Below are 114,033 nucleotides of genomic sequence, written 5' to 3'. Positions count from 1 at the left end.
GCACAACACCCCATAGCCCCATTCAATTCAATGCAATTCATTGAGGGCTTATGGTAGGGGAAATAGCCAATAATGCGCTTTTGCACAAAATAACACCTGGACCTCTTACGTAACAACTACAAATAAAGTTAAGAAAGCCTTCTAGTATGGAGTACTTTTTCCACCACTGGTGCTGAAGCGACACCTAGTGGGTCAAAAGGGCAACATTAGAGTACGTCATGCAGGGTTCCCCACATGTGCTGTTATGCAAAGTCGGCGGGGCAGCCTCCCGCCTACTGTATGCAATGCATGTTGTGCACTGACACTCAAGGGCTGCGTCTGCAGACTTCAGTTCAGTGTTGCCAGGTGTTGTGAGAGAAACAAGCAACCAGGTCTATGAAAACAAGCCCAAAAGAAGTAAGCCCTTCGCTTGACCTTTAAACATGTACATACATTATACTGTATAGGCCGATCTACAAGCTCACACAACGCATTGTGATGTGACGCGTTGTGAGCTTGTAGATCTGCCATTTTCAAAAAAAATATTTGGAAGACATTTGACATCTGAATCTATTTCAGATGGTGGTCCGCAGACAAATATATATTAATTTGGGGGTCCTTGACTTGAAAATGAAACACTGGTTTAAACAACATTAGGAAACAAGCCCTAAAAACCGCAACTACACAAATAAGCAACTTTACAGAAAAACAAGAATGACACATGTATCATTAACCCATTCTGGACGGGAACCCCTGTTGGTGTTTAAGCATTATGGTATACTTTAGCTATTCAAAAATAGCAGATCTACAAGCTCATAGCGCAGCACCCAGTGCCGTGCTAAGAGCTTGTAGAGATGCTATTTTTGAAAAATCGTGAAAATGTGGCACAAATCTTTGAATATATATTCTTTCAGGGCGGATATTTTTCACTCAAATCTTTACTTCTGGGGGGGTCCCTGGAAGAACATATTTTCAGATGGGGGTCGGCGGCCAATTACACATAATTCTGGGGCTCCTTGAGATGAAAATGTTTGAGAACGACTGATATAGAAACATGTTTTTTTCAGAAAACTGTCAGGATTTAGAAGGCATTTGTAGAATCGTCCTCAGGTCTAAAGCCAGTTGAAACAAGCGTTCTCCGTTGTGCACCCTTTTCTGTGGCGTTACAGACTCTGTGTTGAGACCATAGAGTTATAATATAGAGAGTGGATGAGGAGCGACAAGCCCCGCCCCCCCACTATTCACTTCAATGGAAGTCTGGGGGCTTGGTTGAGACTTCCGAGCAGCGTTTCAGAGTATGGGTTCAGACTTCCATTGGCTTAGGCGGCGTTTCGGGGTCAGACTCACTCGGCCAGCCAGTCAGGACTAGGTCGCGCAAAGGTCCTCAAAGCCAAAAGCAGCGAGCATGAGCCAGGTTTTCCCTTGCAACAAGCCCAACGTCGCTTATAATAAGCAGACCTGGCAACACTGGTTCGGTTGTGACTACTGAGTTATATAACATAATATCATACACACTCAGCCGTTTTTCCACAGCCAATGAGATGACTGTGATTTGTGGAAGCATGGAGCCAGCCAAGACAGACACAGATCTAAGTGCTGTTACAGCATAAATGCCTACAGTAGAGTGACATAAGGACACACGCTGCCTTTATATAATTCATAGTAGCTACTACTTGTACACACAAGGCGGGACTCTCCCAATCGCCATGTGATTTCAGAGCAAGGTTTTGTCTAATGGATAGATAATAACAGTTACTGCAGTGGTGAATCCTTTACTAAACATTTTCTGCTGTTCCGTTGGGAGGGACCATATAATTATGGAATATAACGCCATGTGGAATAATGTATACAACACTCTTTATAATTATAATAGACTATAATATAGCTAGCTCTATGGTATATATATATATCATTCTATAGGCCGCCTATATAATAGTGTAGGCCTATAATTTAACTATGGGAGTGGCCTGTAACTGTAAAGGAGAGAGGGATACTTGACATGCAGCACAGGCCAAGAACATTGTAGTTACATGGTTGAGCCTCCTCTTGGTGGTTGAATGAACGGTAGAGCTGGTGACAGTGTTGTTTTTGGCAGCAAAGTTTGATTTTAGTTTTAGTCATAGTCTTTTGAATAGTTTTCATTTAGTTTTAGTCATCTGGAATGTTTTAGTGTTAGTCTAGTTTTAGTCGACTAAATATCATAAGATTTTAGTTGACCAAAATGTATTTTGGCGTGCCTTGATGCCGTCGTAATGAGCCGATCTACAAGCTCACAACACGTCGTTGAAAGATATTTTTTTAAACTGTATGGAAATACCATGGAACAGACCACAGAGCGATAATCTTTCCCTTTCTCTCCTTTTGTTGTGTTTTGTGGTCAACGCACAGCATCACTAACACCCCTTCCAAATCGCTTTAGCGCTCAATAATAATTATAATCATAATTTACCAAAATCTTAGTCAATCAGAGCCAAGAGGAACAGCATGTTCCTCTTAGTGCTGCAGAGACAAACAAGGTTATTGTGAAACTAACAAATGTGATTATAACGGAACGAATATGAAATCCAGGAATCCAGATTCCATGAGAACACCGAGATGATTGAATGAAGCGCACGCACACACACGCACACACTCTCTCACCCACATACCCCCCCCCCCCCCCACACACACACTCCACTCTCTCTCTCTCTCTCTCTCTCTCTCTCTCTCTCTCTCTCTCACACACGTCTATTCTTTACTGCTCATTTCTGTCATTAACACCTTTTATTTTTAGTTGGGGTTCCCCGCCAACTGTGATTGAAACTTAAGTGTGTACTGTACTTGTGCTATCATGCATGTTAAATGAATGCTTTCACAGTTCCTGTGAATGCTAATCACCTCCTTGCCTGTTATAAAGACTCAAAGAACAGAGCTTTGGCCATAATGAACTCAAACAACAGATTTACTCAATGAATGACTTCAATAATAATAATACATTTTATTTATAAGGCGCGGCAGGCGTCTTTCAGGGCACTCAGGGTCGCCGTACAACACAGGGCTTGACATCAAGGCTTGTCCGCTTGTCCGGGACAAGTATTAAATCTTCCCGGACATTTTCAGCCGCTCTGCCCCTCACCTCTGGAACTCCGTCCTCCCTGATATAAGAAACATGGACTCAATTACCTCATTTCAAACCCACCTCAAAACAGTGGGCTTATGGTCTGGATGATCTGTGTTTTCTGCTGCAAGCTGTACATTGTCTGCTTTTGCTTTTAACTGTGTTAATTTGTATCAACTGTTTTTAACTTGTTCCGGCAGGGCTTGACATTAACTTTTTGAATCTTATTTTAATGATGTTTGGGAGGCAAGAAACACTTTCCTGGGGGTTTTAAGTGGGTAATTTGTGTTTTTAGATATATCAGTATTTAAAAGTGTGTCCATGGACTCCATGATGTCATGGGCTCACTTCCTTCCTGGACTACGGAAAAAAAGACAAAATTCCCACAATGCTTTGGTGCACTGCTCCTCCTTGTGGACAGGGGGAGGGCTGTCTTACTGAAACAGCATGTAGTCCAAGGAAGCTTTGAGAAGGAAGAGAAGTTCTCACATGACTGGGCTGCGCCATGACACTTTCATGGACACTTTCATGGGAGCCAAACTCACACCGGAAGTACAATGAATACATGGCAGTGAATGGAGCCGGCTGGACCAGCTCATATAACAAACATTATTTATGAACAATTGAGACCTTTGTCATATAATCGGTTCAGGAATATAAAAGAAGACATATCACAGGTTGTTTTCTAATCACTTACCTTTCGATGTGCACAGAGTGCACAGTATATAGTTTTATCTGAGGATCTAAACAGCAGCAGGTATCGTTTCTGGCTCCGAAGTATCGCGAAATTTGGCTGCCAGACAGGAAACGGGGGGAAGTCTCGCGATACTTGGTACGTTCAGAAAGGTACTTTGTGCTCTTTAGATACCATACCTCTATAAAAATTACACAGTGTACACATCGAAAAGCAACACAGCAGACAATAATGTGTTACATGTCTTCTGTTATTTTCCAGAAGTGATTATACTTTACAAAAGGTCTCAGTCATTCATAAATAATGTTGTTCATGAGCTGGTCACTGAGCTCTCATTGACTCCAGTGCATTCTGCCAAACTTCCGGGTAGTTTGGCTCCCATGAAAGTGTCCATGAAAGTGTCATGGCGCAGCCCAGTCACGTGACCACTTATCTTCCTTCTCAAAGCTTCCTTTATGTAGTCCAGGAAGTAAGTGAGCCCAGTGTCCATGACGTCATGGACACTTTGAAATACTAAAATATCTAAAAACACATATTACACATAAAAAACCCCAGGAAAGTGTTTCTTGTCTCCCAAACATCATTAAAATAAGATATGGCTGCAAAAGGGGTGAAGTGGCCCTTTAATGCAATGTCAGTCTCCTTAAATAGCAGTTACGCTGTATCTCTGCATTGCTGCGCTAAGCTGACTGACTGACTGACGGACTGACTGATTGGTTGATTTCATGTGTCAGTCAGGTTTGATTTGCATTCACTAAACGTCTACAGTAACATCTGGCGAACATGATGCTGTTCTTTGGATTGTTAGTGGCTCACGTAAACTAAATTCAACACACAGCGAGGATGTCATTTCACTGTTTTTCAGTCTGGGCCCCAAAGCACATGCCAAGCTTCATTAAAACAAACAACACAGAACAAGGACTGTACCACGGAGGAATGCTTTGTGAGCGGCTAGGAATCAGAGGAGTCTGTCTGCTACTAGATGGATGCCTTTGGCAGCTCTGCTATCAATGAACCCATATCCCCCATGTGTTACTCTCTTATGCAACGACGCCTTCCAATTATGCAAACATCTAAAGATGTCGCTCTGCAGTGACTGGCTGTGACACCTTTTCTCACTTAAATTGAATGGACCAGCCATGTGTGAATGGCCTGTTTCTGAGTATTAAAAGGGCAATAATTTACATAAATCATAGAGTTGCATATTTATGAATTCTGAGTTCTGACAGCCTATATGTAAACCCATAGTCATTTACAATTACCTCTACCAAGCAGATAATATTTTCTTAGTATTAGCAGGATATTATACGTCGAGCTGCTGTGAAGGGATTTGCACAAAACTTGAGGTTGGACGGGATAATTGGTCCTCCTGGGCCAAGACATAACGGATTAAGTTTTCACGCCTGTCGGCCAAAAGAGGCCATGCTAGTGGCTGAGGCTTAGCACAAGAATGCACATAACATCTGAAAAGATTAACTTTAACACACATAAAGAAGAAACGGTTTGACTTGGGCTTTATGAGCTTGTGTCATCTGTTGAAAGCCTGCATGTTTTCTGTTTTTGTTTTCTTCTTTTCTATTTATGGTTCAGTGCTCATATCTGCTCTAGACATTGAACACTGGAACATATGAATACAAATTACATTGGCTTTTGGTTCCGGTTTGCTGGTTCACGTTCTTCGGCGTTGCTTTATTGTTCTGGTTCCCCCAATCCTAATTTAATGCTAAATGAGATGCTAAATGAGACTGGCGAGACTAACTCGCCAGTCGCTACGAGTTGGAATAGAAGATGGATATACCAAACAAACTATTCCTATAAGCTAAACTACGCCGCATATCAAGGGTTTTATTGAGTAGGCCTTAAAATTATGATGGCCTTGATCGCGGGGAATTATTTTGGGTAATACTGGTTCCGGTTTGGTGGTTCCAGCCTGATGACTACTACGAACCAGTGACAACAACATGTTAACGTGGCATTGGTTCGACCTCCCATTAGTCTGACCATTACTAACGCTATCCCAAACCCTAACATAACCCTAATCTCACAGGAAGCACAGATGATTTGTTGTAACCCGCAGCACAGGTCAGACTAATGGGGGGTCTGACTTAAGGGCAGTCCCCCTACATACAACATGACGTTATTTCCGCTCCCGACCGGATCAGATTGATCCCAGGCTATCTTAACAAGGAAGGACGCCCAAATAAACAACTGCATTTTAGAATCAAGGCCCCCCAAAAAACGCAACCGCAACTAGGCTATTTACAAGTAACTTTACAGAGAAACAAGCTTATAAGCAGACATGGCAACGCTGCTCTCCACCCAAACTGTCCAATAATAAATGCTCCACAGTGAAACACACAACAACCACATGAAGGAATAAAACACATCCAGAATAACTGCTAGTCTAAACATGTCTGCCGCACGTCGTAACTGTCCCATTGGATTAGCACAGACCAGATTCAGAAAAGGCTGGTTTTGCTCAGCCAGCGCGTGTGTGTGTATGTGTATGTGTATGTGTATGTGTGTGTGTGTGTGTACTTGCATCCGTTTGACAATTTGAGAAAATGGACATTGTGAGGACTATTCTTGGTGCTCGCAAGAAAAATAATTTGTACTGTAGATTTAGGCTAGATTTACACGTATTTGTGTGCTGCTGTCTGACACACCCAAAAGAGCCGATCTACATTACAAGCTTATTGTGTGAGCTTGTAGATTGTCAAATTTTTTGTTGTGCGATACCGGTGGCGGTGCGCAATTAGACTTTAGGGTTAGGGTTAAGAATGACAAAATAAATAAAAGTGCGCGCATCAGGCAGCATCATGAAGACATCTGCTATGCACTACAGTTTGCGAGCATTGCCTTTTTTCAACGCATGTGCGTGCACGCGTGCGCGCCCGTGAGACCATGGGACGGGTGACGCGCGCCTGGCTGAAAGGCCTCATTTTGTTGTCAGGAGCCATTCACTGGGTTCTCGTCCGGGGCTATTTTGGGATGTCTGTCTACGCTGGCAGTGACGCGTGCTGCTGGGTAAATTTGCAGCTCCCGTGCCTCCTGCTACCTCAGATAGCACCATGGCAGCACCAAGAGAACCACGAGGGGGGGGGGGGTGAATGGTGGTGCGGGTGTTGGGGGATTGGGGGGGGGGCGCAGAATCAGTATACCAGAGAATATGCTAGACTCGAGCAGCTAGACACAAGGAGATGGCATCGAGATGTGAGGGAGAGGAGGAGGGAGAGAGAGGAAGGGAAGGTCCCAAAATAACTGCAGGTGTAGCGAAGAGGAGGAAAGAAAGGTGAGGAAGAGAGACTCTTGGGAGAAATGGAGTGGGAAGGAAAAGAAAAAGGTTCGCTTCGGGGTAAAGTTGAATCTTAAATGAGGGAGGGAGGGAGGGAGGGAGAGACAGATAGACAAATTGACAGACAGACAGACAGGCAGGCAGGCAGGCAGGCAGGCAGGCAGACAGACAGACAGGCAGGCAGGCAGGCAGGCAGGCAGACAGACAGACAGACAGACAGACAGACAGACAGACAGACAGACAGACAGACAGACAGACGAACAGTGGATAAAGGAAGAGCACAGAAGGAGATAGAACAATGGACAGTGGAGGAGGAGAGAGGGCGCTGTTGTTCTTCTGACCACTACAACAACACACAGTGCACATCCACAAGCAACTGTCTCTCCAATGTTCACCTTCAGACCTGATGCTGTCTTGGGTCATAGATTCTCTCTGTACCGCCGGCGTTGTTGTTTCTTTTGCACAGGAGACACATTAACACCAAACAGATGTTCAGTTAAAAACTTCAACCAACTCAAAGACTAAAAGATCCCTGGCGCTGGTAGTCGATGTGGACACACTTGCCGGAATTCTTGTTTTGCGAGCCAGATAAATAACACACAAAAGACATTCCAAAGTGTTTGCAGACATGATGTGGCTTTTGGTAACACCAAACTAATTGAGTGTCTTGGATTTTATGGAGTGCTTGCGTTTATCCAATTTTATCAACAAAATTTAAGACATGTATCTGAGCACACATCAGACTAGATTCTCAGGCTCTAGTTTTTACGGTGCAACAGGTAATTAAACATGTAAACACACACTAAAGTTAAAACAGCATGTCAGCGCTTAAACCGCGTGAACCCTAGCGTCCCTATTCTGGGCATGTAATAGTAGGCGAACATATGACGAAAATAGAACTCTTGTGAAAATAAGTGAGCATTTGGCGATAATAGCTGTGGTCCCCTGTACACTCTCAGAGCTATAGTGGTCCTTCAAATTAAAAACGTTGGAACTGATCCCGGTTCCTCAATGTTGGAGCCGGTTCCTCAATGTTGGAGCCGGTTCCTCAATGTTGGAGCCGGTTCCTCAATGTCGGAGCCGGTTCCTCAATGTCGGAGCCGGTTCCTCAATGTCGGAGCCGGTTCCTCAATGTCGGAGCCGGTTCCTCAATGTCGGAGCCGGTTCCTCAATGTCGGAGCCGGTTCCTCAATGTCGGAGCCGGTTCCTCAATGTTGGAGCCGGTTCCTCAATGTTGGAGCCGGTTCCCAATCCCAACCCTACAAAACACATGCCCTCCTGCCGGCGGTCCATGCCCGGCGCGCCCGAGCCCGGCCATCGGTGTATGGCCCACCGGCCACCTCCAGGGGACCTCCGCCGGTGCTTAGCGCACCATGGGTGTGTGTGTGTGTGTGTGTGTGGTTGATGAAGAGTCCAGAGAAGTGTCTGTATTAGAGATAGCCTGCACCTTTGACCACAGCCTAGAGGAAGCCTTTATGACCAAGGTCATAAAATACCAACCACTTCTACATAACATCTCAGAGCTGGGCTATAGGTGCAGACTATTTGTCTTTATATTTGGCAGCCTAGGGCATATGCACAGACTGGTTGTTAGAGGGTTCCAACAACTTGGGATGCCCAAAAAGGAGTAAAGTATTGTGGTGTCTCTGCTATAATTGGCAGCCGTCATATATGGCGGAGACGCTGTTACTTATACCCATAGAGTACTGTGTGACATGCCTGTTGTATCATGAAAACACATACCATGACTTTGCAGATGTAACTTTAATGCACCTATAATATTTGTGTCCTTGTGTGCATATCCTTTGTGTGGACATAAATAAATGGTTAAAATGTGTGTGTGTGTGTGTGTGTGAATGCGAAGTACAATGTACATTTGAATCGTCATAAAGACTAGAAAAAGCTCTATCCTTTGAGACACACCGTTGTTTGGTATTTTTCTTCCTGTCCTAGCACAAAACTATGGTTATGTATTGTAGTCCAGGGACCAGCAACAACCACCATGTTGAAAAAAAAGGTAGGGCGTCCAAATATACATTTTTCAATCTCCTGAGCTAAGAAAGAGAGAGATAAGAGAGAGAGAGAGGCCTCTGCCCTCAGGGGGACAACGAGTAGGCAGGTCTGTGAGGCTGACTTTGACTTTATCGCATGTCATGTCGCACACCAAAAAAAAAGCCGATCTACAAGCTCACAATGTGTCGCCGAGCGATGTGGTGTTAGTTTGTAGATTGACTATTCCCGGCGTGGAACACTGATGCGCAACTATCTATAAATCAGCCGTTAGCAAGCCCAAACAACCTTGATGTTAGGATCTCAGATCACTCTTAAGATCTTGACAGCCCGGTGCAATGATAAAAAGATCAGACCAGGTCGGGCGGGCGGGCACGCACACACACACACACACACACACATGCACACGCACACGCACACACACAAGAGTCTTAACACTGACAACATGATGAGAAAGGCAGAGGAGAGAATGCCCAATAATTTAAAACTTGTGTTGTGTCGAACTGGGGCACGGCGCCGGTAGCTGTCCAAATAGCTTGTTGACCACATCACTGTTCAGCAATAGCTTGTTGACCACATCATCTTTCGTGCCACGCTGCGAGCTTGTACATCTGCTATTTTTGAAAATGTTTGAAAGATCTTGAAAGTGTTGAGAACTACTGATTATGAAGGAATTTGCAGAATCGCCTTCAGGTCTTACTGTTGTTAAAGAGTGGAGGTTAGGCGTGTGTGTTTATGTCCTGTGTCACTGGCTGCACATGGCTGAGCTCAGAGAATGTGAGGAGGCTGGTGAGACCATCCACTCAGGATGTTCACACATACCGGTAATCAGTGGTGAAAAAAACATTTGTTACCTAAGTAAAAGTATCCAGTATCAATACTGCAACATAGAAACACTAGTCTACAAGTTGTAAGTAAAAGTCCGGTAATCAAAATGTGCTTGAGTAAAAGTACAAAAGTATTGGCATCAAGATATACTTAATATACCACAAGTAATTATTTATTACATTTTTTTGGGAAAATAGCAGATCTACCAGCTCACAAGCTTGTAGATCGTCTATTTTCAAATAATATAAATCTAAATCTACAAAGATTGATTGAATATTTTATTAACGGTTTGCAAGGACAGGCACAGGGAAGTAGGCCTACAGTACAATAAAGGTCTGCTAAAAAGGCTATAAGCAGAAAAGCCCTTCGGCTGTTTCCGTTGGGGTCCTCACATACTCAATTCATCAAAGTAAATGGAGTGGAGTAAAAGTACAATGTTTGCCTCTGAGATGTAGTGGAGTATAGAAGTACAAGTATTGAAAATCGGAAATACTCCAGAAAAATAAAAAATAAAATACCTCAAAATTGTACTTAAGTACAGTACTCGAGTACTTTCCACCAGTGCACATAATGCTGTGCTTCATGCCCGGCCCAGACTCTTGCCAGTAGAGAACCTGACCTGGATTTCACGAGGTCCCGTCTTTATCAGGCACTTTATCAACTATTTGACACATTTGCAGGTTGTTGATTTGTCTGTCTGTCCATCCGTCCGTCCCTCCTTGTACACACAATATCACTGACCACTTTCTTCATGCTGAGGAGGCTTTGACACTGTAATAGCTTCGTTATGTTCCATCCTTTTGACAGATATGTACAAATATATGTTCAGTACATGTCAATAAAATGCTCAATCAATCAATCAAATACAAGTCACATTTGATGCTGTCAGAGTGTGGGTGAAATGAGATTGTATGGGGAAAAGTGACAGCCATGCAGGGAAAAGGTGCGTCAGCCATCTTCCGAGTCATTTATAAACCATCTCGTGGGCCTGGTTATCCATCACGCAGGCCCCGCCGGGCAGAATTCTACACGAAATCCCATGAGCAGAGCCTCTGCGTGGGGAGATTTCTCTCAGGTTAACTGTCGGCTCAGTGGCACGTGCAATGTACGTGACATGTGAGTCCAACAGACACACACACACGCACACGGCAAATTGACTCAGCATGTTGTGTGTTGACATGGGGGCCACACGTCCGCCTCTGGGTAATAATTAGAAAGCTGACTGAACTGACCGTGGGCAACAGTCCTCACATGAACATGCACCGGGCTAAACATTAAACGCTACAGCCCCACATACAGTACAATGCACACACACACTGTATGTGAGGCCGCCTGCCAACGATGACACATCGTAGCTGTCGGGTGCAAACCTCGTATCTCCATATTGCATTGTTTTGTCTTGTATAAATGAATGTCCTATTTCATATTTTGTTGTATGATATGATAGACATAGCAAAATAATAGCCAACATACTAGAACATGAGGACACCAAGTTGAAAGTTTTTAAGTGTGTCTGTGGGTTTTAGAAATATTTAACATTAGTAAACCCCCCTCTTTGCCCTGAATTTGACCCGTTAGCATCAGGCAGGAGGCTTAGAGTGCTATTAGCAAAAGAAAAGGAGGGTTACAAGACGTTGTTTGTGCCGTGGACATTTTAAATAAGAAAATATTTAACTAGCTCTACTACCTAATCCCTACAGCCCATGATCACTGTTGCTGCGTTATGGGAATGCATTCTATATAGTATTTTAATGCATTTGTGTATTTTATGTAATTATGTTTTTAATGTTGTATACTGACTGCCAGTGTGCCAAAGGCAAAATTCAATGTTATGCAAGATTTAATGGACAATAAAGTTGTCTTTATCTTTATCTTTTGATAGTAAGAAGCTTGTTAAATTGCCTTTGGATAGCCATGCCTCCCCCTTTATGTTCTTGGCCTTGTTCTCTTTTTTTCCCTTCTTTTTTTCTTTATTATCTTTTTATTACCCAACCTGTTGTTGCTTTTATTAGCTGTTTTTGTGTTCTTTCCTATGATGACTGTTCAAGGCAGCTGAATTTCCCTCGAGGGATCAATAAAGGTCTAGGGTCTTGTTTTCTCCACTTCCCGAGAAGTAACGGTTTTGTTTGTACAAGATTTCCACCTGACAGCAAAGATCAGTGTTGCTGCTTATTATAACGACTTTGGGCTTTTTTTTTTACCAGTAAATATTGATAGTTGTTTGTGTGTTGTGTTTTTTGGGGGTTCATTTCTAAAGTATAGTTTGCTTATTTGGGATTACTAAATGTTGATTAAACCAGTGGTATTCAAACATTTTCATGTCAAGGAACCCCAAATTAATATGTAGGCTATTTGTTTGCAGTGCAGACCCCCATCTGAAAATATGTTGTGCAAGGAAATGTTTGAAAAAAGATTCTACAATTAATCTTTCAAGATTTGTTTTGAAAATAGCGGATCTACAAGCTCATAACGCGTCGCATCGCAAGCTTGTAGATCGCCTATTTTCAAATATATATTGGATTAAAGTGCTCATGTGGCCTATAGTCGCTTATTTTTTTGGGCTTGTTTTCATAGACCTGGTTGCTTATTTCTCTCGCTAAATCTGGCAACAGTGGCGACGACAAGCCTGCACCGGATAACTGTTCAATTATGGAGGTAACACTGTATAGCAGTAACATGTTAATACCTGTAGGGTTAATGGATACTGTGCTCTGTGGAACTCCACAGCTAAAAGGCACCATTGGTGGAAAGTAATTAAGTACTGATCCACTCAATCAGTACTGCACATTTTTCTAATTTTGTCATTGTTAGGTTCCTTCACGTTATTAAAAGTACATGCATTTGACCTGCCTCAGGGATAGTGACTGGCCGCAGTCTGGTAATGTTGCATAACATGCTTTCATAATCAGATAAGGAGCTATGTACGCTAAATGCTTCTGGGGGGGAGGGACCTCAAATAAAACCTTTTGGCAACTTGACAAATACAGTAGCGCACACCGTGTGTGAGTCATATCTAGATGCAGACTGTTCTGCTGGCTGCATGATGACTCATACTGTAATGAATCCTGGGGAGCAATCCCCACACACGTTAGTTACTGGAGCAGAAATACAGTAGCCTACATACTGTACTGTTATAATAAGCGTGCGCATTACGGTCAGCATTTTTGTGATTAAAATAATGCGTCACTTCCATGCAAATACAAGACAGCCGCCCCTCCAAATCTTACCAGTGACATACCCACTCTAATTTTGAAAAGAGAGAGAGAGAGAGAGTGAGAGAGAGAGAGAGAGAGACTATTTTAGAGCTAGTTTTGATATTTGTCATAAGGCTGTTTGTTATCATGAAACAATAGGATACATATGATTTATTGGGAGAAACAAGCAAGTATATGCTAAATCAGACATTTAGCACCACCCACAGCCCAAATGGAATGATCAGTCTGATTTGACTGCCACTCTCTCAGTCAAATTATCCTGTAGTTGCCTATATTCAACTACCAGTTGAGTATAGACAACAATGCCCAACCAGATTCGACTATAAAAATCCTTAAACAGCCCTACAACAGTACAACAGGTGGTTCAACAATATTAATGACATATGAGCAGTATAATAAGTATAGTATACAGTAATGTACAAGTATAGTAGTAGTAGTAGTAGTAGTAGTAGCAGCAGTAGTCACTTTAAAAAAAAATCACACCCGTGTGAAGTGAGGGGCACTCTTATCATCATCATACATCACATTCCATGCTCAACCAATCAAACCATTACAAATGTCATTCGGGCCAATCACAATGTCATCAGTAATGTACAAGTATAGTAGTAGTAGTAGTAGTAGTAGTAGTAGTAGCTGCAGTAGTAATTCAACCAATCAAATCATTACAAATGTCATTCGGGCCAATCACAATTTGCGTCCTCACTTTTCCGCCATCACTTTTAGCTTCAATGTTTGTGTTCACACAAACCCGGAAAGCTGGGCATAGGAGGGGCTAGCGTCCCTCAAAAATATATAGTTCTGTTGTTTTGGGGGTATATGTGTCATTGTACATAATCTATGCACATACATGAACTATTACGGTACTATACAGCACCTGGGGAGCATGCAGTAAATAATCTATTTGGGGTATAAAATTGACTGATTCTTCATGATTCTTGAAGTATTTCGGTCATTTTGTTCAAATGTGACCCTTTAAAACACATTTTGTGCCCAAGACGTCTGTGGACGTCTTGGGTATTACCGCACGTGCATAGCCCAAGACGTCTGTGGACGTCTTTGGAAAAAAAATAAAACAAATACGTGGTGCCAAAGTTTGTGTTTTCGCCATTGAGAATGCATTTGGCGTTTAAATTAAATAACTCAGAAACTATAAAACATTTCAAAGTAAAAAGTTCCAGCATGTGTCTCCACAGTCAGCTGAATTAAAAAAAATCACACCCGTGTGAACTGAGTGGTGTAAGGTTTTATATAGCATGATCAGCTGTGGTCTGACGTAATGTCTGACGTAATGAAATCACACCCGGATGTGATTTCACAACTGGCTTTTTTTGTGCAGAAAAAATGACCATGGTTGCTACGGTCATACAGTTCACCCGGGTGTGATTTAATTACGTCAGAAATTATTTTGAACATAGCAACCATGCTCATTTTTTTCTGCACACAAAAGCCAGTTGTAGGAGTGGTTTACACCACTCAAAAATGTGAATGGATTTTCTAGGTGAAAGTGATTTTTGGGCAGTTTTGCGTGGGCTCTCAATGTGTTAATAGCCAAATTCCCAAAGCCATTGGTGTATCCCAAGGCTGTCTTTTTGAAAACTCTTCATGTCTGCATAATTTATGTAGACACTAAAATGGAAAATGTATTCACTCGGCTCAACCAATGAGAAGCCCTGAGGGATTCAGTGTCATTCTGTTTGCAACCGCAGGAAACTACATATCAGAGAAACAGTAAAACAGTTAAAGCTAATCATGGTGGATTTTTTTGCTTTTGTAGCCTACACCACAGGGGGTCCATAGACCTGGCTGCTACATGACGAGGTGGCAGCCAAGAATATGGACTTTTTCACGTTTGTTTTAAGCATGCCCACCTGGGGCTTCATGTGCGTTTTTCCATGTTGGTTACAGTTGTACCGTTTCTCTCCTTTTTCCATTCTGGCTCCTTTCTTTCTTCTATGAATTCTCCGGTTCCGTTTCAATTTACTGTTTCTTGGAAAGCCTTTTATGTCCTTATATTGTCCTTATACATTATATTGAGAACCATTCGACCAATTGACTTTAAACTAGACATGTGTATTGCTGTGGGTGCGTGCAGCGGCGATGGCCTTTTACGGCCATCGCCACTGCATGCCCCCACAGCAATACACATGTCTAGTTTGAAGTCGATTGGTCGCAGGGAAAAGAGCTTTTATGGCCATGTATGGAGATCCCTGATGTCATCAATATGATTCATAGTCTGGCATCCATGCAACTATGACAACAGTTACACCAGGTATTGCACTACTTACATTGAAACACAAATTACAGGTGCGCAAGGCTGCATTGCAAAGTATAGTGACACTCTATTTGGCCTCGTAATTGGAAATTAAATACTTTTTGAAAGTTTCCTTTTTGGCCTGAGGTGCTCTGATGCGACATCCCGACTGGCGTTATCTGACAGAAGTGTTGACCGTCCTTAGTGATGCCGTCTGCCTTTCTTTTTACTGCCTGACCGCAAAGGTCTAAGATGAGGCGGTGAGCATGGTTGCTTGCTTGACATTGACAGCCTTGATTATTTTTTTTCTCTGTGAAAATGTCATACTGTGGCCCCGGTGGCCCCAGTTGAGGTGTGTTATGTGCGATGACGTTGGTGTGTATTTTTATAGCCGCGTGTGAGCTGTGACTGCTGTCTGAATAGTGTCTCCTTTAGATTGAGTGTTTATCTAACAACCCGTTACCTGTAAGCGGTGTGTCCTTAGTTCAAAGAACTACAATGGCTGGTTGAATGAGCTGAAACTCAATCAAAAGCACCCATCATTGACGCTCATCAGTCATTTCAATATAGGCGTACATTCCATAAACCTTTTAATTCTTGGGAAGGAGCATATATTCGCATATATTCGTGTTTTTATGAATACCGGAGAACTCGCCGGTTTACCAACTCGCCGTAGCGAAAAGTGGAGAGAAACAAGTTTCAATGTCTTCATCGTTATGCTAACATGCTGTCTTCATCAGTATAGTATGTCAAACACACAGATGTTATTGTTCATTTAAAATAATGATCAAATAATTTTGTGCAATTAAATGGTCAGCTAGATAATGATAAAAAGGTGAGTATGTGAATACCAATGATAGTACCAATGATATTCCAGGATAGTTTACTAATGAATTACATTGTCTCGGTACTTTGGTGTTTAAACTTTAGCATTCCTACTTCATCTAGTGTAAACTCTAAACAACTATCCTTTCTCTCTCTCAATTCAATGCACCTAAAGGTGAAGTAAAACTAAAATGCACTAAACCGTGGTGAGTGGGAAAACCGGCAGTTCTCCGGTTACCGTTTTTATAGCCGTATCTGTACTGTGTGACTGCGTCTCAATAGTATATGTGTCCTTTAGATTGTGTTATGTATAACAGCGATTACCTCTTCCTCTTGTAAGCGAGAAGCTTTCAATGAGTCAGTGAGTTACACCACCTGTTGAATGAGCCCCGGGTGCTTTTCAAAGTGGGGGTCGTGTCCCTGCGGTTGAGGGTGTCAGGAAGCGCCAAATTAAAAAAACAATTTGGGTCCGGAGGTGAAGGTAAAATACCTTGCCCACCACCGCAGAGTCTAGTGGTTCGAATCCATCACCATGCATCCGGCTTTGTCGGGCGTCTATACGAACACAATTACCCCGTGTGCAGGGGATGGTGATATGTCATTACACACCTGTTTGGTGGGAGGAGTAGGACCAAGGCTCTCTACGTCCTACGGGTGGGGGATCCTCACTGGCAGGTGGTCCAGTAGGTAGGGTACAAAAGCAGTGACAACAGCCTGAAATGTGTGCGGGGAGAAATTCATTGGCATAACGAATAAATCTGGCCGTAGAAAAATAATTATAATGAAAATAGCTTATTCCCATCTTCATCTTCAACATCCACTTTGTCTTCACTTCACACGGGTGTGATTGTTGTCTCCACCAGGCCGAAGGCATGGGGAGAGAGTATGCTTTGCACTCCGTCCGTGTGTCCGTCCGTCCGTGTGTGTGTCCGTCTGTCTGTCTGTGGACAGCTAATCTTCGGCACTTTGGCTTGATCGCAGCCATACTCTGCATTAAATGCCATTGACAATGAAAGGAGAATTTACATCATGTGTGGACGAGCAAATCGGCTATTTTGTCCTAACAAACATTAAATGCCATTGACAATGAATGGAGAATTTACGTCATATGCGGACGAGCAAATTGGCTTTTCTAAGCAGAGTGCAACTGTTCAAATTCAACTCGGGGCCTTTTGTGTTGGACACTTTTTGAGGGGCGCTAGCCCCTCCACAGCTTTTCGTCACGTCTCACATTTGCCATTGACAATGAAAGGAGAATTTACATCATATGTGCCTGAAATATTACGTACATTTGGGCCAACACAAACATTAAATGCCATTGATAATGAAAGGAAAATCGGCTAACCAATCACATAAATTCAGTTGTAATGATCATGGTGAAAAGATGAGGTTTTTTTAAACATTGTATCATCATGGTTAAAAGATAATAACATAAGTTGACAAATTAAGCGTCTGCTATGCCTAAATTGTAAATTAATTCATGAAGAAGTATATTATTTTTTTATTGGATGATGCACGACGACAAGAGCGCCCCTCACTTCACACGGGTGTGATTTTTTTATATACAGTAAAGATAAATAACAGCCATTCTACTTCAGCGGGATGAAGCGAGAAGAATGTGTAGCGCCGATCCCGGGACGACCGTGTTTGACGGGCTTGTAGGTGATGGAGAACTCCCCCAGGTAGTGGCCAATCATCTCGGGCCTGATTTCCACCTGGTTGAAGGTCTTTCCATTGTACACTCCGATCACGGAGCCCACCATCTTCGGCAGGACGACTATGTCTCTCAGGTGGGTCTTGACAACCTCGGGCTTCTCCATGGGGGGGGCCTCCCTCTTGGCCTTTGCCAGGCGCCTCAGGTGAGACTGCTGAGCCTGAGCGTCAGACCCACGGTTCAGCCTCCTCCTCTGGCGGGCTCCATACAGCTCCGTCAGCGGCTCGCGGGACATGTCCAGGAGCTGTTCCAGCTCCACACCTCTGTAGGTGAACGTCCTGAAGGTACGCTTCTTCTTGACGTCTGTATCGGCCATCTTGCCTTGATGCTCTGGTGGCTTAAATAAGTGTACCTCTTCTTGGACCATACAACGCTGCACAGTAATTGCGTGCTCGACCACTTTTATATTGGTAGGGCATGCCTACACGCCTGTTTGGTCAGCCAATCAGGGAAGCTGCCCGGCATCGTGTCAGTTCAGTACGCTCATATATAGGCATATATGGAGATAACCGCCGACTCGACCACTACGCCCATATATGGGACCGACCGATTTCCAACTCCGGTGAGGACCCAATTTACAGCCAGTGAGGAGAACAGAACCCCAACGTGAAGACGCACAGCCTCCATCCTCCTCCTGCCGACCCAGTCCGTAGGAGTACATGATGCAGTGACAAACATCACCCCCCTGTAGTTCTGGCCCGGCTTCTCTCCCTCGAACAAGGGCCAATTACATTCGGCAAAGCCTGATGCACTATGGACCAGGTGGATTCGATCCACCAGACTCTGTGGTGGCCTTTGCCGCGGCAGTTGCGTCCAGCTGCCGGCTCTGTCCCTTATCATTTGACCCATTTAGGCCTGACCTCAAAATTTAAAAAAAAATCTTCTAAATCCTGCAGTTTTCTGAAATAAATATTTTCACGATTTTTCAAAAATAGCAGACCTACAAGCTCGTAGCGCGCCACTCGCGCTATGAGCTTGTAGATCTGCTATTTTTCAATAGCTAAATTATAACATAATGTTTAAAACCCCAAAAGGGGTTCCCGCCCAAAATGGGTTAACTGTCCTTTTGCGCAGATCACGCAAACCTCAGCAAAAAGAAAAGGACAATATCGATGGCCTCCAACTGTATATGCATCAAAGCTCTTCCCTATGGCTAAACCTAGGGTTAGGTTTGAGGTTATATAGGGTTAGGGTGTAACATAGTTTAACTGGCGGGACTGGCAGCTGCTGACAGAGCAGGCTTAGGACGCAACTGCCGCGGCAAAGGAAACAAATGCTGCTGCTGGACAATGTACTGATGCACTCTATGTCCGTCCCTATCCGTCTGTGTGTCGGCAGCTAATTTCGCAAACTACTAAGGCAATCGGTGACAAATGTCTTGCGCGCACTGGCAGTAGGCCTAGGAAGTATCTCACACATTGTGAAGATCTGTTCGCGAATACCTTTCACACGTTTGTGAATCGTAATCATGATCAACAAAATCACACTTGTGTGAAGTGAGGGACGCTCGTATCATCATACATCACATTCCGCGTGTGCTCAGCCAATCAAATCATCACAAATGTCATTCCGGCCAATCACTTTTGTCGTCTTCACTATTCTGCCCTCACTTTTATCCTCAATATGTACTTTGCTCAGCCAATCAAATCATCGCTATGGGGTGATCAGCCAATCATCAGTGTAAACCACTCCTACAACTGGCTTTGTTAGTCTGTCTGTCTGTCTGTGCACAAAAAATGAGCACGGTTGCTATGATCACCCAGTTCACACGGGTGTGATTTCATTACGTCAGACCACAGCTGATCAGTCTATATAAGACCTTACACCACTCAGTTCACACGGGTGTGATTTTTTTGGTACGGACAGACACGTAAACTAAACGGACAGACACGTAAACGGACAGACACGTAAACTAACAAAGCCAGTTGTAGGAGTGGTTTACACCACTCAAAAAAGAAAAGAACTTGCAAACCACTGTTCTAAACCCTTGTTGCAGCAAGAGGGCACCAAGCAAGCTACAGAACGTGCAATCCCCCAGAGTCTCCCGAGAGACTCGATAGGACAGTTTCAACAACAAGGAGTGTGACACAGATGCAGAGAAGGCTCAAACAAACCACCTTGACTCAAATACACCAGAGTAAGGCCAAGGACGAACGCATGCACACCGCACACGAACAGTTGCTTCCTGCAAACCATGGTTTGCAGGAAGCAAACCATAGCCCTAGAGACCCCTCAGTGCCTGCAATCCCCCCAAGAACACACAAGGCAGAGAGAACCTCCTGTCGGCTCTGGCATAAGATAAAGCACAATTGCTGGAAGCCTGGATGAGAGGGGCAGTCATTTCGCCAATCACTGCTGATCCACCAACTGGAGTGTTGTGGCTAAGGGTTGAAACACTCTAAGAAGCTTGGGGACCGCCTGATGACCTCTCTTCCAGGCCAAGGCTTTATCCATTAGAAATTGATTATAATCGCATTTTGATGTATTTACAAACTAAGTGGGTTCATAAAAAGGTCATTTTGACTATGGCCAAAAGGAACAATAGAGCGGCCATGTTGTTCTGTTCTTACAGTATTTGGAGTAATGGAGTTTAGTGGCTGATTTTTGGCTTTCATCAACAGGTAACAATGGCATGTTTTATAGAGCAGACCTTGCTCGGTTTTGGCTATTTGTTCTTGGCCCAGTTGACCTACTAACAGGACATTTATAAATTAAACTGGACAGAGAGAGTGGTGGATGAAGCACAGCTGAACTGTGTGACTTTTAATTGACTTGTCAGTTATAAGGTTTGAGCACCCTGCCCCAGGCATGCAGGGATGCACGTAGAATGGAATTTATTTGCTCTCTTTCCAAGCAAGGCCCCTTTGAAGCAGGTTTGATCATTAATTCCTGCAACCTAACAAAAGTAAACTGCTGAGGTTCTCTGGCATCTGTAATAGAAACTGGAGCATTATCTAAGACCATCTTAGGGGTTCATTTAATCAAACAGAATCTTTTTTTATGAAAAAAATAAAATACATTTTAATTATACATGTTTAGGCTACATTGCCTGTCTGACATAAACCGTTTGGTGTACACAAAAAGCCAATAGACGTTAAAATAATCCCAGCGGTGTTTTAAGGTGAAACACTCTTTTAACCTACAGTATTAAAACCGGCAAAGCATCTGTCATTTTTTAATCAAATCTTTGCTTCTGGGGGTCCCTGGAGCATCATAGTTTTGGATTTGCGGCGGTCTTAATGAGTTAAGTGACAGTCCTTGAGTGAATGTATACTTTACACCATACTGGTTAGTGATGCTTGTTGGGGGCCCATATGGTCTGTGTAGCCTTCGCTTCAATTCAATTGTGCACCGAAAACAGAACCGGCTGCTATCAGCACAAGACCAGGGCCCAACCAACACAGGCTCATAAGGCCCACACAGTACGACACAACATGCTAGTTACACACGGTCTCGTGGCATCACCACGTCTGGCCTTTGAGAGGAGATTCTAGCTGTCCCATGTCGTAAGCAAAGGCAACATTTGTTCTCCGAATACCACCCTGCTCCAGTTACACTGTGTGTCAAACCCTAGGGTTTCCGCACGCACACACGCACGCACACACGCACACACGCACGCACGCACGCACACACACACACACACGGCCCCATTGTCACATCCGAGTGAGGAATTCGGATTGTGCCGGATTTGTTATTCTCTTTAATTATTTCTAATTGTCAGGAACCACGTACAAACACTGATTGGCCGACTAAAGTAATTTGTTTTGGGGGAGCGTTCGTCCCACCCTGGGGGGACACACTCACTGAAGTCCTGCTCTCTCTCTCTCTCTCTGACCTGATTCAACCCCTGCTGACTGACGGCATTGCCCAATTTGCGTGTGCGTCCAACCGCCATTATTAAAATATACAGGGCTTTATTTTTGTAAATACTAGCGTCCTGCCAGCAACAAGTAAGCCTCCAAAAATATTTTTCATTGGAAGAACTGTGAAGCTAGTCTCATTAAAGAAGAAACATGCAGGGCTTGTAAAACTGCAGAGCATTTTAGTGCTTGACTTCACTCAGCTGTAAAGCAAACAAACACACAAACAATATAGTACAAGGAGGAGAATAAACAGTCATGGAAGAAGTACTCCGCTTGTCTTTATTCAAGTAAAAGTATCAATACCAAACTATGTAGAAATGTAGAAAAGTCCTGCATTGAACATGTTACTTGACAGTACCAAATGTAAAAATATTCATTATGCAGAATGTTCCATTTCACGATCATATTTACGAAATTAGGATCACTTTACAGGAGCATTCAGTGATTTGGGTGATTTGGAAAACCACCCAGTCCGCCCCGGTAACAAAATGTGCACATGCACGCTCTACAGTGGGGGGGAAGTGCAACAGGCCAACAGCATGTGCACCAAGGCCCGCCCCCACTCGATCATGATTGGAGGAAGGCCCCACTCATCCTGATTGGATGAAGGTTTTGCCACCCGCCACCAAAACTGAAACTAGGGTTTTTTGACCCCAGGGGCTCACTGGGGACAGGGAGGAACTCCTTATATGGTCAGCACACTCTATAGTAGGGAGGATTATCCAGAAAAAAATAAAAAATAAGTGATATTTGAATTAAGTCAAATCACTGAATATACCTTTAATCTAAATCTCCAAGTAAATACAGTAACTACAAATGTAATTGTAGTGGAGTAAATAAAAGTACAAAATGTCCCTCTTAGATGTAGAGTAGAATAAAATATAAATGGAAGTAAAATAAAATTACTTCAAAATAGTACTTAAGTACTGTCAGTCTAATTAATTACTTTCCAATACTGTTCTGTGGAGCTTCCCAAAAAGTTCATACATCCTCAGATCAGGATGTCCTATCTGACCTCTTTCCAGAAATTCCTTCACTGATATATTTTAGGGTATGTAACCACCATGGCATTTTGTTCCGGCACACAGCGTAGGTTTGGAATTGTTTTCAATGGCAACACTACATATTTATGCTATGCTGGGCATATATCACAATAACCAAGACATGACGAGGTGCTGAGAGTCAATTCATATTTTCAACTCTGCACATTTTGGATAATATTTTAGAAGAGCGCCTATTGTTTTCAGCTGGGAAAAATGTGCTCTGGTGCCGGACACACTGCACGGCTTTAGAATATTTTGGATGAGTTTTTGAAAACAGCCATGTTTTTCGGCAGGAAATCCTGCGGTATACGATACGGCCTCTCTCCAGCAAAACAACAGCTGCGAAATCTCCCGTCCTCACTTTAGAACAGAACCAACACATTTCCCAGAGTTGAATTTTATTTGCAGCTTTTACAGGCTTGCCCGACATTGAGTGCAGAGCTAACAGGGTGTGTGTGTGTGTGTGTGTGTGTGTGTGTGTGTGTGTGTGTGTTCTTTTTACTGGTAAACTCATGAAACACTCACACAGAGCCTTACAATGAAACCAAAGGAAGTAACGTTACCTGCGTGTGAAAGCAGAACCTGGACCACACAACCGTTCACTGCAGTAGTTCATCATCCCTGAAGCCAGTCATTCTGGGAAGACAGAGTGGATCATTTGGTACACTGAGGTTACAGTATATGTTCAGAGTGGCAGCACTGATTTGGTTTGGGGCGCATCCAGATTGGAATTCGATTGGTTTGAACTTTGATCAAGTTTGAACAGCAAAACAATCAACCCATTCAAACAGATTTTTGTGAATCAGACTTAGTTGAATCAGGTGGTTGCGATTCAAATCGTATCTCATTAAAGATATTTTTCTTTTTGGGGCTTCAGCTGCCTCTACTGATAGCATACAGTGAAGACAGGACAGGAAACGGGGATAGAGAGAGAGACGGGGAACGACACATAGCAAAGGTCATCCTGACCCGAACCCGCAGTGCCTATATGGGCCCTACCTTGAGTCTCCACCTAAACACTCTGACACTGAGGCCTGATTTATACTTTCTCGTACGAGGGTGTTGATCGCCGAAAATGGCAGTTCTACTGGCTCACTTGTAGAACGACTGACGGTCGTCATTATGCCTGAATACACAATCGCATCTGAACACTTGCAAATTATTGTGTGGACCGCAAGTCCTAAAGATCAGATTTGAGAAACAAAACGAATCCGATTTGACTGCAGTCTGAACAAAGAAACATAATTACACTGATATGAACGTAGGTCGCGCTGTCAGCGTGATTGTGTCACACAGAACACAGCAGCACGTTTATTTCAGTCTGAAACGTGATTCCCACGCGGGCTTTAAGAGTTGCTTCCAGGCCGTTGTCTTTGTTATGAGTGACTGACTTGACTGCGGTCCAAACCAAGATACAGTTTCAAAGCTCTGTCTGGCTCAATGGAGACGTTATCACCATTGCCCTTTGTTCACACAGGCTGACAGACAGGAGGAGTTGCTTCAAAGACCCACTCGATGTGCCCTGAGATGTGGCGGGAACTCACCTCCTCAGACTCCACCTCACCCAATAGCACTCTCCTACACTCTCCTTGTATGCTCCTCAGACTCCACCTCACCCCATAGCACTCTCCTACACTCTCCTTGTGTGCTCCTCAGACTCCACCTCACCCCATAGCACTCTCCTACACTCTCCTTGTATGCTCCTCAGACTCCACCTCACCCCATAGCACTCTCCTACACTCTCCTTGTGTGCTCCTCAGACTCCACCTCACCTCATAGCACTCTCCTACACTCTCCTTGTATGGTCCTCAGAGTCCACCTCACCCCATAGCACTCTCCTACACTCTCCTTGTGTGCTCCTCAGACTCCACCTCACACAATAGCACTCTCCTACACTCTCCTTGTATGCTCCTCAGACTCCACCTCACCCCATAGCACTCTCCTTGTATGCTTCTTGTCACCAAAAGATGATTCAAAAGGTGATTCTGATTGTTCTCTCTTGCACTCTATTTACGTGACTATTGACTATAATGCTTGCTCTGCTTATTCTGATCTCACATTTCTAAGTCATCTAAATCTCTAAATTGTAAATTGTAACTTTACTCAACCATGGTGGAAAGCAAATAAGTACATTTACTCAACCATGGTGGAAAGCAAATAAGTACATTTACTCAAGTGCAGTACAATTCCGAGGTCCTTTTTCTTTACTTGCACATTTGCTTTTCAAACTTTATAGGGCTATTTCTTACTTTTCAAAATCTTTTTATTTCCGTTTTATAACAGTATGGGTGTCAAGTCACAGGTTCATAGAAAAAATAAAAATAAAATATCAGATTTTAGTATCAGTGACTGAGGTAAACAAACGTACTGTATGAATCAGAGATCGTGGGCAGACATAATGAAAAGACTGTTATTGTGCAAAACATGCCCCTTCAAGACAAAAGAAAAACATTTTCTCCCCTTCAAGTCCCAATTTAGTATAGCCAATTCCCAATTCCCCAGCCTCTCTACAAGTACTCCATCTCTGCTAACCCCCACAATCAGTCTATAGGGCTATTTCTACTCCACCTATAGTTTTTTGGAATGAAACCATCTTGCTGGTTCAGATGACGCAAACGGAATAAATTAGACATCAAGTACAATTCCATGCACCAGGTGTCTGAGGAGAAGGAGAGTGAATTGCATCCCTATAAACATCAGCGGAACGGAGCTCTTAATGTGGCGTTTAATGTGCAGTGCAAAAAAATAAGTCATCGTACACTAATGGCACAACCAGGGCACACTGCCCTATACACGCTTTAAACTCCCAAATAAGCCCTATTATACTTGGTTATTTGAAAATAGCCAATATACTGTATACGTGTCATGGTGTGGCCTGTTGTGAACTTGTATGCTTGGAAATGTGGAAATTGGAAATGTTTTTGAAACATTTTGAAAAATCCTGAATAAAAATGCATTATCGGTGAAACATTTTCACCGATAATGTCCCCAAATAGAGATGCCATGCCGGGGTTAAAGGAGAATTCCATACTAGAAGGCTTTTTTACCTTTATTTGTAGTTGTTACATCCCCACCAAAGAGGTCCAGGTGTTATTTTGTGCAAAAGTGCATTATTGGCTATTTTCCCTACCATAAGCCCTCAATGGGGGTTGGGTTGTTGTGCTAATTCGCTTATTTCCATCGAAATAAGTAGTAAAATGTGCCACTTGGGATACTATTTACATTATGAAGAGAGGATATATACAAAACAATTGTATTGATTGATTTTTGAGCGATGGAAATAAGCGAATTAGCACAACACCCCATAGCCCCATTCAATTCAATGCAATTCATTGAGGGCTTATGGTAGGGGAAATAGCCAATAATGCGCTTTTGCACAAAATAACACCTGGACCTCTTTGGTGGGGACGTAACAACGTTAAAGGTTACTTTAGTAACCACGGTTGTATATATAAATTGAACGAAATACCTTTCGTTTATGGGTAGGTTTCCTTCAAAACCTAGCTGCAGAACATTATTTTATGTACTCCCAGGACAGAAAATTCTAGAATTTTCGCTGTCCTGGGCTCTAAGGGTGACGTAGGAAGCCACGCCTATCCCGTATAGATACCTGCGTGGCTACGTCAGCCCTCATTCGGAACTTTTCTTCTGCTTTAGAGAACAGAAGGGCGTTCCACGAAAGGTATTTCGTTCAATTTATATATACAACCGTGGTTACTAAAGTAACCTTTAACGTTGTATTATATAGAAATTTCACGAAATACCTTTCGTTTATGGGACTTTATGAACTCCCGTGACCTGAACTTCCAGTGGGTCCCAGGTAAACCTTTTGGGAGGGGCTCGGACCCTTTTGGGTCCAGAACCTAGTCCTTGTGGAGAGCAGGAGGCAGCGCTATGCTGCCCTGATGCTTTACTGAGCAGCGGCCCCCAAGACCGCGTGCGCTAGCGAAGGCGCTGCCACATCTAGGTTATAGTATGTGGCGAAAGTCGAGGGTGTAGACCAGCTTGCTGCTGTGCAGACTTCCTGAATGGAGACACCCTTGTAGAGTGCCCAGGAAGCTGCCACACCTCTTGTGGAGTGGGCCCTCAGGGCTTGAGGGGAATCCACGCCTTGGCTAGTGTAGGCCAGACGGATGGCTTCCACTATCCAGTTAGAGATAGTGACCTTCGTGACGGGCTTTCCTTTGGTCCTGGCACCCCAGGACACAAAGAGTTGGCTTCCTTGTCTGAAGGGAGCCAGTCTATCCGCGTATATGCGTAAAGCTCTGACTGGGCAGAGGCAATTAAGCCTGCTGTCTTCGTCAGAGGAGAACGGCGGGGGATGGAAAGCCTGTAGGTTCACTGGCGCACACACTGAGAGAGCATTTTTGGGAATGAAGGCGGGGTTTGCCTTTAGGGTGACCTTGGTCGACCCCTCATCGAACCTCATGCAGTCTGGAGAGATCGAGAGCGCATGTAGGTCGCTGACCCTTTTTGCTGTCGTGAGTGCGATCAGGAGAGCCACCTTCAGGGTTAGGAGCTTGAGGCTCACGGTTTGTAGTGGTTCAAAGGGTGCTGTAGCCAGAGCCTTTAGAACCAGGGACAAATCCCACGAGGGAACGAGGGATCTGCATGTCCTATGTTCCCTGCGTACACCCTTCATGAATTGTTTTACCAGCGGGTGCTTCCACACCGTCTGGTTATCAAAGCCTGGGTGGCAGGCAGAGATTGCCGCCAAATGGACCTTGACTGAGGAGAGGCCTAGACCGCTGTCTAGGAGCTCCTGCAGGAATGACGTCGATCACTGAGGCCTGGTAGGGGACTGTTTGGTCTGGTCTTCGTGAGCACCAATGCTCGAAGACGCGCCAGGCTGTGTCGTAACGGTCCCTTGTTGACTGGGCTCTGCCTTTCTGAATCGTTTCGATTACGTTCGGAGGTAGACCCACGGCAGTCAACATCACCCTTTGACGGGCCAGACCCATAGGTCTAGGTCCTGGGGGTGAGGGTGGAAGATCTCCCCCCTCGCTTGAGAGAGGAGATCCGCTCGAAGGGGAATTCTCCACGGCTGGTCGTAGAGGAGAGGGGTTATTTCCGACCTCCAGACCCCCCACGACGGGGCTATTAGGAGCACCTTCAGACCCTGAGTCCTCACTCTGTCCAGAGTGGGGCTGATGAGGGATAGCGGGGGAAAGGCGTAGAGAAGGGTTTTGGGCCATTGGTGTGACAGAGCGTCTAGCCCCAACGTTGATGGTCCCCTGATTGCGAAGAAGAGGGGACACTTCGTGTTCTCCTCTGTGGCAAAGAGATCCACCTTGGATTTCCCAAACCTGCTCCAGACCTGGGCCACTGCATGAGGGTGTAGTGACCAGTCTGAGTAGCGGAGAGGTCCTCTGGACAGCAGGTCTGCCCCTGTGTTCAGAAGACCTGGGACGTGACACGCTACTATTGAGAGGACGCGTGTGTTGCACCACAGGATCAGTTTCTGAGCCAGTTGATGAAGACGAGGGGACCTGAGTCCACCTTGTCTGTTGATGTAGCACATGGCCGTGGTGTTGTCTGTCCTGACTAGGACATGGCAACCCAGGATGCGCTGCTCGAAGTGTTTCAGGGCGAGGAAGACTGCCATGAGCTCTAAGTAATTTATGTGAAGGGCACGTAGTGGCCCCAACCATAAACCTCTGGCTGTGAGTCCTTCCATCGTGGCTCCCCAGCCTGTCATGCTGGCGTCTGTAGTGATGACTTTCCTGATCAGAGGCTTTCCCATGGGGACGCCCTCTGAGAGGGTTTTCCTGTCTGACCACCATTGAAGGGCTAGTATGCATTGTGATGTTACTGTTACCTTCTGGTGCCGACGGTGCATTGGTACATGTAGAGAGCCTATCCATCGTTGGAAAGGTCTCATATGTAGCCTTGCTAGGCGGATTAAATAGACCGCAGAGGCCATTAACCCCGCCATCCGGAGGCATGCATGAAAAGGAATCGAGCGTCCCCTTTTGAATGACGCCACGCACTGCAGTGTTGCGTCTATTCTCTCTTGGCTCAGGCGGGCCGTGTAAGAGATTGAGTTCAGTGTTATGCCTATAAAGTCTATTGACTGTGTTGGCATAAGCATGCTCTTCTCGTGGTTTATTATAAACCCAAGCGAGTCGAGGTGGCTGAGCACACGATGTGTGTGCGACAGTGCTTCTCGTGGAGAGTCTGCAAGTAGGATCCAGTCGTCTACGTATGTAGCGAGACGGATCCCTTGCTGTCGGAGCGGAGCGATAGCTGCCGCGGTGCACTTTATGAAGACTCTGGGACTCAGTGACATTCCGAAGGGAAGGACTGTGTACTCGTACACTTTTCCTCTGAACCCGAAGCGCAGAAATTTTCTGTGCGGCGGGTAAATCGGAATGTGGAAATATGCGTCTTGCAGGTCTATTGACGTAAACCAGTCCCCTTCGCGAATTAGGCGTAGGAGGACTGGTGGAGTAAGCATTTTGAATCGCAGCTTTTTTAAGTGACGATTCAATGCCCTCAGGTCTAGAATGGGACGGAGTCCGCCCCCCTTTTTCTTTACCAAGAAATAGCGGGAGTAAAAACCGTTCATTGATTGGTCGAGGGCCACCTCTGTGATGGCGCCTTTCTGCATTAATGAATTGATTTCCTCTTGCAGAATGGCGGCCTTTTGCCCGCTCGCTTCTGAGAAAATAATTTTCCTGGAAGTGGGCGGTTTCGAGGCGAACTGTAGCCTGTATCCTGTCTGAATTGTACGGATTATCCACGGGGAAGCCCCGGATATCCGCCATTGTGACAGATGACGTGACAAAGGGTTCCCTGTGCTTGTCAGCGTGGTGCATGGCCTGCCTAGGGGAAGACTTACTTTGTGTGAAATGTCTCCCTCTAGTGAATTTTTTCGGTATTGAGTTTGGAAAAAATTGGCGTGGAGTTTTTGGCCTGTGACAGCTAAAGCTGTCACAGTGTGGGTTATCTTTCCCACTGGGCCTATGCCCTTCAGAGTTGGTTTTATTGTTTTTTGTGTTTTTTGTTTTTTTGTTTTCTTTATTGAACAACGTGGAAAAACATACACATGTGAATTGCACATAACAATTTTCGGGGTCTGTACAACGGTGCTCACAGCACTGTGTACAGGCCCCCTTAAGCGCTTCAGCGCAGGCTCTGAGGTGAGATCTGTGATCCCCACCTCTGGCCTTGAACTCTGAGTGTGGTGGGGAAGATGACCCGGCCCGGGCAGGTCATTTGCGCTTCCCCTGGCCTCGGCCTCTGGGAGCGCTCCTGGCCTTGTAGGGCGGCGGAGAGGTGCGGCGGTCTGCTCTGCCTCGGCCTGCAGGCTGTCGCTGTCTATCTCCGCTCCGGTCCTGGGACCTGGGTTTGTCATCGGTCTTGGCCTTCCAGGGTGCCTTCTTAGCCTTGGGGCGGCCTACCGGGGCGGCCTGGTTGGCCAGCGGTTCGAGCGCCTTCATCGTCTTGGTGGAGGACTCGAGCTGTTGGATGGTCTCTGACATCTTGGCCAGAGCGTCCTTAAACATACTGTCTGGGTGGATATTTCCAGCCACAAACTCTTTCTTTGTCTCCAGGGAGATGGCGCTGGTCTGATCGACCCAACGCCATCTCTCCTGGAGGATGGAACATGCCATTGCCTTGGCGTTGTGGAGAGTGGAGTCCCTCTGGAGGGTGGCCATCTCGTGATTCAGGCGGCGTAACTCGGCCAGGTCTTCTGGCAGTTCCGCTAGCTGGACTTTAATGGACTTCTGTCCCATCTCAATGAGGAGGCTCTTCATGGAACCCTGGAGAAGTGCTCCTGCATTGAGGGCCTTCGCCACGAAGGACATGTGTGCATACTGCCACTTGTTCAGTTTTGAGGCTTCCCTCACGCTGCTGGACAGGAGCTGCGGTTCCTTTACGTGGTGATCCACTCTAGGAGCTGCAGGGTTGGCCAGGTAGGCCGCTATAGCCTTGTCCATAGCTGGCATGAAGTCTATGGCGAGGGTTTGTTTATCTGGTATGTCGTTGGGCCCCTTGGCGCTGGCCTTGGGAAAATCCACCTTCAGGAGGGGTTCGTCCCAGGCGTGCATCATGGCCTCCTCGAAGCCCTGTGCCATAGGGAGCTTCTGTCTTCTAGGTGCAGGGGGGGGGGCGGACTCATCAGTCCTGCCTTCCCATGGTAGTACCTTGACAGTTGACTTAGGCCATGTGTGGTTACAACGTGCACTAGCCTTCCTGTATATCTCGTAAATATTGGAGTCATCCATGGGGGGTACAGGAGGCGGGGGGACAGGAGCCCTGGCTTGCTGGTGCTCCTGTATGTCCATGGCATCCAGGTCGTCGAAGGGGCGACGAGTGGTGCTGACGTAGTCCCCGGGGGAGAGGTCATCATGGCCATCTCGCTCGTCCGCGTAGGCCTCGTCCAGGACGTGGTAGTCCTGGAGTTGCTCCTGGAAGGAAGGGAGCTCGTCATCACGAAGCTCCCCTTCCTCCCTGGTAGTCCAATGCTCCCCACCGGGAGACATTGCGCGGTCTGGGGAAGGGTCCAGGCGGTCCACCATATAGCTGGGTGCAACGGCAGGCTGTCTGCGTCTAGCTGTATGTCTGGGCGGGCACTCAATGGTGGCCTGCACGACGTGTTGTCGAGCACGTGGAGCGGGGGAAGAGCGGCGCGGTGCGAAGGTATCCCTTGGCCTCGCGCCATGAGCCTCGTAATCAGTGGCCTCGTGAGCCCTGGTTGCAGAGGCTGAAGTAGCGTACCTGTCTCGGCTAGCGCCGGCAGGTGCTGCTCTTGAAGAAGAGGCTCCGGTTGGGGCTCTGTTGCCCGAGTAGTCGAGCCTCTGTCTCGGGGTAGCTCGTTGTCCCTCTCCGGTGGTGACGCGGGGCCAAAGCCCCTTTGGCGGGACTTGTATGCGAGCTCGTCGCGGGGGAGGAGTGGGGCTCCTCTCTCGGAGTCCGTGGGCGGCAAAGTTGTCATAATACCTTTGGACACGTCCGAGCCTGTTGTTTAGGACGTCGTCGTCCATTTTCTCACAATGGAGGCAAACGGGACCGATTTCCTCCATGGACTCACGGGTGTGGGTGAGGCCGAGACAATACATGCACTCGTCATGCCCGTCTTTGCCCGACATCGTGTTCCCGCATCCCCAGGTGGAGCACGTCTTTTGTTTGGGGCCTTCTGGACAGTCGGCGGGCACCGGCTGTCCTCGATGGCGTCTTTCCCCGGGCTGGGTCTCCCTCGTCAGCGACATGGTTGCTTGTAGAGAGAGGAGTCCGAGTGCTTAACAGCCACAGGTTTATCTTCCTCGTGGCGTGTAATAGTAGACCACAGGCGTATCTGCCTAGTAGCGCTAAGCTAACTATCGATAGCTTTAAGCTAACAAACGCTAGCTTTAGCGAGAGAGAAAAAGAGGCGCGAGCTGTTTTTTCGACAAGCTAGCGTAGCAACAAGTTGCCTAGAACTCACTTGTGTCGAAGTTCGGCTTTTTTTCTCGAGAAGTATCCTTCTGTTTGCTTCGAGAGTGTGCCAGAGATCTCACGGTCCTAAAGAATTAATCTCTCGGCCGAGTTTGCGAGATATGTTACCCTGCACACACTGGAATGTTAAAGTTCGTTCTCGCAGCTTAGCAGAAGAAAAGTTGAATGAGGGCTGACGTAGCCACGCAGGTATCTATACGGGATAGGCGTGGCTTCCTACGTCACCCTTAGAGCCCAGGACAGCGAAAATTCTAGAATTTTCTGTCCTGGGAGTACATAAAATAATGTTCTGCAGCTAGGTTTTGAAGGAAACCTACCCATAAACGAAAGGTATTTCGTGAAATTTCTATATAATACAACTACAAATACAGGTAAGAAAGCCTTCTAGCATGGAATTCTCCTTTAACATGGTTAAAGTAACACTTTGGATTGGACATATTGTATACAGCAGCTCTCCAAATCTCTCTGTTTGACTTTGACAAAGAAATCTAATAAAAAACAAACACAGACACCCTTGGTGCCAGCCTGTTGTCCTTTACATCCCTGAGGTGTATAAACAGGCTGGATAGATAGAGCTAATTCCACATGTTGATGCTATGTTGAAACTGCCAAATTATTGTTGTACATGAGATCTTTGTTTGCCTACACTACAGTATATAGCTTCTTGGGGGACCTATGGACTGAATGCAGTCTGTGGTGGATAATTATCTCTGATGGATTGTTTTATCGTAAGGGTTAGACGTGATAACCTTTAACCACATGAACCCTAGCTAGCGTCCCTATTCATGGGACGATAGCCAATTCGTTGCATAACTATATTTTGATCCCGATACTTTCACTCAGGTAAAGATTTGTAAGGTTTAGCTTTTACTTATAACTTGTAGTATTTCTACACTGTGGTATTGTTGCTTTGTTACTTCCACTACTGGCAACATCCTAAAATAAAAAACCCTTCAACCACTTTTGACTGTATTGTATGATTTAAAATAATAACTACAGTGATTTGTAGCAGCAACAGCATCTGAGAACTGGAATGTTGCGCACATCAGTGAAATAATTATGTTCTCAATGTTTAGTTTTTTTTTGAGCATCTGACAAATATAGTAATTATAAAGACATAATGATGTACTAACATACATAACAGCAACCCTGTGACCTTGCTGGGACTCGGTGCATGCTCATCGTGGACAGTCAGGGAACTTGATCTCCAGGGATTTTCTGTAAATCACTGCACACCCCCTCCAAATCCCAACCCCGCTGCCCCACTGCCCCAGAACCTTCACATTCAACATGTCCAGGGGAGCTTTTTCAGTCTGAACAACTTAGATTTGTTTATGTTCCGACTTCAGCCATGCACGACTGCACGTACACTAAGCATGTGACGTGTATAATCTACAGCTGAATGGACATCTTAACCCAAATAAACCCTCAGGTCAAATTACCCACATGGGACATCAAAGAAGAACACACATCCCCCCCCTGACACATTGTGAATATCTGTCGAGGGCGGTGTGTGCTGTGTCACCGATACAGTGTATTTACATTTAATCGTTTTTAAATGGCATGGCATTTGATGCAGTGAAAAAGGTACATGGCCTGCTCTATGTAGAACTTATACCAAAATGTAGGCCTGTAAATGGGATCCAGTCTACCGTAAATTCAGATTCTGTCCACGTACAGGACACATCTGGCCTGCTAGTAATGCTGGCAGTAACGGTGCACAGTGCACGCTCTCCGACACTCTGAACACAACAGAGTGTGCGTGCGTGCGTGCGTGCGTGCGTGCGTGCGTGCCCACATTATGGGCACACACATTATTTTTGCTATTTTGAAAGAGAGAGGTAATTGCAACAATGTCTGAGCTACAATAAATCTAAGCATTTAGTGTCAAGGCACCATCTCCTTCAAATATCCTTTCATCTCAAATCACTACTACACTTGGTTGCGCTCCTTTTTCCCCCCTTCACACAAATCTCTTCACCCCAAGAATAGGAACGCAAGTCCCGGATTTCAGCTTTAAAGGAGCATTCAGTGATTTGGGTGATTTGGAAAACCACCCAGTCCGCCCGGTAACAAAATGTGCACATGCACGCTCTACAGTGGGGGGAAGTGCAACAGGCCAACAGCATGTGCACCAAGGCCCGCCCCCACTCGATCATGATTGGAGGAAGGCCCCTCTCATCCTGATTGGATGAAGGCTTTGCCACCCGCCACCAAAACTGAAACTAGGGTTTTTTTACCCCAGGGGCTCACTGGGGACAGGGAGAAACTCCTTATATGGTCAGCACACTCCATGGGAGGATTAACCAGAAAAAAAGAAAAAACAAGTGATATTTGAATTAAGTCAAATCACTGAATATACCTTTAACAGAATTTCGTTTTTTTTTTTAGTTATTCTTACTTTTCATTCATAGTTCATGGTTTGAGTTGGCAAGGCGGAAGGCAGGCTGCTACTTCCTCATTTGGTGGAGAATTGTCACCGAGCCACATTGGAGATTTAATTGAATTACACACAAGGCTTTCAGTGCATACAGAGCAAACAATGCTGGTTCTTTTTGTGAAGTGGTTGTGATGCGTTATATTTAGACTTTGACAACCACATGTGGCTTGTGCCAATGAAATACTGGCAGCTCTGCTAACTGTGCAGGCGGGTAAAGGTGAACCAAAGAGTATTATTTTCACCAGCTGAGCTTTCTCATTGGATTTCACAAGAGCATTTTAAATCAATTATATTTCAATAGTAAGCTTATATCAGCGATATATTTGTAACATTAACATGTGTGTGTGTGTGTGTGTGTGTGTGTGTGTGTGTGTGTGGGGGGGGTATTAACCACTTATGCCCGATATTAAGTTGTATTACAAATAATAGCCGATCTACATTCTCACATGTAGCTTCAGCTTTGAACTTTTGTAGGAGTATCTGTTTACACCATCAATTTGCAACAGAGGGACACATATCAACACCATTGTGTCCTCCAAGCAGCACATCACCAAGCTAAGCCTCATATGCACCTGAATCATGAATCAATCATAGATTAGGTCACAATCCATGACTGAGTACAGTACATGCAATTTCATTTAATTCAACCTTTCATCTCTGTCAGGCCAGAAGGTGGAGATAACATCAGAGTTGAGGTGGGATGAGCAGCTTTTGGGAAACTGTGTAGCAATACCGGTATGTGATTTACAACATTCCTGTGTTGGTGTCCTGTGATAAGGACTGGCCTGTGTTTTTCAATATAATGTAGCCCACATGGACAAGGCAGAAGGTACATTATTACTCGAGCTGCACAGTGGCGATAAGGAGAGTCATCCCATCTAAACAGTAAACACCATTTGAACCAGAACAGGGTGTCTGGGTGCGTTTAACAGATGCTCTTACTGACTTACAAAGTCCAAGATCAGAGTAAAGGACATGAACCCTATAGAGCGTCGCAGTCCCGCCCCCTACCATGGCCCAGGAAATGAATCCCAATGCATTTTTCCCATAGACATTTCAAAAAGTATTTATTTAAAGACGGTTACGCCGCGGACAAAGCCAACTCGAGTCGTGACAACTCATGACAACACAAACAATATTTTGGACCAAACAAATAATTACAAAGAAGAAAAACAAAAAAAGTGCCGTTTTCTTCTTCTTTCTAATTATTTGTTCGGCCCAAAAAATTGTGTTTGTTGTCATGATTTGTCACGACTCGAGTTGGCTTTGTCCGCGGCGTAAACGTCTTTAAATAAATACTTTCTGAAATGTCTATGATAAATGAACGGAGAATCATTTCCTGGGCCATGGTAGGGGGCGGGACTACGACGCTCTATACCATTACTTAAAAGTATTCTGGCTTTGCTGTCTGAAAATTGATAAATGGTGCATTTATATAGCACTTTTATCAAAGCGCTTTACGTAGATTGTGCATTACATTCACCCATTCATACACCGATGATGGAAATCATGCAAGGCACCAACCTGCATATCAGGAGTAATTAGGGGTTCAGAGTTTTGTTCAAGGACACTTCGACACCAACTCTGGGGGATCGAACTGGGAACCTTGCGGTTACCATCCGGCCGCTCTACCGGCCACTCTACCCCTTAACCACTGCCGCCCCATACCACGATGAAACTGTGATTTCTTGTGTGTGTATATTGCCTCTTATGTCAGTTTTAAGTTGTTTTCATCTCTTTGTTCTATAGATATTTTTAACTAATGTTACCTTATCTTATTTTACTTTGTATCTCTTTATGGATATCTTGCTGATCCGTTTTATCCTGTCTAAATAGCAAACCTAACAGCAACCCTGTGACCCTTGGGACTGCTTGCTCGAGGGCACTCATGAAAGTTGAACTCCAGGGATTCTCCATAAATCGCTGCGCGCCACACACACACACACACACACACACACATACACACACACACACACACACACACACACACACACACACACACACACAATCTGTATGGTTAAAGACATACTTTATAGTTTATAATCAGAACACATGCATGGTCACAGGACATAATGTACAAACCAAAGTTGAGGAACATTTGTTATGATAAAAAGCTGATGTTTGTGCTCATTATCCAAAAGACAAAGATCTTTATTTATGTTTTTGTGTTTTATAATCCTGTAAACCTTACAGGATTATAACACACCAAAAACATAAATAGACCCATCCCTTTACAGTGTAAGGGATGGGTCTTTACGACAAGACAAATACAAATCAATTCATTCATTCACATAAATCCCAACCCCACTGTCCTACTGACCCAGAACCTTCACATGCCACATATGTATCCGATGGAGGATTTCAGTCTGAACAACTTAGATTTGTGTTCATGTTCTAACTTGACCCACATTCACTAAGCATGTGACGTGTTTAATCTACCGCTGCATGAACATCTTAACCCAACAAATCCATACATCAAATTCCTCATGTGCCATATGTGTGTATGTGCCACATACACACATATGGGACATCAAACAAATGTTAATGTGTGCCGTGGGTGGTGTGTGCCGGGGGTGGTATGTGCTCAAACCCTGTACACTCAAGACATGCTCCTTATATGGCCAGTACAGAATTCATTCTATGTTGATATGCCAAAGCACCAGGCGCCAGCGCTCGCCCAGCAGTCTGCCGTCAACAAGGCCGATGCGTGCGCGCAACGTCGCCCTTTGGGGCGAGGTCGCTTCTCGCCCTTAAGCGTCTTACTGGTATTATATTAGTTATTACTTGGGAATCAAGAGTAATATATTATATTACATATTACTTTTTTATTTTTTTTACAAAGTAATATGGTATAATATCACTGTTTTGGCAGAGTAATACCTTACACTATACTTGGTAAAGTATAATAATATTACAGTGATATATTATTAGTAACTTGTTACTGACCAACACTGGTGGTAACTGACTAACAGCGTGGAGCGGTTTGGATTCCATGTGAACCTTGTTGAACGCATCCTATACTAAGTAAAAACCTAAACAGACATTTTCAGACAGACAGTTTTGGAGGGTGAACTTCTGACATAGAAAATTGTATTGTACAGGTAATTTATGTTAAGCCCATATAAGTGGGGCATTTCTGTTAAAACATAACCTCTTTGCTGCTTTGCAGTTGTGAGAGCATATGTTTGGCGACAGGTGGTTATTATCAGCCAACCTAGACACATGATTTAGGAACACAGCGAATGACCATTATTTCAGTAGGCTATTTACTGTTCTGGGCGACATATCAAGTCTTGTTTTTCAATAAATTGCCTTGGGAGCCATTAGTTTAACTTTTATATATTGGATGGAAGACTGTTCACGGTAATATCACACTTAAGTCTGGAGAAGCCATGAGCTGGATCCTGCTGAGTGAGTTGTAAGTAAAGTGAAGTAACCCATAGCTGAACTTCACTGTGTCCATTCATCATTTCATTACAATGATAAATATTGCATGGTAATGCAGAAACCTTTTACTCAAGTCCACGGTATCAGAATCAGAAATGTATTTTTAAAACTTTAAATCAATTTTAATTGTTATTAATGTTTTTAAAGTTTCAAAAAGATCAGCTATAGCTTGTAGGTGAACTGGACAGTGTGTGGTTGCCTCGGAAGGCAACGGGAGTCTGACCTGTCTGATCTGACAGGTGCTGAAAGCTATGCAGAGTTCCAAGAGGATACAAATGTAATCAGACGACCCTGATGCAGTCATTTGGCTAAGGCTAAAGTGGAGGCTGGGATCGAACTGGGAACCTCGTGGTTCCATTCCAGACGTATTACCGGCCACTCTGAGCCACTGCGATAGCTCTGCTCTCAGTGCAAAATGCAATCTTCCTCTAACAACAGAGAGAATACAAGGAGATAAAACAGCAGAATAATTTTATTATGATTAATATTATTATTATCCTTAGGACTGTAGAGAATCCATTCATGCCGTTTTAATGAGTTATTGTGTCAGTTTCATGGATTTTTGCCTTTTTGCCTTGGGAAAACGTACTGTATCACAAAATGTCCATGTATGTCTGGATAGTGTCTCTCACACCTAACACTGTTACTCCTGCTGGCATGGGGTCAAAAAACCTACGGGGCTTTTTCTCCTGAGTTTGCCGTCTAGCTCTCAGATTTCCAACTAAATTAATGGATCAGTGCCAGTTAATTTACCTTCGACTGCAGTTTTATGCAAGCCAGTGCCACTGAACAGAATATTAGGCTGGTCTAGCCAACACAAGCCCACTGAAAAATGACCTTAAATTGAATACATAGGACCAGAAGGCCCTAGGGCTTTTTGTGTTATCCTCTTAGTATCATTGTAAAATCGTACCCCTTACTAATTGCAAACTGTTAATAAAGTATTCATTTAATCAATACATCAAAAACAAATACAGCAGGTTCCCAAACTTTTCCATGCCAAGGACCCACAAATAACGTCTGACTGATCCCCCTATTGTCAAATGCTTTAACATTTAAAAAAAGAAAAAAATCAATAGCATATCTACTGCAAAAGCTCAAAAACATTGTATCATTTTTGTTATAGTCCATAATAGAATAGAAACGCACTCCGTCGAGATGTCAACTTGCGCCTTGCATACAAGTAGGCCATGTATGGCCTACTTGCCTCTCTGCTGTCTGGGTATGACTGCTGCTCTGAGTCCTAGAGCTCTCTGCTATTCTAATATTTGTATTCCATATTTTAGTGTCCCAACCCCACCTGGCCTGGGTAGTAGATTGGGGGGATTTCCCAGCATGCCCCTGGGTGCACACAAATTATTGTTGTTCTGTTGTCATTTGTCATGGGAAATGTGTTGGGCGGAATAACATGTCATGTTGCTTCATATGATATAATTGATGTTAGGAGTGCTTAATGTTGGGAACTATGGTGCTGCGTGCGACACCTCTCACATTTTCCTGTTGAGAGTGGCTTAGTTCTGTGCGAAACGTCGTTATCATGGCTATAAAGATTGGGTGGCCGCCACCGGGCAGAGTTGCCAGCTTGCATCACCGCTGAAGACACTCTGGAAGAAGAGACAGACGGTCACTGAGAACGCTCGCCACTTGGCGACAGTACCAGAAAATACTATGGAAGACATCAAACTCTCCCACCAAATTGCACAAACTAATTCAACACTGCCATCCTTCGTCATATCGAGCAGTTGGTGCTCCAGTCCAGCCTCGCGTTGCGATACTAATATACCATTGCACTGCACTGCGGGGCAATATGCAGTGCATGGCAGATGAAGTCTGGCTGCGCCAGGCTAGCTCCAATCCAAGCTCTTGTTTGAGGACTCCTGATCATCATTTCAAGGGAGTGGAACTGATGTAGGCTGCTGCCAATATATGAGACGTCTTTATTTTGTTATTCTATTTTAAGTATCCTATTATTATTCTTTATTTAAGTTTATTTGTTTCATCCTTACTGCGGTACTGCTATGGCGACTGAAATTCCCTATCAATCAATAAAAACGTCTGTCTGTCTGCCTGTCAGCCAACATGCCAGAGAAGTCCTTATGGCTGTTAAAAATGCAGAGAGCGTCGACAGCGGGCGCATCCATCAACGAGAATCGAGTGGAGAAACGGAGATACCCGCCACGCCAGGCGACACTTGGGAATAATGTTGGGGCGATGCATGTCTTATCATGTCTTCACTCTTCATTTAGGTTGTGTGCGCTTAATGTAGACGCCGTGGATGACGTGTAGCTGCTGGGTGCACCCAAGCCTCCAGAACCGCTGGTCGACATTGAAGCCCTACTGGTTTGGCTGGAATTGCAGGCGGACCCGTGCAAACCAAAAGGTGGTTGGCAAATCGAAAAAATTAGCAACTTCCATTGAAATGAATAGCACCTCTGTCCCATTTCCAATTTGAGCGATTTGATTTTTGCGCTTGCTGTTCTTCAAAAGGTCCTTACAGTATATGACTGTACTCCTTCAGAACAGAACCCCACCAGTCATTACAATATCTAAATGTGAAAATAGCCGATCTACAAGCTGAGCCTGTAGATCACGTATTGAGGGTTTAAGTGGTTAAATGTCTGAAAATACACGTTTGTGAATCCGGCATTATAGAAGATATATGTAAACAAACAAACACATTAATTTGTGATGAGCTAGCTATGAAATCTATGAGAACGTTTATAATACACATATACAGTACTGTATGCAGTAGGAGACTCTGCTTCATCTCTCTCAGCTAAGGGGTCCTTGGCCTGATAAACTTTTAATATAAGAGAGTATTACTATTTGCATAATTCAGAATGAATTAAAAGGGGCTGAAAGTCTGTCATAGCATTTTGAAAGAATAAAAATAGGATACTGTGATACTTTGTGTAATTCACATGTATACCTTTCGTTTTCCTTCTCCTGATCTTCTGATGTATTGTGATGTTTTTATGATATTGTATTACTCGACGACACTGAAAATGAGTTTAATTACTAATAAAACTTGAATGAATTGAATGAATGAATTCGGTGTAAGCATTTTGTCATTACACTAGGTGGCATTAATAGATAACAAACTTAAGAACAAGCTTATATCATGAGAGACACCGTCTATTAACATGACTCCACATTACATTTCAATTGCACAAACTACTTCAGTATCTAAAAGTTATAGGATGTGTGTGGCTATTGAACCGCTACCTCGTGCTCATTATGGATATTAATCTGAATACTTCATTTTGGATATTCATCCGATTAGTTTCTCCTGCAGACACTCTTAATCCAGTGCTACAGTAAGCAAGGACAACACAAGATAATACATCAAATGCATCGAAATTGTCATCTAATTCTAAACCATAAGTAAACCAATAACCTATCATCAGTCTAATAGTAGAATATCCAAAGAAAATCAATAATATGTACTATGTACATTGAAAGTATAAAAACTATAGCATGGCTGCCAGGTCAATAATGTCCTGGCATCTTTCTACATAACATGCTATGGTATCTACATGTTTAGCCTTTGCATAAGCATGCAAGGTCATTATGGCTAGGGCAGGGGTGGGCAACTGGCGGCCCGGGGGCCACATGCGGCCCCCACCTTCACTTAATGTGGCCCTCAGGTTAATGTCAGAATACTGATATAATATTGGTTTCAGCTGTTACAATTCCACAACATGCGAACATGACACCGCTTTAATTTATTCTAAATGAGTAGCTCATTGCGCAACACAAGTATAATTAAAGGCATTTGAAATGACATAAAAATGTTAATTTTCAGGATTCCAATTCAAAAATAGCAAAAACAATTCGAATATAGCAAAAATAGACGATCTACAAGCTCAAAACGCGTCGGCTATTTTTGCTACGACAGTAATATATGGCCCTAGGGAGTGAGTGTGGAAATATAGTGGCCCTCTCCATCGTCCAAGTTGCCCACCCCTGGGCTAGGGCAAGTGCTACGGGCTAAGGTGGAGTCTGAAGAGGTCAGTCTTTACTCTTTGGGAGTGAGTCTGCAGTGCTAATTGCAATGGGGAGTTCATTCCATAGTTTGGGTGCCAGAAGAGATTCATTGTATAGGTGCATTATGGATAGGAATTAGTAAGTGTTGTTCCTGCAATCAAAACTTGGATCTCGTAACAGTCGCAAACAATGAGAGTCATGTTGCGTGATCACTTTCATCATCAAGACTTTTCTTCTGTCCAACTGTAAGTTGTTTTTGAGCTCAAACAGCTCAACAAGAGGTGAGAAACTAGACGAGAGAGACCAGACAGACTTTGATCTGATCATCTGGTGTGCTGAATTTCATCTGCCTGTTTTTCAAAAAGTCAGAGAGAGAGATCGACATGCTGGCATCGCGGTCGCAATCTTTTCTAAAAGGTTGAAACAGAAAAGAAAAAGAAATGCTTCTAAACTCTTCTGTTCTTGCACTAATAGATTTCTAGTAAAAGCCTCGGAATTTATACCGGTATGTTGAAAGCTGCCTATAAATTCCTACATGTTATGGAAACATATTGCATGTCCAAGAATTTATATATTTAACCACATAGATATAAATTCTTTCAACACTGTTGACAGATGCATATATTATGAAGATTTACTGTAATGAGTGGCCTGTTTGCTGCTGCAAGTCGAAACATGTGGTTTACATCCTTAATCTGTAAGTACTGGCAAGAGTCACAACATCCATCTAGCATGGTCGGTCATAGCCTGGAAACCAGACAAATCTGCAGCAGGGAAAAAAGATCCCTGGGGAGATGGGTCTGGTCTGGCACTCCTCAGTTTGAATTACATTTAGTTCACCACAAAGTTGTGGGTGACTAATCAGAGCCCACTATTCAAAGTGAGACTTTTTTGCTGTGACGTTGGAATCTGTTTGTAACCACCCTTTGGAAATAAATCTTCCACACCTAAGTTCCAGACTAATATCTCTAGGCAGTGATATTAAACTGGCCATGCCAGGTTAGATCAGTCACCACAGCGTAAAATAGGCTGTGTTGTACTCAGAGTGTGTGCAAATGGAACCCATAAGGGTTCATTTGGTTCCATGTGTACTCACACACGTCAGTCTATATCACCTTATTTAAAGGTGATATAGACAAGTTTCCAGTGTTTGTACACAGAAGTGAGTGAGTGCGTGTTTCCAAACAAATACAAAGCCAGGTCACTTCAGGCTATGGGATTGTTGTTGCTGCTGGGAGGGACGCTATGGATATTGCGCTCGTATGGCTAAATATGACATTAAAAAATTATGAATTTTTATCGATATCTTAGTTACAACAATGACATTGAGTTGACATGTTTTTTAAACTGTAGCATAATGGCAATATCACACCGAGTCCCGCAAATGAGGAAGTAGGAAGTAGAGGACACTCACTGGCTCTCAATTCAATTCTCTTTTATTTGTAAAAACATATTGCACCTCAAATGCCCCAGCCACTACAGCATCGTTCATGTGAACTACTCTGTCCACGGTTATTCATTGCAATGAAGAAAAATCGCTATGATGACCCGCGACGGCCAGCCTGTCACCGCTGGCGAACACGGGTTAAATGCATGCTTCAAGCCGGCCGGCAGGCAGGCAGTCGCCGCGGTGGTGGAACCGCTGGTGAAATGATACTATTACTCACTTCCACTTCCACCATTTCAACAAATAAGCACAATAGCACATACAACCCACTCCACATGAACGATATTGATGTAGGCCTAACCAGGAGATTTTATTGGGGTCCGAGTCGTTCTGTGACTATAAGGATCCTCAGAGTTCTGAGGGGTGCTTGCTGCTGGTGTTGTTCAGTTTGACACCACCCAACCATGCACTATACATAGCGATTCTCATAATTTCAATAGGCTTACATATTAAATCATAAACATACTATTTCACATGAACAATGTTAGTGAAACTAAGATATGGGAATAGTATTAAACATTGCAATTGAAATCGCATCGCGTTTTCATTCTAATACTGCTGGGTTGAACACACCGTCACAGCCTCGCGCTGCAATTGGCTAAAAGTTTAAATCCCCTCCGACGTCCCGTCTAGTAAACTGTAGTGGATATAAACAGTGCATTCAGTCACAGGGGGGCAAAGGGGGAGTGTGCTGTTGCAGGAGAACACCTCAGCATCATAATATACGGAAAGATAGAGGGGGAAAAGGCCAAAAAAATACATTTATATATATTTTAAATTTTGGCTGAAAACTTGTCTATATCACCTTTAATAATGTTTTGCATAAATGAATGCCCTACTTTATCATGCTGCAGCGATACACAAAAGCATCAAAAGTAGAAGATCAACAAGCTCGAAACGCGGCATGAAACGATGCTTTTTGAGCTTGTAGATCTGCTACTTTTGCTCTTTTAGAATTTGAATCCTGAAAAGTAACAGTTTCGGACAAATGAGGTTTCCACCCGACAGAGACGATTACGCGCCTTCACTTAATTGTGAATTTGGCCACACACGGACAACAAAGCTTACATCAAAGCTACAATCTCTCCCGGGGGAGAGAGTTCATTAAAAGGCTGTCCGAAACACAATAAATATGGCAGCACTTCTGCATCTAATCGGGTAGACCACCTGCTTCAATTAACTTCAATGACATTGAAGATGTCAATGAAAAAGAAATTATGAATTTCTATCGAAACTGTTGTATAATCGCAATATTACACTCGAGCGTGTGCTTTGTGTGATCATTGGCGCGTCAGTGATGCTTGCGAACTCGGCAAAAGCCTTGTTCCTGAGCGCATCACTGGCGTGCCAATAATCACAATAAAGCACACCGTCTCGTGTAATATTGCTTAAGTGCCATCCTCAGGAGACATGCATTGATTACATAATGTCTTGTGTGCCCAGAGACAGTAATGGAAGAAGTGCTCCGATTTGTTTCGTTTTGCTTAAAGGGGCATTCCACTCATTTTCAACATTTTACTATGTCATTAATATACCTTAGAGCTGTTGTGTGGATATAATAAAAAAGTCCCCCCATTCTGTGTTTCCCAGAACTGTAATTATGAAAAAAATCATTAACATGGTGAAACACATCTTGATGACATCATCAAGATGTGTTTCACCATGTTAATGATTTTTTTCAGACCTCTAGTTCTAGGAAACACAGAATGGGGGGACTTTTTTATTATTTCCACACAGATCAACAAGCTCGAAACGCGGCATGAAACGATGCTTTTTGAGCTTGTAGATCTGCTACTTTTGCTCTTTTAGAATTTGAATCCTGAAAAGTAACAGTTTCGGACAAATGAGGTTTCCACCCGACAGAGACGATTACGGTATGGTATATTATGGTATATGGTATATTAATGACATAGTAAAATGTTGAAAATGAGTGGAATGCCCCTTTAAGTAAAAGTAGCAACACCATGATTTAGAAATACTCTGTTGTAAAATGTCCCGGCGATCAAAACATTTCTTGAGCCAATGTAAAAATATATTAGTGTCATGAAAATATACTTACAGCACCAAACAAGAGAGAGAGAGCGAAAGAGAGAGAGAGAGAGACCTGGCACACTGTCCACTACACAGAGGTAAACAGATGTTTGTGTATTTTCCAGGGTCACTTCAGGTAAATCAGTGATGTCACTGGCTCAGGCCGCATCAATAGTGGACATCGCCGCCAACAAATGGAATTGTTGGGTGGAAACCTTATAAGTCTGAAACCTTTCCTTTTATGTTGTTATTTTTAAGAGTTAAAATAGCCGATCAACATGCTCAAAACACGTCGCCTTGTAGATCTGCTATTTTCACTAATTTTGAGTGACACTGCATGATGAAGTAGGGCATTCATTTTACGAAAATACATCAAAACGTTATGAGGTTTCTGTCCGACAGCAATGGCAACACTGGGGTTGCGTTTGTGTCCTTGTGTATTGGCTTCAGTTGCCCCTTTGTGAATCAAAAAAATTGATGTGAAATGTGGTGGGCGAGATTTGGGTGACCAGATAAAGATTTGCAGGGAGGGAGCACCGGAGGTAACGGACCAATGGACACCAGTACTTCAGGACTCAGGAACAAACAGGCTTTGGCAAGCATGGCCTGCTGTTATTTGAGTCATACATTCTGAATGTACATCATTTGTCTCAATCACTTGTTTTGGGTATATGGGTGCGAAAACAGTCAAACTTTCCCCAAATTTCCAGAACATTTGGAAACATTCTAAAAATACATAGTCATTTTTTTAAGAAAGGATTCCTCAAATGTATTAAAAATAAAATTGGGCTTATATGGTTAATGAATTAATGAATTAATGCCAGTACAAGTGCAAGCACGGCTTTTATTTGAGTCAAAACATCTCTTGTCTTAATGACCTGGTTGTTTACATGGGAATTGTTCTGCCAAATGTTTGGCTCTACACAGAAAGAGAATCCAAGGAATCTCTCTCATAAAACTAGAGTTTCGTTATTTTTCTTTTTTGTACTGCTCCATTGACATGTACAATGCTTTCTAAACCTGATTATGGGAAAATGCTATACAGATTTATTTACGCATTTATTTACAGCATGCAGTAAGTATTATACACAAGTATTACTTTTAAGCACACTTTGTAGCAGATTTGTGAGAATGTAAAGCGCTTTATGAATAAAATGCATTATTATTATTACTATGTGAAAGATTTACCGCTCAGGTGCGGATTTTAATGAACATGTTTGTGAGAGGATGACCAGGAGAAGAGAAGAGAAGAGAAGAGAAGAGAAGAGAAGAGAAGAGAAGAGAAGAGAAGAGAAGAGAAGAGAAGAGAAGAGAAGAGAAGAGAAGAGAAGAGAAGAGAAGAGAGAACAGAGGAAGAGGAGGGTAGGTGAAGGTTAAAGCAGGACAGAACAAAACACGGGAGGAGGGAGGAGGAGGAGCGAGGTCAGTTGAGGACAGGAGGACAGATCAGCAGAGGGAGGACAACGAGAGGAGGAGGAGGAGGAGGAGAGAGAGAGGGTCTGCTGTGTCATAAATGATCACAGAGTCTTTTTGGGCTTATTTTCCATTCTGCTGGCAGAGCAGCTGGCATAAAAGCTTGTCCTCCTCCGAGGACCGGAGGACCATTACATAATATCAAAGAACTGACACTAGCATCACCAGCTGCATTGTTAGTCCAACTAAAAAGGAAACAAAGTCCTTTATTTACGCCGGCCTTTCCAGTCCCAAATCACCTCGGTCTTTAACCACTTACAGGTGCTGTGATGGTGAAAGTTAAGAGGTTTTAGCTCTGTATTCTGATAGTGATCATTGCTATAGTGTTTGTTCAGTAACAAGTAGTATCCCACCGTCTCTCTCCAGGAATAGATTATCAGTTGAGACACCCATTTTATTCAATTGGGCGAGAGAACCCGTTCATCAGCTTCAATTTTGTACAGCTTCGGTTCCAATTTCTTTCTTCTCTTTTTTTTTGGAGCTCCGTTACGTAGCTATTGTATGCGTGTCCGTATTAGGGGTGTACCGATACATTTTAACAGCGATACGATACGTATCACGATTAGGGGTGTAACGATATAGTAACTGCATCGAAAAATAGATTTTAATTTCAAGAATCGAAGTATATCGAAATGAAAACATTGACTATGTATCGTATCGTATCGTTTTGCAATGCAAATAATTGGTATCGAATCGTTTTGCTGTGCAAATAATCGATTGTATCAATACTACATTTTTGTGCGTGGTATTTAGCAATCTTTAGAAGAAAAAAGAAAGAGGGGTTTAATTACTTAGTCTAAAATATTGTCAATGTATTGTATGTAAATAGTTACTGTATCGATTTCAAATCATTGAATCGTATCGCCATAATGAACCAATATCGTCCATGTATCGTATCGTCAACCATGTATCGTGATACGGATCATATCACTGTTAAAATGAATGGTTACTCCCCTAATCACGATACATGGTTGACGATACGATACATGGACGATATTGGTTCATTATAGCGATACGATTCAATGATTTGAAATTGATACAGTAACTATTTAGCAAATACATTAAATATGTGTGAAACTTATGGATAGTGCAGGATTTTTAAGGCCAAGATTTATTATTGTGGTATCGTATCATAAAAAAAATTGTAACACAGTGATTCTCTGGCAAATAGATGGACATTGTAATCGAACACATATGGACAAACCCACGCCTTGACATGAACACAGAGAATACACACATTTATCGATAGACCAATTGTAGCTATATGGAATGGAAAAGTAATTAAACCCATCTTTTTCTTTTTGCTTTTTAAAATTGCTAAATACAATGCACAAATACTTAGCATTGATCAAATTGATATTTACATTGCAAAACGATTCGATACCGATTATCTCCATTTCAAAACGATCCGATACAAAGTCAAACGATACCATATGATATTTGCCATGCGTGCATTTCGACACACTTTTTTAAATTAAAATCGATATTTCGATAGTTACTATATCGTTACACCCCTAGTCCGTATGTACTGTATGTATGTGTGTCCCTGTACGTGTCCCTGTGTCCAAGCACGGAAAGCTGCAACACGGTAACTCTGTCATTTATCGACCGTTTCGGACGCGGGAAAGCTCACCGGAACAGGGCCGGCCCCCTGGGCGTGTTCCTGGGGTCTGGATGTTTCAGGGACCCCCACACGGTAACTCTGTCATTTCTCAAAGATTTTGAGTACAGTACAGAGCACACTACGCACAGTGCACTACAATACAGTACAGAGCACAGTACAGTACAGTAACTATAACAATACAGTGATTTTTTTTAATCCACCACTTCCAATTTCACTTGTTCATTTTGTATCGTGTAACCTCTCCTGTTTGGATAAAATTGATATCCTGACCCGTTTTCTGTTAACAAGAGTTTGAGAGATGGGATACCCCTGTTACTGGAAAAAAACATTGTAAATCAGCTATGTTAAAAAGATTTGTATACATTTTGAAAACTTGAAATGGAACATTCTGCACAATGAGTACTTTTACGTTTGTACTTTAAAGGAGCATTCAGTGATTTGGGTGATTTGGAAAAAACCCTGGTCCGCCCCGGTAACAAGATGTGCACATGCACATGCTCTACAGTGGGGGAAGTACAACAAACCAACGATCATGAATGGAGGAAGGCCCCTCTCATCCTGATTGGATGAAGGCTTTGCCACCCAAAGCCCAAACCGAAACTAGGGTTTTTTTTACCCCAGGGGCTCACTGGGGACAGGGAGGAACTCCTTATATGGTCAGCACACTTTATAGTAAGGAGGGTTATCCAAAAACGAAGAAAGAATAAGTGATATTTGAATTAAGTGAAATCACTGAATATACCTTTAAGTATATTTTGATACCAATACGTTTGTACTTTCACTCAAGTACATTTTGTGTGTGTTTCTATACATTGAAGTATCGATACTTTTACTTAAAAATGTGAGTACTTTTTTCCACCACTGAAACCTGCAGTGCTTGATGACTGAGCCACAACCAGAATCATGGACAATCCACCGAGTTCAAACCAGGCCAGAGAGTTGCTTTGCAGATTAGACTGAGGTGGTTCCCAACGTTGGTTTGGATCTGGGCCCACTGGAAAATCATGAAAGCATTTGCTGGCCTGTCTGCCCACTCAACACGACGGCAGCCTATTTTGGCTGCTTTGTTTACTGTTTAGTGGTCAGGTGGGTGGGCCATGGCCCGCATGCATCTTTATTCAGAGCATGTTTTACTTTAACGATCAAGCAATCGATTGTGTTATAGCTTTGATCAATGGAACTAATATACTTTGAAACTTTAAAACCGGGAAAGCATTGCTTTGTCATTTTAGATTTTAGATCGTCTCTTTGTGCCGTGCTGCGAGTTTGTACATCTGCTATTTTTTTGTACGTTTTTGAAAAATGTTGAAAGTGTTTGAATTTCTTAACACAAAGCTTCTCTCCTGGGTGTCCCTGGCACAAACATTTTCAGATGGGAGGGTCTGTGGGGTCTGTGTCAGGGTTTACATAGATTGTGTATTACATTCACCCATTTACACACACATTCATACACTGATGATGGCAGGGGAAACCGTACAAGGTACCAACCTGTACATCAGGAGCACTTAGGGATTCAGCATCTTGCTCAAGGACACTAACTCTGGGGGAGCCCGGGATCGAACTGGGAACCTCACAGTTCCCATTCGGCCGTTCCCCCCACACCCCACACCCACACACACTTTCAGTGCATTCGTGTGGGACCACGGCTATGGCCAGGCATGTCATTTGCAAATGAGCAACACACTGCAATTTTGGTCCCTCCACCATATAATATTATACAATATTTTAAATAAATGTGTCTCATCATTTCAGATGAAACATGTTCTGTTCCGATTGTAATGTGAATGTCAGTGTCTGTGGGCTGAAATCTATCTACTGTAGGCATATTGTGGAACTGTGAATTGTTGTGAAATTCAAATGCCCTGAAGGAATGGAAAGAAAGCTCCTCTGCCTGGCCAGCCTGTGACATCTTACAATGATTACTGTGGCACTTTGATTTGTAAGAAGAACAGAGGGGGGACATTTTCCTTAACCGCTTGTCTTAAGCCATACTTTGTTGTATAACACAGCAAAAATGGACCAAATCAGAATGTTTGTACACGCACGCACGCACGCGCGCACGCACGCACGCACGCACGCACGCACGCACGCACGCATGCGCACGCGACAGAGAGCGCCATCTGCTTGGATGTGACGGCTCAAGCATACTATAAATACATTATAGACTTAAAGACTTCTGTCAAAGCATGACCTTCCCAGAGTGACCTTTGATGCACACCTGAATCCTCACTTCACACACACCGAATAAATGGGCATAGGAAACCCTTCAGAATGAACGTCTGCTGCAGCCCAGAACAAAACCAATCTGGCATCAACCAGCAGGCTTCTGACCTGCTGACTGTGGGGGTAGAAATCTGTGCTGCCTGGGATACAGAACAGACTCTCACTTTCCCTTCCCTTGACAACCAGTGTCAGCTAAAGCAGTGGATCTCAGGGCACCCCTGGACATAACCTTTTCATCCGGGGCACCCCTGAATTACATTGTTACGTTATAGAGCGTCGCAGTCCCGCCCCCCCTACCAGGGCCCAGGAAATGATTCTCCGTTCATTTTCCTCATAGACATTTCAAAAAGTATTTATTTAAAGACGTTTACGCCGCGGACAAAGCCAACTCGAGTCGTGACAACTCATGACAACAAACACCATTTTTAGGGCCGAACAAATAATTAGAAAGAAGAAAAAAACGGCAGGTTACAACACTTTTTTTGTTGTTTTTCTTCTTTGTAATTATTTGTTTGGTCCAAAATATTGTGTTTGTTGTCATGAGTTGTCACGACTTGAGTTGGCTTTGTCCGCGGCGTAACCGTCTTTAAATAAATACTAATAGAAATGTCTATGGGAAAAATGCATTGGGAATCATTTCCTGGGCCTGGCGTCGTCATGAAAGGGGCGGGACTGCGACGCTCTATAGCAGTGGTTTTCAACCCATTTCACATCAAGGCCCATTATTCATTCAGCATTTGAGCCGCGGATTTGTTGAGTTTTAGACTCTCAGACCAAAGACCAAGAATATTTTGTTGTCGTTGGATAAGATTTTGTCCACAATTCCATGCTGTCATTTGATGGTGATACCATATTTCATGAGATAAAATGTGTTGATGAAAATAAAATAAAATATCTTTTCATCATTTTCCATTAGGACAGATTGAAAATAATTGTTCTACTTGGTTTAAACACTTAAACCCCAGCATTCCTATTCTGAGGGTAACATTCATTGTGGTACAAATGGTATCAAAATGCACTTAAAACTACTAGTTACTGCAGGCCTATGTTTTGTAATAATACAAATCTACAAAGTATAACTACAGTTTTCAAAGAATTGTAGTGGAGTAAAAGTACAATATTTGCCTGAGATGTAGTGGAGTAGAAGTAAAAGTATTGGAAATTAGAGTAAAGTACAAATACCTCACAGTACAGTAAATGTATACTTAGTTACTTCCCACCACTGTTAATGAATATACAGCTCTAGTTGTCTTTACTTGACTAGTAGTGTACCTAAGTGTACCTAAGTGTACCAGCCAGTGGGTGTTTACAGATCGCTGCCCTGATCCGGGGCTAAATATTGACATGTTTTGCCAACTCAGGCATGTTAAGGACATGCATGTCTGTTCTGACCTTACTGATAAGGTACAGTGTGTTGCCCAACAATATCATATTTTCTGTTAAAGACTAACGGAGTGAAAGGTACGCTTAGGTTAGCTTATGGCCACATTATGGGCATCGCCCGGGTGCCATGCAGTTAACACTGAGATAATGGCAGCCTTGTGGATAAGCTTGTACACATAGAGCACAGTAGTCTCTCTCTCTCTCTCTCTCTCTCTCTCTCTCTCTCTCTGAGACTGCTGTCCACGGTGATGCCGAGTACACAGCACAGTATTATTGCGGAAAAGTACTGGTTTATCTATTTTTTTACACAAACATGTTTGTACATGTCTGTATGTGCATGTGTGTTGGAGGTTTGTGTTTTTATTTTTTTGGCAGTCTGAGTGACTGGTAATTCACTTTCAAACACATTTTGGGTCCTTGTATCGTCTACTCAGGCCTTTGTGAACACCCCAGACAGTTTTTAACTTGCCTGATTTAGTATTTAGATATTTGATATAAATTCTAGCTGCTCCGCCCCCGTCCTATACCCATACAAACCCATTGTAACTTCAATTAGATTCATCAAAAACACCTGGTCTTGGTTCTGGTGACTGATATTGGCCGATTCTACAAATGCCTTCTAAATCTAAATCGTTCTCACACAAACATGTTCAAGACGCGCCATGAGCTTGTATATCTGCTATTTTCAAATTGCCAACACAAAAATCTACAATTACAGATGCTTTCCCGGTTTTAATGTTAAATTGACTGTGTGTGTGGGCACTGTGTGACGACATACGACGTCTAGCTTGCATTACAGCAGGTTTTTATACGAGGTGATGTTTAATTTGGTGAGTCATATTAGCATCAAGAGCACCATGAGACTGTACTTAAACGGTGAGTAAGGCGTACAGGATGTCACAAACGTCACAGGATGAGCAGTAAACAACATGCTGTCACACACACTTTATAAAATGGATTTACCGTCATTCGAAGTTGCACAATGACTCCCAAAAACAAATACAAAATGTACTTTGTGAGGTTCTTGTTGCAACAAGGGAAACGTGGGGGATATGCTTGAGGAGGGGTGCAAATCTTTCCTCACGCATCATTTTGAAAAGTGACACGGCAAAAACAAAGCTGTGCCGGGACGGCGCGTGTCTGATGCACTTGGCGCCGTTTCAAACAGGAAACCCTATAGGGCATTATGGGCCGTCCTGTGATGACAGCACCACTTAGATCATTTATAAAAAAAGAAAAACGCATATATAAGACAAACCTGCTGCTACCACACACACACGCTGCTACCACACACACACGCTGCTACCACACACACACACTGCTACCACACACACACACACACACACACACACACACACACACACACACACCTCCACATTCTGTCTGTTTCTCTCTCTCTCTCACACAAAACACTTGCGTGCATGTAGACATATAATTTAGCCGATATGTATTTTTTATTTTTTTTTATTTTAGATTTTTTTTTTGCGGCTTACGTCTTTTATTGTTTTTTTTTTTGAAGGGACAGACAGTAGGCTGACAGGAAACGGGAGAGAGATGGGGGAAGACATGCAGTAAAGGCCGTGTCGGGCTCGGGAGTCGAACCCGCGGCACACTGCGACTGGATCACCAGTCGGGTGACCAGACGGTTACGCCAGCGCCTGGGCCCGATATGTATTTTTAATTCATGCTTTCTATTCAATGAAAGAAAACCATTTCTCTCCCCCCCTCTCCCCCTCCCCCCCCTCCCTCTCCCTCTCAACGGACTACCATTCGGAAAACACAAATCTACGGCAGAGAGAGATGCCAAACTGTATGATTAGAGGATTTGTAATAAATATGCGTTGTTGGTTATTTCAGGATGTCATCATGTTGAATGTTTCATGAAGGGATGCAGCAGGCCTGCTTCTTCCCCGGCCATACAGGAGCCAGCCAGTCAGTCCTCTCTCTCTCTCTCTCTCTCTCTCTCTCTCTAACTGGGTCAGTGAGTTCATGGACTTCCTTGAAAGATTACATGTACTTGTGCATGATAGAGGATTAATTGACGGAATAGTCAGTTTGATCCACATGGTGAGTGACCTCACACTAATCCCCCCGGCCCTGCCTTTCCCAGTCTTACATTATTTATGGTATTATTTAGCAGAGCCCGACCAAAGCCTGACCGAAGACCCGATATATACGGTAACACTGGGTCGGGACACATTTGTGGGTCGCGGTCGCATTTTTTATGGGTCCCTTTATTTATGTCTTGTTTCCCACATTTAGTTTTTTTAGTTAGCAATATTTCTAACCCTTTTCAAAAAACATTCCTGAAAAAAGCAAAACATTTTCATGAAATACAAAATTCAGTGATTTTTTTTTGTTCAATAATTTCATGAAGAACGCGGCACGAAGCGACGTGTTGTGAGCGAGCTTGTAGATCTGCTATTTTCACTAGTTTGCGGGTCCCTGGCAAACGTCTTTCTTTTTTTAGGCTAAATGGTAAATAAAAATGGTAAATGGTACCATTTATCCAAGGCGCTTTACATAGATCGTGCATTACATTCACCCATTCACACATTCATGCACTGATTGCCGCGGAAACCATGCAAGGCACCAACCAGCACATCAGGAGCAATTAACTAACTCAGGGGTGAGGGAAAAGTCCCTTTGGGGGAAAAGTCCCAAAAGTCCCTTTGGGGGAAAAGTCCCTTTGGGGAAAAGAAGAGAATTCTCTCTCTGTCACATAATTTTTGGCAGTGTCCACTGTGTCCAGTAATAAACAATTTCTGGGGAAATATATTGAATTGCTTCTCCAGACAACTGGATACGGATATTCAGCCAGATTGCTGTTTAACAATATTTGGTTGCTCTGATGAGACAGTTACATCTAACCAAAAACAGATGTTTAAAGCAGGTATGGACTATGGTTGCTGCCAAAAGAATGTATACTGATAAACTGGAAGTCTCCAACTTCTCCATGTTTGAAGAGATGGCTCAACGAGATGCTCTCCATTGCTAAGCTGGAACAAATCCGTCATGACGGACAGAATACACAAGCTATATACGTTCCAAAAAATGTGGATGCCATTCCTTGCAGTGCTTGACAATAGTTGAGTATATGTTCTGTATATCTGGCTGCTATGGTGCAACCGTGCATCTGTCACGATTGGACTCATGAACTATCCCTGCTTTCTGATGGTCATCGATCACACAGATGTCTCCTTGTGTGTGTGTGCGCGCGCGTGCGTGTGTGTCTGTCTCTCTTGTATGTAGTGTTAAGTACTTTTGTGTCATTTGATGTCTTGCATTGTAGTGTTGTCTTGTATTTGACAAAACATCTAAATAAAGTATGTAAAAAAAAAACCCAAAGCAGAGTATGTAGGGTATAAGTGGTTATGGGCAAGTTAACTATGAAACTTGGCTTAAGTGGGTCAAAAGTATGAGTTTCTAAAAATGTTTTCCTGCTGTTCCCTTTTATTCTCTGCAGGCTTTAAATAATTAAATTAAAATCGCTGTGTGAAGTTTATTGGCGCATATTTCTCATCACCTAGAGAAAAACATTTCGGAAAAGCTTTCATTATTATTAATGTTAAATGTCGAGATAGAACCACATACAAATGTGTCGGGCTGTTATATTTCTTTCAATTTCTGTTGTTCCGTTTAAATTTCATAATTGATGTTATCTCTGTGTTGACTGTTATACCCATAATGTGGACATAACCTAATCGTACCTCTCACTCGTAGTCTACTTAGTTAGTCTTTAACAGAAGATGAAATATTGTGCAACATACTGTACCTTATCAGTAATGTTAGAACAGACATGCATGTCCTTAACGTTCAGAGAAGGCAAAATAACATGTTTTTACCCAGTGTTGTTAGAACAGACATGCATGTCCTTAACGTTCAGAGAAGGCACAATAACGTTAATGTTTTTACCCAGTGTGCGTGAATGTGTTTTCAGGAGTGTGGTTCTGCACATGCAGAGATTTCTGAAAATCGCATTGCGATGTGCATGTATCGTTGAATGTTCATTGTTCACCCCACAATAGGGCCACTCCAGAATTAAGTACTTGAGTTGATGTACACACGATACACTGTAAACTCATACCGATGTACTGGCAGCCATAGCAGAGTGGGTAGAGAGGTCTGGTTGCTGGTTCAACCCTCAGCTCATCCTTTCCATGTGTCGAAGTGCCCCTGAACAAGACAGAACAACCTAATTAAAGGTGAAATCCATAACATTTTAAGGATGGATGTTAGCTTCAAACCTTCATGGCTACCTTTACTTTTGTATTTAGACGGTACAATGCATATTAATAAACAATACATATCTGTATCAATGTAATGGTAAATGGTGCATTATCGAAGGCACTTTACATAAATGTGCATTACATTCACCCATTCACACACAGATGGCGTAGGAAACCATGCAAGGCACCAACATGCACATTGGCAGCAATTAGGGGTTCAGTGTCTTGCTCAAGGACACTTCGACACTAAGACCCCCACCACACGAGAACGGATCGGGCTGTTACCCGGCATCAAAGTTTCGAGCGTCCACATTGCGGTTATGTTAATTATGCATGTCGCCCAGACAAGAGCGGTAGCGCTCTGGAGGAGCGGTGGCTGCGTGCTGACTATCTTAGACATATATACCTATCTACACTACACCAGTATAGTAGCCTATTTATGCCATCCATAAACATGTTCTAAACTTTGACCAAGATATGAGCAAACTCCCCCAGAAAGGAGGTTGATTAAATGAACACAAGATATGGATGTATATAGCCATTGATATGATGCAATAGACATGTATGTTCATGTAGCCTATATTGTAAAAATAATCTCCATCATTTATATCTGTTATATCGAAAATAGCTCATCTACAAGCTCACGGGCTGCAGATCGGCTATTTTCGGAGAAGAGATTTATAGACATTATGTGCAAATATAAAATAGCTGTGATACTTATATGTACTGTAAGTGGTTGTGGTTGGTAAATAAACCATTAGCACTTCATGAACAAATGCACAAGCAATATTAAAGGCTTCCCCTTACAGGTCAAACAACACCATTCATTCACATATACACATTACCATTCATTCACATATACACATTAATAAATGAAATGAAATGAAATGAAATGATTACTATATTTACCCAGGGTATCTGGGCTAAGCTCAAGAACTTGTTTCCAGCCAGGCCCTGCTCATAGAACATTTCATCGTAGTGGTTCAATGCCTTGTTCAAGGGCACTTCAGCGGTGGTCATTTTAACGTGTCGGACCGCTGATTCGAACTGGCGACCTTCCGGTATCAAGACCGCTCCGCAATCCGTTCGGCCACCGCTGCCATAACGCAATTAATACCAGTGTGAAAGGCTCGTCATAAACGTCTGTACAAGTCTTAGAAAGAAAAAAGAAAAAATATATATATATTCTTTTTTAAATAACAACTTTTTGGGATGGAACTGGGAACCTCACCGTTCCCAATCTGCTGCTCTACCGGCCAGTGGCCACTCTACGCCTGAGCCATGGCCGCCCGGCATGTGAATACACCAGATTTACAGTGGTGTAAAGTAGCTAAGTACATGTACTCAAGTACCATTTTGAGGTATTTTTTCCAATTCTCAGGACTTTGACTTCTATTTCACTACATCACAGAGGCAATTCTTGCACTTTTACTCCAATACTTTTATTTAGAGATGTCCCAATACTGTATCGGTATCGGAACAGTATCGGTATCGGCCCTTATTTGGTCATTATCGGTATTGGTGAATATGCCGGTCTAACCACCGATCCGACACAGGGGTAAGGGGTTGACACTATGGCACGGCAGGTCAATAAATTGTTGGGGCATGTGGAGTGTTGTGGTATTGGGGCGACCATCTATGAGACCTCTAAAAGTCTCCATCTAACCTTGGGGTAGTGGGTGAGGTTCCGTTGAGCCACAGGCAGTGAGAACAATTATGCCAACACAGCCCAGTATTACAACATTCTAAAGTGTATTACACACACAGAGACATACAGTAGGACAGTGGATCTATGACGTCCCTAGTAGATTATGGAAACCATGATAAGAACAGAATGAGCAGGAACACGCATGCATCTCATATCAAATTGCACATACAGTCAGTCCCTCCGATGTGCCATCACTGATTCAGGCAGCTGAGGCCATATGATATCATAACATGGAGTTTGCTTTCGGGTTGCCCAAACTGAAAGTGCACATTTGAGTGAGGAGTCTGCTATAAACACAACACGAGATATATAGCTCTAAACACAACACGAGATATCTGTCTCTAAACAAACACCTCCCCTCTGCTTCGTCCATAGAGTTGGCTTCGACACACACACACACACACACACACACACACACACACACACACACACACACACACACACACACACACACACACACACACACACACACACACACACACACACACACACACACACACACACACACACACACACACACACACACACACACACACACACACACACACACACACACACACACACACACACACACACACACACACACACACACACACACACACACACACGCGCACGCACGCACGCACGCACACGCAATCTATTAGTATTACTAGTCCAACGTGTGAAGAATGCAATGCAGCTGAACGGTCAAAGCTTAGCATAGCATGTGTCAAGTAGACTTCTGGTTGTGTACACCAAAATAAGAGCATTATTCCCGGTCGGTGGACTTTAAAATAAGATGTTTTTTTATTATTATAAATGGTATCGGTATTTGGTATCGGCCAACACAGAAATTGTGGTATCATCGGGAACGAAAAAAGTCGGGACATCCCTACTTTTGTGAGTATTATTACAAAACATTCATTAACCACTTCACTCCTATCTAAATTACATTGTACTTGTAAATCTGCTATTTTCAAAAGATTGTTTTAAAGACATTTTAGACATGATATCTTATTATCTTGCAAAACGGGACATTCTGTATGAGTAGGCTTACTTAATTTTGAATACCTGAACTTTTACTTGTAAGGGAGTATTTCTACATTGCAGTATTGATACTTTTACTTGAGTAATTCATTTTTTTTACCTTTTCCACCACTGTGAATTTAGCAACAATGCTTATTTACATCAGGCCCCACAAGAAAAACATATAAACAAGCAGTAACAGAGTACATAGCATTGTAATCCATGGGGGAAAACAGCTCACTTTACCCAACACATCTCCAAACTTTCTGTGTTGGGTCACCTGTGTTTCTGTGTTGGGTCACCTGTGTTTCTGTGTTGGGTCACCTGTGTTTCTGTGTTGGGTCACCTGTGTTTCTGTGTTGGGTCACCTGTGTTTCTGTGTTGGGTCACCTGAAGATTCCAGACAGACATCTCTACCTGAGGGCCCGAGGTCCCCCCAGCTCCCCCCCAGAGCCAAACAGGTCGGCCACCTGTCTGATCGTCTAAAAGGTCAGCCGTCAAATTCTTCCCCACATCGCTGACAAACACCTCTCTAAAGGGTGATTTATACTTTAGCTGCACGGCGCGGCATGCAACCAACCAGGTATCAGTCAGACTTGAGACTCACTGAGGAAGATTGAAGAGGAGAAGTGTTGATTAGCTTCCCCCCAAACTGGATGCCTGTCCGTTTTAGGATTGATTTCTAATTATTTTCATAGCACTTCTTGGCCTAGCTGGCCCCTTAATTAGATGAAAGAGTTTTTATTAACCCACTAAAACCGGGAAAGCATCTGTGTCATTATATACTTTGGCTATTAAAAAAATTGCTGATATACAAGCTCATGTATAGCACCAAGCTATTTTTGAAAATCGTGAAATTTGAACTCAAATGTTAGATTATTTTGGGGGTCCTCGACCCCAGATGTTTTGGTTTGAGCACCACTGATATAGAATAGGTTAGATAGGTTTTTCAGAAAGCAGTTTTAGAGTTTTAGATTTAGAAGACATTTAGGTCGTTATGGATTAACCCCTTTATACGAGCCTGTGTGTGCAGAACGAGGTCCTTAGCGTTCCTGAGTGGAAGCTGAAGACAAAGGGTGAGCACGTCTTTGCCGCCAGGGCTCCTGCTCGTCTCCGTTATGACCTGCCCGAGGAGCTCAGGCTTGATAAATCACACGTCTTCCTTTTAAATTGCCTCTCAAAACGTACTCCTATCTAAAGGCTTTTCAACCTATTTAGACCCGTTCCACCGGATACTAGAACGCTCAGCCTCAAAACACAGTCACCCCGGGGGCGTACGGCCTGGTATTCCTAAACAGAACCTAAGTAGAGTGATTAAACGGTTAACCTTATTCCTAACCGTAATGTGTTTTCCGTCTGACTTCGTCATTCTAATCCAGGGTTCCCCAATTAATATTCCTCAAGGGCCATATTTTGACTAGGGAACCAGGCTGGGGGCCGAGTCCGCACGCGCGAAAAATTGGGTTTTGTATTTTTTTTTCATTAATTAATTAAAAAAAAATCTCAACCAGTGGTCCGGGGACCACCAGTGGTCCTTGAGGGGGTGCCCAGTTTGACATGCATAGGCTACTGACCCCCATTTAAATGCCATTTATAACAATTAATTCTTCCAGGGGCCACAAGGGGGCGCTCCGCAGGCCGCAAATGGCCCGCGGGCCACCTATTGGGGAACCCCACAATGGTGGGAAAATAAATGTATCTTCAAAGTTGGAGTTAGGTGGTTTGACCGACAGTTTTTAGGATCCAACGGAGATAAGAGGTGTAGTCAGGAGCGCGTTTAAATACTTTTCATTGGTTCAACATTTGTAAAACCAACACACGAACAAAAAGGGTGTTCAATAGCACTGATACAAATAAATAATAAAAAAAACGAGAAAAATGGAGATAGCAGGTTTCTGCCCAGCAATATAATCATCAGCTACAGCACTTCAGTCTTGTAGTAAATGTACCAGCGTGTGTTGACAGAGCGCTGCCCTGACCCAAGGTAAATGACACGTTGTTTTACAAACTGTGCATGTTAAGGACATGCATGTCTGTTCTGACCTGATAACTTACTGAGAAGTTACAGTATGTTACCCAACAATATTATATTATCTGTTAAAGACTAACAGAGTGAAAGGTACTGTTAGGTTATGCCTACATTATGCTGCCCTACAGAGCCCAAAGTGCAGTAACTATTATATACAGAAAAGCTTTTTTTTGCCCGATATTGGGTTTAAAAGTGTCAGCCAAATGAGGTATCGGCAAATAAGTGATATACACTATTCATAAATATGTTCTTGAGGTAATTGTTTATCCCCCAAGAACACAAAGGCTAATTTGTCCTTTGGGATACACAAAAACGTAGTTACTGCACTTTGGCTTTGTATAGGGCAGTATGGGCATCGCAGTTAACCCCGGCAGAGATCATTTGAATGTTGAAATGTAAACAACAAAGCATACAAAAGTAAAATGCACCCTGAAATATCTGTGTGATATTCTATCTATACTAGAGAGTTAACATTAATGATAACGAAAGCTGTTAAAAAATGCGTTTCTCTGCTTGGTGAGAGATCTGTGCCACTGACAACAGTGCTCACAGCAATTTGAATTAAGTATTTAAAGCCAGAAATTTAAAACAAAAGGGAACAGGAAAATATGTTTCAAATCTCATACAAAAAGTGTGATTTGACACACTTACCCTATCATACAAGTACCATAGTTCACTTTGCCCATAGCCTGCATGGTCCAGAGGGGCGGGGCCTGCCGGGATCACGGCGTTGGATCATATTGGTTCACCTTTGATGGCAATTTGACATTCAAATTCATGATTTGACACATTTAGTTCAAAAAAATTATTTAGCAAAAGTCCACCTGCTGGTGGCGCTATAACAGGCAATGTGAAAGGGTGGGATTTATTCCTCGGCCTATTAGCAATGTGCGTGCAACATTTCCCTTCAAAATTGTGTGTGTGTGTGTGTGTGTGTGTGTGTGTGTGTGTGTGTGTGTGTGTGTGTGTGTGTGTGTGTGTGTGTGTGTGTGTGTGTGTGTGTGTGTGTGTGTGTATACGGTAGTTTGTAGGCCTATTGTATTAACCTACTCTACCTAACAGACTGGACAAAATAACATTGTAATCAAAAATGTTTAAGCTTTAGTTTACACTTATAGTGAATACAACTGGTAATAATGACAAAACATGGTGGAAACATTTGGGAAAACAGCAAGATGGGTGGGGGAACATAATGTTTCAATCTATACTGTATATCTTGTCAATATATATGGTCTGATGTATGATTTCAAATCTGCTGATGAGATCTGTATCTCTCCAGAGTCGTGATGCTGGAATGGTTCGTCGTGTTGTGTGTGTGTATAAGTGTACGTGTGTGTGTGTGTGTGTGTGTGTGTGTGTGTGTGTGTGTGTGTGTGTGTGTGTGTGTGTGTGTGTGTCTTGGCCAATGATATCAAACACAGCTTCGTGACATCATATTGTGTGTGAACTCTAGAAACAACAGCCAGAGCTCAACACCACCCACACTAATCTGTATCGTCCAGGACGTGGATGCGGTGTGAAGATGCTTACATAAAAGCAAACGGATAGACTTCTAGGCTGTTCACACCATACCTAACCACCTCTGTACCCCCTCTCTCTCTCTCTCTCTCTCTCTCTACCTCTCTACAGTATATTTCTTCTATCTCCCTGTCTTTCTTGAGCTCTCTCTCTCCCTCTATCCCTCCCTCTCTCAAGTCTACCTCCCCTCCGCAACGAATCCAACCTCTCTCTGCTCTTTCATGTTCATTACAGATGAATTACAAAAAAAACGTCCTCATTGCATAACAGCAAGAGAGAGAGACAGAGGAGTGTGTATCCATGGCAACGGCGGAATAAACACCCGGTGTGACTCAGAGGTCTCATCGTCTCTCCACAGCTACCAGACGTGTGAGCATCCAGCAGCCTATCAGGGACGCAGCGGGAGGGGCCAGACACTGAGCAGACTGTGGGCGCAAACACATTGTCGCATCCAAAAGCTCCTACAGCAGGCGTCTCTTCCAGGTTTTTAAACAGCTGGTGGATGAAAATTGACGCTTGTGCGCGGCTGCAACTTGACACCTAGAAACGCTTTGCCAACGCGTCAAGTTGCAGCAGTGCACTAGCGTCATTTCCATCCACCAGCTGTTTAAAAACCCAGAAGAGACGCCTGGTCTAGGCGCTTTCTTGCCGCCTCTTGCCGCGACAATGTGCCCACGCCCTATCAGGGACGCAGCGGGAGGGGCCAGACACGGAGCAGCCTATCAGCGACGCAGCAGGAGGGGCCAGACACTCAGACCCGGTTCGAATGGAGCAGACACGGCGTGGCAGCTCGTTCAGCACGGTTTCTAATGAGATGCGGCAGTGTCTAAAATGTATATAGTCGCTGTCGGGCAGAAACCCCTTACAGTTGGGTGCCACCGATATTGTCCCTTATCATTTGACCCATTTAGGCCTGACCTCAACATTTTTAAAAATCCTTCTAAATCCTCCAGTTTTCTGAAATAAATATTTTCACGATTTTTCAAAAATAGCAGACCTACAAGCTCGTAGCGCGGCACTCGGTGGCGCGCTATGAGCTTGTAGATCTGCTATTTTTCAATAGCTAAATTATAACATAATATTTAAAACACCAAAAGGGGTTCCCGCCCAAAATGGGTTAACTGTCCTTTTGCGCAGATCACGCAAACCTCAGCAAAAAGAAAAGGACAATATCGATGGCCTCCAACTGTATGTCAATGTTCAAACTGTTGGTGTTCTTTTTGTAAATTAAGGCCCTATTGGATCATCATACCACAGTGTCACTCAAAAGTAGCATATCCACAAGCTTGAAACGCTGCGCCAAGCGACACGTCTCAAGCTAGTTAAAGGCGTCGTCAGAACAAATTAGCATCAATAGGAGTGGAAGGCGGTTTTGAATCCTAGAGGAAAGGTCCATGTTTCACAGCACAGAATATCTATGCCAACACAGAGGAGAACATCAAAAAGCGATAAGGATGATGTAAGGAACCCCAGGGAGCAGAGCCACACATCCCCTCCGGAGAACAACAGACATCAATGGATTTAAACAAAACAGTACAAGGAAATACATAATGATAATGAGAAAGGGGAATGTTGCGGAGATGTAAGTGTGGTATTGTTCAAACCACATGACTGCAAACAAACAAGGTGGTTTATAGATTCTGTTATATAGATTTTAACTCTGAGTGTACAAATGGAACCGAATGGACCCATAAGGGACCATTTGGTTCCATTTGTACACTCTTGGGAGTTCCAGGCCCGTACGGGTCCATTTGGACCACCTGGTGGGGCCCCGGGCCAGCTGTTGAGAACCAATGCTCTAATGTACTGCAAAGCTTATAGCTTGAGGTACTTTCAGACGGGCATCGATTAACGCAGACGTTTTCGCCTGGACCAATGACAGGTCTGCTCCAGGTCTGCTCATGAGGGGCACGACAACGCAAGCATATCAAAAAAGCTCAACAGAATCCACGTCTGATCAGTGGCGGGGGCGAAGGGGAGGCGGGCTCATACAGTAGGTTGGTGAACCAATAGGAAGTCAGTGTCGATTTCCGGCGCTAGTTTGTTCTGCCCCTCTATGCCCAGAAAAGCATAGGGCTCTTTCAGGTTAGGAAAATGGTGACCGGCAGTGACCGAAGTATACATGCTTTAAGTGGTTAAAATCAATCTAGTGAAAGATGTTTCATTGGGGTTTCCCAGAAAGTTCAAGATGAACTAACAAAAACAAATTCTGACTTGATCTGAGAAGATGCAGGCGTGGATGTCTCCGGGTCCACATCCACCGGATGTCTCGCTAACGCAATCGGTCCAATTTCAATTTGGGGGATTAGGATCGATCAAGCTGGTTTAGGTGATAGGTTAAGCCCAACCGATCCAATTTCAATTTGGGAGATTAGGATCGATCGAGCTGGGTTAGGTGATAAGCCCAACCAATGTGTGTTGACGGTGAACTTTAAAAACGTTACAGAAAAAGAATGCATTGTGAGCTTGAAGTATAAGACCAGGAAAAGAGGACACTTATGTATGGCACATCACGATATCCCAAATCCCAGAAGACATCCTATAGTCTCAACACAACTCACAACATCGATCTAATAACGATAAGGGAGGTTTACATTAGATTTTCACTTTGCAGACCTTTTCTCCCAAAGGAATGAATGCAGTAGGAAAGAAGTGGAATAATGGATGTTACGCTATAAGGAGGGGTTGATTTGTATTCTGTGCCATCCGTGTGTGACATTACAACCCTGAGGTGGTAGGAACATGTTCTATGTATTCATCTCCTGTGCATGTGTTGTGGATCCCCTGTGCGTGCGTGCGTGTGTGTTTCTATTACAGAATTCGAGAATGGTTTGAATGGCTGTTATGCATACAAAGGGATGTACAGTACATAGCATGTCATGACAGAATAGTAGCTGGGAAGGAACATGTCAAAAATCATAAAGTCTGTGACTAGTTTTAGATTTTTGGTGTGGTGTTAGGTATGGGTATATAGGTTTTCAAAAACCATGGTAAACGAGTTGGGCTCGCACCCTAGTGGTCTGTTTGCAGTGAATCCAATGATAAATGGGTCATGTATATAGTTAAAATAATTGAATGATTATTCAATGGATTCCGTTGCTATTGGGTGTGCTAAATAATACTATACTAACATTTTAGGAAATAACTACTGGAAAGGGATAATTTTCAAGTTGACGTCCACGATGGCTGAGCTTCGAGTATTCCATGGTCTAAGCAGTCTTTTGGTGTACATTACAGAGTTGTAATCAATGTCAATTAGTTGACATTCTTTTTGTATAAGAGTGATGTCAAAGCACAACCAGGGCACACTGGTGACATCATTGCTGTGAGACTTGAGGCATGAGGTTCAGCGTCTGCGGTAGTGTGTTCTCACTGTAGTTATAGTATAATGTACGTAAGTGTCCCAGATGCTATCTAATTAGCCCTGCTGTATATATACATGGTCTCTGGCATGAGCAGGTCTATGCGGTTACTTAGGGCTACAACCGAGGAACCGGGGAGCCTGTCAGACAGTCACAGAGATTGTTCAGACTCATTTAGAAACCCGTGAACATTCCCACCTCAGAAGATCACACTTCTTGAGAAAGCTTGGCCTTTTCCTTTCTTCCGATGACTCCTGTTCAGTCATCTCTGGTGATGGCAGATCAAGGCAAGTCATTTCCAATGAAGATGTCTGCTCTTTAAAACACTGGCAATAGACAGAGGGAACTGATGAGATGATTCATAGGGAAGTAAATTAGGCATCACACTCTGTGATAGGGATGTCCCGATCACGTTTTTTTTGCTCCCGATCAGATTCTGATCATTTGATTTTGAGACATGCCGATACCGATCTTTCACAGAGTCTGTGATGATGTTGAGCAACCTGCATGTGGAGCAGTCATCTTGCATCAGAGGTAGGCTACTCTTACTCTTGGTTTCTGCAGGAGCAGGAGGAAAGGCCAAACTCGCGGGAAATCAAAAAGTGTGACATTTTTGGGGTCCACCCACAATTCCGATGACCCTGTGTTCCGACAGCCAAGGTCCGTTGTGCCAACAGGCCATTCCGTCCTACCGAACTCTTTTTCTTCTCCCCCTCCATTTCTCTCGGTCTTCTTTCTCTCTTCCCCTCTCTTTGCCCTCTCTTTAACAAGTAGGTTAGCCCAAAACCACACAAACTCGCCTACTCCGTCTGCTGTCCGCGCCGTGGTCCTGAATCAGGTTTGCCAATTTATCAGCCATGTTGTTGTGTCATTCATTAATTCCGCAAGCAACAGAATACATTTATGTCATTAAAGCCTAATGAAATTCATTGACATAGTCTCAGAAAAGTTAACACAAAAATTGATTAAAAAAAAAACAAAAAAACAAAACGAAGAGGCTAAGTGCTGGTGCAGTGAGTGTTTAAGGTCTTATAAATATTTAATTCACTTTCCTTAAAATGAAACGGATTTGTATATAAAAGGTTTATAGCCGACAGTGACAATAACTTGTATGCTTTGAGAGCATATCCTACTTGTGTGTTTTTTCGCATTCAACTTCACCTGCGTGTGTGCATGTGTGCGTACATGTGCATGCGTGATATTCAGTGAAGGTAGCTCATGCGTGGGATTCACTGGGGAAACAGTAAAGTGCTTTCTGAATTATACAAAAAGGAGCGTTCAAAGCTCAACTCTCTTAAAACAAAAATGGTATCCGTTTTGGAAGTGCAAATGTCTCTGGAGTACATATGAACTAAAAGAGAGTTTCACCCCCTGAGGCTGTCAGAGAGTCTTGAACAAGGACAAAACAATTATGACAAACATTGCATTCAATCTGTAAATACCTCATTGATGATGTTTTTGCTCATTTTGTGTGCGTGTGCGTGCGTGTGAGTGCAGTCAGTCAGACAGACTGTCCACTCTGTTATTAAATGTGATCTTTAGGACTGACGGTCCACACCGTTACCTGCAAACGATCAGATCGGATTTGTGTATTCAGACATGGTCGACCAACGTCGAGTGACTAATGCTCAACTGATACTATGACGTACAAGGGTGTCTGTCGACAGAAATAGGTGATCTACAAGCTCATTGTACCTTGCTGTGACTTTAATTATGAATAAAAAATAGTATTGTAGTACATGTACCAGCCAGCGGGCGTTTACACTTTACAGATCATTGCCCTGACACAGGGTAAATGACACGTTGTTTTGCCAACTCGGCATGTTAAGGACATGCATGCCTGTTCTGACCTTACTGATAAGTTACAGTTATGTTGCCCAACAATATCATATTTTCTGTTAAAGAATAACTAAATGAAAGGTACGGTTAGGTTAGGTTATGGGCTTATGGCCCCGGGTGCCTGCAGTTAACCCAGAGATAATGTCAATAAAAAAATAAAAAAAGAATCCTCACTTTTCCGTCTTCAATTTTTGTGTTTACACAAACCGTATCTCTATAGTCATGTGCTCAAGACTGATCTGTCCGATATCTCACATTCGATCCTAATTGGCTAACATTGGCTTTCAAAGTTTGCAGGATTGGCCTGTTTTGAACAAAAAGCCTAAAATCATGAACGCAGTGTGCAATTTACGTGAATTTATTCACGCACTTTCCTACTAGGCTGAGGAATATATCCCACCCTTTTCACATTGGCCTGTTAGCGCCACCAACAGTTGGATTTTTGCAAAACACATTTTTGGAAAAAAATGGCTCAAATCATTCAATTGCCATCAAAGGCTTAAGAAGAAATGCTACCTTTTTCACATTGGCCTATTATAGCGCCACCAGGAGGCCACAATAACCTGACCTGGCCTGGTGGAGACCTGTAACCCGAGGGGAACTTTCTAGTTTACTCCCAATTTCTGAGAATTTCTGATGATCTTTTCAACCACAAATATTATTTGTGCCTACTCAAAGCGCTTACAATGGTCCATTCATTCATACATTGGGAGGTGAAGCGGCGAACAGTCAACGCCAGCGTCCTCACTCGTCCTCACTCCCCGCAGGGTTCAGTGTCTTGCCTAAGGACACTTCGACATGTGGACAGGAGGAGCCGAGATTTGAACCACCGACCCATGGATCATGGGACGACCTGCTCTACCTCCTGAGCCACAGCCGCCCTGAGATATGTGCCAACTAGAAGATTGTGCTCATCGGAGCAGGCAGGTAGCTTATTGTGGGCCAGTAATGTTTCATGGCAAATGGGCCACTCCTGTAAACTTTGGTAGCCAATCTTAGCCAATTGGGATGGAATATGACTATAGAGATATGTGCACAAGACGAAAAACAGTCTAAGTCCATTCATTCTGACCCCTCCACGAAAAGGCCTCGTTGTCCTGAACCCTTATCTATCATTTATACATTATGGATCAATAGTGTGGACTTAGACTGTTTTTCATCTGTGGCATTCACTGTTGCACTGGTGTAATGTTTGGACAAAATCTGTAGGAGTAATAAAAAAAAAAGTGTGTGTGTGTGTGTGTGCGTATGCGCGCGTGCGCGCGTGCGTGTGTGTGTGTGTGTAGTTTCACGTCAATCCATAAGCAAAGATTTGAGTTAAAAATGTTGCTTTAAAAAATATATAGCATATAAAATAATGGTTAGTGGTTCAAATGTAAAGTGACAAAGATGATACCGTTAAGTGGTAAAACAAGAAGCTGCAGCATAGTGGCTAAACATTAGTTATGGATATTAAATTAAGTTACTACTACAGTAAGTGTGCCGTTTGTGGTTTTGAATATTGTTTTATGTAGCACAGTATCTTTTAAAACAGTGGTTCTCCAAGTGGGGTAGGGACCCCCAGGGGTCCTTGAAGGGATTCCAGAGGGTCCCCTCAGCAAAATGTGTTAATATGGTATACTAAAAACAAAACAAAAAAACAACTTTATAATGATGTATACTGATATTTTAACAATACAAGCGGGGGTCCCTGGTACAAAATATCAGGTGGGGGTCCGTGGCCCAAATACATATTAATTTGGAGAGTCCTTGACATGAAAATATTTGAGAACCGTCGTTTCAGAATGTGTCTCTTGTTAAAGTGTAAATGTGTTTGTACTTTGTGAAGCATGTTGGTTTAGCAAGACGCCCCATGAATAATTCATGACTGTTGTAAAGTAGCCTAATGCAGAACAATGGCAAAACAATACTGGAGCTGTGCGTCTGAATGTTCCCAGAGAAAAAGGCGACAAATCTCAGTGTTGTTAAGTCCTCACCCTTCACAGTAAAATCATCCTGAGCAATGTACGTACAAATGGAAGCAAAATCACCCGTAAGGGTCCATGTGGTTCCATTTGTACACTGAGTAAAATGGATGGTTTCACTGTAAGGGTATAGAGGAGTACAACAGGCTGAGATGTTTTATGTATTCTTCAAGGGGAATTCTATAGTATGGTTACGTATACACATGGAGACTATGGAGAGAGAGAGGGAGGGGTCAGGAGGGAGAGAAGATAATATATCTTTGCTGTCAGGTGGAAACCCTTAATTCCTTTTGTATTACTGCTGCGAGCTTGTATAGCTCTGCCTTCCCACTGCATGTGTGCGACACTCCCTCACCCCAGAGTTGTGGGTGACCAATCAAAGCCCACTATTCAAAGTGATTTTTTTTTGCTGTGATGTTGGAATCTGTATCTACGCAGTCATTAGTCTGGCCATGCCAGGCTATTTTGTACTTTCACTCAAGTACATTTTGATTTCCGGATTTTTACTTGTAACAAAGCCTCTCTCATTGATTGCAGCATTGATACTTTTACTTAAGTAACAATTGTGAGTACTTTCTCCACCACTGCAAAGGTAAAATGAAGTCAATATCTGTCACAGCTGAGCCAGCCTTTCAGACAACGAACTGTTCTCTGTCAAACATGTCAAAATGTCACAGCTGTTATTCACATGGAATCGTGACGTCTCATTGAGCAACATGGTGACTAATCACACACAGTGACAAAACTGTTGTTTCACTCACTTCAGCGTTTTGCTTTGGTCTGCTTTGTTTACCACATCTGCTGAACAAACAGGGGGGTGTGTGTGTGTGCATGCACTCTGTTACGTGTGAGTGCTATTGAGTATACGTGTTTGTGTGTGCCTGTGAGCCTATGCACCAATAAGTGTTGTGTAAGTCTCATAAGTAAAACAGATACCCTAGTTGGCTCATCACACAAAGAACTCGCTTGGCGCGCGCGCGCACGCACACACGCACGCACGCACGCACGCACGCACGCACGCACGCACGCACGCACGCACGCACGCACGCACGCACGCACGCACGCACGCACGCACACACCCCTCAACTTGTTGGAATCTGTCGGTTTGGGTCAAAGTGAGGAGCTTTTCCAAACCTTCACCTCCCTCCATAACTCGTTCTGACTGCATGTTCAGCAATGTCCTGCATGGTGCTCAGGACTAGTCCTGCATGTCTGTGCTGTATCTCTGGTCACTACAATTATGAATGGTGCATTTATATAGCGCTGTGAAGGCACCAACCTGCACATCGGGAGCAATGGGTCAGCGTCATTATGTGCATTATGAATATCTTAGTTACAATGAAATTGAGTTGACTTGTTTTGTAGGGGTAAGTGTTGCATAGTCGCAATATCACACTCGCGTCCAACGATCTCCCCCGGTCACCAAGCCCCTTGTGTCCCCAGCTGAGGTGCATTCTCCCCGCCACGCGCGCCCCGGTCACCAAGCCCCTTGTGTCCCCAGCTGAGGTGCATTCTCCCGGGGCAGAATTTCAGGTTTACACCCCCGGACCACCAGGGCTTTGAGCGAAGCGATTCTCATAATTTCTTAGATGGGTGCTCTTTGGTAATGCAGGTAGAACCATAGACAAAAAAGGTATCTTTCCTTCAAGTTGTACTGCTTAATTCCCAAAGGTGTAAATTGTAGACTTGCAAAGAAAAAAGGAATCCAAGGCACTCCGTCTTTGGTGAAAAAAGATTCATATAGTTTATTGATGAGCAAGGCAATTAACAAACAGGACCTACGCATTTCGACCAAAAGGTCTTCGTCAGGGTCTATCAGATGGACCCAGATAGACCCTGACGAAGACCTTTTGGTCGAAATGCGTAGGTCCTGTTTGTTAATTGCCTTGCTCATCAATAAACTATATGAATCTTGTGCCTTGGATTCCTTTTTTCTTTGTAAGTCTGCAATTTACACCTTTGGGAATTAAGCAGTACAACTTGAAGGAAAGACACCTTTTTTTGTCTATTCATTTCAATGGTTTAGATTTACATTCCCGATGTGACATCATCAAAATATTAGCTAATTAAATATCCCGGTTACCCCCTTTTTTGGAGGTCACGGCCACTTAAGTGTTTAAACTGATTTTTAACACATTATGACTTTGTTGGGGACCTCCAGGAATGCCTTCAAGGACGGCCAGGGGTCCCTGGACCCCAGTTTGAGACACTGATCTAAATACCGTTTCTGGTCAAGCAAAACAAATGTAAAACATGTGAACAAGTCACCAACATAGTAAACTAGCATATTTTAAAAGGTGACAAAAGTCGATACACGGAGAGAGTGCGCTATAGAGGGTATGCACATGCATAAAGTGAATGGCAAATCGAGTGGCAAAATTAGTGACAAAGTGAGTTTAATGTAGTTTATCGTCATTTAATGCGATCAAATACAACTTTTCTGTTCGGATGAATGGGCTGTCAAGGCCAGAAAGTAGTTTTTTGCCACTCAGTAGGCGTTCCTGCATAACTTCCGGGTTTGATGATGATGTCGTGCGCATACCCTCTATAGGGGTTGAGGTGGAGTCTGAAGGTGAGTTTTCATTCTGCACATGATGTGACTATAGGACGTGTGGAGAATTGGCCAGGGTGTTTTAGGAAAGGCTGGAATGGCATTGCTGAGTTAGCTGATCTAAGTGAGCGGGAAGGGTTGTGCGGTTGGAAATGTGTAAACGGTCGGACAGGCAGGCGTATACTGCGTGTGATATGCACACAAACACATTCAATACAAGTTTAAACTCGTCAATGCTTGGATGCCATGTATATTTTGGTGGTCTGTGCCGTTGTGCCGGATACATTGATGCATCGAAGATAATGCTGCTCTGAAAGACACGCCATTAGGTTTTGAAGCATGCACTTGACGCCTCAAGTTTGACTACAGTCGTTAAAAAAACAAAACAATGGAGGCATTTGTTGAAGCGCAGCATCTGCCGCATTTTATCTGTCAGGACATTTAACCCTAATTAAATCCGGGAGAGCATCTGTGTCAGTTTAGATTTTTGTGTTCGATATTCATAAATATGTACATCTGCTATTTGTTAACATGTTGGAATAATCTTCTACTGTAAGTGTGTACTGTCTACTGACTTAGAAGGCATTTGTAGAATCGCATACCTACAATAGAAGGTATGCGTGTGACATCATCATCATACCCAGAAGTTATATGCGGGAACATACTGAGTGTCAAAAACTTTTTGCATGGCCTTGACAGCTCAGAACAGAAAAGTCCTATCTGATCGCATTAAACAACGTTAAACAATGTTAAACTCACTTTGCCACTCGATTTGACACTCATTGTATGCATGTGCATGTACTCTGGTGTCACACACACAGAGAATAGCAGGTCGACTAGCTCCCAATAAGGGAGGAATGGATGGATTCACACATATTGAGCATTGTTTCAATTTTTATTCTAATTAGTATTGATTGCAATTTTATCTTGTTTTTGGTCGTTTTCCGTTACCTGTTCCTACAGTATATAAAACAAAACAAAACTTACTGCAGCTGACCTCGGGTTCCAATCCCCTTCCTCCCTCTCTGTTCCCTTGTACCAATCTGAAATAAAGCATAAAATACCAAAAATAAACCTTTTTTGAGTCATTGATTAACTCTTTGCAAACGGTACAGAGGTACAGTTATACAATAATGGCAAAGGGATTATAACACAAAGGCCCTGGGGGCTTGTTTCCCCCTTGTTTTCATATGGAGGAAATCAATACTAGGAGCAATAAAAGTATATTTACGGAAAAACAGTGGGGGGTCATTTATTTTGGCAAGCTATAGAAGACTTGTCTAGGTCCAGTTGCAAATTGCAGACAGGTGCTCTTTTATGGCGGTTTTAAAGGCGGGGGTGGAGTCACATTTTGATGGCTGGTGGGAGGGCATTCCACATTTTGGCTTAATAATAATAGAATGATTGGGCACAAACATCCCCAAATTTGTGCCTAATCTAGGGGGAATGAAATCAGTGGCTCTAGTGTAGTTGACTGGTGTTATGAACCCCCCACCCACCCACCCACCCACCCACTCACCCACACACTTTGCAACAAAGGTTAGTGGGATGCATTGGAGATGCAAATAAATGGGGTCAACACAGATTTGAGTAAAAAAGGTGTGAGGTCGCTTTTAACTTTTTACTTAATTTCACGGTTACTCAAACATTTACAAAGTTATTCAAGCCATTGCCAGAGGACACGGGTGTTGCCAAAATAACAAAAGGAGCAGCCAGCTAGGGAAAACAAAGACAGACTAACAAACTAACTCATATAACTAGTAGTAAAACAAAAGCCTGCCTACCTAAGTTACTACTCTAACCAAAACATTGTTAAAAAAATACATACGTGGCAAACACCCCTTACCTAATGTGCAAGGTGCTGCCTACGTGATGGCTGTAGTGTGTATAGAGGCATCTCTTTCCTGTCCCAAGGCAGAGCATACAATCACATTTACAAAGTAGGAGAACAATACAATGAGGTTTCTCTGGGTTTAGCCACAGAAGGAAACAAACTGGTGTGGGTGGTAGAGAGCATGAACTGATACAAACACAGCCCTTTTATAGGGTAGCAGAGGAGCATGATTGGTAGAGGAGGAATTGGGTGGGATGATTGGTGGCTGAACAGCTGAGATGATTGGTTCTATAATAGGCCCCCTCCTGTTGTCCATCTACACTAAATATCTTCGCCGAAAATAGCTGATCTACAAGCTCACAAGGTGTAGATCTAGTATTTCTGCCGAATGTTTGCCCCCAAGAATAAGGACGCTAGGGTTCAAGTGTGGTGAAAATAAATAAATAAATGCATTCATGTTGAGATGAATGGATGCTCATATGATTATGGCATCGAGTGTTCTTGTCTGCATTCAGACATAAAAAGGCTCGTCTGATCTGTCCAAGGTAATAGCAACAACATGCGAGCCGTCACCCCGGTTGGCCTGGTTGCATTTTCCTTTTGGAAAGATTAATTTTCCTTTTAGGTTACAGTATTGGAGTGGCCCAGATAAACAAAATCATTTCAGAGAAGACGGGTTTCGGAGAAAACTCCCCGCTGTGGTGTCATGATGACAGAGAGTATCATGAGCTCCACCAAAATTGTCTCAGGGCTGCAGGCGGTGGGCTGGAAAGTAGCTAAGTACATTTACTCAAGTACTGCACTTACAGGAGGCCTAAGTAAAGTTTTTAGACATTTTACTGGAGTATTTCAAATTTTCAATATTTTTACTTCTACCCTGTATTACTGTATATCTCAGAGGCAAATATTTAACTTTTTTTTTTACCCCACACCCACTACAATTATTTTAAAGCTTTAATTACTAGTTACTTTCATAACAAAACATACAGTAACCATTTCAGCTATTTGAAAATTGCCGAGCTACAAGCTCACAACGGCTCACAACGTGATGCGTTGTGAGCATACTGTAGATCTGCTATCCTCAAAAGATGTTTTTATACATTTTGAAAACTTGTGAAATAGAACATTCTGCACAATGAGTAATTTTACTTTTGATACTTTAAGTATACTTTTATGCCAGTGTTTCTACTTTTGTGGTATAAATTTGTGTACTTCTTCCATCATCACTGGAGAGGAAGGAGCAAAGCACACAAACAAAAGGACCAGCCAAAAAGTGAGATGGACGGGCTTTCGATGCTGGGACAAAATCAAGGTCACATTAGTAGCCTCACTAGAACTCAATTACAGATAATAGGTCTGTGCTTTGTGGTTTATTGTCACGTATCGGACTGCATTCGGCTGGCGCAGTTTGTTCCAGCTTTATCTCTTCAGCTTTTGGAGGCTGAGAAGTCGTGAGAGGCAGCGGGCAGCCACAATCACTTTAGACAAACCGTCACTTACATACAGGCCCGCATCTTTAAAAGCACTCAGACACTTTAAGCACCAGGACATGAAGGGGACAAAACTGTTCCCTTTGTAATAATTCCCTATTTGTTTTATTCTCTCCTTATGGGTGATTGCTTTTTTATTATCTTTTTGCTACTGTAGGTCGCAGATTACTATGAAAACGTGCACAACCGTCCGTCCGTCAGTCAGGTCACGCCTCCATATATGGTTGTCAGCCCCTCACGCCTCGTGATATCACGCCTCGTGACACCTCACACTACCATATATGGTCGACGCTCCATATATGGCAATCTCCATAAATGGTCAACGCTCCATATATGGCCGTCTGGATAGCCATACATGGAGAAGACTGGATCAGCATATGTAGCCGACCAGCAACTCTACATCTGACCTTGAACCTGTAGAACTCCATATGGAGCTCAGCTGACCTGTTCTGACAATCCATATGTTGTTCCTTCCCCCGCCCCTCACTTCATTTGTTTGGATACAAAATCCTGGTAGTTTCTTGTGCTCTACATGTATCCAACGCATTAATATATATATATACAAGCACTTACTGCAGGTTTGACACAGGGCACACAACTCAGACAAGGTGCGACATCACACATCAACCTCCAATCAGAGCCTCACTAAATGAATGCAGGGACGTTAAGTGAAACAAAACAAGTGCTCCCCATAACCAACAGCATCCAGTCAACAAGGAAGTCACTGGCTTGATGTTTTCGTCAGGACTCTGGACTTTCATTGGTGTCGCCCAGGTTGCTCCTAGACCTAAACCCTAATATTTAACTTCACAAAAACAATGCCTAAATCTAACCTTAACCCTAATCTGAGTCACAAACACTATGCCTAGCCCTAACCTTAACCCTAACCTCACAGAATTTAATCTCAAAACCCTGTCCACCTGGGTGAAACACCAGGAAAAGACTCTGCCGCTTTGGTCATGGCGCATTTATTGTGCATTCTCTTGGATTAATTCTGGAGGATCAAATGTATGCATAATTCATAGGATATGCATGGAATACTAAATTAGGGCAAAAATAGAGCAAAGAAAATGGTACTGAAAAGCTCCTTCGGGAATGATTTTTGGGGGATAAAAATGGACATGTACATTCAGATGATTTAGACCTGCTATTGGGAAGTTTATTTTGAAATGTCTTATGTCTTATTATGCCCAAAATAGCGACAACCGGTTTAATGCCGTTAACACAATCAGCGCCGGGATTTCTTTCAAAATAGAAGCTCGGGGTGCCAGGAAGATATGGCCGCTTTTACTCTGTAAAGCCCCCTCCCCTTCCGTTCCGGACAAAAACCAGGAGACATATTTTTGCTTGCTTACCTCGCTATCATTACAATAAAATCGCTGAATAATCCCTCGCGTTCATATTTTGAACGAGAGGCAGGTCAGAAGTCAGAAATGAAGAGCTTACTAGTATATCCATCTGGTCAAAACCACGGAGAGCTCCCTAGATTTGCAGATACGAGGCATTCTTTCTGATCCGTATACAGGGAAGTGAACACCAACGCGCGTGCGCGAAGAGCAAGGAGTATGGTGTCAAAAAACAGAATATTTTTCTCTCGTTTGATATCAATGAAAATGTGCTAGGACGTGTGTACACGTGTGTACACGTCCTAGCAACCCGTCGGTTGGATTAGTTATGACGTTCCCACACGTCGTACAGTCTAAATGGGTTTTTGAGTGTTTGGTTTGATTCGATAGACCAAAAAGTGTGTCTAAAAAGTGGGGTCAGAGGACCGCAGGGGTTCTTAAGGGGTCCCTTGCAAAAATGAGGAACAGTTTAAACACTTAAACCTTGTTCTCATTATATTTTTTTGGCAATTAAAAAAATTAGCCGATCTACAATCTGTTGTGAGCTCGTAGCGTTTCATTGAAGAATTATTATTTATTAACAGAGTGACTATATAATCTTCGAAAATGTTGTCAAACTTCTCTATGGTGGTCTCTCTGGCACAGGGGAGGGGGGACGGACGCGACCCAAAGACATAATTCCGGGGGTTCTTGACATTCAACATACATGGTTTAGAACCACTGGATTAGACACCTGCAGAAAAGCCCCACGGCCTGCCTGTGTCTACTGATGTGCTACCTCTTTGATGCGGCGCTCTTCTCTTCGGACAAAAGGCTGGCTGGTGATCCAAGGTGATGTGTCAGGGAGGCTTCACGCAGACACAGCCAGGCAGACACAGGCCAGCCAGGTGGGATTAGCCCTGAGTGGGACTTCAGGGAGGGTTGCTAGGTAACGGCAAGCCTCCTCAAATGCTTGACGGAACATGAGGGACAGGGGACGGCGTTTTCACCATGAATAGTCAATGCCGCTTCATGCGACGTGCGACATAACGTGCACTGTGTTAAACTATATATACAGGACTGTGCACACACCTGACGACCCTGTAAGTGCCTGGAGTGAGAGTATGTTTGTGTGCACACTTTAGTATGCACATTGTAGTTAACAAAAGCTATACGAACCGGCACGAATGTTTTTTTGTAGTAAAATAAAAGTGAGAAGATTTGTCAGGCAAGCATGAGGAGGCATTAATGTTTATGAGACTGGGAGGGATGCGTCCACATTACTGTGAGTCAAATGCCTTAACAAAGTGCTGTGCTTGTATTGCAATACTAATTCCAGTTCCATTTTTGTCTTGTCCATTTTGTCTTGTTTCATTACTTCCAATTGCACTTGTTTATCTGTATCTCGTCTCTCCTGATTCAATTAAATTGGTATCCTGATATGAAAATCTATTTTCAGACAGATCCCTGTTACTGAACAAACACACTCTATTAAATAGCAATGATTGCTGAAGTGAGCAGACCCACTCTGGAAACTAACTGAAAACAAACTAAATAAAAATGAACTAATAAAAGATATAAAACTATGATTTGTATAGCAGTGAGAACCATATTCGAGTCGCAAGTTTATAGTTTATTCTGATTTGCTTAATTTATCATTTATTTATAAATCTGAATTAAAAAAGCTAACATTTTTAAAAGATTCCGTTTCTAACTAATATTTCCAAACGTGTTGTGAGCTTGTAGATCTGCAGTTTTCGCAACTTTTCAAACAGGACTTAAAGGGGCATTCCACTCATTTTCAACATTTTACTATGTCATTAATATACCATAGAGCTGTTGTGTGGAAATAATAAAAAGGTCCCCCCATTCTGTGTTTCCTAGAACTGTAATTATGGAAAAAATCATTAACATGGTGAAAAACATCTTGATGACATCATCAAGATGTGTTTTACCATGTTAATGATTTTTTTCAGACCTCTAGTTCTAGGAAACACAGAATGGTGGGGACTTTTTTATTATTTCCACACAACAGCTCTAAGGTATATTAATGACATAGTAAAATGTTAAAAATGAGTGGAATGCCCCTTTAAGTCATTAGTTCATAATGGGTTTTCTTTTGTCCCGGGGAGACACCAAATTTCTCTTTTGGTTCTGGTGCTGAAAAAGGTTTGGGAACCTCTGATGTAGAAGTTCCCAGGCTAGTAGTAGCATAGTGTACCAATGGGTTTTTTGGCTGGAGCTTATGGCCTTGCTTCGGCTCTTGAAGGGGGCTGTTTTTGCTATTCTGGGATGTCCCGGGGTGACCTGAGGCGAGCTGCGAGCACCCATGCCAAAGCTCCGAGCAGCGGCTAATGAAAGTAAGGTTCCAGCAGTTTATTTCAGCAACAAAATTCCCTGGCAAAAGAATCTAGGAGTTAGGCCACCAGCGTTTCATTAATTGCCAGTGTGAATGTGGAGAATTTGAAGCTATATAGCAGTCGTTGTGGGATTTGAGGTTTGAAGACGAGAGGGTTTTAAAAATGAGCCACAGCCAGGAGGTCGTTGTGGGTTTTCTAGGAAAGGTGGCTGGCTTGGAACCTCGTCAAAGGATCAATCTCAATTCACGAAATGTGCTGAATGTAGTGGAGAAAATACTCAAGTTAAGTAATAGCACCTCAATATTTTACGTAATTGTTATTGTATGTAATTACTTACTTTCCACACAAAATGATATATGAATTTTTATAGTATTTTAGTGGTTTACTTTAGGCACTGCAGGTTCCCAAACTTTTTACCTCGAGATCCAAAAGATACATTTTGATGTCTCCCCATGCAGAAAATAGTGAAAATAAAGTGTGTTTATTACATTATTTTGGAGAAGAAAATAAATCTATCTATATATCGATCTATATATATATGACCCACATATGGTACCGATCCACGTGTTTGGGAAAAAGTGGTTTGGACAATTTTATAGACTTCTCAGAGGAATGACCTATTGAACCACTCCCTGAGGCTCAACCCAAACTGGCCTTAAGAGTGGCCAAATGCTTCGAGGAAACTAAGATTAAGATTGATCACAGAGGGAACTGAACTGGATGTTTGTCACTGAAAATATTTACTCAAGTCCAGCCTCTCAATATTTTCCTCAGAGATGTAGTAAATGGTAAATGGTGCATAGCACCTTTATCCAAGGCGCTTTACATAGATTGTGCATTACATTCACCCATTCACACACATTCATACACCGATTGCGGCGGAAGCCATGCAAGGTACCAACCAGCACATCGGGAGCAATTTGGGGTTCAGTGTCTTGCCCAAGGACACTTCGACATGTAGCCAGGAGGAGCCGGGATTCGAACCGCCGACCCATGGATCATTGGACAACCTGCTCTACCTCTTGAGCCACAGTCGCCCAGTCGCAGTGTAAAAGTATTGAAAATGTATTAAAATACTCCACGAAAGTAAAAAGGAAAATACCTCAAAATTGTACGTCACCACTCCACCACTGTTTGTCTCTGAATATATAGTTACTCAAGACAAGCTTCTTGCCCTGAACCATGTTGGGGCTCAACTCAGGCTGACGGGATAATGATACCAAGAAAACAAGACAAAAGCCCGAGAAGACGACACTCACCACCGCAGAGGTTCTCTGGTGAAGAAGCAGCACATGGAGACATTTCTGCCTTATGCCCGATCATAAACGTGGTGACAGACAGCTGTATCCAACTTCACATCACAGCATCCACTGCATGGGACCTGCATGGTGAAACAATCACAAAACCATCAAGCAGAGCCCGGGTCTGTGTCTGTGGCAAGACTTGGCCTCGCCCATGGCAAATTCGAGATTTGTTTTTTACATATTACATTATTTATAACGTTGTCATTTTGATGGAGACCCAATTACTGAATGTCAGTTTGCAGGCTTTCTTCATAATATCAATGATATGACACTGATTTACTATGACACAATGGCACATAATGAGTTCACTAGGACAGTGGTTCTCAAACATTTTATTTTCAAGGACCCCCAGAACTCTGAGAGTATACAAATGGACCCTGTAGTGTCCAACTCCATTTGGTTCCATTTGTGCGCACTTAAGAGTTACAGACCTGTAAAGATCATTAAAGGCCACAACCAGCAAGGCCATGACCCCTGCCATCAAGTCTAATTTATAGGCTTCTGCAGCATTTCCCAAACATAGGGTCAGGGCCCGTTTTGGGTCACAGACCCAGTTTTATGGGCCACGTGATATCCCGTAAGGGCGTAACGTAACCATTGTTTTAGTTTAGTTTCATTTTTTACTCTTTTTTTCCCCCTTTTTTAATTTTCAAAAAATAAAACAGAAATGTATCAGGAACTCAGGAACAACAAAAAAATGGATTATAAAATTGTTAAAATAGCAGATCTACAAGCTCATGTACAATGCGATGTGTTGAGCTTGTACATTTTCTAATTTCACTATTTTTGAATAGAGCTTGTTTGGCTCGCCAGGAGTCACTTGCCAAAAAGAACTGATCTACAAGCTTAGCTCACAGCCGTGAACTTGTAGAGCAGTGATTTTCAACCAGTGATTTTCAACTATTTTCATTTCAAGGGCCCCCAATTTGACCGGAATTAGGCTACGGTCCCCTATTTTATGGCATTTCTATCTCTGGGACCCCAATGTAAAAAATGTTTTTGTTAATTTAACTCAAATGTAATGGGTCCATTTGTACCCCCGAGTTTACAGACCCATAAGGGTCCATTTGGTTCCTAACTATCATTTAGCTGGGACCCCCTAGAACTCCCTCAAGGACCCCTCCACTTTGGGAACCACTGATGTAGTGGAGTAGAACTAAAGGTATAATATAAAAGTAGGCTATTGAAAATGGATAAAACTACCTCAAAATGTTACTTAACTTAAGTAACCTGCAGTATACCTATTTGAGTAGGCCTACTTCATTTCCATCACTGCATTTGAGTTGACTACTTTTTCCACCACTGCTTGTAGGTCAGCTATTTTTTGGCTACTGACGGAAAAGCAGTCAGAGCCAACTCTCAGGTCCAGTTGTTGTTAACTCAAGTGCCATGGTGGCTATAAAAATAATAATCTTTATTGTCCCCGAAGGATATTCATCGTCACAGTCTGTTCAAAACACCCACAACAAAACACATAGCACATGTAGCCTACCTGTAGCTATAGCCTAACACACTGCGAGGGGCAACTGCATGGGTTAAGTCGAGTTTTAGACGCGTCCTATTGCAATATCCAGAGTTATTGGATATATCTATCCATGTATTGTAATTGTAGCCTACATAATTGTTCTTTCCATCTGTCAAAATCAAGAAACTCAATCAAATGAAAGGCATTGAACGACAAGTCGACAACGACCTACATAGCATCAAACACCAGAGGGAGTGCAACGAACCATGTACAACCCAGATTCGGCACAAACAAGGGACTAAATTCTTTTCGCTCCTATGCCACCAAAATGTGGAACGCCCTACCAACTGTCATTAAGACATGCGAATCCCTTGACTCCTTCAAAACTGCTCTCAAAGGGCACCTACGGATGGCTGCAATTCGAAACTGGCCCCCGTAAAATCTGAATCCCCCCCCCGCCCCCCCCTTTTTTCCCCTCACTGTATATATTTCTTTTCCCTTTTTACCTCCTTTTTGATGAATTCCTGTTCTGTCTATAGAAGTGTCTATTTGTACGTCTCTAAATGTTTTGATGATTTGAACATGGTGGACCCTGTTGGAAACAAGTGTAATGCTTAATTGGGTCGTCCACAGTTAACAGCCTTTGTATTGAGTTTGTGCTTGAAATGTACTGTAATTCTGCAAACTGTTAATAAATTCTTCAATCAATCAATCAATCAATCAAAACACGGTCAAAAACGGTTTGGCTTTCCGGCCTTTCCCCCTTGCACACCTGATTCCCATCACAGACTGCCAGATATATTAATGAAGTGGTGGCCAATGGCAGTAATGCACCTTGAGGTATAGGCCTATAGGGCCCCCCACTGATTAGAATAACATATGACATCAAAGTCATTATTACCAAGGCCAAACAATTAATTTAAATAAAACCAAACAAAATAATCAGAAAGGCATTTTAGCTGCAACAATATAAGGGTCGATTTGGTTACCAACTCTCCATTATTTAGCTGGGGTCCCCGGACCACTGGTTGAGAACCACTGCAATTAATGTATAGGCACGTTCAATGAATGACGCACGGTCGCACGTGGCCTGCCCATGGATAATGAATGTATTAGTCTCTAAATAAATATAAACTGATAAGAAACCTCATGGTCTTATTTTAGGCTGTAGCCTGCCTTTTAGCATATAGACTATATGGGATAGAAACAAATTGCCATAACCGACAAAATAAAGGTGAATTCATTAAAAATCCAGATTTGAACTTGCCTTGTTCCATTGAGCAGTTTATTTGGTGACAATGGCAGCGCACCATGATGCCTCTGAGGCGAGCCAATTGGATTATCCTCGCCCTGAGCGCTGGCTGTTAACACTTGCAACCCGAATGTGAAACACGGCTATAATGATAATAATAAATCAATCAACTATTTTAATGAGGTTGTCATTAGCCCATGCATAAATTAAATACCACCACAGTTTGGAAGAATAGCCTATACACTGCACCACTGCATGCAGTGCATGGTTGGTAGGCAGACGGGAATGAAACCAGACGCGTTTACACGTTAGAAAAGATGACGCACGCACGCGCACACACACACACACACACACACACAGTCTCTCACACACACGCACACGCACACACACACACACGCACGCAGAAGTCCGAGCAGCGATGCGACCTGTCCTGAGCTGACCGGAGGTTTTGGGACGCAGCCTGGACATTAGTGTCATCTGTGCGTAATCGTCGAGCGCCGTCTAGTGAACGCACGTGGTCATTCACTTCCCATAAAGTCCAATTAACTGAGTCAGCGCAGCAGCCGCAGCTATACGATGGGATATCAATATAGGCTAGTTTATTACTAATTACACTGTTCAAATCTGCAGTGGTGGGAAAAGTAAGCTACTCAAATGTTCTGCTCTTAAGCAGTGTTGTAGTGGTACTGGGGGGACGCCCCATATGACACGTGCACGCGCACATGCACGCGCATTTGTGTGCACGTGCTCAACACGCACAGACACACTATTAAAACATGTGTATAGCCTATAGAAACAGGGTTTACAATGCTTAACCATATCCATAAAAGTAAACGAAAAGTCAAAAAACACATTTTTGCCCAAAGAATATTTTAGACATGAGAGAAGTGGGGGGATGGATCATGGCGCTCCCCCCACACTACACCACTGGCACTGTAGCCTATAAGTAAAATAAATATCAACACTGCAATCAATTAGCCTACTCAAGTAGACTGGAATACATTTGTAGCATACTTGTAGGCCTATATTTGAGAAAAGGTATAGGCTACAATAGTAGCCGATATTGGCATCAAAATGTGCTTGAGTTTTACTATGTATACAAATCTTTTGAAAACAGCAGACATGCTCATTGCATATCACATCACAAGACGTTGTGAGCTGAAGTAAGAGTGGGTAATATAGGCTATGTTTGGCATTAATAAGTAACTTCTAACTAACGTTTTCAAATAACTATAGAGTAAAAGTACAATATTTGGATCTGAGATGTAGTGGAGTAGCTATACGTAAAAATTCCACTGCTGCAACCACTTGTATTCTGAGACTTTATAGGCCTACAAATGGACCCTGTATAGTATTTTTTTTGATGCACTCTACAAGTGGATAACTTTAACTACTAGTGGGTTGATTAACACTCAAACACATAGTGATTTACGTGTAGCTGTATAGGCCTATTTCCAACATAACTCTGCCAACTTGCCCAATAAACCTATTCAATTAAGTGTGATCCATAGGCTATAGTCTACTTCATGAGCAGTTCGTGGACCATTAATAAAACGGAGGTTTGTTAAAAATTAACACGACATTGAGTAAGTTTATGAATTAACTATGGTTAAACAGTTTGCCTTGCAATTAAGTAGCCTATAGTCTTGAAACATCTCTCTCTCTCTCTCTCTCTCTCTCTCTCTCTCACTATCTCTCTCTCTCTCTCTCTCTCTCTCTCACACTCACACACGCACGCGCGCGCGCACACACACACACACACACACACACACACACACACACACACACACACACACACACACACACACACAGACACATTCTGACACACACTTATAGAGTTGACGGGAGGTAAATCCCCACCATGTGAGTGGGCGGTGCGGGCTCCGGAACAGGCGTGTCCCTCCCCTCTCCTACTCTCATTCAAACGCAGCTTGTGGTGCGTGTATAAAAAGAGCACCTATAGGCTCTCGGCGTCACTCACAACACTATTTTCTCCATGCAATGGGGTAAAGAAAAGGAAGGCGACGAGTGCACTTGTCTCCTATAATAAGCAGCGCTATCTCCCAGCCGGTAGGCAGGCAGGCTTTAGGGGCATCATCCCATTCATACCATCATCATCATCATCATCATCATCCATCCGTGAAGAAGAAGAAGGAGAAGAAGAAGAAGAAGAATAAGGAGAAGAAGAAGAAGAAGGAGAGAAGTGAAGAAGTGAAGTGATGCACGACTCCGGCGGTGTCCAGACGGCCAGGGTGGCTCTGAAGCAGGCAGCCCTGTGCCTGATGCTGCTGCCCCGGTTCCTCCTGGCGGCCACCATGCTGTGGCTGCTGGACTTCCTCTGCATCAGGCGGAAGGTGCTGCTGAGGATGAGCGAGGGGGACAGTAGTGTCGGCGGCGGCTCGGGCTCTCCGGAGCCGGACGACCCTCCCGTGTGCATCTCGGACTCCAACAGGATGTTCACGCTGGCGTCGCTGCGCGCCGTGTGGTACGGCCAGAAGCTGGACTTCTTCAAGGCGGCGCGGCTGGGCGGCGCGGCGCCCAACACCGAGGTGGTGCTGGTGCAGGAGGAGCCCGGGCGGCGGGTGCGCATCCTGGACTGCATCCGCGGCCGGCGGCCGCTCATCCTCAATTTCGGCAGCTCCAGCTGACCGCCGTTCATGACGCGCCTGGCGGCGTTCCGGCGCGTCGCGTCGCAGTACGCGGACATCGCCGACTCGCTGCTCGTGTACATCGAGGAGGCGCACCCGTCCGACGGCTGGGTGAGCTCGGACGCGCCGTACCAGATCCCGCGGCACCGCTGCCTGGAGGACCGGCTGAGCGCGGCGCGGCTCATGCTGTCCGAGCAGGTGCCCGGGAGCATCAGCGTGGTGGTGGACGCCATGGACAACGCGTCCAACGCCGCGTACGGAGCCTACTTCGAGAGACTTTACATTTTGCGGGACGAGACGGTGGTCTACCAGGGCGGCCGCGGACCCGAGGGGTACCGGATTTCCGAGCTCAGGGACTGGCTGGAGCAGTACAGGAACGATCTGACGAGTGCCCAGACGGCCGTTGTGCACGTCTAGGTCTTTGTATTTTTATTTTATATGTTCTGCCTGCAGCATGGCCAGTTTCATGCTTCAGTGAGAAAAAGAAAAAAAAACTTTCCAGATGCTGCTATACGAACTGTCAACACGATACATTTTATTTTATTTTATATTCATATGTCAAATCAAATGTATAGCCCATACCAGTCATTTAAAGGCTGTTTGGCTGTCATGTGCTCGTGCCATATAGGCCTACTCTGTGACTGTGATGGACAAGTCTTAGAATCATTTCAAACTGTGCAGAATTCTATAGCAGTAATACTAGCCTATTTAATTTGTGATCACTTTATTTTTATACTGTGTGTGCATGCGTGCGTGCGTGTGTGTGAGTGTGCGCGTGCGTGTGTGCGTGTAGGTTTAACATCTTTAACTCCAGTGAGTGTGAAGTTCGGTTTTTAAAAGGTGCTGCCAGAAAACCGATACTGATGTAATTACACTGGAGCAGGATGGTGTTAAACTGCGGGATTCTCCTTCACGATCAACCGCCAAAACGCCCTCTGTAGCCTACTAGCCTACTTATAAAGATGTACATTTCATTGAACAAATGTTTGTTTTTTGTTTGTTTGTTTTTTAATAAATGTCAAACATTGTATTTAATCTCGACTCCTCCTGAGACTTTATATAGACTGTATACATGCAGCATGCTCCTGAACTTTCGCTCTTTCTGCTGAGAATGAGCTTGTTAATTAGTATTCATGTGGAAGGAAATTAGATATTTTGTACTCTGAGCTGCTTCTCTGTCTGAACAGTAAACAAGGATAGACTGAATTACTTTAGTTCATGTATATTGTCTGTGCTTTCATTCCCACAGGAGTGATGCCTCCTGATAAGAAGTCATTAATGACCAGTCACAAAATATCACCAATTATAGGCTATAATATTTATTGTGATCATGATTTCAAGAGGATCAGTCCAAATATCATATTGTTTTCATCTTTTTCGGACTAAATTGTTTTCACTTTGTGTTTACAGCGTTTGTCTTTGCCATAAGGGCTCTTTTCAGACCACTGGGTCTGTGGAACTGATACAAAAATAGACTACCTTGAAGGGGGTCTGTGCATACACAATTTGGAAAGAACTTGGGCCCTTTCTCTACTTCCTTCACAGGTGTTACAGATGAAGGCTCTGTTCCATTCTGGTCAAACAGAGTCAGGGTGCTGCTATTGTGCATGTTGGAGCCAACATGCACAGTAGCAGAACCCTGACTCTGTAGCAGCACCCTGACACAGTAGCAGCACCCTGACTCTGTGAGACTGAGTGTTTCCAGTGAGCCTCACTGGAAACACTCTGCTACACCAGTGGGTCTCAAAGTGTCCTGGAGTGGGTTCCAAATGGCCCCGTACAGGTCTGTAACTCTGAGAGTGTACAAATAGAACCAAATAGGCGATTACGGGTCCATTTGGTTCCATTTGTAGCCTATACACTCTCAGAGTTATGGGGGTCCTTAAATTGAAAACCCCTGTACACTAACTGGAACAGAGCCTTCATTAGTATCATCGGTAACGGTAACACCAGTGAAGGAAGTAGGGAAGACTTGGCCCGGAAGTAGGAAGAGTTATTCTGTGTGCATAGAGCCCATTGCCATGGCCCCACCATGAACAACTAGGCCTCTTCACTTTCATTTAATGAGTCCCATAACTCTGAGACTATATCGTTGCCTGCTATACTTGACCCTCCTACAGCATCACACAAAAGTAGCAGATCCACAAACTCGAAATGACGCATTTTGCTTGTTAATGTAGATCTGCTATTTTTGCTATTTTTACATTTGAATCGTGAAAAGTAACCACTTTGGCCCTATGAGGTTGACACCCAACAGAGACCATATATACATGTATACATTTGTACACTCCGAGAGTTACAGACAAGTAACGGTCAATTTGGAACCCTGTCAATGAACGCTAAGGGTCTCTGGAGTCGACCCAATTTGAGAACCACTGATTTAAACGTGTCATTCCTGTAAACATCGACCTCGGAACAGACAAGAGAGGACAGCATATTGAAACTCTCAGATGTCTTAAATCACTGGTTCATAAACATTTCCATTTCATTTCATTCATCGCCGACCCTCATCTGAAAATACTTTGCGGTCCCATGCATAAGACGATTTTGTCTTGTCTTTTTTTTTCAAAATGATTCCATTTGTTTTTCCCCGAATTCTTCCAAGATCTTTCTAAATAGACTGGAATATTTTATTGGGTTAAAGATCCCTATGTCGGTCCCTGGACCCCACTTTGAGAAACACTGGCTAAACACTGGTTAAATCCACTACTGGTGACAAACGTCTCTGACGTCTTTTATAAAAATCGTTGTGAATGAATACACCAGGGTTCCCCAGGGTTCACTTAACTCCGAGTCTGAGTGTAAAAATTGACCCAAATGAGGTTTGCATACAGCTCAACACATTTCTTTGCTCATGGATTTATCAATCTTTGAGACTGGTAAACAGAAAATCAATGGAGCAGGTCGATGTGTTTGCTGAAACATGATCTTTGTAAGCCTTCCAAACGCACACTTTGATATATAGCCTGACGTGGAAACATATAGGGTCAATGTTGTGTCTAGACATGCTAGGGAGCATCCATTATGTATGTCAAAGATTTAATACTTAATGGACTGATCATTCAACAAACATGACCCAGCCTGAGCAAGGTAGATGTAGATGTACTGTAAGTGTATATGGCACCCCGTTTGACATTTATATAAATTTATGTTCCTGTGGGGGAGAGAGAGAGTGGGGAGGTATAGCTAAAGGTCCTTTGTACATTTGTAGATAGCGTTTCTTATCTGAAATGCATCTGTTTTATATCTCACTCTCATTTCTAATTTAATTTTAGGAACTGCACCTTATCTCACAAGCACGCAGACGCACACACACGCCGCACACTCGCGCACGCGCATGCACACACACGCGCACACACACACACACACACACACACACACACACACACGCACACCCAGTATTACTATACTTGTGAGGTTAGAAACATTCTACATTGTATTATGTTTTGTAATAAATGGCACGTTTACCTTTATATTGACATGTATAACCCTAAACCCATAAACCTCACACCTAAATACCTAATCTTAACCCATAACCGTAACTATATCCATAAACGTAACCCCTAAATTCCTAATCCGATTCCTGACTGAATATTTTCCTAGCTTTATTATCACCTCTAAAAATGTGTATTAACCATGAATACACCATGCCGGTATCTATTTTGGATCTCACTGGAGAACAATACACCCCCAGAGGTATTTTCTACCTACCTCTTTTTTCTCTCCATGTTTTGACCTCTATAATATCTGCACGCACGCACGCACGCACGCACGCACGCACGCACGCACTCACACACAGACAGACAGCCAGATACATTTAGGTTTGTGGCAAATGTGATTATACAGTACATGTCTAGCACATGTCTCATGTCTGTCCTGCTTCAGAACATGTAATGTCCTTTCTCATTACATCAGCGCGTGCATGTGTGTTTGCTTGCATGTTATTTGTATGTACATCCGTGTGTGTTTATTTGTATGTGCATTTGCATAATGTCTTTGCATGTGTGAGTGCATGTGTGTGCACATACTGTATATACAGCACATGCTGATCATCATATGGTCACTATCGGGCATCATATGGTCACTGTCAGGCAGAAACCTCTTATCCACATATTCTAACTTTTAGTTTTTTTGTAAATGAATGATCACTTGATCATACTACAGCGTCACACAAAAGCATCTGAAGTACAAGTAGCAGATCTGCAAGCTCAAAAAGTGACGCGTTTTGAGCTTGCCGATCTGCTACTTTTGATGCTTTTGAATTTGTATCCTCATATGAGGTTTCCATCCGACAGAGACGATGTATGCCTGTACGTGCGCGCACACGCGCACACACACACACACACACACACACACACACACACACACACACACACACACACACACACACACACACACACACACACACACACACACACACACACACACACACACACACACACACACACACACAAGCATTAACCCTGGCCTACATACTTGGATGTACGAGCGGAAATAGCCAATCTGAGCACACAACGTGCACAACCTTGTATGTAGATCTGCTATTTTTGCAAAATGTTCATACATTTTCAACCAGACTATTTCAGCCCAGTGGTTCTCCAGTCAGAAGGACTGTGTGTCAAGGAAAATAATTACAATGAAATTAGTTTTTACATCATTTCTTATGTAATTAATGTTATGCTATCATACATTTCTTAGTGTTTTACTAATGATTTGCGGGGCTCGCTTCCAATATCCACACAGGCCACCCAGGTGCCCCGAACCCCAGGTTGAGAAGCACAGTTTTAGCCTATTTCGCATCATATGGCTTTCTATTTTTGCCTATTATGATTTATGACATGCCCAGAATGAGGACGCTATAGGATTCATGTGGTTAATTGTACACCAAGGGACTTAATGCCATTATCTCTCTCTCTCTTCTCTGATGCACTTAGACTAGTTTGTGTTCAAATCAATCCTCGTGCCTTTGGGACCACGTACAGGCACAGCGTTCAAATGAGTTTCTGTCAGTGCCAAATTGTTTGTTTTTTGATGGCCAGCTTTGTGTCTGTGTGTACCACGGATTTGATTGGCTGAGCATGGAATGTGGATGATGATGTATGATGATAAGAGCGCCCCTCACTTCATTTTTTAAATACCAGAGTGACTCGAGTGACATTTCTGTGAACGTTTTCCCCCTAGAATATGGAAGCTAGGATTTAAGTGCTGTTCACTCAGAGTGGTTTAAGTCAGTGGTTTTCAAACTAATTTGTTTTTAAAGGATCCCTATTTTGATATACTGTAGATTAGGTCACGGATCCCCATAATTCGAAGAGTAACAGACCTAGGGTCCATTTGGTTCCCTTTGTACACTCTCAAGAGTAACAGACCTGTAAGGGTCCATTTGGTTCCCTTTGTACACTCTCAAGAGTAACAGACCTGTAAGGGTCCATTTGGTTCCCTTTGTACACTCTCAAGAGTAACAGACCTGTAAGGGTCCATTTGGTTCCCTTTGTACACTCTCAAGAGTAACAGACCTGTAAGGGTCCATTTGGTTCCCTTTGTACACTCTCAAGAGTAACAGACCTGTAAGGGTCCATTTGGTTCCCTTTTGTACATGAGTCTCAAGAGTAAGGGTACCATTTGAACACTCAGAGAAACAGACCCGTAAGGGTCCATTTGGTTCCCTTTGTACATGAGTCTCAAGAGTAAGGGTACCATTTGAACACTCAGAGAAACAGACCCGTAAGGGTCCATTTGGTTCCCTTTGTACATGAGTCTCAAGAGTAAGGGTTCCATTTGAACACTCAGAGAAACAAACCCGTAAGGGTCCAAGGATTCCTATCAGAAATGTTGCCGTGGAGTACGTGGACCCCCTGTGAACCACTGGTTTAAGTTAGGAGCAGAATATACACAGGTGTGTGTGTGTGTGTGTGCATCCTGTACAGTGAGGTATCAGCTATCCTGCTGTATAGTCATAACATGAATGCGTCATGTCTCCAGATCTGAGCACCCGATCCCTGATAGCACAGCGGCAACGTGCGCGCGCGCGCGTGTGTGTGTGTACATGACCATTGTTTAATGATCAGAGGATCATATTGTATAGACCATAATAGTTCCAGTTACATGATAACTTCATTCAGATGTGATGAATACAATCTGATTGTTTAAAGGTGACTCACAAACGGTCTGTGCTCTGCTGCATTACAATCCACTGCTATTGTAGTTTGCTGTTTAAAAAGGAATTGGTCCACATGGCTCTGGCTGTGTGAAAACACCAAAACAGAGGTGTTGAGAACAAGGTGTCCACTGACTTCCCTCTGGCCTCTTTTGGAAGAGAGCTGGTTGGGAACCGTAAGTTATGTTATTCATATTCAGAATATTGTTAATTACAACAAATGTATGGTTTGATATAAGTACCGGTTTGGAGATACTGCAAAGCAGTGGTTCCCAAACTTTTTAGCCGGTGACCCAAAAGAGAAATGTTATGTTTTTGATTGACCCGGGCACCCAAACTATAGTGAAAATAGCCGATCTAACCTCTAATTTATGGAATTTCTTAGAGTTTTTCATGAAATTACTGAAAATTATGTCAAAATGATAATAATTAAAAACAAAATGTAGGAACCAAAAAATAAAGGGACCCATAAAAAGTCCTGAGCCAGTGTTTGGGAAACAGTGCTGTAAAGTATGTTCCACAGCTGTCTCTCTGTCTCCCTCTCTTTGTGTGGTTCACGTGTGCCATATGCTTGAGAGTCTGCATCCCCCGCACACCTGAACTGGGGTGATCAGATGTCCCCCTTTGCGTGGGACAGTCCCTCATTTCTAAGACTTTCAGGTGTCCCATTGAGACCCTGTCCCACGGCAGGCATCAGTGTTCAAATGTCCTAATAGTTAGTCACCTATTTGGATTTCTGTTGTAAAGCTCTCATATTGTTTCTTTTCCGAAATGTGTTTATAAGTTAAAATAACATGAGAAATATCCCTTAGGCTACAGTACAAACTAGTCAAGTCGGCCATACCACCCATGGCCAAAATCTGCATTTAAAAAAAAAATGGGAGACGCCAGAGGGGTTTAATAACAAATACTAATAATAAATAATAAATAATATTGATAGGCAATTTTAGGCCTATGGTCGAATATGACATCAAGGCATTTAATAGCAACTTAAGTAATAAGTTGCTAATAGTTTTGGAAAAAAGCCAGCAAAGTACATCTTATCTAGTATCTATTTTTAACTTTGATAGCTTTATCTAGTAAAAACCTGTCCGTCTGATGTACACAACCATCCATAATCTTCCTCCTACACAATGAAAGGAATCTTTGTCTTTCACACTGTGTTCAGACACTACCCGACCCAGTGCTTAGAGGAGACTATGAAGCACATCACAGAACCACTGAATCTCTTTCTCTACCTTGTTGTTACTTGAGAATGTTGACGAGAACATTTAATGATGATTTTATTCCACCGCTGGCCCCATGATGCTCATGGAACAAAGAAGTGAGGGAACATACAGGACCTAAGCCGACTCCACCGGTTGCACAAACAGTAAAATGAGGGCATTGAGGGCATTTCACGAGAATACAAAATCACACAATCCATCCTATTATTATTTACATTTATCCTCCAATAGAGGGTATGCGCAATTGCGCATGCGTAAAGTGAGTGGCAAATCGAGTGGCAAAGTGAGTGGCAAATGAGTTTACTGTTGTTTAATGCAATCAGATGCAATTGGATGTACTGTATGAGCTGTCAAGGCCAGAAAGTAGTTTTCTTGCCACCCAGTAGGCATTCCCGCATAACCTCCGGGTATGATGCTGATGTCACGCACATACCGTGTGGCGTGCAGATTTTTATTCATGTATACCGTCTAACTGTTTTGATCCACCAGCACCCAGCCTAGTAGGTCTGGGATGTGTGCGTATCTTCTGGCTGTTAATCGGCTTTTCTCTCATCTCATGACATTTGGCATGCACACATCCGTGATGAACTGATTAGAAGTAAGCGCTCACAGGTCAAAGGTTATATGGTCACTAGCTGTGACCTCTCAAAACACATTCATTTCATTTCTTCAAAGTCTTCATGCACTGCATGCAGTGCACTATATGAGTCTGGACACGACAGACTGGTTGGCATTAGTGGGACCTCGATCTTAAAAACATGTACGAGCCATATAACCACTCAGCCATATAGCTGAGTGGTTATAGTGAGCCCGCCTAGCACTCCAGATGTATTGGAACTTTGGAAGGTAACCCAATATAGTCCACTAGACCAAATGTGCTGACCTCATCACATTTGTGATGATGACTATGGACAATTTTAGCCGAAGGAGTGTTTTTCGTGCAAAACTAATGCTTGCAATGAATGGATTCAGAATCATCATTACGCTAATTATGAAAATTGCCCAACATATAAAGTTAACATCCAGCAGTTTCTAAATGCTGGGGATCCATACTCAACATTTCTAACATGATAAAACTTAGGGTACTCAAAGTGTCCGGGTTCACAACAGGGCTGGCAAATAGACTAGTACGATTCCAGCTCTCAGCAATGTGCCGAAGTGTCCCTGACACTTAACCCCTACCTGCTCCCCCCTCTGCACACCTCTGTGGGCAGCATTCAGCTGTGGTGAAGCTGAAAACTGAAGTTCCCCCGTGGGATCACTGGGATGTGAAAGGAATCAAAACAATCATGCTTTTCTGCATTGTTGTATATTGAACCCATTGCACCCATTGCATCACTAAACTGTTATCTTCACCTGAGGACGACCAAACTCAGGGTCAAAACATTGTTGCAGTTTGCTTGTGTTTTTGCACAGTACAATGGTGAGAGCAGCAAACTGTTTTCCTTTTGAGACTGAAGGAAACATGCCCAAGCTGACCCGACAGCCAAATAACTAACTCGGGTTAACTTAGCAAACGGCCACTCAAGGTGAGAAGAAGTAACTTTTTTGTTCAGTTTACAGTTTTGGTGTGATCGGATAAATGTCAGCCTGGGAGTCACTCCACGTCACTATGTGCCACCAGGGTGGCATCTGCAACCCCGGGGTTACCCGGGCAACGCTTGTTGCTATGAGATTGATTTTATCTGGAGATCTTCCCAGATAGAGAGATGGGTCAGTCTGCTCTCACTGACACAAGACTCACACAGGACGCATGGAGGACTCGCACACCCACACAGTGGGTACAACACTGTTTCATATCTGCAGGCGGTCCATGGGAAAACCTTTTAAAATGTTGAAATATTTTTATCGTAACTTTGCAGTGGTGGAAAGTAACTAAGTGAATGTACTCAAGTACTGTACAAGTTTGAGGTATTTGTACTTTACAGAATTTGCAAACTTTTACCTCTACTCCACTACATCTCAGAGGCAAATATTATACTTTTACTCCACTACAATTATTTGAAGAGTTAAATGACTATTTATGTTTTTACATTTTGATTATTAATACTAAACACAGATCAGCAGATCTACTGTACAAGCTCACAATGCGTCGCGATAGCTTGTAGATCGATCGGCTATTTTCAAAAGATTGTTTATACATGTTGAACTTCTGAAATGGGACATTCTGCACAATGAGTAGCCTAGTTTTACTTTTGTTACTTGATGTTGATACTTTTGTACTTTTATGTAAAAGTACTTGCCGAGCCATGAGGCCCATAGGCCATAGAGCAGGAGCCTATCTCCTGTTTCTGTAGCGTGAGGCAGCTTTGATGTACAAGTAAAACCCCCTGGACATGACGCTAGCATGTCGCAGGGACTTACCACTCCAACCCTTGATGCTGAGTGCCAAGCAGGGAGGCACTGGGTCCCATTTTTTAGAGTCTTTGGTATGACCCGGACGTGGTCATACCAAAGACTCATATGTACACTCATGTACATTTTGAATACAGGACTTCCACTTAATTGTAACAGAGTATATCTGCATTGCAGTTTACTGCAACTTCATTAAAACATGTGAGTGCTTCTTCCATCCCTGCTGTAGGCCATTGTTTATGGATGCTGCTATAGACACACAGTTATACCTGCAGTGGAATGTAATTGTCTGAACTCTGGCTGCATGTGGAGGAGGCGATCGATGCCTCCCCTCCCCCCTCACCACCAGTTTGATTGATTGGAGAGAAAAACTATATTCTAAGTTTAACAGTTTGTAGAATAAGCACAGGAAAGCACAGTTCAATACAAGATCTGCTAAGAGGATTAAAAAACCCAATTAAGCACCAACGCTTGTTTCCTTTGCGGTCCTCCATTTTCAATTCATCAGACCAAACGGACTGACTTTTTTTTACTGGTGCCAGCTAGTTTTGAATTGCAGCCACCTGCAAGTGCTTTGGTGGCATACTAGGGTGGCGTATAGGAGCAAAATTAATTTAACCCCTTGTTTGAGAATTGAGACGAATCTGGTTTGAACATGATTTGTGGAACTCCCTCTGGTGTGACTCAGTGTGGACGGTGTTGATGTTTAGGAAGTAGTTTGAGTAGGTACATGGGTGTAGCGAATCTTGTAGACCAGGCCCATTGCAAGTTGCTGCTTAGGGTTGACGACAGAGTAAAGAAACTTGCAAGCCTTTCCAAGTAACCTATCAAAATGAGCGGGGGTGAGGTGGGTTCTGGGAGTAAGGCCAACTGGCCAAGTACCCTGACCAGTTTGTTTTGGGATGTCTGGAGCCTTGTTTTAGGGCCATTTGTGGTGCTATGGCACCAGGTGCCGAACAAACATTGAATGAGCACTCCTGTGATGGAAATGAACTAAGTACATTTACTCAAGTACTGTAAAGTAACATTTTGAGGTACTTTTACTTTACTGGAGTGTTTCCGATTTCCAATACTTTCACTTCTAGGCCTAATCCACTACATCTCGGATCAAAATAGTACTTTTACTGCACTGCATTTATTTGAAAACTTAATTGAATTACCAGTTACTTTGTAGATTTTGAATATTATTACAAAACACTTCAACCCTATACATTTCAGCCATTTGAAAATAGGCCTAGCCGATCTAGAAGCTTGTAGATCGGCTATTTTCAAAAGAATTGTATACATTTGAAAAACTGAAACAGGAGCATTCTGCATTAGGACTAGGAGTACTTTTACCTTTGGTACTTTAAGTACATTTTGATGCCAATACTTTTGTATTTTTACTCGAGAACATTTTAAATTCCGGACTTTTCTATATTACAGATACTTTTAAAATTTTAACTTTGAAAATTGTGAGTACCGTTTCTCACCCAGATGGTGCACCCCAGCCCTTCCCTCCTCCCCCGCTGCGCCATAGGCTCTATGGCTCTATCTCTGTGCACTTGTGCAGCGCTCAGCGGGTTCCCAGAGTGACGCACGTGTCCCTCCCTGCCTGCATGTGTCCATGATTTGTGACGCGGCTCAGCCGGCGGCGGACAGGGAATACCCGCTGTCTGGCTCTGTGACAGGATCATACCTCACCATGACAGCCTCGTTCAGATGGTGATGTACGACGGTGTGTTGTTGTGAGATGAAAACAGAGGGATCTACGAGCTCGACGACGCGGCGTCTTGTAGATCGACCGTCGTTTCACAGTCATATGATGGATAATAAATTAGCCATTAGTGCGGCCATGAGAAATAATCACATTATTGATTGTTGTGCAGCAGCAGCACTCTGTGTGTGTGTGTGTGTGTGTGTGTGTGTGTGTGTGTGTGTGTGTGTGTGTGTGTGTGTGTGTGTGTGTGTGTGTGTGTACTCTCTACTCTGTGTGTAGGATGAACACAATAGGTGTGTGTGCTCATGTTACATATAATGGATGTTCAGAACTCTGACCTGCCAGTGGCCTTTGCTGCACACAAACCAGATGGCTGACACTCTCAACAGAGGCCTTCTTCCCATGGTCAATTACACACAAATGTCTAATTATATCCAATTATATAAACAATTAGCAGTCCAATGGAGGTTGGCCGCTTACATTTGAGCTCTAGCATCCCTATTCTGAGGCTAACATTTTGTGAAAATATAGTCAATCTACATCGCCTATTTTCGGAAAAGGTTAATGGCCTACTCAGTTTAGAGAAAATGGAGAGTTTGTAACCAAATGGAGTATGGACCCTTATAGTTATAGATCTTAAACACTTAAATCTTATCCAACGACAACAACATATTCTTTAAGTTTTGTGTCTGAGAGGCTAAATCTCATCAGAATTGGTCCGTGGCTGAAATGCAGAATAAATAATAGACCTTGCTATGAAAAGGGTTGAAAACCACTGCTACAGTATAGGTATCCCTTTAGATACACATAGTGTAATCCAGCTGGGACAGTATATCTGGCCAGCGCTGACATTGAGAGCAGACAGGACACGGCGTACTACATGGCACAATGCCAGGGGAAGTGGAGAAGGCAGTAGTTCTGGTAGTGGTGATTTGGGTATGTCGCCAGGCAACCGAATTAAACAGTGGTTTTCCGTTGCGGTGGGACCTTCGTCAGACATACAATACACAGTACACAGACAATGACTTGTACTGTACATACTGTACACATAACGTACTGTACAGTGTTGCCAGATCCTGACTGTGTGAAGAAATAAGCGACTAAAGGCCTATTCACACTCCAGTTTTAGGTGATAAGGTGACCACCGAAAACTACAACATGACGGCACGCCACGGTGGTAAGCGACTCACTGCTCACCCGAATACATCTCTGTTTTTATTAACCACCAAGGAGCATGAATAGGCCTTAACACGTGACACATATTTAAACCTATTGTCTATTTGAAAATAGACAAAAGGTTACATTTAGGACTTTTTTAAGAACACAAATCTGGTATGAGGGTCCCTGGCACAAAATATTTTAGATGGGGAGTCTTAAAAGCCCAAAAAAGAGACTGACTTTAGAAACAAGCTTAAAAAGAAAAACACACACACACACACAACCACTACTACTAATATTTACGGTAGTTGCGGGCGGCAGTGGCTCAGGAGGTAAAGCGGCGATCCGCGAGTTTGATTCCCAGCTAGTTAGTGTTAGTGTCGAGTTAGTGTCGATGTGTCCTTGAGCAAGACACTAAACCCCAAATTGCTCTCGATGAGCAGGTTGGTGCCTTCTGCCTTGCATGGTTTCCTCCGCCATAGGTGTACTGTATGAATGGGTGAATGTGATGCACAATCGTTGTAAAGCGCCTTGTATAGAGGCACTATATACATGCACCATTTTGCCATTTATAAGCGACTTTACAGAAAAACATGCCAAAAGTCGCTTATAATAGGTAGACATGGCAACACATGGGTACTATACTGTATATACAGTATGCTCAAGGGAACATAGGGGCCAACGGTTAACAAAGGGATGAGTAAAGAGAAAAAGGACAGAAGAGTACAATTATTGTATATAGGTCACTGGATATGGGGAGGTAACCTCCCCATATCCAGTAGGGGTTTGGGCTTAACACTCGGCTATACAGTACCATCATTACTGCTTTCAACAACCCCTCCTCCATGCCACAGTGGAGTGAACAAACACCTCACTTATGGCACTAGTATTTTGTGAGAGAAATAATAAGTAACAAGGTCTAGGAAAACAAGCCCCAAAGACGCGACTATTAGGCCACATGAGCACTTCAATTAAACCTATATACTGTATATCGGTTATATGAAAATAGCAGATCATAAATACCCCCCCCTCCCCCCTGTCAAAAAACACAACTACTGTACCAATATTCAGGAGCGACTTTACAGAAATGAGCGCGAGGTGCACTTATAGTAAGCGTACGTGGCAACACTGCTTGCGCACCCTGTCAATTTTGTATTCCTTTTTTTCAGGGTGAAAAAGTCAAATTGCAACCACATTTGTAGCACCTTCGCTGGGCAGCAAGCCAAAGTGTGTGTGTGTGTGTGTCATGACCCTCCTCTCCAGTCCCTGCAGCACTTCCATTTCATTCCATGCCCCATCAACTTTTATCACCCTGAATGTTATACGCATAATGTGAGTGGCTCAGCCTTCCCTTTCAATGCTGGTACCAAGATGCTTGTCTTCCTCAAAGACTGATCACATCCACATGAACCGTGACAGACAGACAGGGACATCACACGCACGCGCACACGCACGCGCACACACACACACACACACACACACACACACACACACACACACACACACACACACACACACACACACACACACACACACACACACACACACACACACACACACACACACACACACACACACACACACACACACACACACACACACACACACACACACACAACATGGAGTTTCTCTTTTTTTTTTTACTTTACTGGAGTATTTACAATATGCAGTACTACTGCACTATATCTCAGAGAAAGATATTGGACTTTGTACTTCACTACAATCTATTTTCACAATTTCTCTTTCTTACATATATTATTTATTTGACAATTTAGCCAATGGTTGACCAGTTTCTATAGCAAATACTTTGTTGATAAATTTTTATGCAGTGATGGTATTTTAATTTTGTTCATTTGGTCAATCAATTCATTGAAAATCAATGACAAAACAACAACAAACACTGTCCTGTATAAGATCCTTCTCAAAAAGGGCCTGTGGACAACATTACCCAGAGAGCCATGCAGCACCAGCCACTATAGGTATAACCGAGGACTCTCTTCAGAGAGCCTGGGAGTCTGGCACAATGGGGGTAGAACTAGTCTACCTGTGCAGATGGATTATCTACTGGAGGCCGAGGTCTGAGACCTTGAGCCCTGGAGTTGAGAATGACTTCGCTTGATGCTACAAGCTGTCGATGCTACGTGTCTAGAGTTACTCTCTAGCTGGTCTGTACTCAACTTCCCAGGGTAGACCTTATACTCGGTGTGACATCACTGCTGTGGCGTCACACTGCTATCTCACATCCTTCATAACACTCCCCCCTAGTGAAGCTCTTGAGTTCACTATTCACGACCGTGGGGTTCGCGGGACGGTTTGCTTCTGTCGATTTCCACTCTGCCGTGTCACAGACCGCGTGTAGGTGCGGCTGCGTCACTGCGTCTGGGGAGCCGCGTCCTGGTGGCAGGATTCTTCACGAGGGGCGATTGGCCAGCAGCAGTTAGAGCTGGCGTGTCTGTGCTCGAAGCGGAGGTTGTTGCCTGGGATGATATTCTCAGGCTGCGGCTGGCGCTAGTTCTGCAGAACATCTAGGTTGTAAGGCTGGACGTCCTGCCCGTAGAGGGGAACTTATTGGTCCGAACTAGTCTTTGCACAGTTCTTTGTCTTGCGTGATCCCTGGCCTGGTGTATCTGGCGTCGGTGTTGATTTCGTGAAAGGCTACCAGGTGGTCGCCAGGACAAATACTGCATGGCATGCCGGTGGAAGTAAGGTTGCAATTGTCGGCAGGATGACTCCTCCCGCACTTGTGGCACCTGTTATTCGCTCTTATCCACTCTTCCTTCTGAGCTTTAGTCATTACGTTAAGGGCGGGGCACAAGTTCGTGAAATGCTTGTTGGTATCACAGACCGGGCAGTATTTGGATGGTCGCCGTGGATTGCCTGCCATGGATTGAGGCTTTGTCTTATTCAGGGTGAGGTCGTTGATGGTAGATGACCGCTGTCCCCTCCCCCTATCATGTCCATGGGATTGATCATGGCGGTGGGCTGGTGGTTTGCGCCTGTTGGAGTGGGTTGGGGGGCCCCGGTAAGGGGGCGCGGCCCCGTGTTGCGGCGGAGGGTGGGCGGGTTGTGGGTGCTGGTAGCTGTGGTCGTCCGACATCATGGGAACGGCGGGGAATGCCTGTCGCCAGGTGGGTATGGCGTTTCGCAGGTGTCGGGCGAAGTCGCCGAGGGTGGTGGTCCGATGAAGTCGCCCGCCGATTATCACCGTCATGGTGCTCATCCAGCTGGTCAACTGGAACCCTGGTAGGCGCTCGGCGGCCCGGGAGGCGACAGGGTTACCTAAATAGCTGTTGTCGCGGTCCAGGTCGCAGAGTTTGTCATCTAGTTCGCGGACGAGGGCTGCGAGGGCGCTAAGATGCTCAACGTTCGTAAGCGTCGTGAGCCTGTCGATGCGTCTTGTAAGGACGTCGACTCTGTTAGGGCCATCGTAGTGGTGGTCAAGCTTGCTCATGGCGTCTGCGAACGCCGTTGGCGACTTGGTGTCGTCGAGCTCCCTCTGGATGCAGTCACGGGCAGCGCCTGTGGTGTACTTCCGCAGGAATCTTTGCTGCTGCTCGTCGGAATATCCTGAGTTCGCGCCGTAGTAATATTCGAAGTCTCGCCTGAATCTCGGGTAGGAGTCGGGGCTAGAGCCGTCAAATGTTTCGAGGATGATAGGCTCGCTGCCGAGCACGTCTGCCAGGGCACCCAATATCTGGTATTGGTTCGCCGACAGGTTGGCTTGGCCGTGGCGCTTGGCCCATACGTCTCTGCGCTGTGCGGCGGGCACCGAGCCAGACTCGCGGCCGTCTCTTGGCGCACAGGTCTGTGCGCCGCGACGCAGCGGGTCAGGACTCATCACCATTGTGGCGATGAGGAATTCTTGAAGGTTGTTGTCAGCTGGTAAGACTGGCGAGGCTGCCGCGCAGTGGTTGACCGTTGATGGTGGCGCCACTCTCCTCCCGTCGAGCACTGCGCTGAAGTCTAGATCAGTGGAAGAGGCCGGGAGCTCGCAGGCTCCTTCTGTCCGACGCTCTGACCCAACACCGAAGACTGGAGAGTCTGGCACAATGGGGGTAGAACTAGTCTACCTGTGTAGATGGATTATCTACTGGAGGCCGAGGTCTGAGACCTTGAGCCCTGGAGTTGAGAACGTCTTCGCTTGGTGCTACAAGCTGTCGATGCTACGTGTCTAGAGTTATTCTCTAGCTGGTCTGTACTGGTACACTCTCATTCTCAACTTCCTAGGGTAGACCTTATACTCGGTGTGACATCACTGCTGTGGCGTCACACTGATATCTCATATCCTTCGTAACAATAGGTGTGACATATATGCAGAGGTCTCTGTCCCAGCAGACAGTGATCTAATCAGACCGGAGGAGAAGACAGTACGCATGCGTTTCCTGCATCAGTCGCATTAATTTATATAAACATCATCCGCAGCTGTGACATTTCCGTGGCCGCAGTTATAAGCCAGATTTATCCCATTAAGTTCCTGATTAATTTAAAATGTACGACACCAATGGAAACATGACTTAATAGTCCTCTCAGACCTTGTATTGATTTCCTGTGATTATTCCAAAGCAAACTGTAAATAAAGTTTTCAATCAATTGCAATCAGCCGATTCTACAAGATGCCTTCTAAACGTTGCAATCAAATCCAAACATAGCAGATGTAGAGTACAAACAAGGCACAAAGTGCATTTGTGGGAACTGGGAACACATTCTGTTCAAACTGAATGACGTCTGTTTTGTATTCAATGTATGGAATAATGGTGAGGGTTGTGAGTCAGGTTGACCTTGTGTCCCACGGAGACAGACTCATCACCTGCTCTGTCACCCGTACTGCTGTCACCCGTACTGCTGTCACCCGTACTGCTGTCCCCCCCCCGCACCTGCACGCAAGCTTTCACAATGACCACGATGTCCCCGAATCCTACTTTTCAGTTCAGCATTTAAAAAAAGAATACATCTGTGTCTGTACAACAGTGCAATTTAGAACAAGAACACTGCAATTTGGTGCCACAGTGCCACAATCAGAAAAACAAGTTCACAGTACAGGTAGTCGTTTGACATAACAGCTAGAGTCCAAGATGCCGGAAAAAGGGGACAGTGAGAAGCACAACGCTTATCGAGCCCTACTTTCATACGTAACGCAAAAGGCCTACAAAATGTCGGGTGGAAACCTTATATGTCCAAAACAGTTACTTTTCAGAAAAATGGACAATAACAACCTGTGTTCCAATAGCTCCAGTGCAAGCTCTTGTGTTAATACTTTCCATTTGCTTGTAAAACCCACAGACAAGCTCACAAAGTGATGCTATTCTATCACTATTTTCTTTCAAACTAAACGTAATGCCTACAGTGCTCGTCGTGGTGGGGGGTCCCCAGTTCAAATAGGGATCTTTTGGGGGGTTGTGGGCCTGAAATGTTTGGGGAACCCTTTATTATAAGATACACCTAATACTGTACATGATGGGTTTCAAATGTAGTCCAACAACCTACCATGTTGGGGACCAAACAGGTGTTCAAACAAATTAATTAGTTCTACACCAATTGGAGGACCATGCACTCAAGATGGCAGGTGCAGGACTAGGCCTACATTTTAAACCCATATGCTTGCCTGTTCATCTTAGTGCTGGCATATGCACTGGCCTCTCAACAGTGTGTGTCTCACTCTGCAGATCCCAGGCCCGGTGAATGAACGTAGGCTCCCATCACAAAACACTCACCTCAGTAGCCTCGGGTAGCCATGCGTTGTAACCTCTCAGAGACCTAATGCTCATGTGCTCTATTATTGAGTGGTGGGGAGAGAGAGACACACACGCACAAGTGCGCACGCGCACACACACGCACGCACACAGACAGACACGCACGCACGCACGCCTGCACGCGCGTGCACGCACACGCGCACACACGCACACACACACACACACACACACACACACACACACACACACACACACACACACACACACACACACACACACACACACACACACACACAGGAATAAGATTAGTGTTAGGCATAGTTTTACTGAGATTAAGATTAGGAATAAGGTTAGGTTAAGTTAAGTCATAGTTTTACTGAGGTTAATATTAGGAATAAGATTAGTTTTAGTCATAGTTTTACTGAGGTTAAGATTGGGAATAAGATTAGTTTTAGTCATAGTTTTATTGAGGTTACGTTTAGGAATAAGGTTAGGTTTAGTTTAGGCATAGTTTTACTGAGGTTAAGATTAGGAATAAGATTAGTTTTAGTCATAGTTTTACTGAGGTTAAGATTAGGAATAAGGTTAGGTTAAGTCATAGTTTTATTGAGGTTAAGATTAGGAATAAGGTTAGGTTAAATCATAGTTTTACTGAGGTTAAGATTAGGAATAAGATTAGTTTTAGTGATAGTTTTATTGAGGTTATGTTTAGGAATAAGGTTAGGTTTAGGCATAGTTTTATTGAGGTTACGTTTAGGAATACCTGCCGTGTGAGGGTTAGGGTTAGGGTTAGGGTTAGGGTGACCGCTCTAAGGTGGCCATATTTGACCTGCAGGGCGAGCATGTTTTGGTGGGAGTGTTCTTGTGTTTTGTTATTTTTATTTCCACCCAGTGTTGTTGAATACATGTAGATCTCAGTAGACGTATCAGCAAACAGGTATCTCTCTTGGTCTGGCTATGAGTAGTAGACTACAGTAATAATAGGTATCTCTCTTGGGCTGGCTATGAGTAGTAGACTACAGTAATAAACAGGTATCTCTCTTGGTCTGGCTATGAGTAGTAGACTACAGTAATAAACAGGTATCTCTCTTGGTCTGGCTATGAGTAGTAGACTACAGTAATAATAGGTATCTCTCTTGGTCTGGCTATGAGTAGTAGACTACAGTAATAATAGGTATCTCTCTTGGTCTGGCTAGGAGTAGTAGACTACAGTAATAATAGGTATCTCTCTTGGTCTGGCTATGAGTAGTAGACTACAGTAATAATAGGTATCTCTCTTGGTCTGGCTAGGAGTAGTAGACTACAGTAATAATAGGTATCTCTCTTGGTCTGGCTATGAGTAGTAGACTACAGTAATAATAGCTAGCCAAGCAGCAGTGGTGTACTTTTATTAAATACAATTTTGAGGTATTTCCAATTTTTTGCCACTTTTGCCATTCGAAAATATAATCGCGACGCATTGTGAAGTTCGTAGTTTTGCTATTTGTATACGTTTTTTACATTATGAAAACTTACATTTTGATGCCACTACTTTTGTACTTTTACTCAATTACATTTTGAATTCCACACTTTCACTGGTAACAGAGTATTTCTACATTGCAGTATTGATACTTTTACTAAGTAAAAGATTTGAGTACTTTTTCCACAACAGCCAAGCAGGATGAAAGTGCCAGGCAGAAGTATAATGTAATAATAATAATAGATGCTAGGGGAGGAGACGAGAGAAGAAAGGAGAGGATAGAGGAGAGGAGGAGAGAAGAGAGGAGGAGAGGATAGAGGAGAGGAGAGAAGAGAAGAGAGGAGAGAGGAGGAGAGAAGAGAGGATGAGAGGATAGAGGAGAGGAGGAGAGGATAGAAGAGAGAAGACAGGAAAGGAGAGTGGGGGAAGAGAAGAGAAGAGGAGAGGATAAAAGAAGAGGAGAGGATAGAAGAGAGGAAAGGAGAGGGGGGAGAGGAGAGAAGATGATAGAGTGGTATCGCTGTTGGGTGAAGGTATGAGTCATCGCGGCTGCTAGTTCCCCCTTGAGTCGGTTCATCTGAACCGATCTGAACCATTCTTCCACGAGCTGAGGAACGATGCTGAGTCACTCTCTCTCTCTCTCTCTCACACACACACACACACACACACACACACACACACACACACACACACACACACACACACACACACACACACACACACACACACACACACACACACACACACACACACACACACACACACACACACACACACACAGTTAAAGTATTGCAGCTGCAGCTGAAAGCTTTTCCCCTAAAATCCTGATTGGACTGAGTCACAATGGGGTCGACGCTCGCTCAAAAACTTTTGAGCCCAGCTGTTTCCATGGCAATTAGGTTCTGACATCTCCCGTGGTGACGAGATCTTTCTGGAGGCTGGCTGCCCAGCAAGACTTCGGCCCTGGCAGTCAGGGGCCAGGCCGGGGAAGGCTGTCAGAGACAATTTAACCACTAAAAGCAAATACGTCTTTCAGGCCAAGGACCCCTTACACCCCCCCCCCCCCCCCAAACTACTGTACATACTGTATAAAATTGTGTTGCAAATTATTGTTCATTGTACATTGTTGTGTAGCGTTGGGTTGGATTCATGCTAATGTGAATTTTCAGACAGTTAACCACTTAAACCCTCAATACTTAAAAACACACATGTACTTGGTCTGCTCTTTATACCCCTACACCAAAATAACTCAGAATAGGGATGCTAGGGTTCAAGTGGTTAATGTAGAAACTGTTTCATATCACACAAAGCTTTGACAGCCTCCCCCTGTATAGGAACTCTGAGGACTCCTATGGGTCCCGGACACCCTGAGGTAAACCCTATACATTCCGCTCCCCTTGTAAGCTATACAGACCCCCAGGGGTCTGTATAGCTTACAAGGGGAGCTCATTTCCTGCTACAAAGCTTGCAATGCATTGTGAGCTATTTTTGAACAATGTATGCCCAAAATAGAGCCTCCGTGTTGAAAGTGCTTAATCAACCATGGGCCCCTTGTTATTTGTCATTTCCAGTGACGCATCGCAGGCCGCCAAAGGAATGCTTCTTATGAGATGATTGGGAGCCGATGGTGTTGATGTGAGACAGTGAGTTAATTGTCTGACAAACTCAGTAATTAAGAGGAAAGGGGTGCTCCGCGCAGCGTGTATCGCTGCCATGCAGGCTCGGTTAGGGCTGTGTGAGTCGTGGGTTGCAGCTGTGAGGAATTAAGCTGCTGGGGAAAAAGAAACAAGACCAGTGGTGGTAAAAGTATTTCTTCCAAAAGTATCAATACTGCAATGTAGAAGCACTCTGTTACAAGTACAAATCTGAATAGAGGGTATGCGCATGCATATAGTGAATGGCAGATCGAGTGGCAAATCGAGTGGCAAAGTGAGTGACAAAGTGAATTTAATGTTGTTTAAAGTCATTTCATGCAATGAAATAGGACTTTTCTGTTTGGATGTATGGGCTGTCAAGGCCAGAAAGTAGTTTTTTGCCACTCAGTACGCATTCCCGCATAACTTCCTGGTATGATGATGATGTCACACGCATACCCTCGATTAAAAAGTAAAAGTACAAAAGTATTGGCATGAAGATATACATAAAGTACCAAAAAAAAACAGAAAACAGCAGGTGCGACATGTTGTGAGCTTGAAGATCTGCCATTTTCTAAAAGTCAAAGTTTAAATAGGGCATAATTAAGTGGCCACTTTAATTTTGTAATAATTTAAATCTACAAAGAAACTAGTAAGTTCTTGAGTAAATGTACTTAGATACTTTCCACCACTGCGTAAGACGCGCACGTGCACGTACGTACGCACGTGCTGTGATTGGAATCATATCTGTACTATCTTATCTTTTACTTGCAATGTTGAGGAAAGTCCAAGCATTCCAGAGACTGGTACTGGCTGTATTGTTGGCCTGGCTGATGATAGGACTCTGGACAACATACAGAGTCTGTTGGAGGCTCTTTTGATCTTGTATTGATATTACCTCCTAGATAACAAAAGGGCTCTGCCTGCCGACAGGGAGGGAGAGAGAGAGAGAGAGAGAAAGTGAGAGAGAGAAAGTGAGTGATTGAGTGAGTGATTGAGTGAGTGAGTGAGTGAACGAGTGAGTGAGTGAGTGAGTGAGTGAGTGAGTGAGTGAGTGAGTGTGTGTGTGTGTGTGTGTGTGTGTGTGTGTGTGTGCTGGTTAGATATCTCCATCTGCAATCTATCAGTTCCACCATCCATGTATCTCCTCATGAAACCAGTCACATGTCATTCTTCTATTGTCAACCAGGATATGTCCAAATGTCTTAATGGAGGAGTAGGGAGACCACCTCCAGCCACTGCAGGCGTAGGCCTACTATAGATGGTATATTATAAATACGGTGTGTGTATATATATATATATATATATATATATCCTGTACACATAGGCCTACACCGTATAACTATAGTACTCTACCATACAGATTGGTTAAAATATATTTCTCAAATAATATTTTGCACTGATTCAAACACCACAAAAAGAGAGCTGAGCCAGAAGGCAAATAGAGTTTTGGGTCAATCATCTTCTCTTCTATTGACCGGATGATAGTGATGATAGTGACAGGTGCATTTTCAGTCCTTGCTTAAAGGAAACCAGTGATTTGCTAGTTTTGAGGGAAGGGGGCTGTAGTGATATGTGGTAGGAACTGATAATGCGCAGCGCGCAGGCATTCCACACCTGAGTGGCATTGTTGTGGAAGGTGAATTTACCCATATTTGTTCTAAAAGTGGGTGGCACCAGATCATTATTCACGCTCCCTCTAGTGTTGTGGCTGGGGGAGTTGCTTATATTGCCTTTTTTAGGTAATCAGTTAAGTAAATGGGCACTTATGGCAGATCCGCATTTACAATTTTGAAAGTCAGTCCCATTTTCAATTGCTTGACTCTGTCTTCTACCCGGAGCCAGCTATGCTATCAAAATGTGTTACAAAAAGGTGGGTCATGGGCACTAGGCCTAGAAGAAGTCGGATTAGTTTGTTTTGGGAGGTCTGAAGCTTAGTTTGTTGTGCCATTGAGATGTTAGAGAACCAGGAGGTGCAAGCATAGTCAAACAACGGGCTGAATAAGAGCTGAATGTCCGGAGAGCCCTCCTGTTAACAGAGGAGGAGATTCTGCCCAAGAATCTTGTCCTTTGATTTACTCTTTTGGTCGCTCTTGTTGCCATGCCCTCACCTGCCAGTTGTAACTCAAGTGCAGCTCTGAAGGCTACAGTGGTTAATAGTGCAGCACATCACTAGGACAGGGCTGAAGACTACAGTGGTTAATAGTGCAGCACATCACTAGGACAGGGCTGAAGACTACAGTGGTTAATAGTGCAGCACATCACTAGGGCAGGGCTGAAGACTACAGTGGTTAATAGTGCAGCACATCACTAGGGCAGGGCTGAAGACTACAGTGGTTAATAGTGCAGCACATCACTAGGACAGGGCTGAAGACTACAGTGGTTAATAGTGCAGCACATCACTAGGACAGGGCTGAAGACTACAGTGGTTAATAGTGCAGCACATCACTAGGGCAGGGCTGAAGACTACAGTGGTTAATAGTGCAGCACATCACTAGGGCAGGGCTGAAGACTACAGTGGTTAATAGTGCAGCACATCACTAGGGCAGGGCTGAAGACTACAGTGGTTAATAGTGCAGCACATCACTAGGACAGGGCTGAAGACTACAGTGGTTAATAGTGCAGCACATCACTAGGGCAGGGCTGAAGACTACAGTGGTTAATAGTGCAGCACATCACTAGGACAGGGCTGAAGACTACAGTGGTTAATAGTGCAGCACATCACTAGGACAGGGCTGAAGACTACAGTGGTTAATAGTGCAGCACATCACTAGGGCAGGGCTGAAGACTACAGTGGTTAATAGTGCAGCACATCACTAGGACAGGGCTGAAGACTACAGTGGTTAATAGTGCAGCACATCACTATAGGACAGGGCAGCCAGACACGTAGGTCCTCTCTACACCAGCGGTGCTCAACCTTTTCAGGCCGCGACCCCTCAAAATAATCATATTTGAACTGGGGACCCCTCAAAAGTCATATTTGAACTGGGGACACCTCAAAATAATCATATTTGAACTGGGGACCCCTCAAAAGTCATATTTGAACTGGGGACCCATCAAAATAATCATATTTGAACTGGGGACCCCTCAAAATAATTATATTTGAACTGGGGACCCCTCAAGTCATATTTGAACTGGGGACACCTCAAAATAGTCAGGATCTCCCCCCCACCGACAAGCACTTAGAATTGTAGTCCCAACCCACAGGTTGAGAACCCCTGTCCTACACTCAAAAAAGGGTTGTTTTGGGCTGGGCTACTCAAGAGTTTTCACTCATAGTCAGCGTGGCTGTCACTAGGTGCGGTTCCATTAAGCCTTTGCGAGAAAAAAAAGCGTATGTTCATTAAGTCGAAAAAAGAAAAGTGAATTGTCGGTGTTTCCATTAAACTGATAAAATGCGCATATGAAATAAGTTCATTAAATATGCAGTAGTTGGCACTGTTGCCAGTAAAGTGAGGCTCATGTAAAGAAGTAGTCCTAATCCATATGATGTTCACACCATTGATTTGGGACCCCATATACTGCGCTGTAATCTGATCCCTGGTCAGCGGCTGACCGACCGCCAGCAAGTCTACAGCAAGCCAGCGGGCATCTGCTGCTTTCACAGTATTGACGACACCTACAGTCAAAGAACGTACAAAGAACGATTTGTTGTGTAATGCTTGTCTTAATATATTCGGGGCACATGTAGCCTATATGTCACGGGACTCGATTGGAGCATAGGCCTACTGGTCGTTTATACTGTAAATTGATTGATTGCAGCTGCAAACAGTTGTGAACAACTTGTTTCATCGGCTATATAGCCTATAGCCTACACGTTTAGGTTGCTTATCTTATGCAATGAATATAAATATATAAGAATATATGAAGCATATGCATGGATCGAAATCGAATAGCCTGCAGGGACCCAGGCAGCTATAAAAGTTTAGTCTACTACACCACGTGTGTGTGTGTGTGTGTGTGTGTGTGTGTGTGTGTGTCTTGCATCCATACAGTAGCGATCCAGATATCAAAATGATCGGAGCGCCCCGATCAACTCGGGAGGATTCAGACTTCATATGGGATCTTTGAACACACTACACAATTATTAATCGGACGGGTTATTGGCTGTTGTTCAAGGTGGGTGGGCCCACTGGGCTGTGTGAGGGTGGAGTTAGGAAGTTGTTGGCATTCTGATGACGTCACTCTGATCAGTTTGCCATATTAGGGACTGCAACAGCCACCGGCTCCTTTGATTGGCCACAATGTTTGTGATGTTTCCACCACTGAACCAATATAAGTGCCAGTGCACACAATAGGATGCCATTAATTCACAGAGAAGCATTTGAGGAATTGTCTTTGATCCCCGGAGGAGCTGTTTGTGAGAAATGTTCTTCTGGACGCTGCATCTGAACAGAGGACCTAATGCACACAGACAGGCTGCTGTTGCCGTGGGAGACAAAGTCTACTCATTTCGAGGGTGCTGTGATGTCAACAAGGATCAGATTGGTGTTCACGTGTTCAACACAGTGGCTTTATGCTGGACGGAGTTGACCCCAGAGACTACTGGAAGAGGAGAATGTCACCTTGAGGTTCCATCCAATCACTGGGGCCACACAGCTGTGATGATAGATTATATCGTCTACATCTGGGGGGGTTATAATCGCGACACAGAAAGGCACTGTAATGTTCTTTATGCATTTGATGTGGACACCCACAGATGGTTCAAGACCAAGGTTTCTGGAACTGTTCCAGAGGCGAGGGCCAACCACTCAGCCTGTGTCTTGGGGACGGTCATGTTTATCCATGGAGGATGGAGACGTGGGACTGGAGACTATAATGACATGTACAAGATGGACACTACCACAATGGTCTGGTCTTTAATTAACAGCAGAGGCACTACACCTCCTGCTTCATCACTCCACTCTGCCACCATCATTGGGTCAAGGATGTTTGTATTTGGGGGAGGAGACACCAACGGTAACAACAACATCCTCAGAGTGTTTGACACAGAGACCAACCTCTGGCTGAGAACACCTTCTGCACAGCTTCTTCCTGAAGAACGCTGGGGTCCTTCAGCCTTTACCTACAATGGAGATCTGTACATATTTGGTGGTCACAATTTGAACCAGAACTTCACTGATCTGTGGAAATTCAGTCCAGAGACCCTCTGGAAGAAAGTTGAGCTCAGAGGGAATGGCCCATGTTCAAGATATAGGATGTACTGTTGCATGGTGGGAGATCGCATCATCCTCTTTGGATCATTGGACAGACCTGATGAACTGCATGTCTTGGACTTAAATCCTAGTCTTAAAACGTTGTGCAAACTAGCGGTTATTCAGCACAATCTGAAGCAGTCTGGACTCCCACACGACATCAGGTGGGAACTGGCAGCCATGACTAACAGCAGCAACAGGAAGTAGGAAATACTGTTCCTGAAGAAACAGGGTGGGCTCGAGGAGCTATAAGAACAGCAGACAATGGATATCCAAGCTAATTCATGCCTCTGGACTTTAATTAACATCACAACTTTAACGCTTCATCACACCACTCTGCCACCATCATCGGGACAAATATGTTTGTATTTGGGGTAGGAGCCGCCGCCTACAACAACATCCTCAGAGTGTTTGACACAGAGACCAACCTCTGGCTGAGAACACCTTCTGCACAGCTTCTTCCAGAAGAACGCTGGGAGCATTCAGCCTTTACCTACAATGGAGAGCTGTACATATTTGGTGGTCGCAAAGGGTACCAGAACTGGAAATTCAGTCCAGAGACCCTCTGGAAGAAAGTTGAGCCCAGAGGGAAAGGCCCATGTTCAACACATAGGTTGGTTAGCCGATTTGCTCGTCTACATATAAGGGCCGTATCTACCATATGGGCACTTTGGGCACGTGCCCAGGGGCCCATGGGCACCAGGGGCCCCTCAAGAAAATGTTTATTTTATTTTAATTTTTTGTAGCTCCACTGGAATTTTCCCTGATAATCCAAATGAAATAAATGGTCTAAAAAGATTAGTGTTTTATTGTTAGTGAGAAGGCAGCTGAAAAGTGCAATTGTGTGTAAAGCAGCAACAATGCACTAGATTGGCTGTTGTTCAAGGTGGGTGGGCCCACTGGGCTGTGTGAGGTCAGGTTATTGGCTGTTGTTCAAGGTGGGTGGGCCCACTGGGCTGTGTGAGGTCAGGTGATTGGCTGTTGTTCAAGGTGGGTGGGCCCACTGGGCTGTGTGAGGTCAGGTGATTGGCTGTTGTTCAAGGTGGGTGGGCCCACTGGGCTGTGTGAGGTCAGGTTATTGGCTGTTGTTCAAGGTGGGTGGGCCCACTGGGCTGTGTGAGGTCAGGTGATTGGCTGTTGTTCAAGGTGGGTGGGCCCACTGGGCTGTGTGAGGTCAGGTGGAGAGGTGATTCTGGTGGAATAAAAGACGTACGTCCGCCATCCAGCATTGCTTTGTTTTCATTCTGCATGCATAGCGCGTCAGGTG

At 43.6% G+C, this 114,033-nt stretch overlaps 2 protein-coding genes and 1 long non-coding RNA gene across 4 annotated transcripts; 1 reads left to right on the top strand and 2 right to left on the bottom strand.

Annotated features, from left to right (window-relative positions):
• Positions 1-17,783: 17,783 nt before the first annotated feature.
• LOC306941537 (small ribosomal subunit protein uS19-like) lies at positions 17,784-18,224 on the bottom strand (the record flags this gene model as incomplete). The annotated part of the gene is made up of 1 exon (XM_079527057.1): positions 17,784-18,224. The coding sequence occupies one exon, from the start codon at positions 18,222-18,224 to the stop codon at positions 17,784-17,786; it is 441 nt and encodes a 146-aa protein (XP_079383183.1).
• A 5,152-nt stretch (positions 18,225-23,376) lies between these two features.
• Positions 23,377-82,530, bottom strand: LOC306941392. 2 transcript variants are annotated; one of them, XR_013792134.1, is made up of 5 exons: positions 82,321-82,530; positions 80,784-80,905; positions 73,503-73,558; positions 56,398-56,486; positions 23,377-23,450 (listed from the first exon to the last, which is right to left on the bottom strand). It is a non-coding gene; the product is annotated as an uncharacterized lncRNA (long non-coding RNA). The 2 variants fall into 2 exon arrangements; XR_013792135.1 differs by lacking the exon at positions 23,377-23,450 and adding an exon at positions 39,690-39,746.
• Positions 82,531-85,665: 3,135 nt separating this feature from the next.
• On the top strand, positions 85,666-87,407 carry dio3b (iodothyronine deiodinase 3b). The gene has a single exon (XM_079526182.1). The coding sequence runs from the start codon at positions 85,765-85,767 to the stop codon at positions 86,608-86,610; it is 846 nt and encodes a 281-aa protein (XP_079382308.1). The 5' UTR covers positions 85,666-85,764; the 3' UTR covers positions 86,611-87,407.
• Positions 87,408-114,033: the final 26,626 nt, after the last annotated feature.

This window comes from Electrona antarctica (genome assembly GCF_951216825.1).
Source record: "Electrona antarctica genome assembly, chromosome: 17".
Lineage (NCBI taxonomy): Eukaryota > Metazoa > Chordata > Actinopteri > Myctophiformes > Myctophidae > Electrona > Electrona antarctica.
The sequence above is the reverse complement of the archived record's forward strand: the minus strand, read 5'-3'. Positions and strand labels throughout refer to the sequence as shown.